The 144,179-nt window shown below is 40.7% G+C and overlaps 9 protein-coding genes across 19 annotated transcripts in view; 5 read left to right on the top strand and 4 right to left on the bottom strand.

Annotated features, from left to right (window-relative positions):
* Positions 1-4,590: 4,590 nt before the first annotated feature.
* On the bottom strand, positions 4,591-7,440 carry LOC140546356 (uncharacterized). Its single transcript, XM_072669546.1, has 7 exons — positions 7,371-7,440; positions 6,690-6,856; positions 6,111-6,482; positions 5,491-5,496; positions 5,279-5,407; positions 5,096-5,202; positions 4,591-4,729 (listed from the first exon to the last, which is right to left on the bottom strand). The coding sequence occupies exons 1-7, from the start codon at positions 7,438-7,440 to the stop codon at positions 4,591-4,593; spliced, it is 990 nt and encodes a 329-aa protein (XP_072525647.1).
* A 29,402-nt stretch (positions 7,441-36,842) lies between these two features.
* LOC140546904 (uncharacterized) lies at positions 36,843-48,386 on the bottom strand. The gene is given in 4 exon segments (XM_072670363.1): positions 36,843-40,231; positions 44,515-44,579; positions 46,374-47,446; positions 48,300-48,386. Coding segments are annotated over 3 exon segments (2,280 nt in total). The 5' UTR covers positions 47,417-47,446; positions 48,300-48,386; the 3' UTR covers positions 36,843-39,059.
* Positions 48,387-49,079: 693 nt separating this feature from the next.
* LOC140546883 (uncharacterized) lies at positions 49,080-54,575 on the top strand. Of its 2 annotated transcripts, none has more exons than XM_072670330.1 (2): positions 49,080-49,153; positions 50,881-54,575. In XM_072670330.1, the coding sequence occupies exon 2, from the start codon at positions 50,908-50,910 to the stop codon at positions 52,135-52,137; it is 1,230 nt and encodes a 409-aa protein (XP_072526431.1). In that variant the 5' UTR covers positions 49,080-49,153; positions 50,881-50,907; the 3' UTR covers positions 52,138-54,575. The 2 variants fall into 2 exon arrangements, with proteins under 2 accessions (XP_072526431.1, XP_072526433.1); XM_072670332.1 differs by lacking the exon at positions 49,080-49,153 and adding an exon at positions 49,302-50,079.
* On the top strand, positions 49,085-59,971 carry tma16 (translation machinery associated 16 homolog). 3 transcript variants are annotated; one of them, XM_072670355.1, is made up of 7 exons: positions 49,085-49,153; positions 55,694-55,803; positions 57,244-57,281; positions 57,597-57,681; positions 58,864-59,012; positions 59,104-59,146; positions 59,570-59,971. In XM_072670355.1, the coding sequence occupies exons 1-7, from the start codon at positions 49,100-49,102 to the stop codon at positions 59,742-59,744; spliced, it is 654 nt and encodes a 217-aa protein (XP_072526456.1). In that variant the 5' UTR covers positions 49,085-49,099; the 3' UTR covers positions 59,745-59,971. The 3 variants fall into 3 exon arrangements, with proteins under 3 accessions (XP_072526456.1, XP_072526455.1, XP_072526457.1); XM_072670354.1 differs by lacking the exon at positions 49,085-49,153 and adding an exon at positions 54,604-54,837; XM_072670356.1 differs by lacking the exon at positions 49,085-49,153 and adding an exon at positions 55,505-55,605.
* On the bottom strand, positions 59,952-91,833 carry marchf1 (membrane-associated ring finger (C3HC4) 1). 3 transcript variants are annotated; one of them, XM_072670323.1, is made up of 8 exons: positions 91,581-91,833; positions 87,942-88,260; positions 72,729-72,779; positions 72,172-72,251; positions 68,367-68,930; positions 66,819-66,999; positions 64,393-64,543; positions 59,952-63,598 (listed from the first exon to the last, which is right to left on the bottom strand). In XM_072670323.1, exons 2-8 carry the CDS (start codon positions 88,029-88,031, stop codon positions 63,252-63,254), a joined length of 1,464 nt encoding a protein of 487 aa, XP_072526424.1. In that variant the 5' UTR covers positions 88,032-88,260; positions 91,581-91,833; the 3' UTR covers positions 59,952-63,251. The 3 variants fall into 3 exon arrangements, with proteins under 3 accessions (XP_072526424.1, XP_072526422.1, XP_072526425.1); XM_072670321.1 differs by having other exon boundaries at positions 68,367-69,020; XM_072670324.1 differs by having other exon boundaries at positions 59,953-63,565.
* Positions 91,834-94,594: 2,761 nt separating this feature from the next.
* Positions 94,595-114,134, top strand: LOC140546357 (uncharacterized). The gene is made up of 12 exons (XM_072669547.1): positions 94,595-94,717; positions 97,084-97,791; positions 99,522-100,244; positions 101,884-102,042; positions 102,479-102,574; positions 104,257-105,093; positions 105,998-106,684; positions 107,707-108,507; positions 109,128-110,006; positions 110,096-110,932; positions 111,601-112,347; positions 114,050-114,134. The coding sequence occupies exons 1-11, from the start codon at positions 94,630-94,632 to the stop codon at positions 112,278-112,280; spliced, it is 6,495 nt and encodes a 2,164-aa protein (XP_072525648.1). The 5' UTR covers positions 94,595-94,629; the 3' UTR covers positions 112,281-112,347; positions 114,050-114,134.
* LOC140546892 (C-type lectin domain family 17, member A-like) lies at positions 114,095-123,181 on the top strand. Of its 3 annotated transcripts, XM_072670345.1 has the most exons (6): positions 114,132-114,181; positions 119,559-119,824; positions 120,421-120,696; positions 121,654-121,793; positions 121,890-121,999; positions 122,635-123,181. In XM_072670345.1, exons 2-6 carry the CDS (start codon positions 119,695-119,697, stop codon positions 122,774-122,776), a joined length of 798 nt encoding a protein of 265 aa, XP_072526446.1. In that variant the 5' UTR covers positions 114,132-114,181; positions 119,559-119,694; the 3' UTR covers positions 122,777-123,181. The 3 variants fall into 3 exon arrangements, with proteins under 3 accessions (XP_072526447.1, XP_072526448.1, XP_072526446.1); XM_072670346.1 differs by lacking the exon at positions 119,559-119,824 and having other exon boundaries at positions 114,095-114,181; XM_072670347.1 differs by lacking the exons at positions 119,559-119,824; positions 120,421-120,696 and having other exon boundaries at positions 114,124-114,181.
* A 1,823-nt stretch (positions 123,182-125,004) lies between these two features.
* On the bottom strand, positions 125,005-128,104 carry med28 (mediator complex subunit 28). The gene is made up of 4 exons (XM_072670192.1): positions 127,882-128,104; positions 126,710-126,776; positions 126,326-126,438; positions 125,005-125,629 (listed from the first exon to the last, which is right to left on the bottom strand). The coding sequence occupies exons 1-4, from the start codon at positions 128,077-128,079 to the stop codon at positions 125,432-125,434; spliced, it is 576 nt and encodes a 191-aa protein (XP_072526293.1). The 5' UTR covers positions 128,080-128,104; the 3' UTR covers positions 125,005-125,431.
* Positions 128,105-136,014: 7,910 nt separating this feature from the next.
* Positions 136,015-144,179, top strand: part of npy1r (neuropeptide Y receptor Y1) — a 43,995-nt gene continuing 35,830 nt past the window's right edge. For all 4 annotated transcript variants that reach the window (XM_072669589.1, XM_072669590.1, XM_072669593.1 and 1 more), the window contains exon 1: positions 136,015-136,251. The gene's annotated coding sequence lies outside the window, so the exon portion shown is untranslated. The remainder of the gene's footprint in view (positions 136,252-144,179) is intronic.

Here is a 144,179-nt window from a genome sequence, read left to right on the forward strand (position 1 = left end):
TGTATCTGTCTCTGTCTCCAGCAGGGGTCATATGTTAGTTTGAACACACAATGATACAAGATGCAAAAAAAAAAAAAATAACTGTATATTACTAAATATAATTATTGGGGAAGATCACTGTAATGCCCTCGGTAAAGCACAGCAGTGGGGTCTAAAGGGCTAAAGATGGTGGCCTTTAATTGATATCTGGGTGACGGACTAAAGGATGAAGAATGATCCTTGATTGAGGGGAATCAAAGGAGCAGCACTTTTTTTGATTAATTACCCTAACCTGCCTATTCCTCAGCATCAACATGGGTTTCTATTTACTGATGCACTCAGCTGTCCAAAGGAATTATTTTAGCAGCAGTTAGAAAATGCCTCATGTGTCTTGGATTTCACCCTCAGGCTTGATAGCATTACATGATATGGGGAGTCAGAGCTAGTGGATAGATATTGGCAGTTGACTAGATTGGGGAGAAAATATGAGCAATAAATAAATAAATAAATCAAAGTTCAGCAAGTAGAAAAGTATTTAGTCAGTCACCAATTGTGCAAGTTCTCCCACTTAAAAAGATGAGAGGCCTGTAATTGACATCATAGGTAGACCTCAACTATAAAAAAAAAATCACATTTTCTGATTTTTAAAGAATTTATTTGCAAATAATGGTGAAAAATAAGTATTTGGTCAATAACAAAAGTTCATCTCAATACAAAAGTTCACCTTTGTTATATATCTTTTGTTGGCAATGACCGAGGTCAAACATTTTCTGTAAGTCTTCACAAGGTTGGCACACACCGTTGCTGGTATGTTGGCCCATTCCTCCATGCAGATCTCCTCTAGAGCAGTGATGTTTTGGGGCTGTCAGCGGGCAACAAGGACTTTCAACTCCCTCCAAAGGTTTTCTATGGGGTGGAGATCTGGAAAGTGGCTAGGCCACTCCAGGACCTTGAAATGCTTCTTACGAAGCCACTCCTTTGTTGCCCTGGCAGTGTGCTTGGGATCACTGTCATGCTGAAAGACCCAGCCACGTTTCACCTGCAATGCCCTTGCTGATGGAAGGAGGTTTGCACTCAAAATCTCACAATACACGGCCCCATTCATTCTTTCATGTACACGAACCAGTCGTCCTAGTCCCTTTGCAGAGAAACAGCCCCAAAGCATGATGTTGCCAACCCCATGCTTCACAGCTGGTATGGTGTTCTTTGGATGCAACTCAGCATTCACTCTCCTCCAAACACAACGAGTTGTGTTTGTACCAAACAGTTCTACTTTGGTTTCATCTGACCATAAGACATTCTCCCAATACTCTTCCGGAACATCCAAATGCTCTCTAGCAAACTTCAGACGCATCCGGATATGTACTGGCTTAAGCAGGAGAACACGTCTGGCACTGTAAGATCGGAGTCTCTGGCGTCGTAGTGTGTTACTAACTGTAGCCTTTGTGACGTTGGTCCCAGCTTTCTGCAGGTCATTCACTAGGTCCCCCCCGTGTGGTTCTGGGATTTTTGCTTACCGTTCTTGTAATCATTTTGACCCCATGGGCTGAGATCTTGCGTGGAGCCCCTGATCGAGGGAGATTAGCAGTGGTCTTGTAGGTCTCCCATTTTCTGATTATTGCTCCCACAGTAGATTTCTTCACATCAACCTGCTTGCCTATTGCAGATTCAGTCTTCCCAGCCTGGTGCAGGTCTACAGTTTTGTTTCTGGTGTCCTTCGACAGCTCTTTGGTCTTCACCATAGTGGAGTTTGGAGTGTGACTGTTTGAGGTTGCGGGCAGGTGTCTTTTATACTGTTAACGAGTTCAAACAGGTGCCATTAATACAGGTAATGAGTGGAGGACAGAGAAGCCTCTTAAAGAAGAAGTTGCAGGTCTGTGACAGCCAGAAATCTTGCTTGTTTGTAGGTGACCAAATACTTATTTTCCACCATTATTTGCAAATAAATTCTTTAAAAATCGGAAAATGTGATTTTCAGAATTTCTTTTCTCATTTTGTCTTTCATAGTTGAGGTCTACCTATGATGTCAATTACAGGCCTCTCTTATTTTTTTAAGTGGGAGAACTTGCACAATTGGTAACTGACTAAATACTTTTTTTCCCCACTGTATGTCTTCTGAGAGCTTCACGTCTGTCATGGCTGGTCAGGTGTGACAAACAAGAAAACACTTGCTGGGAATTGATTATGCAAGACTTGGATAAACAAAAATGGATAAATCAGGGTAGCAACAAATTAAGGGACAAAACTGATAAACAATACAAACTTGGCAATGTCGGTGGGCCTGGAGGAAAGCAAACCTGGGACTGGGAAGAGACTGACTTTAGGTGAATAGGGGATAAACAAGGCATAAAACAATGGGGCAGGATAAACAAAAAACTTTTGAGCCTAGCTCAAGAGGGAACAGGGGCAGAAGGAGAACTCAACCACAAGTAGTGCTTGGATATAAAACAGGGCAGGAATTCTAATGAGAACAAAAAAACTCAAGCAGCGCTTGGGTGTACAAAAAGTGATAAACAAAGCAAAACCATGAAGCAACATTACAGTGGGACTCAACATTAGAGAAGAGTTTCTTGTGCATATTAAAAACAGCCACAGCTCAGGGAGTCCTGTATGTCAGCTGACATTATTTGGGTGGGGTTTTTTTTTTGCATCCTGAACAGTTTTCCTGACAGTTGTAGCTGTAGCTGTAGTTGTATTTTTACTGCATTTTCCTGCATTCCCCATGTCTCATAATCTTACAATGTCAGTGGTAGCACTGACATGCAGGGGTCTATCAGGAGCCTAGTAACTTACTAAGCACTTTTTTTTAATTAAATTTCTTTTCATAACTATGAGACAATGAGAATTTCTGGGTTCATGAGCCATGGACGGGACTGCAGTTAAAATCTTGATGAGGCCACAGCCACCCATGGCCAGGCGCCCAGAGGACCTAATAGCCCAAGTCTTCTTATGTAGATAGCATGTGCTCACAATTTTAGTTGGATTTTTTATCAAATCTGAAGATACTTTCTCTTAAGTTTTAAAGAATGCATGTATTGAGTATTTAAGATGTTTTATGTATAATAGTAACATAGTAAATAGTTTTATGTATCATAGTAAGTATGTGACTTTAATTTGGGTGAAAAATATATGAGGTTTTACAAGCCTGTTATTTACCACCCTGTTGTTTTGCCTCCTTTGTTTTCATTGGCTGGTTTACAGCACCATAATCCAGCCAATACTACTACTGCAAACTAGTCTAGCCTAGCTTAGCTTTTAAGACTGTAAGAACATGCTGTATCCTGACACATCGGTTTCTGTGGGTGAGGGCTGTGGTTGATTTCTTTAGAAAGAAATCTTCTTATAACCATAGTTAGCTACCTTAGCTAGCTACCCAACTTATACAGGGGTTCTGTCGAGTTGTGCTGCCCAGCGACTGTGCGCATGCACAAACTCACAATCATGAATGTTTTCATGTCTTTATGTCATAATTCTCTTTCTCTCATGTGCTGTATTCGTTTTAAAGGTAGTTTAACATTTAAGGCATTTAGCAGACGCTCTTATCCACAGCGACAAAAATGCTTTGAGAGTTCTTGTCACATAAAAATTACACTATGTGCAGTATTGGAGTATTGGGACACCTACTCATTCATTGTTTTATCCACTCCAGAGTGTCCTGTTCTATTGGCAATACTTCTTTACAAAGGCTAGACAAGCTGTGTGTGCACATTTGTACATTGTGTCAGTAAACATTTTCACATATAGTGTAAAATAATCATGAGCAATGCACAATATGAATAAAACTGAGATGGCAATTGGAAATAATAGAAACACTAAAACAAAATGTTGTGTTCTTTAAAAAAATTATCAATATGCTGAGAATCAGGCCTTGATTTAATGAAGCATTTAGAATTTATTATTTTTAAGGAAATGACAGAAAAGTGAAAAATATAAGTATAGAAATATATGTATACGCTTTTTTTTTATTTATTTATGGATGGCAAATGAAAGATTTCTCAAACATCAAGCAGGGATGAATGTAATGGAAGTCTCAAAAGGTTCCAGGAAGGTTAGTCTTAACATTACAAAAATAATGTTCCAGGAACGTTCCAAAAACGTGTGTGGGTTGCATCACATTTGAATGTTTCTTACACAACATTCCTGGTTAGACAGAAGCTAACATTAGGGAAACAAATTAAGTAACTTTCCCAATCCTAAAAATACAATAAATAAAATACTAACACAATAAAAACACTAGTTAAATCGCCACATAATCACACTGAAAAATACTATTTAATGTCATGAAATGAAATATGTCAAATATTATCCAAGTATAATAACAACATGTTTTATCTTCCCCCACCACCCCCACCTATACCATCAGGAGAAAGGCCACAGGGGGACACATTGCAGTGGTGCAAAGAATATTGGTATGAGACCACTTGCAGACCGAGAGTAGCTGCATATTCCTGCGTTTACTAAATTGGCTGCTTAATTAAATCCATGGGATGTCAAATCCAATAAGGCCTATGAATATTTTAGGGGGTGCTACTGGGGCCCACCTGAAGTCAAACTTCAAACTTAACTCTGGACAGCATTTAATCATTTTACAGTGATACGTTTCACTTATGACTAAAGAAAACTTTTCTCACATATCCAGCTGTCTTTCAAATTGCAAGGTTTATCATTCCAACACTTTGTATCAGCAGAACCCCTAATCTCACCACAGTCCTCACTGGACGAATCATTTGGCTCCCCCTTACACCAGTACCTGGAACCCAGAGAAAGACAATGCATTCTAATTAGTGTTGCCTTTAAAACCTTCACCTTCTGCTCAACTCTGTGACAATGCTCAGTAGGTTTAACTAGGGTTAGTCTCTAAAAAATAAAGAAGACAAAAAAAATCAATAACATAAGAAGACATGAAAACCTAAAACCCCCATTGAGCAAGCCAAAGTCGACAGTGGCAAGGAAAAACATCCTCAGAGCTTCCTCTGGTCAGAACTACCAACTCACCAAACTCACCAAACCTTCACCAAGACAGTTGTGTAATAGATGTAATAGGTGTAATAATTATCATTATAATAGATAGTAGGTTTAACAAGGTTTATAACTATAGTTTATGTCAGTCTCTTACCCAGTGGTTAGTAATGAGCCATCCACCCATTTCCATACCCCCTCTGTGTGTTGGTCAGTCAGACCAATCCAAGCTCGTCTGCCTTTCAGTGTTTTAAGCAAAAATTCCTGGACAAACAGTTACAAAGTATGAACACAATGCTAAAGACTAGTTGTCTTTGTTTCACACACACACTAAACGTACCTGTTCCTCAATGTTGTTTATGATCACCAGGTTTGCTCCTCTGTTTATGCAGTCTTGCTTACTTTTAGTCCATGTCTTCTGTTCAGTAGAGATGTAATAAACTTTGGAGCCAAAGTACAGCCATCCCTCCTGGTTAAATGTTTCTGTTCATAGATTCGGAGAAAAAATCCTCGGTATATTTTAATATCCAACATTTTATGCACCCAACAAACCTTTATCTGGATGTACACATGGCTCTGTTGTCACACAGTAATTGCAATAATTGCATGAACCTGATATCCAGAACCTCATAGTGTAGTAGAGTGCATTCCAACATTACTGATTTCTAAAACTGCTTAAACACAATTAGGCAAATTCCCATTATGATAAGTTATTATAAAGGTAATATAATGCTTCAAGTACTTATGAGTTTAAAAAATGGTTCAACACATGTCAACACAATAAATGTTCAACACTTGCTGTGATTCTGGTTGAGAAAAATCTGCTTACCTATAGCAGCCAACAGCCTGTCTCTCTCCTTCATTAACTGGTCTCTCACATTTGTCATGTTGGTACTGGTCTGGGACTTATTTTTCTCTGCAGTCAGGATATTGTATTTGACCTGTAACTGGTTTCTCTCTGCAGTCAGGTTGGTGTATCTGGTTTGTAACTGGTCTCTCTCTTCAGTCAGGTTGGTGTTACTGGTCCTTAGCTGGTCTCTCTCTATAGTCACCTTATCTTTCTCTTTTTTCAACTGGTCACTCTCATTTCTCATGTTGTTGTAACTGGACTTTAACTGGTTTCTCTCTGCAGTCAGGTTGGTGTATCTGGTCTGTAACTGGTCTCTCTCTACAGCCAGGTTGGTGTATCTGGTTCTCAGCTGGTCTCTCTCTTCAGTCACCTCATCTTTCTCCTTCTTCAACTGGTCACTATCATTTCTCATGTTATTGTAACTGGCCTGTAACTGGTTTCTCTCCACAGTCAGGTTGGTGTAACTGGTTTGTAACTGGTCTCTCACTACAGTCAGGTTGGTGTAACTGGCCTGTAACTGGTCTCTCTCTGCAGTCAGGTTGGTGTTACTGGCCTTTAGCTGGTCTCTCTCTATAGTCACCTCATCTTTCTCCTTCTTCAACTGGTCTCTCTCATTTCTCATGTTATTGTATCTGGTGTGTAACTGGTCTCTCTCCACAGTCAGGTTGGTGTAACTGGTTTGTAACTGGTCTCTCTTTACTGCCGAATTATCGTTATTGGTCTGTAACTGGTCTCTTTCTCTAACTAGATCCTTGTAACGGGTCTGTAACTGGTCTTTTTCTTCGGCCAGATTATTGTTATTGGTCTGTAACTGCCCTCTTTCTCTAGCTAGATCTGCGTAATTGGTTTGTAACTGCTCTTTCTCTTGAGCTAGCTCTTTGATACTTGTCTGTAATCCTGCATTTTCTAAAGTCAGGTTGTTGTTGTTTGTCTGTAGCCGGTCTCTGTGAGTAACCAGGTCATTAAACTTGATGCACAGCAGTGTGACCGCAGTCAGCAGTAGAACACACAGCAGACCCAGACACACTGCAGCCAGTCTATAGCGTCTGCTTCCTGCAGTGTCTTCTCCTAGGGGGAATAGACACAAGTATAGATGCTTTAGTCTCACTTCATGTCATTTTAAAAACACTAATCGCTATTTATTTTTTTATTTATTTGAAATTGCCATTTTGAAATATGTGAAATGTAGTTCAGCCACACACACACACATACACTGGTTTGGTAAATCAGTGCTTATTCTGGCTGGAGGGGTCCAGCAAAAATCTGGAACCAAACCTTGTTCTTTACACTAGCTTCCAATACTTTATGATATATGTGCAGTATAACATATTTACAGAAATATGCTTGAATATTGGAAAAACTGCACCCTGGATAGCATAGACTCACTAACTTAGACTAACATGTGCCTAAACATCCTACTTTACCACGTTATCCTGATCCCTATTTAAACATTTCTGGAATCTGTGAGTTTCTCTCAGTTAAGAAACTCAATTGAGGACAACATAGGTTAACATAGGTTAACATTTCCAACACAATTCCAGCAGAAATTAACATTACTGTAGAGTTTGTGTGTGTGCTCTACCTGAGTTCTTGAGTTCCTGATAGGTGGAGTTCCTGTCACAGGTCTCTGAATCTAATCTGCCATATGCCATCCCAGATGTTGTTCTTCTACAATCCTTCATCTCCATTCTGCTGTTCTTTAAAGGCCTATAATCCTGACTTTACAGTAAGGCATCCAGCCTTGGAGGATGTATGAGTTTCCTGAGTACAAGCAGTAATTTAACGGATCTGTACCACTGACGTAGGAAACCACAGAACAGCCGGATTTACAGAGAAGTCACATTTTTCAAGTGTAAGTGTTTGAACAGCTCACTGTTGCTTCATCATGTACTTCCCTTTCGGAAAAAGGTACCAATCTTGTGTGTGTGATCAATAAATCAATAAAGCTGTGCCCGAAAACAGCAGTAAACAGAGCCTGAAAGGTTAAAAAATAGAAAAGAATTGTATTTCTACCAAGAATAGAATCAGTTAGCCTTGCTCTAGAAAAGAACTACATTTTCTTGGTTATGTTATTTATGCTGAGGTGGCATAATTCTGGAATCTGTCAGGGCAGCTCATTTGAGGAAGGTCTGATGTGTGCATTGTTACAACATTTTGCAGCAGATGGTTAAGGCTGCATCCCTCACAGTAAATAAGAATTCTCATTTGAAACCATTCTTGTATAATTACATTTTACAATTATAATCCTATTACATATAGTTCCTTCTCAGAGGCATTGCGAGGCCAGATATGGGGGCTTTAGGGTATAGTATTTATTTTCTTGGGGTGTAATAGACACATACTCTATCTTTGACTGGCTGGAAACAATGGCTCAGAGTTTGCCTGTCTATCAAGACCTTCTATAGTTAATTCTTTAGGTTTAGCATTATGAAGTTCTATTGGAAACACATATAACTTCAGCCAAGCAGTGTAGTTAATAAAAAGCAGGCTTTTCATTTAACTTAAAGTAAAAAATGACTTTCTTAGCCAATCAAAAATATCAAGAAACACATAATACATAATTAAAAAGAAACAGCACTTAACAATATGTAATAACTGATTTGTTCTGAATGAAAAAGCACTTTTTGGGTTGTGGGTTCAGGACCTGGGCTCTGCAAGCTGCTACTGTTTCGGCCCTTGAGCAAGGCCCCTAACTGTGTTCTCTGGAATGATGGTGATCCATGCTCACTAACACTACTGTGGCTAAATACAATCAAGCCATCCCTTCTGGGTGTTCTTTTGATTATAATATATTTCAGTGGTTTTCAACCCTGGTCCTTAAGGACTCCCTGCGCTGCACATTTCAGTTGTTCTCTTGCTCGAACACTTCAATTTAGGAAGGTGATGTGTTGTTAAGTTGTTTATTAGTTGGATCAAGTGCATTGAAAACAAGGTAAATACTGTGCAGGACGGGGTGGGGAGTCAGGACCAGGATTTAGAGCCACTGAGTTAGTGTGCTTGTTAAAACTTTGTGGTCATCATATCTTCCAGGACAAAATTGTTTCACAGAAAAATAAATCTTGAAGCTGGAAGAATGTTCATGGTACTAAGAAACCATTTTTCAGAATTATCAGGATTAAGTAAGCAAAAAGGATCTAAGCATAATCATATAATGTCTGCACCTACTACAACATTCTCCGAAAGTATGATAAAGCAACAGTTAGAGGAACCAAAACTGAATTCCTGAAACTGAAGTGAGAAGGAATCATTTCATCACAGCAGAGAGAGCAATGAAGTGCTCTTCTAACCTAGTTTTAAGTGTGACTCTCTTAGAGGTTCATCTGCAGTGACAGACATTTATCCATAACTTCACCAACAAATAAGCAGATGACACTATAACTAATTACAAAGCAGTAGATGTTAACTAGTCTGGATTTGGATGTATGTGTATCTTATTTTAATGTCCAGAAACATGAAGTAGAAAAAACAAAATTTCTGACACTACCAGGGCTGACACCATGTGAATTCATCTACTCTATCATGCAATCTGCAGTCTTAATAAAAAGGAATCAGAAGGTATAAAATTTGTCCAAGCCAGGAATTATTTAAGCACCTTTATGTATGCAATAATATGTCAAATATTTGTGTAAAACCTCTTTACAAACCAGTTCAAAAAACATTGTCTTGCTGTAGAACCCAATGACATTTCAAACCAATTGGTCAAATAATCTTTTGTCCAGGTCCTGAAGCAGCAAAACATCCCTACTCCAGGCCATGTTTGAATGCTAATAGAATTCTGCTACTATGAAATACAGGATTAACTTATATAAAGGGACTGTGCTTTAAAAAGGTGACATTTAATGAAAATTGTCCCAAAAGACAGTTTTAATTCCAGATAAGCACACATGATGCTGTCCCTGTAAGGTTCTCAGCTGTATATAATGGCTCTCTCATCTGTTGTTCAGCAATGTCCTAAATCTTTATAAAGGGTTCTATATCCCTTTACATACTGATGTGCATTGTATGTCCAAATGTTTGTGGATATCCCTTCTAATGCATGCACTCAGCTATTTTAAGCTGTATCCATTGTCAACACATATGTTAGTTAGATGTAGACGTAGGTGTACAAAGCCCCCCAGCACTGAGCTGTGGAGCAGTGCAACGGTGTTCTCTTGAATGGGGGTGCTCCATCTATACCACTACTGTTGCAAAATGTAATCAACCCATCTTTTCTGGGAGTTTTCTTATCATAAGATACTACAGTGGTTTCCAACCCTGGTCCTGGAGGACCCCCTGCGCGGCACTTTTTAGTTGTTGTCTTGCTTTAACACACCATATCAACTCAGGAAGTGCTTGTTAACCCCTTAAACAACCTATGGAGATCCTAGTGTGTAATAAGCCTTGACGTGTTAAGGGGCTAAGTTGCTAATTAGCTGGATCAAGTGCATTGGGAACAGGGTAAACACTGTGCAGGGCAGGGGGTCAACCAGGGTTGAAAATCACAGATCTAGCGTGCTTGTTAAAACAAGAAGTTAATGGAAAAAAGAATCTTAAAGCTGGAACAATGTTCATGGTACTTAAAAATGATCAGAATTACCAGTATTATGTGACAAATAAGGATTTAAGCATAAGCATGGAATTTCTGCAATTACAACAACATTCTCCGAAAGTATGATGAAGAAGAAGTGAGAGGAAAGGGAACTGTAGAAGGGAACCTATATTCCTAAAACTGAGTCAGTGTCATGGTGTGTTAAACCAAACAAGCACAAACACAAGGGGGTATGAAAAACATGAGCAGCAACTAAGGGCAAAACAGTAAACAAACTCAGAATGTGACAAACCAAATGGCGAACACAACAAACCTGGGACTGGGAGGAGGCAGGGAGCTGAGCTTGGAGAACTGAATGCAACAAGGGGAAAGCCAAGGCAGAACTCAGAACCACCAGTCCCAGGGATTCCAACGGAGTCACTTCACGGCAGTGAAGCTCCTTAAGTACACACCAGTCCGAGGTGAAACACATGAACATGGCAATGAACACTGAACCCAACAGAACATGAATCAACACAAATGAAGACAAATTAACCCGGAACTGAGGAGAATGTCTTTATTTGGGCCTGTGGGCGGCGGCTCGGGATGGCGAAGACGAGGGCCTGACAGGCAGAAAGAATGGTTTTCAGTTCACTTTAAGAAAGCAGTTCCCCTATACCTGATTTGTTTGGGGAAAGATGATGAATATAGTCTATTTATAAATGATTTCTAACAGTAATTCTAAATATGTACCTAAAAAATTTATCAAATAAAAAATGAAGTGAGAAAACCTGAAAGGAAAATGGTTCTTAGTGTCATGGCATGCTAGGCCAGACACAGAGGGATGAACACTCGCAGAGCTGAAATCCAAGCAAGTTGTTTATTAACAACTCGCTTATAGCGTGGTTAGCATAGTGACCTGCTCCTGAACGCAGATACGCTGAACGGGCGACCTCAAGGTTCCAAACGATACAATTCTCTGTACTGAACCATGACGTTGAGGCTCCTTAAGTACCCCCAGTCCCAGGTGAAACACATGAACCAAACAAAAGGACAATGACCAATCAGAACTGAATCACGAACCAATACAAGTGAATAGAACCAAACACACAGGAACACGAACATGACGAAACTAAAGCGGAAGTCCTTATTTGGGCCTGTGGGCGGCGGCTCAGGATCGTCCCGGGGTATTGCGCAATACCATGGGGCTAACAATTAGAAACACATCTCTTTATTTTTGCTTTTTTTATTGTTGGTGATGGGAAAAAAACAATTGAATCCATATAGAATGTCTTAGGGGTTATTGTGAAAATCTTAGACTAGTGTAGAGTAGAGTAGTGTCACATGAGTAGTGCACCTACCTCCAAAACTCCCTACCTACCTACCTGTCTGTATGTCTGTCGGTCGGTCTATTTATCTATATGGATAGATCTCTAAATCTCCATACATACATACAAGCCTTCTCCCTTTGTTCTATTTATCTTTACATCCATTTATCTATCCATATATATATATATATATATATATATATATATATATATATACATATATATATATATATATATATATATATATATATACATATATATACATATATATATATATATATATATATATATATATATATATATATATATTTATCTGTCCATCTTTTAATACATCTCTCAATGTATCCTATTTTTTATGTTAGGTGTAAAATGTGACCTATGTTCACCTATCTATATATCTACCCATTTAGTTTTACATCTATCTATCTATATATGTATATATCGTTATATTCATTTTCCTATGTCATATTATATATGTAACATGACTACAAGTGTTTTCCATTCCTTTTCCATTTTTTCCATTATTTTTCCATTTTACGTTTTGTAGATTCTACTACAGTACAATTTTTAGATCTATTATGCCTACATGTCTATTCCTTAATGGATAAAAAAGTCTGTCTATGTATACATATATATTTCTATCCATTTTCCTATGCCATATTATAGATGTAACATGCTTACATTTCTTCACTCATTATTGTTGTAAATTAATTGACAGATGGATAGACAAGTAGATAGATAGGTAAACAGATATCTATCTATCTATCTATTAATCATGGAAATATCTTTACATCCATTTTCTATGTCATATTATAGATGTAACAAGCATATCTATTCTTTCATTCATTAATTTTGTAAATTCATTGATACATGAATAGAAACGTAGATAGACACATAGATAGATAGACAGATATCTAAACCTCCATCCATCGATCCTTGTCCAATCCTTTGTTCTATCTATAACACTATCTATCTATCTATCGATCAGTCCATTTATCTATCTATCTATCTATCTATCTATCTTTATATCACGACTGTCCCTTCACTCATTAAATTTGTAGATGAATGTAGGATATAAAAGTAGCTAAAAAAAAAAAAAAAAGAAAAAAAAAAAAAAAAAAAAATATATATATATATATATATATATATATATATATATATATATATATAAATGTGTGTGTGTGTGTGTGTATGTGTAAAAAAAAAAAAAAAAAAAAAAAAAAATATGACACAATATGACAGAAAATATCTAAAAAGAAAAGATAGAAAATATATATACTTGGATTTATTGATATATATATATATATCAATAAATCCAAGTATATATATTTTCTATCTTTTCTTTTTAGATATTTTCTGTCATATTGTAGATGTAACAAGCCTACATGTCTATTCTTTCATTCATTATTTTTGTAGATTCATTGATACATGAATAGAAACGTAGATAGACAGATATCTAAACCTCCATCCATCGATCCTTGTCTCCTCCATTTGTTCTATCCATCTATCTATATTGATATTCATATATCAATCCATGTATCTATTTATATATGTGTTTTCCTATGACATTGTATAAATATAATATACCTACACATCAACTCATCCAATCACTTTATTCCAGATATATTGCTAGATAGATAGATCAATAGATAAATATCTAAACATCTGTCCATCTCCTTTTTTATCTATCTATCTATCTATCTATCTATCTATCTATCTACCTATCCATCCATCTATCTATACATGTCTATACCTTCACTCATATTTTGTAGATTAATTGACTGATGGATAGAAAAGTGGATAGATAGAAAAAAGATAGATAGAAAAAAAGATAGATAGATAGATACATAGATAGATAGATACATAGATAGATAGATAGATAGATAGATAGATAGATAGATAGATAGATAGATGTCAAAATGTTTTTTCCTTTCATTTATTATTTTTTGTGCATTCAATGATACATGAATAGAAATGTAGATAGATAGATATCCATTTGTTCTATCTAAAAACTATCTATATTTCTTTCGATCAATCCATTTTGTCTATCTATCTATCTATCTATCTTTCTATCCATGTATTTATATTTCTTTCCATTTTACTAAGTGGTATTACAGATGTAATATGCCTACATGGCTATTCCTTCACTCATTAATTTTGTAGATGAATTGACTGATGAATAGAAAAGCAGATAGATCGAAAAATATATAGAACGATAGACTTCACTATTTTTGTAGATTCATTGACATATGAATAAAAATGCAGATAGATATACAGATAGATAGGTCCTCCATCCTCCATCCATCCTTCCCCCTGCATTTGTTCTATCTATAAAACTATCTATCTTTCTGTCGATAAATCCATTTAATCTATCAATCTATCTATCTATCTATCTATCTATCTATCAAAAAGTCATATTATACATGAAACATGCCAACATGTCTATTCTTTCATTCACTATTTTTGTAGATTCATTGACAAATGACTAGAAATGTAGGTAGATAGATAGATAGATAGATAGATAGATAGATAGATAGACAGATAGATAGATAGATAGATAGACTTCACTATTTTTTTAGATTCATTGAAATATGAATAGAAATGCAGATAAATAGATAAAAAGATAGATAGATCCTCCATCCTCCATCCATCCTTGCCTCCTCTTATTGTTCTATCTATAAAACTATCAATCTATCTAGATAGATAGATAGAAATCTAAACCTCCATCCATCCATCCAAGCCTTTTCTGTTCTATCTATCTATCTATCTATCTATCTATCTACCTATCTATCGATAAATCCAAGTATATATCTTTATATACATTTTCTGTCATATTATAGATGTAATATGCCAAAATCTATTCTTTCTTGTTCTATGCATAAAACTATCTATATTTCTTTTGATGAATCCATTTAATCTATTTATTTATCTACCTATCTATCTATCTATATATGTATCTATCTATCCATTTTTATATATTTCTATCCATTTTACTATGTCGTATTATATATGTAATATGCCTACATGTCTATTCCTTCCCTCATTTATTTTGTAGATTAATTGCCTGATGAATAGAAAAGTACATAGATCAAAAAAGATAGAGCTCAATATTTTTGTAGATTCATTCACATATGAATAGAAACGTAGATAGATAGATAGATAGATAGATATCTAAACCTCCATCCATCCATGCTTGCCTCCTTCATTTCTTCTATCTATGAAAATATCTATCTTAATATCAATCAATCCATTTTATCTATCTATCTATCTATCTATCTATTTATCTATCTATCTATCTATCTATTTAGGAAGAAACGCAGATAAATAGATAAAAAGATAGATAGATCCTCCATCCTCCATCCATCCTTGCCTCCTCTTATTGTTCTATCTATAAAACTATCAATCTATCTAGATAGATAGATAGATAGAAATCTAAACCTCCATCCATCCATCCAAGCCTCTTCTATTCTATCTATCTATCTATCTATCTACCTATCTATCTGTCTATCTATCGATAAATCCAAGTATATATCTTTATATACATTTTCTGTCATATTATAGATGTAATATGCCAAAATCTATTCTTTCTTGTTCTATGTATAAAACTAGCTATATTTCTTTCGATGAATCCATTTAATCCATCTATCCATCTATCTATCTATCTATCTATCCATGTATATATATATATATATATTTCTATCCATTGTAGAATGTCATATTATAGATGTAATATCTATCTATCTTAATATTGACCAATCCTTTTAATCTACCTATCTATATATCTATCAATAAATCTAAGTATATATCTTTATATACATTTTCTGTCATATTATAGATGTTACATGCCAACTTCTATTCTTTTTTGTTCTATGCATAAAACTATCTAGATTTCTTTTGATGAATCCATCCAATCTATCTATCTATCTATCTATCTATCCATTTTTATATATTTCTATCCATTTTACTGTCGTATTATATATGTAATATGCCTACATGTCTATTCCTTCCCTCATTCATTTTGTAGATTAATTGCCTGATGAATAGAAAAGTACATAGATCAAAAAAAGATAGAGCTCAATATTTTTGTAGATTCATTCACATATGAATAGAAACGTAGATAGATAGATAGATAGATAGATAGATAGATATCTAAACCTCCATCCATCCATGCTTGCCTCCTTCATTTCTTCTATCTATGAAAATATCTATCTTAATATCAATTAATCCATTTTATCTATCTATCTATCTATCTATCTATCTATCTATTTATCTATATATCTATCTATCTATTTAGATAGATAGACAAACATATAGATATGTAAACCTCCATCCATCCTTGCCTCCACCATTTGTTCTATGTATAAAACTATCTATTTTTCTTTCTATGAATCCATTTAATCTATCTATCTATCTATCTATCTATCTATGTTTATATATTTCTATCCATTTTACTATGTCGTATTATAGATGTAATATGCCTACAAGTCTATTCCTTCCCTCATTAGTTTGTAGATTAATTGACTGATGAAAAGAAAAGTAGATAGATCAAAAAAAGATAAAGAAAGATAACAATATATAGAAAGATAGACTTCACTATTTTTGTAGATTCATTCACATATGAATAGAAACATAGATAGATAGACAGACAGACAGATAGATATGTAAACCTCCATCCATCCATCAAAGCCTCCTCCGATTGTTCTATCTATCTATCTATCTATCTATCTACTTATCTATCTATCTATTTAGATAGATAGACAAACATATAGATATGTAAACCTCCATCCATCCATCCTTGCCTCCACCATTTGTTCTATGTATAAAACTATCTATTTTTCTTTCTATGAATCCATTTAATCTATCTATCTATCTATCTATCTATCTATCTATCTTTATATATTTCTATCCATTTTACTATGTCGTATTATAGATATAAAATGCCTACAAGTCAAGTCAAGTCAAGTCAAATTTATTTATATAGCGCTTTTTACAACTGTTGTCGTCACAAAGCAGCTTTACATAATTATTACTTAATAAAGAACAGAGACAGAGAAGAAAGAAGAAATAACATGAAGATAGATATACAAGTCTATTCCTTCCCTCATTAGTTTTGTAGATTAATTGACTGATGAATAGAAAAGTAGATAGATCAAAAAAAAGATAAAGAAAGATAAAAATATATAGAAAGATAGACTTCACTATTTTTGTAGATTCATTCACATATGAATAGAAACGTAGATAGATAGATAGAAAGATAGATATCTAAACCTCCATCCATTCATCCTTGCCTCCTCCATTTCTTCTATCTATAAAACTATCTATCTTAATATCAATCAATCCATTTTATCTATCTTTCTTTCTATCTATCTATTGATGGTTATGTACATTTAAAAATATGTTATCTGTATATTCTACGTATGTATTGTGCCACAATGTCCTTAGCATGATACAGCCAGATTGCTTCACACCCAAACTGGACCAAACTGGTATAGAAGCCCTTGCCAAATAAGGCACAAACAGCCTGCCAAGAGTCAGCATTTTCTTGAAGAAGAAAACCTCCTCCAATTGTTCTATCTATCTATCTATCTATCTACTTATCTATCAATAAATCCAAGTATATATCTTTATATACATTTTCTATTTCATATTATAGATGTAACATGCCAACATGTGTATTCTTTCATTCACTATTTTTATACATTCATTGACATATGAATAGAAATATAGATAGACAGACAGATAGATATATAAACCTCCATCCACCATCCAAGCCTCTCCCATTTGTTCTATCTATCTATCTATCTATCTAACTATCTATCTATCTATCTAACTATCTATCTATCAATAAGTACAAGTATATATCTTTATATACATGTTCTGTCATATTATAGATGTAACATGCATAAATCTATTCTTTCTTGTTCTATGTATAAAACTACCTATATTTCTTTTGATGAAGCTATTTAATCTGTCTATCTATCTATCTATCTATCTATCTAAATATGTATATATTTCTATCCATATATATTTCTATCCATTCTATCCATCCAAAAAAAGATAGAAAAATATATAGAAAGATAGACTTCACAATTTTTGTAGATTCATTCACATATGAATAGAACTGTAGGTAGATAGATAGATCCAATCCATTTTATCTATCTATCTATCTATCTATCGATCTATCGATCTATCGATCTATCTATCTATGTAGATAGATAGACAGACAGATAGATACAGTGCATCCGGAAAGTATTCACAGCGCTTCACTTTTTCCACATTTTGTTAGGTTACAGCCTTATTCCAAATTGTATTAAATTAATCTCTTTCCTCAAAATTCTACACAAAATACCCCATTATGACCATGTGAAAAAAGTTTTCTTGAGAGTTCTGAGAATTTATTAAAATTAAAAAACAAAGAAATCATATTTACATAAGTATTCACAGCCTTTGCTTAATACTTTGTAGAACCACCCTTGGCAGCAACTACAGCCTCAAGTCTTTTTGAATATGATGCCACAAGCTTGGCACACCTCTCTTTAGGCAGTTTTGCCCATTCTTCTTTGCATTACCTCTGAAGCTCCATCAGGTTGGATGGGAGACATCTGTGCACAGCCATTTTCAGATCTCTCCAGAGATGTTCAATCCCTGCCACCACCATGCTTGACTGTAGGGATGGTATTGGCCTCGTGATGAGCAGTGCCTGGTTTCCTCCAAACATGACGCCTGGCATTCACACCAAAGAGTTTAATCTTTGTCTCATCAGACCAGAGAATTTTGTTTCTCATGGTCTGAGAGTCCTTCAGGTGCCTTTTGGCAAATTCCAGACGGGCTGCCTTGTGCCTTTTACTAAGGAGTGGCTTTCGCCTGGCCACTCTGCCATACAGGCCTGATTGGTGGATTGCTGCAGAGATGGTTGTCCTTCTGCAAGGTTCTCCTCTCTCCACGGAGAAACGCTGGAGCTCTGACAGAGTGACCATCGGGTTCTTGGTCACCTCCCTGACCAAGGCCCTTCTCTGATCCCCGATCGCTCAATTTAGATGGCCGGCCAGCTCTAGGAAGAGTCCTGGTGGTTCCAAACTTCTTCCATTTACGGATGATGGAGGCCACTGTGCTCATTGGGACCTTCAAAGCAGCAGAAATTTTTCTGTATCCTTCCCCAGATTTGTGCCTCGAGACTATTTTGTCTCGGAGGTCTACAGACAATTCCTTTGACTTCATGCTTGGTGTCTGCGCTCTGACATGCAGTCAACTGTGGGACCTTATATAGACAGGTGTGTGCCTTTCCAAATCATGTCCAATCAACTGGATTTACCACAGGGGGACTCCATTTAAGCTGTAGAAACATCTCAAGGATGATCAGTGGAAACAGGATGCACCTGAGCTCAATTTTGAGCTTCATGGCGAAGGCTGTGAATACTTACGTAAATGTGATTTCTTAGTTTTTTATTTTTAATAAATTTTCAGAACTCTCAAGAAAACTTTTTTCACATGGTCATAATGGGGTATTTTGTGTAGAATTTTGAGGAAAGAGATTAATTTAATACAATTTGGAATAAGGCTGTAACCTAACAAAATGTGGAAAAAGTGAAGCGCTGTGAATACTTTCCGGATGCACTGTATGTAAACCTCCCTCCATCCATCAAAGCCTCCTCCGATTGTTCTATCTATCTATCCATCTATCTATATATCTATCAATAAATCCAAGTATATATCTTTATATACATTTTCTATTTCATATTATAGATGTAACATGCCAACATGTGTATTCTTTCATTCACTATTTTTATACATTCATTGACATATGACTAGAAATGTAGATAGACAGATAGATAGATAGATAGATAGACCTCGATCCTACATTCTATCTATAACACTATCTTTCTTAATATCAATCAATCCATTTTATCTAACTATCTATCTTTCTATCTATCTATCTATCTAGATAGATAGATAGACAGACAGATAGATATGTAAACCTCCATCCATCCATCCAAGCCTCCTCCGATTGTTCTATCTATCTATCTATTTATCTATCAATCTATCTATCTATCAATAAATCCAAGTATATGTCTTTATATACATTTTCTTTTTCATATTATAGATGTAACATGCCAACATGTGTATTCTTTCATTTACTATTTTTGTACATTCATTAACATATGAATAGAAATGTATTTATAGATAGATATCTAAACCTCCATCCATCCATCCAAGCCTCTTCTGTTTTGGTAGTTTTGGTAGTTTGGTAGTTTCTTTGGTAGTTTAGTGTTGTTTATGACTCTAGGCACAATGGACAACAAAAGCGTGGTGATTTTTCTGGTTTCTACGCTACTTTTTTCCATGTTTACGACCGTGTCTGGAGATCCCGTGCGGAGTCGCGCGCCTATTGTTTACACCAGGGACCAGCTGTTAGCGCTCAGCAGCGCTGCTGTGCTGCCGCGCGAGAGGCACGACATCCCCCGCGAGCTGAGGAGGAGGCGGCGGGGGAGCCGGGCTGGAGCTCTGTGTCGCGCCCGGAGGAGACGCTACAAGCCCGCTCTTCCTTCTGTAGTCATGGGGAACGTGAGGTCGCTCCCCAATAAGATGGACGAGCTGGCGGCGCTAACGCGACATCAGAGGGAATACCGGGAGTGCAGCATCATGGTGTTTACAGAGACCTGGCTGACCACGCTGACTCCAGACACGCACGTATCTGTGGACGGATTTCACCTCAGCCGGGCGGACAGGACGGAGGAGAGCGGTAAGAGGAAGGGAGGCGGACTGGCAGTATTTGTGAATGATAGATGGTGTAACTCTGGGCACATCACTATTAAGGAGCAGATCTGCTGTAAGAACATTGAACTGTTAGCCGTTAGCATGAGGCCGTACTATCTGCCGAGGGAATTCTCGCACGTTATCATGATAGCTGCGTACATCCCCCCCTCTGCTAACGCTGACTCGGCCTGTGATGCCCTGCACTCAGCTGTGTGCAGGCTGCAGACACAGCACCCGCAGGCCCTCCTCCTTATCTCCGGAGACTTCAACCATGCTTCTCCATCCTCCACTCTGTCCACCTTCACCCAGTATGTAACCTGCCACACCAGAGACATGAAAACACTGGACCTGCTTTTTGCCAACACAAAGGAGGCATACCACTCGTCACCTCTCCCTCCCCTTGGAAGATCTGATCACTGTCTGGTTCATCTTCTGCCTGTGTACAAACCCATTGTACATAGGGAACCAGCTGTCACCCGTACAGTGAAGAAATGGTCTAAGGAGTCTGAGGAGGCTCTGAAGGACTGCTTCGAAACAACGGTGTGGGAAGAACTGTGTGATCCTAATGGGGAGGACATTGACAATCTCACTCACTGCATTACGGACTACGTCAACTTCTGTGTGGATAACACCGTGCCCACCAAGACTGTTCGGTGTTTTTCCAACAACAAGCCATGGATTAATCCAGATATAAAGGCTCTCCTAAAAGCGAAAAAGAGGGCCTTCAGATCTGGTGACAAGGATGAGCTGAAAGCTGTGCAGAAGGAACTGAGAAGGAAGATCAGGGAGGGGAAAGCCAGCTACAAGAGGAAGCTGGAGGAACAGCTGCAGCAGAACAACATCAGGGGAGTGTGGAAAGGCCTTCAAACCATCTCTGGCCACACAAAGTCCAACTCCCAGGTGGTGGGGGACCAGAAGTGGGTGAATGATCTCAATCTATTTTTCAACAGATTTGATCAATCACCTAGCCCTGCCCCCACACAGACACCCCTGCTGTATCCCCACTCAGCAGCACTACCATCATGCTGCCCTCCCCCTTCTTCTTCTCTCAGAACTTCTGGCTCACAATCATCACCACCATCATCCCCTAATGGCTCATCGTCTGGCAGCATCAACCAACCATTCACACATTCCAGCACCCAGCCCCCCTGCTCCAACCTGTCCTTCACAACAACCCAGGTGAGAAATGAGCTGAGGAAGATCAAGCCTAAGAAAGCTACAGGTCCTGATGGAATCAGCGCCAGGCTCCTCAAGTCCTGCGCTGATCAGCTGTGCAGGGTAGTTGAGCATTTGTTCAAAATGAGCCTGAAACTGGGAAGAGTACCACAGCTGTGGAAAACATCTTGTGTGGTACCTGTGCCCAAAACACAGCACCCAAAGGACCTAAACAGCTACAGGCCGGTGGCACTGACTTCCCATCTAATGAAGTCACTGGAGAGGCTGGTCCTCAACCACATCCGCCCTCTGGTGAGCCCATCCATGGACCCTCTTCAGTTCGCCTACCAGCCTGGTGTCGGGGTGGATGATGCTGTCATCTATCTTCTACACAGAGCTCTTTCTCACCTGGAGAAGCCCGGCAGCACTGTGAGGATCACCTTCTTCGATTTCTCCAGTGCTTTTAACACCATACAGCCAGGCCTCCTAAAGGACAAGTTGGGACATTGTGGAGTGGACAGTCACCTGTCAAACTGGATACTGGACTACCTCACCAACCGACCACAGTATGTGAGGGCACGGGACTGTGTCTCTGACTTGGTGGTCAGCAGCACAGGAGCCCCTCAAGGAACGGTCTTGGCACCGTTCCTCTTCACCCTGTACACTGCTGACTTCATGTACAGCTCACCAACCTGTCACCTCCAGAAGTTCTCTGATGACTCAGCGATCGTCGGCCTCATATCCAATGAGGAGGACAGCGAGTACAGAGAACTTATTCAGGACTTTGTGGACTGGTGTCTGCAGAACCATCTGCAGATAAACGCTGGAAAAACCAAAGAACTGGTGGTGGATTTCCGCAGGTGCAGACACCCCCCTCCATCAGTGAACATCCGCGGTATGAACATCGAGAGAGTGGACTCTTATAAATACCTGGGTGTTCATCTGAACAACAAACTGGACTGGTCAGTCAACACTGCTGCTCTCTATAAGAAAGGCCAGAGCAGACTCTACCTGCTGAGGAGATTGAGGTCCTTTGGAGTGCAGGGAGCACTTCTGAGGACGTTCTTCGACACAGTGGTGGCATCTGCCATCTTTTATGGAGTGGTCTGCTGGGGTAGTAGCATCTCGACGGCAGATAAGAAGAGACTGGACAAACTCATAAAGAGGGCCGGCTCTGTCCTGGGGTGCTTCTTAGACCCAGTGCAGGTGGTGGGAGACAGGAGGATGACAGCCAAGCTGGCATCCATGCGGAAGAACAGCTCCCACCCCATGCATGAGACTCTGGCAGCACTGGGCAGCTCCTTTAGCGACAGACTGCTTCACCCCAAGTGTGTGAAGGAGCGGTATCGCAGGTCCTTCCTTCCTGCTGCCGTCAGACTGCACAACAAACACTGCTCCCAACGGACCACATACACACACACTTAACTACACACACATGTTCATGTTCAGGGAATACTATGTGCAATATCCCATCCCCATGTGCAATTAAGAGTCTTTTACTGTAAATATTATTGTTTATTGCTTTTTTTTTTTTTTTTTTTTTTTTTTTTTTAATTCTTATTTATATTGTGTATATATATTGTGTATATAGTGTAAATTATTTATCCAAATTTTTTGTAACTGAGTGTCCTGCTATCCCTTTCTGCTGCTACACTGTAAATTTCCCCACTGCGGGACTAATAAAGGATTATCTTATCTTATCTTATCTTGTTCTATCTATCTATCTATCTGTCTGTCTGTCTGTCTGTCTGTCCATCTATCTATCTATCAATAAATCCAAGTATTTATCTTAATATACATTTTCTGTCATATTATAGATGTAATATGCCAACATCTATTCTATTCATCTATATTTCGATGAATCCATTTAATCTATCTATCTATCTATCTATCAATAAATAAGTATATATCTTTATATACATATAATATATATATACAGATATTTGAACTTCCATCCATTCATCCTTGCCTCCTTCATTTGTTCTATCTATAAAACTAATTATCTTTATATCGATCAATCCATTTTATCTATGTATCTATATATCTATCCAGATAGATAGATACACATATAGATATCTAAACCTCCATATATCCATCCTTGCCTCCTCCATTTGTTTTATCTATAAAACTATCTATCTATCTATCTATCTATCTATCTATCTATCAACAAATCCAAGTATATATCTTTATATGCATTTTCTATTTCATACTACAGAAATATAAATGTTCATGTTCAGGGAACAGAGATCCCTCAATGCAAAAATACTACATTTACATTTACATTTACGGCATTTAGCAGACGCTCTTATCCAGAGCGACTTACAAAGTGCTTTGCTATTTACCCAAGAAAAGCCTTAGCTAGTTAGAATAGACTAATAATACAAAAGATACCTCCAAGCTTAGACATTACTAAACACAATACAATAAGGCGACCATAGAACTATTCGTCCAAGTACTCTCTGAAGAGGTGGGTCTTCAGTCTGCGTTTGAAGACAGCGAGCGACTCGGCCGTTCGGACACCCAGGGGCAGCTCGTTCCACCACTTTGGTGCCAGGACAGAAAAAAGCCTGGACGCTTGTCTTCCGCGGATTTTGAGGGATGGGGGGTCGAGCCGAGCCGTACTTGAAGCTCGAAGGGCTCTTGGTGCGGATTGGCTTTTGACCATTGCCATCAGATATGGAGGGGCTGGTCCGTTCTTGGCTTTGTAGGCCAGCGTCAGGGTTTTAAATCTGATGCGGGCAGCTACTGGAAGCCAGTGGAGAGAACGCAGCAGTGGAGTGACATGGCTATATTTTGGGACGTTGAAGACGACCCGTGCCGCTGCATTCTGGATGAGTTGCAGGGGCCTGATGGTGCGCAGAGGGAGACCAGCCAGAAGAGAGTTGCAGTAGTCAAGTCTGGAAGTGACGAGAGACTGAACAAGCACCTGGGTGGCCTCTCTAGAGAGGAAGGGTCGAATTCTCCGGATGTTGTACAGAAGAAATCTGCAGCACCGAGTTACGTTTGCAACATGACTTGAGAACGATAACTGATCATCCATCACTACACCAAGGCTTCGGGCTTCAGTAGAGGGAGTGACCAGTGAGTTCTCGAAGGTATGATGCAAACCATTGCCATGCAGAGCCGGTAATTCCAAGACCGGCAAGGATAGACAGGAGGATCTTGTGGTCCACTGTGTCAAAAGCTGCGGAGAGGTCAAGAAGGATCAGAACCGAGGACATTCTGGCAGCTTTAGCTGCATGGAGCTTCTCTGTAACTGCAATGAGAGCAGTTTCAGTAGAGTGTGCAGCTTTGAAGCCAGACTGGTGGGGGTCCTGAAGATTGTTCAGAGTGAGAAAGAGAGACAGTTGGTTGTAGACGGAACGTTCGAGAATCTTTGAGAGGAAAGAGAGAAGAGAGATAGGTCTGTAGTTGCCGATGTCCAAGCTGTCTAGAGTTGGTTTCTTTAGGATGGGCACGACTCTGGCAGACTTGAAGACCGATGGTACCTGACCTGATGACAAAGAGCTGTTTATGATAGAGGAGATGAAGGGGAGGAGGTTTGGAGCGATTGTTTGGAACAGAGGGGATGAAACAGGGTCTAGTGGACAGGTGGTAGGATTATTGGAGGAGAGAAGATGTAGGAGGTCATCTGTGGAAAGAGGAGAGAAGCAGGTCAGAGAAGAGGGAGGAGGAGGGCAGTGTCTAGAGAGGGGGTAGAGGCAGGGGGGAAAGATCGGCGGATCTTGTCAACCTTTTCTTCAAAGAAGGAGACAAAATCATCTGCAGACAGGGTAGTGGGAGGTGGGGGAGTAGGAGGGTTGAGGAGAGAGGAGAAGATGGTGAATAGTTTGCGTGGGTCAGATGCAGAGGATTCCAATTTCCCCCTGTAGTAGGATGCTTTAGCGGCAGCAACTTCCGTTCTAAACCTGGAGAGAAGAGACTGATAAGAGTGGAGGTCGGAGTCGTGTTGTGACTTCCGCCACTTCCTTTCAGCCAGTCTTAGCTCTCTACGGTTGTTGCGGAGAACATCTGACAGCCACGGGGAAGGTGGAGAAGAATTTGCTGACCTAGGGGAGAAAGGGCAGAGAAGGTCGACAGAGGTGGAGATAGAAGAGAGGAGAGTGTCTGTAGCAGTTTCAAGTGGGAGAGAGGAGAAAGATTCAAGATGGGGAAGAGTGGTCAGGACAGTAGAGGCAAGAGCTGAGGGGGAAACAGAGTGAAGATTGCGGTGAAGAGTGGAAGAACTTGCAGAAGTGGTAGTTGAAGGAGCAGAGAGGGGGAGTGAGAAGGAGAGAAAGTGGTGATCAGAGAAGTCCAGAGGAGTCACAGCCACATCCAGAGCAGGTACAGGTCTGCTGAAGATCAGGTCCAGAGTGTTCCCTGCTCTGTGTGTTGGTGCAGACTGGTTGAACGCGAGATCAAAAGAGGATAGGATTGGGAGAAGGCATGAAGACTGGAGTTTCTCTGATGGAAGGTTGAAGTCGCCGAGTAGAATAAGTGGGGCGTCAACAGATGACCCCAAGTAAAAAAGCAAGCACACTGATTTCTGAGTGGCTCCACACCTAATTTATCAAGATTGGAAAATTGGATTGCTTTTTGTATTCTTATTTATATTGTGGATATAGTGTAAATTATTTATCTACATTTTTGTAACTGAGTGTCTTGCTATCCCTTTCTGCTGTGACACTGAGAATGTCCCCACTGCGGGACTAATAAAGGACTATCTTATCTTATCTTATCTTATCTTATCTTAGATGTAACTCTCTATCTATCTATCTATGTATCTATCAATAAATCCTAGTATATATCTTAATATACATTTAATATACATTTTCTGTCATATTATAGATGTAACATGCCAACATGTCTATTCTTTCATTCACTATTTTTGTACATTCATTGACAAATAAATACAAACGCAGATAGATAGATAGATAGATAGATAGATAGATATTTAAACCTCCATCCATCCACCTATAAAACTATCTATCTATCAATCAGTCCATTTCATCTACCTATCTATCTATCTATCTATCTATCTACATAGACAGATAGATATGTACACCTCCATCCATCCATCAAAGCCTCCTTCGATTGTTCTACCTATCTATCAATAAATCCAAGTATATATATTTATATACATTTTCTATGTCATATTATAGATGTATCATGCCAACATGTCTATTCTTTCATTCACTATTTTTTTTGATTCATTGACATATAAATAGAAACGCAGGTAGATAGATAGATAGATAGATAGATAGATAGATAGATAAACCTCCATACAGCCATCCTTTCCTCCTCCATGTGTTCTATCTATAAAACTATCTATCTATCGATCAATTCATTTTATCTATCTATCTATCTATCTATCTATCTTTCTCAATAGACAGATAGATATGTAATCCTCCTTCCATCCATCCAAGCCTCCTCCGATTGTTCTATTTATCTAACAATCTATCTATCTATCTATCTATCTATCTATCTATCAATAAATCCAAGTATATATCTTAATATACATTTTCTGTCATATTATAGATGTAACATGCCAACATGTCTATTCTTTCATTCACTATTTTCTTTAGATTCATTGACATATAAATAGAAATGCAGGTAGATAGATAGATAGATATATAGATAGACAGAAAGATAGATAGATAGATAGATAGATAGACAGATAGATAGATAGATAGATATATAGATAGACCTCCATCCTATATTCTATCTATAACACTATCTTTCTTAATATCAATCAATCCATTTTATCTAACTATCTATCTTTCTATCTATCTATCTAGATAGATAGACAGACAGATATGTAAACCTCCATCCATCCATCCAAGCCTCCTCCGATTGTTCTATCTATCTATCTATTTATCTATCAATCTATCTATCTATCAATAAATCCAAGTATATATCTTTATATACATTTTCGATTTCATATTATAGATGTAACATGCCAACATGTCTATTCTTTCATTCACTATTTTTATACATTCATTGACATATGCATAGAAATGTAGATAGATAGATAGATAGATAGATAGATAGATATCTAAACCTCTATCCATCCATCCTTGCTTCCTCCATTTGTTATATCTATAAAACTTTCTGTCTTTGTATTGATCAATCCATTTTATCTTTCTATCTATTTATATATTTATCTATCTATCTAGATAGATAGATAGATAGATAGATAGATAGACGATAGATATGTAAACCTCTATCCATCCACCCAAGCCTCTTCCGTTTGTTTCATCTATCTATCTATCTATCTATCTATCAATAAATTCAAGTATATAACTTTATATACATTTTCTATGGCATATTATAGATGTAACATGCCAACATGTCTATTCTCTCATTCAATATTTTTGTAGATTCATTGACATAAGACTAGAAATGCAGATAGATTTAATGAATCAATTTTATCTCGCTATCTCTCTATCTATCTATCTATCTATCTATCTGTCTATCCATGTACATATATTTCTATCCATTTTAAAATGTCGTATTATAGATGTAATATGCCTACATGTCTATTCCTTCACTCGTTCATTTTGTAGATTATTTGACTGATGAAAAGAAAAGTAGGTAGAAAAATATATATAGATAGACTTTTAGATAGAATTTTTGTAGATTCATTGACATATGAATAAACACGCAGATAGATAGATAGAAAGATAGATCCTCAATCCTCCATCCATCAAATCTTGCCTCCTGTATTTATTATATCTATAAAACTATCTATGTTTCTATCGATAAATCCATTTAATCTATCTATCTATCTATCTATCTATCTATCTATCAATAAATCCAACATGTCTATTCTTTTATTCACTATTGCTGTAGATTAATTGACATGAATAGAAATGTAGATAGATAGATAGATAGATAGATATCTAAACTTCCATCCATCCATCCTTTTCTCCTCCATTTGTTCTATCTACAATCTATCTATTAATCAATCCATTTTATCTATCTATCTATCTATCTATCTATCTAGATTTGTAAACCTCTATCCATCCATCCGAGCCTCCTCTAATCTATCTATCTGTCAATTAATCTATCTATCTATCTATCAATAAATCCAAGTATATATCTTTATATACATTTTCTATGTCAACGTATAGATGAAACATGCCAAGATGTCTATTCTTTCATTCACTATTTTTGTACATTCATTGACATATGCATATAAATGTAGATAGATAGATAAATAAATATCTAATCCTCCATCCATCCATCCTTGCCTCCACCATTTGTTCTATGTATAAAACTATCTATATTTCGATCAATCCATTTAATCTATCTTTCCATCTATCTATCTATCTATCTATGCTATTACCCAATTCACATATAAGCATTGCTATTGGTCCATTTTTTCATACAGTTTACACAAAAGCATTGCTATTGGTCCATTTCTTTTACACAGTTGTAAGCATTAAATATACATATACATATAAGCATTACTCTATTCACATAGTTTACATATAAGCTATATGCTATTGGTCTTTTCATTTTACACATTTTATACATACGTATTCTTGTCGGTCTATTCCTTTTATACAGCTTACATTTAAGCATTGCTATTGGCTTGTTCCTTTCATACAGTTAACAAATAAGCATTGCTATTGGTCTATTTATTCCCCACACACTTGACATATTAGTATTGCTATTGGTCAATTCATTTCATGCAGTGTACAAAAAAGCATTGCTATTGGTCCATTTCTTTTACACAATTTACATATAAGCATTCCTATTGGTCGATTCCTTTTCATATACTTTTCAGAAAAGCATTGCTGTTGGTCCATTGCTATTACACGGTTTACATATAAGCATTATTATTGGTCCATTCCTTTCACACAGTTTACATATAAGCATTCCTATTGGTCCATTCCTTTTGATATACTTTACAGAAAGATTGCTATTGGTTTATTCCTTTTACACAGTGCACATATAAACATTGCTATTGGTCCATTTTTTCCCCACACACTTCACATATAAGCATTGTTATTGGTCCATTCCTTTCACACAGTTTACACACAAGCATTGCTAATGGTCCATTTCTTTTACACAGTTTACATATAAGCATTCCTATTGGTCCATTCCTTTTCATATACTTTACAGAAAAAACATTGCTATTAGTCCATTGCTATTACACGGTTTATATATAAGTATTGTTATTGGTCAATTCCTTCATACAGCTTACACATAAGCACTGCTATTGGTCCATTTCTTTTACACAGTTTACATATAAGCATTGCTATTGATCAATTTTCCCCCCACACACTTCACATATAAGCATTCCTATTGGTCCATTCCTTTTTATATACTTTACAGAAAAACATTGCTATTGGTCCATTGCTATTACACGGTCTACACATAAGCATTGCTATTGGTCCATTTCTTTTACACAGTTCACAAAGAAGCATTGCTATTGGTCCATTTCTTTTACACATTGCACAAAGAAGCATTGCTATTGGTCCATTTCTTTTACACAGTTCACAAAGAAGCATTGCTATTGGTCCATTTCTTTTACACAGTTTACACAAAAGCATTGCTATTGGTCCATTCCTTTCACTCAGTTTACATATAAGCATTATATATATATATATATACATATATGGACCTATTCTTTTTATACAGTTTACATTTAAGCATTACCATTGGTTCACTCCATTCACGCAGTTCACATACAAGCTATATATGCTATTGTTCTTTTCCTTTTACACATTTTATACATACGCATTGTTGTCAGTCTATTCCTTTTATACATTTAAGCACTGTTATTGGCCTATTCCTTTCATACAAATAACCATTGTGTTGGTCCATTCCGTTTACACAATTTACATATAAGCATTGTTATTGGTCCATTTCTTTCACACAGTTCACATATAAGCTTTGCTATTCCTTTTACACACTTTACATATAAACATTGCTACTTGTCTATTCCTTTTCATATACTTTGCAGAAAAGCCTTGTTATTGGTTCATTGCTATTACCCAATTTACATATAAGCATTGCTATTGGTCTATTTTTTCATACAGTTTACACAAAAGCATTGCTATTGGTCCCTTTCTTTCACACAGTTTACACATAAGCATTCCTATTGGTCCATTCCTTTTCATATACTTTACAGAAAGACATTGCTATTGGTCCATTGCTATTACACGGTCTACACATAAGCATTGCTATTACACTGTTTACATATAAGTATTGTTATTGGTCAATTCCTTCATACAGCTTACACATAAGCACTGCTATTGGTCCATTTCTTTTACACAGTTTACATATAAGCATTATTATTGGTTCATTCCTTTTCATATACTTTACAGAAAAACATTGCTATAGGTCCATTGCTATTACACGGTCTACATATAAGCATTGCTATTGTTCCATTTCTTTTACACAGTTTACACAAAAGCATTGCTATTGGTTTATTCTTTTTAAACAGTGCACATTTAAGCATTGCTATTGGTCCATTTATTTTTCACAGTTTGCACAAAAGCATTGCTATTGGTTTATAAGCTTTGCTACTGGTCAATTCCTTTTACACACTTTACACAAAAGCATTGCTATTGGTCCATTCCTTTTCATATACTTTACAGAAAAAACATTGCTATTAGTCCATTGCTATTACACAGTTTATATATAAGTATTGTTATTGGTCAATTCCTTCATACAGCTTACACATAAGCACTGCTATTGGTTTATTCCTTTTACACAGTGCACATATAAGCATTGCTATTGGTCCATTTTTCCCACACACTTCACATATAAGCATTATTATTGGTCCATTTCTTTCATACAGTTCACACATAAGCATTGCTATTGGTCCATTTCTTTTACAGTTTACATATAAGCTATATATGCTAGTTTTTTTCCTTTTAACCATTGTGTTGGTCCATTCCGTTTACACAATTTACAGAAACGCAATCCTATTGGTCCATTCCTTTTCATATTTTTTACAGAAAAGCATTGTTATTGGTTCATTGCTATTACACGGTTTACATATAAGTATTGTTATTGGTCAATTCCTTCATACAGCTTACACATAAGCACTGCTATTGGTTCACTTCCTTTACACAGTTCACATATAAGCATTCCTACTGGTCCATTCCTTTCCATATACTTTACAGAAAAACATTGCTATTGGTCCATTCCTTTTACACAGTTTCCACAAAATCATTGCTATTGGTTTATTCCTTTTACACAGTGCACATATAAGCATTCCTATGGGTAAACTTTTTCCCACACACTTCACATATAAGCATGGTTATTGGTCCATTCCTTTCATACATTTCACAAAGAAGCATTGCTATTGGTCCATTTCTTTTACACAGTTTACATATAAGCATTATTATTGGTCCATTCCTTTTCATATACTTTACAGAAAAACATTGCTATAGGTCCATTGCTATTACACGGTCTATACATAAGCATTGCTATTGGTCCATTTCTTTTACACAGTTTACACAAAAGCATTGCTATTGGTTTATTCTTTTTAAACAGTGCACATTTAAGCATTGCTATTGGTCCATTTATTTTTCACAGTTTGCACAAAAGCATTGCTATTGGTTTATTCCTTTTCATATACTTTACAGAAAAGCATTGCTATTGGTCCATTGCTATTACACTGGTTACATATAAGCATTCCTATTGGTCAATTCCTTTTCATATACTTTTGGTCTGTTCTTTTCACACAGTTTACATATAAGCATTCCTATTGGTATTTTCCTTTTACACACTTTACATATAAGCTTTGCTACTGGTCGATTCCTTTTACACACTTAAGCTACTTATAAGCTTTGCTATTGGCTTTATCTCTACCTTTCTAATCGTCCATTTATCCATCCAAGCTTCCATTCACAATCTCTCTATCTGTCTTATTTATCTGTCCATCCAGCTACTGAATTAAAATTTGTATTTGTTTTTCTTTTCACATTTTACATATAAGCTTTGCCATAGAAATTGTGTCCAAGTTCAAAGTAAGTTTTTCAGATCTGCATCGGAAAAGAAAAATGGTAATGGGTAAAGGAACTGGGTGAACTCCAACAGCTGAGAGGAACAACCCTGAGCAAGAACCCCTTCAGCAAAGTGTAGAACACGCTGCCACAGCAGGCAGGAGCACTGATTATACACCGCTTATCCTACCTTTGATGGCTTGATGTGTGGAGAAGATCCTGGCTGGTGTTCTTCAGCTGGAGGTTCAAAGTGTGACTCTGAGTGTTGCATAGAATGTTTCATCATAGAAGATTATTACATCATAATCCAGCAGTTCTGTCACTTTAGCTTCCAGAGACTGTAAAGCTACAAAAGCAGCAACACAGCTGTTTCCGACATCATGCTGTTAACCTGCACAAGTTCCTCTTTCATTACACTAATTCAGTGCATTTGTGTTGGTGAATTATACTTGTATTGGTCAAGTAAAGTTATTTTTTGTGACCACGTGGCAAAGACCATGTTCAAAGACCAACAGGTTGGTTGATAATATTGAGAGAAATGATCATAATTATATTATAGGCTACATTGTCAGTATATGAGTTACATTATGAAGCAGCCATATAAAACCGTTAGAGGGCAGTGTTTAGAATGAAACAGCTCCGTCATTACAGGGCAGTAGAAGTGGGGTCAAATTTTCTGACTTGAGACTTGACTAACACTGAGAAAAGAGTTGAAAGGACTTAAATTAAAGTTAAAGATATATATAAATACATTTATTTTGGAAGAGTTTTGGTTTAGACTTTTTTGGAATGGCCCTATTTAGATTAAATAAACACTCATCAGACTCTCAGTAACAGATACATTTAGTAGACAGTGCATTTAGTAGATGATCGAGAGACTTTTACTAGAGAATTCCTCTGAATTCAGCTGTTCTTCACTTTATCTGGAGAGTCCAAATTCAGATCTGTAGATGTTCACCTAAAATATCACTGATTATCAAATGGGTCTAATAACAGACCACTGGTCTTTGAAGCATATGCTTCAAAGGTTTTTAGTGACTGTGGTGTCTGATTACATGTTAGAAATATGGTATGGTCAAGAGAGTCAAGAAAGTTGTCTAGAAAGATCACTGCCTTCACAAACAAATGGGATACAAAAAGAAAAAGGCACTGAATGTTCCTAGCTGGAAGCTATATCTCAAAGTAAACAAGTTCAAAGTTAAAGGAACACTGGCCATGCGACTTGGACATGTAAGCTTTCACTGGCTTCTGCAAGTGAAAGGGGTGAGGGAGGGATTACATTTAACATAAATCATAAGCTCATGTTTTAATGTTATACACAAACTAATGTTCAGTTATTGCGACCCTGCTAAGGTAGGATTTAATCCTCTGTGATGTGAGCTAACAAAATAAGCTGGCCTACATGAAACCTGTTTCAGGGTGCTCACGTGACCCCCGTTACTTTCTGGTTCTCTCCATTTAATTAGGCTGTTGTAGTCAGACCCTACCAGAGTCATCAGCCACACTGTGATACTGTTCAACATTCTCTGTACTCCATAAATCCAATAAGAACTATTTACCCGATGATGCAGTGTGCATACTTAAAGTAACAATAGTGGTGATCTACTGGGAAACATTACACAGCACAGCTACACAGCATTCCCATTCCATTCCAGCCTTCTGACCAACAAAGATAAAATAAAAAATGAAATAACAATTTGCATATATGAAGTTTTATTATGTACCATATCATAACAAAAGTTTAAGGCCTTAAACTCTCAGTTGCCTTCAAAACTATTTAAAACAACTGACAATTAATTTAAAATGTATAATTTATAAATGAATGCTGAAGACTCAGGATAATGGTTCTAAACACAGCTTAAAATGAAATCCACAGTGAACAGGGACCTCACCTGGTTCCTCAACAGCCACTCCATAGCCAAGAGAGCCCAGCAGCACCTCTACATTTTAGGAAACTGATGAAAGCTCGTCTTCCCCCTTCCATCCTCAGCATGTTCTACTGTGGGACTCTAGAGACCATCCTGAGCAGGTACATCACTGTCTGGTGTGAAAATTGCAACGTCCCTGACCCTACACTGAATACCTGTGCACAGACCAATCTGCAGTGCTGGCATTTTTTTAGGAATGCAAAGTCCTGCAATTATGGTAACATCACATCAACAGATGCATTTGATGAAACTTTTCAGAGATTCCATCATTTTAAAACTGCAGTCCTTTACTTAACTACATATACTAAACATATTAAAATACATTCTCTCTCCTTACCGGGTCATTTTGACTGGTTGATTTGCATGAGCCCCCATTATTCTCTCTGCTGTTGATGATCACCAGGTCAGCTCTCACTCCAGTTCTTCTTCTCAGTAGAGATGTAGTAAAGACTGGAGCTGAAGTAACTCCATCCTTGTTTGTTGGGTACCGTGAAAGATTGATCACCACTGGTGTTTCTCTATCTGTCATACTAATGAATCAGCAGTTACTGTTATGCACTGTATGGGATTCCAGCCCGGAACAGAAGTGCAGCAGTTCTGATAGCCCTCTGTCTCATAGCTGTATGTGACAGTAGGCTTAACAGTTTCGAGGAGCTGGCCGAAGAGACAGGTGCCCTTTTAACAAGAGTTAAATTGCTTCCCAAAACACATACTAGTACTCTAAATAAAATCTAGAAGTATGTGGTGTAGAACAAGCCCTCAAACGTCTCTGAACACCACTAGCAAACCATTCTAAGAGGACAAAGCGCTAAAGTCCTAATTTCACACGTACCACTGTACCAAGGACTGTCTGTATGCAAGAGTGAGGTTTCCTCCACTTTCTGCCGACGAACAAGCTCATTTTGGTCTTGTATATTTCCATCATCTTCTTTCACGTCACTGTTTTCATATGAATGTTGTCTGTCGGCTGTCATCTAAATGTTACCTGCACTAACTGCTGAATTCATACAAATATCCTCCATCATCTTCTTGATGCTCTGACAGATGTTAGTAGTATTTCTGCACAACACTAATATGTGGCCTAATTTGCATTTCAGAGATTGGTGTTAGATACTAAGGATAGTTCTGAGAGTGCAAGGTATAAGTCACATGGTTTAAAAGACAGCAACCGCTTAATTTAGCCTTATCTTTATACAGTGGTTATTAATATTTCTACTCAACTGTGGGTAAGATGTCTCTCGCATAGAGTTTCGCCTCATTATACAGGACTTTAATTGAGCAAGCACTGCCAGACAGCTAGTAGTCTGGCTTCAAAGCAGCACACTGTACTGAAACTGCTCTCATTGCAGTTACAGAGAAGTTCCATGCAGCTAAAGCTACCAAACTGTCATCAGTTCTGATTCACAAGATCCTCCTGTCTATCCTTGCCGGTCTTGGAATTACTGGCTCTGCATGGCAATGGTTTTCATCGTACCTGCAGGGATGCTCATACAAGGTAACATGGCAGGGGGACACGTCCGCTCCTCGTAGTCTCTCCACTGGCATTCCACAAGGCTCGGTTCTTGGTCCTCTTCTCTTCTCACTCTACACTAGCTCTCTTGGTAAAGTGATATCCTCTCATGGATTCTCTTACCAATGTTACACCGACGACACTCAACTCATTCTTTCTTTCCTACCGTCTGACTCACAGGACACACCCGAGAACTCACTGGTCACTCCTTCTACAGAAGCTCGAAGTCTTGGTGTAGTCATGGATGATCAGTTATCGTTCTCAAGTCATGTCGCAAACGTGACTCGGTCATTCAGATTTCTTCTGTACAACATCCGGAGAATTCGACCCTTTGTGCACCATCAGGCCCCTTCAACTTATCCAGTCATGTCACTCCACTGCTGCATTCTCTTCACTGGCTTCCTGTAGCCGCTGCCCGCATCAGATTCAAAACTCTGGCGCTGGCCTACAAAGCCAAGAACGGACCAGCCCCTCCGTACTTGATGGCAATGGTCAAAAGCCGATCTGTACCAAGAGCCTTTACGAATCGGCTTCACCCGCCATCCCTCAAAATCCACGGAAGACAAACGCCCAGGCTTTTTTCTGTCCTGTCCTCTGAACTTCCTCTGGGTTTCCGAGTCGCTCGCTGTCTTCAAACGCAGACTGAAGACCCACCTCTTCCAAGAATATTTGGGGCAAATAGTAGAGTGGTCTCCTTATTGACTTGTGTTTAGTAGTGTCTAAACTTAGAGGTATCTTTGAATTATTAGTCTATTTAAACTAGCTGAGGTAATTCTTGGGTAAATAGCAAAGCACTTTTGTAAGTGGCTCTGGAGTTTCTGATTAATGCCTTAAATGTAAATGTAGTTTAAATAGCGTTAGCAAAGCTTTAGACACCTAAAATAGTGACACCTCAATATGTGGTGGAAGGTGGGATATCTGTTTATTATTTTTTTCATACATTTCTATACATTTCCTATTGCAAGTCGCACTTGTTGGTTTATCGTCTGCCATCGTGTTCATGACTGAAGCAAGCGTACTTTGCTAACTGTATATTTGTTTTATTTAGTTTGCGGTTTTGTTTTTAGCCTGATACAATTAGTCTTGTGTATTAGCACTATACTCCAGAAAGAACTAATCAGGAACTAATGAGTTGTTTGTTATGAATTAATACATCAATAATAATTTAATGCACATCTACGCTCTTACCATATATTAACCATGCATGAGCAAATAAGGAAATCAACTGGAATGGATCAGTTGTGAAAGCACTACATAAGATATCTATTTCTTTAGCTTGTGAGAATGGAAATATATTCATGGCAAAAAGAAAAAAAAATCTTTCGGAAAGGTTTAGTTTGGACAATGATGATACATATTTATTTAAGGTAAATCAGCATTGACGGTAATGCACCAACAGTAGTTTACTTTCACAACTACAACAATAAAAAATATAAATACAGTGAAATACACTATATGGGCACACCTCTTAATCAGGGATTTCAGGTTTCATTCAGTCCCGTTGCCAAAGGTGTCATTCAGTCATTCAGTCTGCCAGGGTTCTTAAGAGCTCAGTGCATTAGGATGCCACCATTGCAGCAATTCAGTTCGTGAACTTGTAATGGAGGAGGGATAATGCTATGGGGTTGTTTTTCTGAGGATGGTCTATAGGACCCTTAGTTCCAGTAAAGGGAAATGTTTAATGCTGTAGCAGACCAAAACATTTTGGACAATTTTATGCTTCTTTGTGGAATGCCCTTTTCTGTTCCAGCATAATTGTGCCCCCGTGCACAAGGCAAGGTCCATAAAGGCACTGGCCTACACCAAGCCCTGACTTCAACCCCACTGAACACCTTTGGGATGAACTAGAACAGAGAAGGCAAGCCAGGCCCTCTCGTCCAACATCAGTGTCTGACCTCACAAATGCTTTCTGGATGAATGCCTAAAATCTGGTAGAAAGCCTTCCCAGAGAAGTGGAAGCTGTAGCTATAGCTGAAACAGGGAAACCAACTCCAGATTAATGCCTGGATAGATTTAGAACGGGATGTCATAAAGGCTCTGGTAGGTGTAGTTTGTCCATATAGTGCATTTTCAAAATATGTAAACTCGGACTAACTTACTGATAACAGCCCCTGAACACAAGCCATGAAGTTAAAATATATAGGAATTTGTATAACACACTATGTGTGTTTAGTAAATCATATTCGGGTGTATTTTGTTATCTTGTGGTATACTGAATCTTTTCCCATTGCAGCACTGTCTCAGTAGTCCTTGTAAATAAACCAGAACTGTACTGCACTGATGTTTTCACTCTTTGCGTCAAAGCACAGGGTAGTAGACCCATGTGTAATGGATTGGTCACTAAGACCGTCTGTTTGCAGCTAAAGATCTGGTGTTTCCCACTTGCAATCAAGATTTGACTCAAGCGTTTAGCCAAAACAGGGAAGGGAAAGAACTGAAAACTAGTTTTATCACCACTGTGGGTCAGTACGAGTATCACATAATGCTGTATGGGCTTTCTAGTGTCCCCTGAGTATGACAGTCAAACAGCCACAGTCCCAAAGTTTTTTTTTTTGTTTTTTTTAACTGTTTCATGATGTCACTGACTATGTTAAAGCATGCAAAGTTTATGCACAAAACAATCTCCCAGACAAATGTAGAACTACTCAAACCTTTACCCTGCCCTCGCTGACCCCAGCACTAACCTTCCAGCATCACATGGCTTAAAAGCAATCCTGATGGTTTCGGTTTCTCCAAAGCATGCCACCAACCCCCATGACAAAACAGAAACAGCAAAGGCAATGTTTCAGTTTGTATTTAGGTTCATCCACAGTCCAATGGGCCGGTCAAACGTATGAATCAAAAGACTGGGACATTTTTGTGTTTTTAGTGCTGCAGATCACAGTAGGAATGCCCTAACCCAAATATGCTCAGAACTGTCTAATACACTCTTCTTCTGGACTGACCCCCTTGAAATGCACCCTAGGTCAGCCACCTTTGTTCCCCTGGACAGGGGACCCCAGTAACGGCCCTGCAGTCCATGACTGGATGAAGCGGTGTGAACAGACCTTGAAAGAAGCCCATGCACATTTCGCATACGTTTGCAGATACACTGAAAAAAGGCTCAGGCAGATCAGTGCAGGTGTTACATATTTACTCTCCTACTCAGAGAGTTGACCCCATGCTTTCTCACCTGTAAGAAGGCACTGGTGTGCTTTCAGCCCACCACTATGTCTAAACGTTTTTCCACACTCTGAACAGTTAAATGGTTTTTCTCCTGTGTGAATGCGCTGATGTATCCTGAGGCGACTCTGTGCAGTAAAGCTTTTCCCACATTCTGAGCAAGAGTACGGTTTCTCTCCTGTGTGACTGAGCTGGTGCTTTTGGAGATGACTCTGCTGAGTAAAACTCTTTCCACACTCTGAACAGAAATATGGTTTATCTCCTATGTGAATGCGCCAGTGTACGGTCAGGCTACTTTTCTCATTAAATCTCTTTCCACACTGTGAACACTGATGCGGTTTCTCTCCTGTGTGAATGCGCTGGTGTACTTTGAGATGGTTCTTTTGATAAAAACTCTTCCCACAGTCTGAGCACTGATATGGTTTCTCTCCCGTGTGAATGCGTTGGTGTGTCAGAAGATCCCGCAAATCAGAAAAATTCTTCCCACAGTCTGAACAGTGAAATGGCCTCTCTCCTGTGTGAATACGTTGGTGCCTTTGGAGATGACTATGCTGAAAAAAACTATTTCCACACTCTGAGCAGTAATACGGTTTCTCTCCCGTGTGAGTGCGCTGGTGTCGTCGGAGACGACTCTGTTGATAAAATTTCTTCCCACACTCTGAACACTGATGCGGTTTCTCTCCTGTGTGAATGCGCTTGTGTGTTTGGAGATTACGGCGCGCAGCAAAAGTCTTCCCACACACTGGGCACTGATACGGTTTCTCTCCTGTGTGAGTGTGCAGGTGTCCTTGCAGATTAACTCGGGAGCAAAAACTTTTTCCACACTCTGAACAAAGATACGGTTTCACTTCTGTGTGAGTGAGCTGGTGGGCTTTGAGATTACGGAGAGCAGCAAAAGTCTTCCCACATTCTGAACACTCATATGGTTTCTCCCCCGTGTGAATGAGCTTGTGCGTTTTGAGATTATTGTAAGCAGTAAAACTTTTCCCACAGTCTGAGCACTGATACGGTTTCTCTCCTGTGTGAATGCGCTTATGTGCTTTGAGATTACGGCGAGCCGTAAAAGTCTTCCCACACTCTAAACACTGGTATGGCTTCTCTCCTGTGTGAATTTGCTGGGGCCTAGGGACAGTTCTGTCTTTGCCTGCATCTTCTTGCTTTTGTCTGCAAGATGTGGTTGTTTGAATGGTATCAGATGCCATAATCTTACTTTTTTTTTTTTTACTTTTTTAGCATTTCACTTGGTAGCAGGTAGCAGTAACAAATGTGGTTACGGAAATCAACATCAGGTGCAGGTGAAGAGGAATCCTTTCCTTCCTGCAAGAGAAAGAGGAAAGACATATTCAAAATCAATGTCAGAAGTACTAGTGTCACAATACTGAAATGTTCAATGTACAATAGAAATAAATTGATATTCAATACCATTTTCAATAGCACAGGCAGATACAACCAAGGGCCTTTTATTTTAATCTTCTAAAAAAATAGTTTTACAAAGTATGCATATTCTAATAAGAGAAACTTATATGAAATAAATGTATTTAATTAATTTACCCAATTTATCACTTCCAGGTGTTTTACTACAGAGGTACACTATCACTTCACTTGGTTCTGAATGTGCTCTTCAGCGCTGTGACAAACAAAGAAAGGCGTGTGATTCTCCTGCCAGTGAAACTTTTAGTAATAGTTTCATAAAAGGTTCAGATATTATGGTCTGCTTCATGTTCCACTGTAAAATAGCTTCACACTGCAGACTTTCAACTCTTTATTTACCTTCTAAGAACGTCCGCACTGCTGCCAGCTAGGCAATAATGTCCATTAACGGTGCCTTGAGGACACCAGATGGTGCTCTGGACACCATGGTAAAAACAAAGATTTGGAAGTCAAATGGGATTAAAATAGCTGATCCGTTGAAATATGCCTGTTTGTAGCTCGAAACTTCTCTCTCCTCCATTAGACTCTCCTCTAATGTAAACAAGTAACACAGGGTGCATTTGCAAACCTAGCCGACAACATTGGCACCATTTCGCTAAATCCAAAAGACTGTGTACAGAACTGAAGTGTGGGCTCATTTTGGTTTCCACAATAAGGAAGGCCATACGGAAATCGAAAAAAAGAGCCATTCTGTTTGCAAAATGTTTCATGCTAAAGTCAAATATTTAAGGGAACACTATGAATCTAAAAGCACATTTAGCAAGACACCATTCCGGCGAACAGAACCAAACAAATGGCTAACATTAAACAAGCAAACCCTCTCAACTCGCTCTAGAACAAGTTCACACATCGTTACCACCAACACACAAGTTACCACCAACCTCAACTCGTACGACCAAAATCACTCTGTTAGCTGTGTTTTAGGGTTGTCGAGAATAAAGGCTTTCCTAATAGGCTGAATACAATTGAGCCTTGCTACACCATACCCTCTGGCAACACTTCACAGACACTAGAATGAGGGCTATAATGAGGATGCTTTGATATGAGATGCTTGCACATTGAGGGCCACTGTTCTTGTAGAAGATTGGTGCTCTGGACTGCTCCGGGGCTCAAAATAAGGCTTTCACACTTGTCTAAAAGTACCAAGCTTGTGGAGCAAGCAGACCTGGGTCTGGGAAAAAAAGTCACATTATAAATTGATTGGCTTGATGACATTTACAGTCCAGGATAGCCCTTCAGTGGTACTACAAGTAAGTGTCCTGAGTGTCCTCATATTAAACATGATAAATGCTGGGGCCGACTTTAATCCTGTGCAGCTAGATGGATGAAAAATGGTGCTGCAGTCACAGTGCACAGAACACAGTGTAAGGAAAAATGATTAAACACCTGCGTCCAAACAACTACTACACGAACACACTTGGTCATGTTAGATCATGAGTTCATCTAACGTTTTTTCCCCAGAGAGTGGTGAAGTATGCTGCAAAGGTTATCTTTCCCCTCACCTTTAACCTTTTCCTTCCTCTTTTTCAGCCAACAACACTGCTGTATGTGCCTAAAATTTACTGCTTAATTACAAATCAAATCAAATCAAATTTTATTTGTCACATACATAGTCATACACAGTATAACTTGCAGTGAAATGCTTTTTTGACAGTCTGCTCACATCAAGCTATACAATAAAAATCTACATTTAAACTTAACTAAACCTTAACTTAATGAAGTAAAGTGCAAAAGTGCAAAAGAAAAATAAAATAAAAATGAAGAAAATAAAAATAGAATAAGTTACATTTAAGTTAAAGAATAGAATATAAAAATGAAAATATAGAAATATAAGCAAAAAAAAGTACAGAATACAAATATACAAATATATATACAGAGATGAAATAGTGCGTGTCTGTGTGTGTGTGTGTATATATACATACATATACGACAAATGCAACAAAGATGCAAATGTAATGCAATTTCTGCACATCAAGGAACATGTAAGTGACCAGTGTGGCCACAGCTAGGGCCTTGAAACTGAGGTCCATGTCTTTTCCAAGTACTCCATGAGCAAGTACCATCAGTGACTTTACCCAAAGAGCAGCACACAAATTTAAACAACTTGAAGGAAAAAGACCTGGCCTTTCTATCTTTCCGCGGCTTGCAGGGTCACCTGCGTTTAAAACTGCTATAGGAGCTATTGATGGCTGTCAAATTAGAATGAATCAAACCACCAACGTGAATCTGTTTATGTTGGTGGTTTGATTCATTCTAATTTGACAGCCATCAATAGCTCCTATAGCAGTTTTAAACGCAGGTGACCCTGCAAGTTGGTGAATGGCATATCTGCAGATCATTATGCACCGTAAAACTCTTCTCACAGTCTGAGCAGTAATATGGTACATTTACATTTATGGCATTTTGGCAGACGCTTTTATCCAGAGCGACTTACAAGGTTACTCGTATTACAGAGGAGGGCCAATGTAGTGTTAGGAGTCTTGCCCAAGGACTCTTATTGGTGTAGCGCAGCATAGTCACCCAGACCGGGAATCGAACCCTGGTCTCCCACATGGTGTTGTAACTCAATGGCAGGTGGTGGTGTTATCTGTTGCGCCACACCAACCACTGTTTTCTCGCCCGTGTGAATGCACTGGTGTAGATGAAGGCTACGCGTTATGGTAAAGTCTTCACCAAATGTTCTCACGCCCTGAAGGGTGCTGTCTGTATGAACTAACATACCCAGGGTGGAGAAGATGGAGATGGCCTCAGGGCCAAATTGATGTTTTACTGGTCCATCAGTCAGACTAGTGCCATAATATTTTGTCACACATATACTGTCTCTCTCTTTCTCTATTATTTACTTTATTGACATATTAGATGAATCCTGAGATTCCCTAAATTCACCAACTGTAAGAGTATCTGAAACCCTGACCTTCTTATGAACTGTCAAGCCAGAACATCACCTTACACCTGAGTAAGAGAGACTTCCAGGGTCAGCTCTCCTGAAGTAACATTACAGCCGGACCACAGTATTAGTACAACTGAGAGAAAACACCACCTAAACTACAAATTAACTGACTGCTCAGAAATGTAACACTGTCAACAACTAAGGCATCCATTCATTCAGACCTACTGAGAGTGTAGCCACCAATGCAAATGCTAACGCTAGCGGTTAGATGCTAATCGCGATGCCAATCGCTGATGTGTATTTATGGCGATGTTCTAACTTGCTCAGCATGAACAACATGAACAGACCTGCATACAAAATCCCAACTCCAAAGACGACTAAACTCACTGTTAGACGCTGACAGCCTCAGCAGAAGAGCAGAGGCAGCGGAGGAGGGAGGATGTGTACGAACGCTGTTTGAGCTCAGGTCCCCACGATGAGCTGTTCACTCACATGCCTGACAAGAGATCCAATACGAGAGAAAAACTAACGGCGCTACCATTCTTACAATTTCACTGATTCATTGAGATGTAAAGTTAAAGACTGCTCCCTTCTATATTTTTATTTTCATCTTTTACCGTTAAAAAGGGGCCAAAACAAAGGTTTGGGCATCCTGCATGATCAGTACTTAGTAACACCCCCTTTGGCTCTGGATACTTTCAATTCTTTTTGGGGGTATTTTCACCCCTTTGATGCTTCCTTCCAGAATTTGCTGTATTTTAACTGAATCTATTCTTCACTCTTGCAGAGAAATGGTTTCTGTGCCACTGGCTGCAACACAAGCACAAAGCATGATTGGTCCACCCCCTATTCTTCACATTTGGGAAGGTGTTATTTTCATGAAGGTCTTCAAACATACCTGGCCAAAACAACTTTTTTGTTTTTCATTTTATCAGTCCATGGGACATGTTTCCAGTATGCACCAGGCTTTTTTTTTTCTTTTTTTTTTTTTTTAGATGCTCCTTTAAAAAAAAAATAACAGTCAGAATTTGTGGTAAGGACGCAGAAGGGGTTTACTTCAATGGTGCTTCCATGCAGGTGATATTTCTGCAGATCATTATACACCGTTAAACTCTTCTCACAGTCTGAGCGCTAATATGGTTTCCCGCCTGTGTGAATGTGCTGGTGTAGATAAAGGCTACTCGTTATGGTAAAGTCTACACCCAATGTTCTTACCCCTTGAAGGGTGCTGTCTGAACTAACATACCCAGGGTGGAGAAGATGGAGATGGCCTCAGGGTCAGCTAGCAGCTGCTGTTCTTGCACCAAAATTGATGTTTTACTGATCCATGAGTCCGACTACTACATATATATCATTTACTTTATTGACATATAAGATGAATCCTGAGATTCCCTAAATTCACCAACTGTAAGGGTGTCTGAAACCCTGACCTTTTTATGAACTGTCAAGCCAGAACATTACTTTACATCTGAGTAAAAGAGACAGGTGATATTTCTGCAGGTGTTGCTGCACAGTAGAACAGTGAACCACCACGCCAGCATCTGCGAAATCTTCCTAAAGGTCTTTACCAATTTTATTTATTTATTTTTGCAGTTCAAGCTATCCATGAAGGATATCCCTCTCTAAATGTTTTCTTGGTCTTCTAGGCCTCAACTTGACCTTCACTGTTCCTGTTTTGATTATGATCCGGTGTCAACCAAAGGAGCATAGGTTCCCCTTTTGAGTCTTGATTCCTCTCTAGATTTCTTTCTCTCAGTCCAAGGGAGTTTTTCCTTGCCACTGGTGCCACAAGCTTGCTCAAAAGAGGCTTGGGCCTGGATCTCAGTAAAGCTGATTTGTTGTAAAAAAGCACTATATAAAGACAAATTAATTTAATTTAATTGACATTTTGAAATTTGCTTTACGTGGCCTTTTCTTATATATTGGCTCTAAACGTAGTCGTAGTCATAGCCATTGTAGATAAATTATTATTATTAGACAAATTTGGATCATTGTACCTACAAACAACTACAAACTCACAGTATGCCACATACATTTCTTGAAAAATCACAAGTTAATCACTGCATTTTCCCAACGGTTTTAGACATCTGGAGCACTGCTCATAAGGAAGTCATTGGAAGAAGATGATAAACTGAATGACCAGAATCAAAACTTATACTTCCTACTGCGGTAGTGCCAATTTGTCCCATGCGTTAATACAAATATGGTTTTCTTGCAGGGTAAATTATCCAAGTTAATCCTGTACAATTCTTAATAAATCATTTATTAAAATGTTATACAGGGAGTCTGACAACAATTACAAATGATAAACTGCTCGGAATCAAACCACGCTTACAAACTTAAATGATCATGACTGATGAAGCGACTAGGTGTTAGAAAGACTGTCCTTACTGTGGTGGTGGATCTGTAGTCCTCTCACTAAGCCAACCTTCGCTTAGCTAGCTCAGCTGCAGATCCACAGATTGCCAGCTGCTATTCTTACTAACGTCTGTGCTAACAACACAAGTGTTGACTATAAAAACTTGCCTCACAGAGCAAAGTCAAGCAACTGGTGTTGGACTGACTAAAACGGGTTCTGCCGTGCTTGGAATCGTAGCCGGCTAGCTGGGCTTAGAAAAGTTAGCCAACTGGCAGGCCCAACCCACAGCGCAGGCCGGGTTCCAGCTAACTAAGGCTGAAATCTCACACGTTTAGAGGATAAAGGCTCATATGAGAAAGCACAAAGTCGAGTGAATGGTCTCTTTTGAGGCATATAAAGGCTCCTGTTTAGTTTTTTTTTTAACACTGAACATGATATAAGCTGTGTTCATCGTTCTCATCCATGCAAGCCGCTGCCAGCACCACTTGCAGTATGTGCAGTTCTTGCCGGTTGGGCACAAAAGTGTGAGGTGCCCTCTGTAGCAGTGGATCTACTCCACTTGTGCCGATACTGTTAGCTTAGGACGGCTGAAGCACTGTGTCGATGTCGGACCCTGTCTGCCCCCGTTCAGCTTTCTTTTTTGTATGGCGCCGAAGATGTCTTTTGAGTGTACCGCTCTCTCTGAAATTCCTCCCACAGTCTGAACAGTAATACGGTTTCTCTCCTGTGTGAATGCGCTTGTGTCTCTGGAGGTGACTGTGTACCGTGAAGCTTTTTCCGCAGTCTGTACAGTGATAGGGTTTCTCGCCGGTGTGAACGCGCTGGTGTACTTGGAGATGGCGTCGGTCAGTAAAGCTTTTTCCGCAGTCTGAGCACTGAAACGGTTTCTCTCCAGTGTGAACGCGCTGGTGGATTTGGAGATTGCGGCGGTCAGTAAAACTTTTCCCGCAGTCTGTACACTGGTACGGTTTCTCTCCCGTGTGAACGCGCTGGTGCACTTGCAGATTACTTTGTTGATGAAAGCTCTTCCCACACTCTGAGCAGTAATACGGTTTCTCTCCCGTGTGAATGCGCTGGTGTATCTGGAGATTACTATACACGGTAAAACTCTTCCCACAGTCTGAGCAGTAATACGGTTTCTCTCCTGTGTGAGTGCGCTGGTGTAGATGAAGGCTACTCGGTACAGTAAAGCTCTTCCCACAGTCTGAGCATCGATACGGTTTCTCTCCGGTGTGAACGCGCTGGTGAACTTGGAGGTGAACTTGCTGGTGAAAGCTCTTCCCACACTCTGAGCAGTAATACGGTTTCTCTCCGGTGTGAATGCGCCGGTGTACCCGCAGCCGACTCCGTACAGCAAAACTCTTCCCGCAGTCTGAGCACTGATAGGGTTTCTTTACTTCGTGAATGTGCTGGTGTACTTGGAGATGACTTTCTTCGTGAAAACTATTTCCACACTCGGAGCACTGATACGGTTTCTCTCCAGTGTGAATGCGCTGATGTCTCTGGAGGTTATATCGACCGGTGAAAGTCTTTCCACATTCAGCGCAGTGGTGAATTCTGTCGTTGTCTGCATTTTCCTCTATTAATTCAGGAGATGGGTCAGTGTGGGGAATATCAGATGAAGTTTGCTGAGTATCAGAGCTTTTGAGTGCCATGTTCTTAAATTAAACCTCTCAGAACTGCAGCTGGATAAGAAGAAAAAAAAGAAAACGACAAAATTCAATAACATGCTACATTTTTTATCTGTCTTGACTTGGAGCTACTAAAGCACAAGATTTTTTTTTTCTTTTAACAGTATATGTTCTTAAAGTACACCAAGATCATACATTTTGAGAAAGGCCCAACAGTCTAGCAGGTTTCATGGTGTTGCCATATGAGTAGCCAATTATAATCGGTCACCAATTATTTCCTGAACATGTGTTCAAATATGAGGCACTGTCCTCATACCACTAGAAAGCATGATGACGGCCACTGGCCATCATCAGGCAACGAATGTAAATGACTTAATCCTGCTTGAACACCCGGTGCTGCGGTTAATGATTACAGCAATTAATTCATTCCAATAATCATAACAGTGTATAATTAACTGTTGTTGTTTTATTTTTAATACAGTGATTCTGGATTTAAGACATTTGTGCTGAATAAGCTTTTGGAATCAACTTGATCAGAATCAACTGTAAACTTTCTGAAGTCTCCAGATCTGGAGATCTATAGATCTGGAGATGTTATTGATCCTCCACCCATATACAGGTAAAGCTCAGGATCTGAAGAGGAGCTCCCTATTCCAGCCACAGTTCTCCTGGAGGTCTGATGCTCAGGTGGGCTGAGCTGTGCCTACAGATCTGAGTACATTACCTAACAGTTGAGAAACTGTACACTACCTGCACCCATACTCACAAGCTTACTGCCAGCACAGCCATAAATGCTAATGCTAACGCTAGATGCTATTCGCGATGCTAATACTCTACCTTAGCCACGCTGAGGCTGTACACACACTCACACACTCACTCACTCAAACCACAGGATGGATGGACTTACTGTCACATACAGACAGGCTGAACAGATGAGGAAGGAAGGTGGGAACAGGAGCATCAGCAGAGGGAGGTGAAGACGACATCCTCATCAGGATGCCAAAATGAGCTGTTCATTAAAAAGCCTGACCAATAAAACAGCCGTTCTCGTATTGTGCAAGGTCTGTTTTAATGTCCGATTTTTTATTGAATGAACCTTTACGATTACAAACGATCAAGAAAATATAATTATTTAAAAAAAAAATAATCAGTATAATAATGATGTTATTATTGGCTGACAGTGTAAGAGATTTATTACAGCTGCATAATATTTCATATTTAAATTATATTTTTTTATGGAGAGAAAAAATATTAGCAAAAAGTTTCTTCAAAAAGAAAAAAAACTCTTTTTTAATTAATTTATATTTTAATGTACAAACGTGTGAGTGTTTTTAACGTTTTAGGTTTTCATATTTTTATGTTGCTGTGTGTACATATATATTTTTATTTTATTTATTTTAGCATCTTGTTGCCGTAAGTAACTTGTAACTGCCTTTATGATAAAAAAAATATTTACTTAATTTTTTTTTAAATAAGTCATATAAAGCAGTGGATCTGATTTTCTGTGAGAGATATAGAAGTGATTTTGAAAATCATTGCCTGTTTTTTTGTCGTTGTGTTTCGTTATTTTCGTTAGTTTTATTGCTCAGACATGGTAAAGCTTTTAACGTTTCTGAAAAGTACTTCAACTTTTAATGTTTACGTTTTATTTGTTCCTCAGTTTCTCAGGCATGTTTCTGAACAGCCGGTACAGCGGACCCTTTACTGATGCTTCTGCTCCCCCTGTCTTTACCCTTCTGTCCAGTATGTCTGGATCTAACAGTGAGTTTCTCTATCCTGTGATTGTGGAGTGTGTGTGTGTGTGTGTGTGTGTGTGTGTGTGTGTGTGTGTGTGTGTGTGTGTGTGTGTGCGCGCAGCAGATCCTGTACACACATGATGAGCGTCTGTGCATCCACCCGCTGGCGCTAGCGTTAGCATTAGCCTGGGTGTCTAGTCTGTCAGTGATCTCGTGTTTACGGATGCAGGATTGCTGACAGTGACACTCCCTGTGTAGTTTGTCAGCTGGTATCTAACTGCAGCACTGAGATCTGGACCTCTCTTTGCTGTTTGCTTGAAATGAGCTCATCTCAGCTGCCCTGAACACACAGACACCTGAGCATCAGTCCTTCAACAGAACTGTGGACTCCCCTTCACTCCCATCTGACACGCTGTAGCAGTTTTAGCTTAGCACTTAATCAGAGCAGGGAGTCTTTCAGAGAGCTCCTAACATGGGACCCCCTTTATATGAGAATATTTGTGTATATTTAATATAGTGGTAGTTATAGAGTAGCGTATATTGCAGTTCTGTGTATTAGTGCTGCTTTTAGGGTTCTATCATCCACCCTGCGCAAGGATCTTACACCCCGCCAACAGTATAACAATATATCTACGCTGATGGTCGACGATCGAAATGAGGTGTGTTCTTGGCAGTGAGTTGTCAACACAGGCGTGTGCCCAATGTGCGTACACTCCAGCTTTGTGCTGTTGAAATAGCAGTCCGCCAAAGTCAGTCCGCACCTATCCTCTACGCTGTTGCATGCTGGGGCAGAAGGCTGAGGGCGGCAGACGCCAACAGACTCAACAAACTGATCCGCAAGGCCGCTGATGGCAGTGTCAGAGAGGAGGATGCTGTCTAAGATGCATGCTATTATAGATAATGGCTCCCAACCTCTCTACAACACAGTGATGAGACACAGGAGCACATTCGGTAAAGACGCCTTCCACTCAAATGCACCACAGAGCGCCACAGGAGGTCATTTGTACCTGTGAACATCAAACTCTATGACTCCTCCCTCTATGCATGACTCTATGGTTCATCTGTACAAAACTCAAATATATATATATAAATATAGAACATGCTGTATAAAGCAGTTCAAATATTGCACCTATCAACAGTATATATATATATATATATATATACTGTTGATAGGTGCAATATTTGAACTGCTTTATACAGCATGTTCTATATTTATGATCACAGTTACTGTATCTTAAGCAAATTTCTTAGTACCAGTAAATAGCTGGAATCTAACACAGATAAACGGTAGTGAAAGGGTTGTTGATTTTAGATGGGTGGTGTCAGTTGTTATTCTACTAGTTCAAAACTGTACACTGTTACAATTATGTGAAAAACACACACTTTTACTTGTTTACTTTAAGTACATTTTGTAGTGTGAACTTTTATACTTTTACTTGAACTTTTACTTATAAAAGATGTAAACTATACTTCAACTTTTACTTTTTAAGTATTTTCTAGCTGGGACATTTGTACTTTAACTCACATATGTGCCCTTCTGCCACCTCTGCTACTGGTTCTGGTTACATTTTGTACTGTATTTTTTTTATTTATTTTTTTTTACACATATCAAGCGATACTTCCTTGATGAGACCAGGTTACCTTTTTTTGTGATGAGTGACATATTCATAATCCTCCATGTTTGTTGAAGTCATATGATATAGGTTTGTTAATAAGCCCAACATTTGATATTTGACTTTTGTTCTCCTGCAGAAATGAAGCACACAAACACATCGCAAGATGCCAGAAAGAAGAATACTGCTCAAATCTGAAATGGCATCTGAAAGCTCTTTTTCTCAGCAAGTTTCATGTGATTCTCCCCACAACAATACATCTCACAGACTAATGCAGGGAAGGTCAGGCAAATCAAGAACATACGACTGCCTGGAGTGTGGAAAGACTTTTACCGACAGATATAACCTCCAAATACACCAGCGCATTCACACAGGGGAGAAGCCGCATCAGTGCTCAGACTGTGGGAAGAGTTTTACTGTACAGAGTAGCCTCCACAGACACCAGCGCATCCACACAGGAGAGAAACCATATCAGTGTTCAGACTGTGGGAAGAGCTTTCATCAACAAAGTCATCTCCAGCTACACCAGCGCATTCACACAGGAGAGAAACCGTATTCTTGCTTGGAGTGTGGGGAGAGCTTTCACCAACAAAGTCAGCTCCAGGTCCACCAGCGCGTTCACACAGGGGAGAAACCACCACATCAGTGCTCAGAGTGTGGGAGGCGTTTTGGTGACAGGCGCCTTCTCCAAACACACCAGCGCATTCACACAGGACTGAAACCGTATCATTGCTCAGTTTGTGGGAAGAGTTTTTGTCAACAAAGTCACTTCCAAGTACACCAGCGCATTCACACGGGGGAGAAACCGTATTACTGCTCGGAATGTGGGAAGAGCTTTCACCAGCAAACTCATTTCCAAGTCCACCAGCGTGTTCACACAGGAGAGAAACCCTACCTCTGCTCAGACTGTGGGAAGAGTTTTACCGTACAGAGTAGCCTCCAAAAACACCAGCGCCTTCACACCGGAGAGAAACCACATCAGTGTTCAGACTGCGGGAAGAGTTTTACTGACCGGCGTAATCTTCTGACACATCAGCGCGTTCACACAGGAGAGAAACCGTATTGCTGCTCAGACTGTGGGAAGAGTTTTACTGTACAGAGTAATCTCCAAACGCACCAGCGCATTCACACCGGAGAGAAACCATATTCTTGCCCAGTATGTGGGAAGAGTTTCACTAACAAGGGAAATCTCCAAGTGCACCAGCGCATTCACACAGGGGAGAAACCGTACCATTGTTTAGACTGCGGGAAGAGTTTCAGAGAGAATGGTACCCTCAAAAGACATCAGCGCCTTCATTCAGGAAAGAAAGCTGGACAGGAGTGGAAAGGGTCTGACATCTACACTGTACTTCTTGAGTCTACACATGCAGAGCTCGATCAGAATCTAAATAACTAAAGCCCAGTTTCCCAAAAGCATCTTGAAGGTGGACCATCTTACCTGGCAGAGAGGCAATTCTGTGCTATTCTTGCTCAGCCACTTTGGAATTAATAGGATTTCTGCATTGATTACTAATAAAAAGTGGTCTGATTTTTATCTCAATCAAAATTATGGACAAACACAACCTAACTAAACCAAGGACGCAATCAGTTGCATTGTTCCTGTCTTCTATTGAGCATATTGAGTAAACATTTACAGTGCAGGCTAGAAAAAGTAAGTGAATTCTTGAATTTAAGAATATATACACCCCCCCTCTAACAAACATTTAATATAGTTGCAAGTAAGGGTTGCACAATGTTGAGGAGGAATTTTGGACCATTTCTCTTGCAAATGAGTTGCTGTTCAACACTTCCGGGATGCCTTAAACGCAGCCTTCTTCAGTTCATGTCACAGTATCTTGATATTGGTTTATTGGCCAAAATACAAATCTTCTTTTCAACTATTATGTAGTAGGTTTACCTTAATGCATTTGGTCTTTGTCTTGTGATGCACACCCAACCACTGTCTCTTCAGCTTGTTCAGTTAATTATTCAGGCCTTGAGGCAGCACAGCAGTGCAAAACCATGATACTCCCTCCACCATGCTTCACAGTTGGAAGTTGTTGTTTTTTGTGTTGGTATGCAGTGATCTTTTCCTACAAATATAATGTGTATTTGTGCTAAAAATAATAATAATAATAATAATAATAATAATAATACATTTCCCCCCATAAGCATTATAGTACATCCAGGTGTATAGTGCATTCTGGGATTTTTGGCCACACAAGTCTCATCCTAATGCATCCTCAATTATACAGGAATTTGGAGTGTACTTGGCTAGATGTGAAGTTTTGGATGGAGCAGTACTTGGGCTGCAACTGGTCACATTTCATAAGTCCACAGGAACACAAGTACAGACAAGAGCACAGAGTGAGAATCGGTCTCTACTACATGTACATCTTTGGCACTGGTTACAACCACAGCCTCTCACAGGATAGCAAAAAAACATCAATGCCAACCCTGTTAGCCATGTGGGTTAGGGAGGTGGGACTGGCAGTAGAGAAAGAGATCTGTTAACCTTTTTTGTACCAAATACATCAACTAGACACTGACAGACCGTTGTATTAAACTTTAACGTTTTTGCTAGGAACAATTGCGTAGTTGCTGGATATTGGTAGGACCCTACCCAATTCTACACTCTTGTATTTTTAACATCTTAAAAGATGCTGAAAGAATCCATGATTCACTGGATACAGCTAAAACTGGAACACAATGCTGGAGGTCACTAAACACACCAGGCTTTTTGTACATGGTAACTTCACAAGTGTTTACATGCTAAGCCGGCACCTAAACACACAATACACTTGCTTGAACAGGTACAGAACAAAGGTTAAACACATAAATTTAGTTCCCTGATAGCTGGAACCCAGAGTTCCTCCGTGACCACAGTTTGCATAAACACGGCCTCAATGCACTTGCCGAACGGTGGACACCACAATATTTTGCTTTCAACTGACTTGTCGGTTCACATCCACTAGCCTATGTTATGTTAGCCTATGTAATGTCAGCTCTTGTGTGAAACACCCAGTCCGAAACCTAGAATCAGATTGGACAACTGATTTATTTTTCATTATAAATAATTTGATAGCAAACTAACATTGATGTTTCGTTTGATCATGTTTGAACTTTAGATGTTTTAAACCCTGTCTGTGTGTAAACATTGAAATCTACATGTGGAATTGTTGTTGTGTTTGGCCCCATCCACACGTATCCAAAAATGTTTGAAAACACATTTTTTCTCTGTCTCCAGCAGCAGTTACGAAAATCTCTGTCCAAACAAGAACATAAACATAAACTCTAAAACGCTCATTTGAGCATAACAGTACAGCAGGGGGCGCTAACGCCTCACAGTTTGTTGTCAAATTCTCCCAAAAGCAAGCATAATGCCCAACATAGACCTAAATCCAGCACAGAGTAAGATATAGTATGGCATAGTATTAGCTATGGTATAGTATTAGCAATATACAGTATTTACTCATATTGTCGCTGTCCAAAATGGTGACTTTACAGAAGAAGGCAAAAATAAGAGCTTATGCTAAGTAATTTAGAGCATTTCTGTTGGTCCATTCTTCCAAAAACCTAGCCATCAGCGATATACACTCACTACTATGAGACCTAAGTCCTGTTCATTTTTTGTTGTTAGACATGAGCGCCATGACACAGCAATGTTTAATACATGCACTTTTACACATCTGTATAGACAACCACTGAAAGTTATTTCTTGTCACCTCAGATGGCTTGCCCTCAACCTCTGATACGGTCTTAATTTTATTTAAGTATACAGACACCTGAAGGAATACTTCATGGAACTCGGAGAAAAGGCTTTAAAGGGATTAATACAAAAAAAGTCATTAAACATCCCCTGGAGTTCAGTTAAATCCATCATGAAGAAATGGAAGGAATACGGAACATGTAAAACTGCCTAAAGCAGGCCATCCTCACAAACTGAGTGACCGTGCAAAAAGGAGACTAATGAGGGAGACCACCAAGACCTATGACTGTAACTGTAAAGGAGTTAAAAGCTTTAGCAGCTGAGATGGGAGAGACTGCAGCCCGGGTTCCTTACCAGTTAAATCCAGTGATTTCAAGCAGACAGCAGACAGAAAGCTGCCCAGAAATGGTAATTAAAGACAACAAGGCAAGGTGAATGTTTTGGAGTGGCCGAGTCAAAGTCCACAGTCCTCAGTCCAATGAAGGGCTGTTCACGACTGATCCCTTTGCAACCTGGGCAGAGCTTGAGTAATTTTGCAATGAGAGCAGCAATAAGTTGGGGTGAAAAATGTGTGTGTGTGTGTGTGTATATATATATATATATATATATACACACACACACAGTCCTGGACTGTGTTTTACTTTATTTCCTTTGGTTTAATTGCCTATATAATTTTGTATATTTGTATATTGTATATTTAATTTTGTATATAAAAAAATAAAATAAAACATAATTAAATATATATATATATATATATATATATATATATATATATATATATATACACACACACACACAGTCCTGGACTGTGTTTTACTTTATTTCCTTTGGTTTAATTGCCTATATAATTTTGTATATTTGTATATTGTATATTTAATTTTGTATATAAAAAAAAATAAAATAAAAAAAAATAATTAAATTATATATATATATATATATATATATATATATATATATTTTTTTTTTTTTTTTTTTTTTTTTTTTTTTTTTTTTTGCCTTGACATCAAAGAGTCAAAGACTAAATATGGGGTTACAGCTTGTGCGCCTCGGTACCATATTTCGACCGGAACTATGTGTTGCTCGCATTTGTGGCGGGGGGGACCAAAAATACAGGCGGTTCGTCGCGTGTTTCTTCGCGACACATGTGGATAGAAGTGTCTCCAAACAGCAGAAATGGTCAGTCTGTTTATACACGAACACGAAACAGGACCTGAGCTGCGTGTGTTTGCTCTTTAAACCTCACCGTGCGCTTCTGCCTTTACAGCCTAAAGCAGCGAAAGCGAAGGGGGCGCAGGAGAAGAAGGTGGTCCACCCGTACAGCAGGAAGGCGGCGTACATGGCCAGAGCTGAGGCCAAACTCAACCGCAAGGAAAAGTGAGCCTCCCGCTGTCTTCCAGCTGAACGTAGTTTACTTACTGGAATACTTAACTTTAACTTTTTATATAACCTAGATAAGTAACCCAGAAGTTTCTTGGCTAGGCTTAAAGTCCTCATGTGCATGAGCTTGGTCTCCAGCCACGCTGGAGAGCTCCCTTCCATAAGGATGTTAGCTAGCTAGCTATCTAACCCCTACCCAAGTCTAACACGCCCTATTTAGCCCGTCCAGGGTTTCTGAAGGCAGGAATGAGTCGATTTGGGATGGGATTCAACGTCTAGGCAACTCTCCAGAAACAGGAGACCATAATTAGGGCGATGATTAGTGAAATTAGGACGGTCTTCTGTCAAACATTGGTCCCATGTGACTAATGTGAGAGGTGCTGAGAATCATCCTTGAGGTGTGTGAAGTACACATGCTTCTTACAAGTTGCAGCAGGGTTAATAATAATAAAACAGATGTTTTAGCACAGTAGTCCAGCATCACCTGTGCATTCTGCTCCTTTGGATTTATGGCATTTCACTGACTCTCTTATCCAGGGCTAGACGAAAGTGTAAGTGCAAGGGGGTTTTGCTCATAGGCTCCAATTGGTGAAGTGTGGGCTCCTCAGCCAGGGAATCAAACCCTAGTCTGTCACGGGAAAGGCAGCGTTGTTCCCAAGTACCATATGATTACTGGAAATATTAGTTGTAAATATTTGCCCAATCTAATCATGTGTCCAGTGGTGACTTAATTAATCTGGTACAGTAAGCGATGTGGTTGGTGAGGCGCAACAGATAACACCACTGCCTCACCATGTGGGAGACTGGGGTTCGAGTCCCGGTCTGGGTGACTGTGCTGCGCTACACCAATAAGAGTCCTTGGGCAAGACTCCTAACACTACATTGGCCCACATCTGTAATACGAAAACCCTGTAAGTCGCTCTGGAGAAGAGTGTCAGCTAAATGCCATGAATGTAAATGTAAATGTAAAAACATGCCTTTTGTTTTTCTGTAGCCCTTTTTCCAACATTGTCTTTTCCAACATTCTCAAAGTTGCTATTAATGCCATAAGGTTTAATGATGGGACATTAATGTATAATGCTATAATGTACAATGCCGAAGAAGGGCTCTTTTTGTTTGAGCAAGACTCCAGGCCAAAGACCTTAAATGTAAGTTGGGATGTTCCGATGCGATTCATTAGATCGGGACTGGGGCCAGTTCAGCCATATTTAAATGTATTGGGTGTCTGGGAGGAGAATCAGACAGTCTGATAAGAAAAGTCTCTGCTAAACTGAATCAATCAAAACAGAAACAGAAAGTTTTAATCAGCAGCTCATGTTATCAAAACTGTGTGGCAGTATTATTTATCCAAACACAAAGATCGGATCAGTATTGGCTGATATTCAGCATTAAGAGGACCCTAAAGAAAAAGTTCTTTTTTGTCCGTCTGTTTTGCAGGGTGAAAAGTGAAAAGGCCAGACGGTTAAATGTAATTGGTAAGTTTTCTTTTCCTTCCCCCCAAATGAATAATCCCAGCAATGTCTATTAGAAAAAGTCACATTTCCAAGTACCTGTACTTTCTACTGGTTGCCAGTAATTCCCATCTGTTCAGGCTGTTCAGTATCAGACGTATCCTTCAAATGCAGCCAAGAAATGCAGCCTCCGGCCTTCATGGTCTTCTGTTGCCCATAATTCTGCATGCATGTGACTGATGTAAGCAACTATTACACGCTGTTGAGAATGACAGAGGACTCGTCGTCACATCTGGATAGAGGATGCTGAGCTCAAGATGTTGTCTCTGTTTTCCACAGGGGACAAACTTTTGTGGTTCCAGAATCAGCTTGACGCGGAAAAGCTAGAATACTCCAAGCAGGACGCTTGTGAAATCATTGAGAGGTAAGGAGTGGAATTGCACCCAGAACTCATTGAAGGCGCATCTGCATTTAATTGGAATATTCAGGTCTGTGGTTTCTGGCTTATTATTCAGTTAGTTTCCGACCTCACACTCTGATTGGTTGAGAGGCGTTCAGACCGTGCTGATTTTTGTGATGTTTGTGATCACAGCAAAGCCTTTTCCCACTAAACAACACTTGAACAGGCTGAGCTGCTCTGCGGCCGTCTTCGCAGGATCTTTGTCAAATTACCATTTCGATCACATTCAAAGCCACAGATAAAATCTGACAACCTCAAAAATAGTTTTTAAGCACAAAACTGTGCATTTTCGGCCTGTCCTGGCTACTGTGAGTGTGTGTGTGTGTGGGTGGGTGGGGATGGGCTGGTTTCCCTACTAGAACGTAAACCATCCTCTGCTTCTGGCGTAACCAGCAAGCTGATCAGCTCTTTTTGCAGAAGGATAGGACGTCTCTGGCTGAATTTGGCACTTCGACGGTTCTCTGGCCCTATCTGTACCACAATTAATGAGCCGTGTAGTATCAGCAGTTATCTTGGACTGTATACTTGTATACTGGGCTCAACAGTTACCTTAACGAACCTCCACTTAGTCGGTCCTGATGCTTTGGAATGGTTACAGTTGCCTAGGAATAACAATAATAAAATTTGTTGTGGAACTACTTGTTGGCAGAAAGAACTGGCAGTAATGCCAGTTACTTTATTTTGTTAAAAATATTATTGTATACTTCTGCTATTGTATAAAAGCAATAGATCTATAATACCAAGTCCAGGCTTTTGTGTATGTGTGTAGTATTTTTACTGTAAGCACTGCATCATATTTCAATTACAATTGCTCACGTTTCAGAGTTTGTGACTCTGCCCATGTTAGAATTTAGATTATTTAGATGGTTAATGGTTGTATCTGATGTGGCACTGCGGATAAGGTGGACATGTTTTTAGTTTATGTCCCTTAGGCCATACACTTTGCCAGTGACCTCCAACCCTGCTCCTGGTGTTCCCTGGACAGTAGAGACAGTTACTCAAACTGTCTCAACAAAAGCAGGATAAGCTCTCTTTAATACCCTTGATTTCCAATGAAACATTGAATGTGCAGGTGTCCCAATACTTTGAAGTTGACTCTAGAGAACTTGCAAAGGTGACTGAAGCTTGTCGTGGTTTCTTTCCCAGGTATCTACACCGTTTCGATAGCGAGCTGGAGCAGATTGAGCTGGCAAACAGCATCAAAGGTCGTCAGGGTCGACTGCATGGCTCCAGAGAGGCCGTCATAAAGCAGAGCATAGAAAGAGAACGGTCAGAGTTCGAGGGCAACGGCTTCGGTGGGTGCAGAGATTATTCAAATATATCTATATATATTATTATTTGTCCAATTAAAAAGACCATTGAGTGATATGTCTCTAACCTCAACAGAGATCCCAGATATAATCAACTCCAAACATTTGAAGACTTTCAGGTGAGAATCTTCTGTACTCTCCATAGAAAGGGTTGGAAGGGTCTTAGCATGCATTTCTTGAGTATTAAACATTGTTTAGGGCAAAAAAGGCTCAGAAGTCATTTGACAAGTCTATTTACCACCCTGTTATTTTGCCGCAGAATGAAACCGGCTGATTTTCTCTTTAACAGAGAACAAAATCGATAAGCTCTGCTTTTGTTTTGGTTGGCTTGCAGCATTACATCGCTGTCTCACAAAAAGCTTGTGTCTCCAAAACAGGAACTGATATAAGTATACAGAAAAGATATAAGTTTCTAAAAGATTTTAGTCTTTTCCTGTCAAAAAGTGAAAATGCAGAGATACAGGGTTTTTGCGTGACAGTGATATAAACGTCAGAATCATCCTTGAATAAATCGCTGTGTTTGTTTGGCTGTTTTTGAAAAGAGAGTGGAATGGAGATCTGAAGAAACTGCCCAACATCAAGATGAGGAAGGTTTCTGCAAAAGGGTCAGAGAGCAAACACACCACAGTTCAAGAGGTGCATGCTGAGGAAGATGTGGGCAGTGAGGAAGATGTCTCTCAGGACTCTGACACAGAACTTCTGGAAGATGACCTTTAATGCAACACAAGCATGGACTGCGGTCATGTGACTCTTCTGGTTCGTATGGAGAACTGACTCCTGATACAGCGCGAGCTTGACAGAGCGACAGTGAAATTTGTATGGGTGAGACGTAGACGTAGAGAGGCATTTGCCTGGTCTCTCGGTATGCAACTCTGTCACGGTAGGGGTGCCGTGGCTCTGCCCTATTCATGCTCCAATAAAACATTGACCCCCAGATTTCATCATTACATTTGTAAGTTTATTACACTGATTGGTTGAGTGTTTACATTCACCCCCCTCTTTTGCACAGCTTATCTGTTTCGGAGATTATTTCACACAGCGGGTTTTGTCGGTTATCTAGATCATTCCTTTTCAGGGACGTCAATGTGAAAAGATTTGATTCCAGAACATTTTGGAGCACTTCTGTTGGCCCATTCATCATGAAATTCTGACACCTTGTACACAACAACTGCCATATTACAAATTCAAACCACCAGTATTCCAAAGTAGCTGAAGGACATGAAGTGTGACACCACATTTACTTGGGTGGGTAACTATTTCTGTCTGTTTTGAGCAAGATGTCCCTACTTTTACATGAAAAGATGAAGATCTTGAGTGCCTAAGTTAAAATAGCTTGTTTTAAAAGCTTAGTAGTTTTGAAAGGATCGGTATCGGACGATGCTCAAAACTGAAAAAGTGGTTTTGTGACATCCATTAATGGAATGGATATTTTTGCTGGAAAATCAGTTTTCTTAAGTTATTCAGCTTTGTGTGAAATAACCCCAGGTCTCACACAATGAATTTAGAGGGCTCACAGTTGGATGAGATAATAGTTGATTCTGATTAGTGGTTTTAGAAGTGTGTGCTTTTGCAGGTCTTGGAATGGAAAAACGGTTTGTTAACCGAAATGGACAAAATGCTACAGTCAACACATGATTAAAAAAAAAAAAAAAAAAAACATGGTGGTGTTCAGCTGCCGTCCATGTAAATCGGTGCCAGTAAAACACCATTAGCAACACTAGTGACTTTCAGATAACATGGTGACAGAATAGAAATTAGAAGCCAACCATATTCACTACGGTAGGCCCAACATGCCAGTTACACCCTCTCCAAAGTCACCTGCATAATCCAAAAAGTCAGTGTTTAAAAAAGCAAGAATACTCAAGAAATAAACCTCTACGGTTGAATTAACTTTCCAAAATAGACACTTTTATGAATCATGTAATCATTCAGCCACATTTGACTCATCAAATTTTACATAAATACCTGCAAGTCTCATACAGTTGTTGAAATCTATGATCATGGTAAAGAGAAAATAAAATAAATATCCAAGAAGCACCATCTAGAGACGTTTCTCTTTTAAAGCGCTCTGTCGCTTTTAGTTAAAATTTTCTGTGGTTTATCTAGAACATACTATTGATTTCTTCGTCATAATGTTAGAAAGAACCATAGTGTGAAGAACCTTTAGACATTTAGAATAGAGCTAGATGATATATATCGGTTAAGCATCATCATCGCAACGTGAACATGCACGATAGTCACGTTGCAGGACGTTCAAGCTCCTATAAGGCAAATTGGAGTTTTTGCTGCTTGACACAAAAGGAAAATTTCCATGGTTGTGATTTTCAATGATATCTGCCAGAGAATTATTATTTAGTTTATTATAATTATTGTGCAGTATTTATATTCAGGACCCAATGTTCCCAATATCCTTGACTTCAGGTGAAATATGGTGGAAAAAAGTTGAGTTTTTCTTTTTATATTGTAATGTCAGTTTATGTCAGCCATACTTTAAAAGGTTATTCACACTCGCATATCGCTTTTCACAAACATGGTTCTTAATACCTCTTTTTTTTTTTTTAAGAGTTTAGGAACTTTAGTGAAGTTCTCTCAGATATTTAAATGATCTAGAAGGTAAACATTGATTGAATGATTCTGAAATTGTACAGGATGGGAAAGGCATCCTGCTTGCCTGTACAATACCAGTTAAATACCAGTTTCCCAGGAAGGGATTAAGCCAAGCTCTGGACTACACCAAATGCTAAATAGAGATTCTACATACAAAGAAAATAAGGTCCAGTACTGGGCTTAATTCCTGACCAGGAAACCAGCACAATGCAGATCTGGGGACCTGAGCAGTGGGTTGAAAATCATTTGGTCATTTGATTCCATAACTATTATTTTAAGGGATGTCCCAACAGTAGAAACTAAGAACACACATATTTACTCATACCAATGGTTGGGAAAATTGAATGGTGTCTATGAGAAACATCTTGCAGCGCTTTGCTGTAAACCTAATAATTGTTGTATAGCTTTGACATTTCATCCTTCATGCAGTTAACTCAAAAATGTAGTTTAAACAGCTGTATAAACTGTTAATGAGCTGCAGCTAAAATATGTTTCTCCCCTCTCAGTGTTTACTGTTGTATTCCCATCTGTTAGTTTAGAACTGCCCTTACCACTTGGGGTGAGGCCTTCCTGGTCCCAGACACCTGACCATGGAGGGCTGTGGTGTTGATGGGACTTGGAACTTTGGTCTCTTTACAGGCAGGCAGTTAGGCAGTTGTGCCACCCTAGAGCCATGAGGTTATGTACATTTCTGCATCCAAGAAAGAACAGAAAGGTACATTTACTCTGAACTGCAAACAAATTGAATTTAGATGCAACTGTATTGAATTAAACTGTCATGTTAGCTTGCTTATAGTGTGCTGGTAGTATGCTAGATTCACAATGTTTGTATTTAGGCTATATGACTAATTCAGAGGGCCTAGTGACAGTGACTTGAGTGGAAATGGATCATACATTGGAAAAAATATCCCTGGTTTTGGAATGTTTGTTTACCACAGAGTGCAGTGGAGCAGGCTCTGTAATTTTCACTCACCAGCTAAAACAACATAAACCTGAACACCGAAAGTTGGAAGAGCCTCAGCAATCCAGAGCTCAAAATCCAAGATGGCTGCACCTCACATCAACAGTAGTAAAAGCAGTTGTATCTATTTGTGTCTCATTAACTCTCATTGTACTGTCCAACGTCTATCTGTGGAAGTGTCTCCCTGATGTTGGGATGTGCAAAATACTGTATAATGCATCATTATCAACTGGATTTGCTAACAATGCTAACCTGGGACAAAAAAAATGGGACATATGTTGGTTAGATCTGCCATAAATCAAAGGGTTGTCAAATCACTTCTTTTTAGAAAGGTTTTGAAGTAGTCTTCGGTGACATTCCCAGCTCTGACTTCTGAGGTAAATGGAGCACGGCAGGAAACCTTGGACTTTTCACGCACTACAAAACTGATGTATGAACTAGAAGATCGACGACTTCTCCCTTTACGGGTGAAAGGAAAACCATTGGTGCTTTGCACATTACCTAAATACACCATTTTCACACTTCCACATTTCCATGCGGTGAAAGTCACCCACTAAGTAATAAACAACGCACAGTTGTCCAAAGTCCCGCCTCCAATCCTGGGAAAAGACGAGAGCCAGCCGCCTCCCCCTCCCCCAGTCCAGCCCACATGTTCCTCAAACAGGCGCCACCTCTGCACTTCCTGCCGGGGCGGGGCATGACGTGTTCGTTTGGGTCTGGGGGGCGGCTGAGGAGACGAGTGGTGGCTCATGCCTGCCGTTGCTGTGGGTGGCCGGAGGGGGCGGGGCCTTTTCGTCTCCGTTGCGGGCGGAGTCGGGGCAGTTCTGCACGAAGATGACGCGGTTGAAGGCCTTCAGGCGCCTCCACAGCTGCAGGTAGACTTTGCACTGTATGTACATGAAGATGAGGCCGCCGGCGAAGCCAATGGCCACAACGATGAGCTTGGTCCAGAAAGGCCACTCCAGCACCCCTACGGTATTGAGAGGGGACAAACGCAGCAACGCTGTGTGTGCAATAAGAGCATGCCATAGTATTATAGAGTTACGCTCTACACTGACTGCTACAGCAGCATTACACTGAGTTGACAGCTTATTAGGTGACTGACTATTGCCCGTTCACAACCCCCCTGTGTCCCGTTCATCAGTTAAGAAGCCAACGATGCTCCTGACGAAGGGCTAGATGAGATCCTATGCAGAATATGAGCTGAACTGGTCAATGGTGGTCCTGTGTGGGCTTCTACAGTCTGCTGTAAACCTACAAAGTGCACCAACAGAAAATTGGCCAATGCAGGTAGGTACAAGGTAGGGGTACCTAAAAAACTGCCACCTCAGTGTATTTTACTTTACATCATGCACACACCAGTTCTCAGTCCTGATCATGGAGTAGCAGGTATACTATCCTGAACGTTTGACAGTTTCTCCTGCTCCCTGTTCACCTAATACAACTAATTACCTGCCCCTTTTTTGAGATGAGCTGGATCTAGTAGAGCAGGGAAAGCTCCACACACTGTTAACCAGTGGTGCTCCAGGACCTGAGCTGAAAACCACCGCATTATCTTGGAGTGCTCATTCACGGTAATAGAGATCTACCACCCTGGAGAGTTCAGATCAATGCCCCTGGCTCTTCATATTCAGACACCCATTGCAGACCTTCATTACCATCATTATTAGTGTGTGTTAGATTAAGGATAGAGCCCAACTCTGCAAGGTGGGCGGTACATCTCCAGGACAACAAGCTGAGCATTTCTGCTTTATACAATATCCACAGCCGACCGTGTGCGTGTATGTGTGATTTTACCATTGTTGGTCTTGCCTTGCCGCATCTCTTCGGCGGTGCGGTTGATGAGGATGTAGAGCGACCAGATGACGCAAACCACAGCCACCAGGTGAAACGTCACGGAGCAGAAGATCTTCCTGCGCTCACTTGTAGACATCTGCAGCTTCTCCCACTTATAGAGAAACAGAGAGGATGCAGAAATATGCAAAGGCCTTAATACACTATATGTCCAAATGTTTGTGGACACCCCCTCCCATTACCATGGACTATGCAACAAAAGCAAAATGCGTTATGAGAGCGTTATGTCAGAATGCCAACGGTTGGGCCTGACTGGTCCGAGAACTGCAGTCTGAATGTCTCTTGCAACGTCTCCTTGCAGCCATTTCCAAGTTCAATATGGTCTTTGGTAACAACCCTTTCGGCCCGCCAGCAAGCCATAGGCCGTTTAAGGGGTTTAAGTTATCTGTCTAAGCAAGAAGTGCCTGTTGACTCAAAACACACTCATGAAAGAAGGCACTGGGCAGCTCCAGGATATGTTCAGTGGTGTTTGACCATATGATACAGATGCAGCAGACAGGTATAGAGATTAGGTTTAAATTACTGGAGTAAACCATCCATTTTCAGTGTAGTCAGCATGAGTAAGTGTACCAACTCCATGAACAGCCACAGGGTGGCAATGTTAGATTGCTGTCAAACACGTTTCAGGCCATTAAAAACTGGTCATTTTGTTCACTATTATAAAAATCTTCTATACTGACTGAACAAAATGATTATATTATAAAATTTATTATAGGATTTCTTCAGATTATAAGGAGAATGGAATCATCATGGAATCATATGTGAACAGTTCTGTGCTTTAAAAGTGTCAAGAATTTGACGTAGACTTTTTATTAGGACTTTTCTCGAGAACTAATTTAAGAAAATTCCTAATAAGATATTGATAAACGAGGCTCACTAACCCTTACAACATCTGCACTCCTTTATTTTCTTTAGGCTTTCAGATATCTCTGAGGTGAGTGAGGAGAATACACTTCCAACACTCTCTGTTGCGCACATATATGAGGGTTACTATGGAAACTGCACTGTGTGAATCAGACTTGGTCGACAGCAGTAATCACAATAAATGAGTAATAATCATATTTATTTTTCATAGATGTGTGCCATGAATTTCTGAGATCTTGGTAAGCTGCTGGTTGGCTATATCCGTCTGTTGCACATGATGGAGTGTCTTTGATGAAGTTGCATTGGGGTGATTCCTCAATTAGGGGAACTTTCATGTCTCCAGGTTTGACCACTAAATGAATAGCTTAGGTATTAAATATGTTATTCATTGCACCACCAAAATAAACATATATGTGATTTGAACCCACCCATTCCTAACTCCCCCCTAGCACTAGCAATGCGCCCCACACTGAGAGGGTAAGGACTTAACACATGTCTCCTCCAAAACATGCAGAGCCCGCCACCACCTCTTTTGGAACTGTGCTGGATCCCCAGCTCCACTATACCAGCTAACAGATGCCTGTGCTGGCCAACATCGCTTCAAGGGTGATGAGGGGACAGAGCGCGGCTAATTGTGCGATCTCAGACTCCTGCTGCTGATGGCAAAGCGGCAGGTTTTTATATGCAATTCAGTCTTTCAAACTTCTCTTCTCCAGAACAATAATACATGATGAATTTATATTGTGTTATAAATGTGTTTCAGGGAATTTAGGATATTTTCTTTTTTATATCGTAACTACAGAAACAAAGACTGACAGGGGAGCACATATCAGCCATATCAGAAAAAGTAAATAATTTAATTGCTTATTTCTTCAGGCCATGGAGTAGATTTATTGGGATCATTTTACGGCAATATTATATCGAAGAAAAATTAAATGTTCACATTAAAGATATGTATTTTAAGTGTGTCTTATGCTAGCTGTTGAGTAATGTTAGGAAACCTCTAGGATCTAGGGTCGTTTTACCTAAAGAAAAAGTGAAAACTGCCATTACCGAACCATCAGATAAGCATGGGGGTGGTAGCATGATGCTCTAGGGCTGTTTCGCTGACAGTAGAACTGGACCTTTGCACACAGTAGACAAAAATAATGAAAAAGGATATCTCAGAATTTTCCAGCATAACCTCAAACCATCAGCTAGATGGTTGAAACCTGGACTCAACTGGGTGTTTGAGCAGGATAGTGACCCTAAACACACATCAGAGGTAGTTGTGGAATAGACAAGGCAGGAGAATACTGCCTTTCCAAAGTCCTCACCTCATCCCTATCAAAAATAGGTGGTCAGGGCCAGGAAACCATAAAACATGAAGGAATTGAATAGAATTCTACTAATTCTGTCAACTTTGGAAGGACCTGGATTTCTGCACTATGCCAGATGGCTCCTAATTCTAGATAAGCTCAGTTATCAGGTATTTAGTTTAGAGCATGTACTTTAAAACTCTGTACCTTGCGCAGGGGTTTGAGGTGTGTCTCCATGATGAAGTCATATTTGCAGAGCTCACAGCAGCGTGTGTCTGAGCTTTTGATCCACTGGTGCAGGCATCCCTGGTGCACGAAGCGCAGACTCCCCGTACATCTGCACGGAGTGATGAGAGGACAGTCCTCGTCGCCCTCGCAGTGGCAGATCCTACAAAACACACAACGCAGCAGACTCGTTCACAGAGCATCCGTGTGAAAGTTTTCCCTACCCGACCTTAGAGGAATTATCAAGCATAGCCGACTCCAGTCTTATCCTAAATGTAGTCAATCAGCCAAGACTCACAGTGTCCTCCATAGTGTTGAGGACAAAGACACATTTTCCTTGATATGTCCCTCGCACCTCCCTCTGCTCCAAAGTTTAAAAATTGTCCAAAATAAAACCAATCAGATGTGATTAAACATATGCCAGACTTTCATTTGTAGGAATTTGCATACATATATCATAATGTCCACTTTTTTACACAGCCCCCTCTTTTATCTCATTAATTGCAAAGAGATTGGCAGGCCAAGGAAGCCTGATGCAGTTGCACTGACACCTCAGATTCAGTCCAGATGTTTTGGTGACTTTATGATTCTACTGCCTATGAGCCATTTTTCCAAGAAAGAATATGTCTTTATTATGGACAAAAAGTGTCTTTGTTTTAAACATTATGGACAAAAAGTGTCTTTGTTCCAAACATTATGGACAAAAAGTGTCTTTGTTCCAAACATTATGGACAAAAAGTGTCTTTGTTCCAAACATTATGGACAAAAAGTGTCTTTGTTCCAAACATTATGGACAAAAAGTGTCTTTGTTCCAAACATTATGGACAAAAAGTGTCTTTGTTCCAAACATTATGGACAAAAAGTGTCTTTGTTCCAAACATTATGGACAAAAAGTGTCTTTGTTCCAAACATTATGGAACAAATGTGTCTTTGTTCCAAACATTATGGACAAAATGTGTCTTTGTTCCAAACATTATGGACAAAAAGTGTCTTTGTTCCAAACATTATGGAGGCCACTGTATATGGTTTGCTTCTCAAGTTTTTAGATTGGAACTACAAGGCTAACGTGGATAACAAGCAAGGGAAACATGTAGCCACCAAAACATCTCGACTCCTCAATCTGAGGTGTCAGTGCAACTGCATCAGGCTTAGAATGCCACATTCACTGCACTCAGGTGATCTCCATTTCACTTGTGAGAATACTAGCATCAACTTCCTGGACCTCTGTCAAATTAGGTCAGCTACTTTAAAAGGGGGTGAATACTTATGTAGTCACTTATTTTACTATTTTTTATGTATTTAAATGACATAATTTAATTGACAAATAGGAAAATAAGGAAAACATCAAAGGTTGGTGAATACACTGTATAGCCTTTCCTTTCAGATGCTGTACTTCAATAAGATCTTACGGACAAATGTGCAGGTACTATTCAGGTTTCTAGTGGTTGCTATACAATATAATAATAATAAATAGAGCTATTGCTTTTATTTCAGTCTGTCTATCCGCCCATCCACCCGTCTTTCTCTCACCTGCACACCTCCAGCTCATCGTCAGTGCATGCTTGCTGAGTGGTGCCGTTTTGATCGGCCACGTTTGCATATTTGTAAGCCGTTGGGACGCCCATGTTTGCGTCCCCCGCCCCTTCCTCTTCATACGACTTTGTGATTGGCTGCTGCTCCTCCTCCTCACTGCCCCTCCCACTGCCATGACTGACCACTTTGCTCTCTGGCTCTTCCCTCTTCACAGATGACCTCTTGCGACTCTTGAGGGCATGGCCTCCCACCCGTGGCGACCGGTTCTCTTTCTGGCCCTCGTCAGCGTCCACGGGCACAAGCTCCATCTCGTCCCGTCCCGCCGCGACTTTGGGAACATTTCGGCTACTGCTGCGCCTGCGCCGAGCCTTCTCGCGGCTCCACGAGCGAGCCTCCCTCCACCGCTGCTGGTCATCCTCGGAAGACGAGTCGGAGTGTACATGCGTGTGTGTGTGTGCATGCGAGCGTTTGGAATGGTCCACACACTCTGATACACAGCCCATTGCCCCGCCCCCACTGTTGCTCTCCCGCCGTCGGCGGTGGCGGCGCTTCACCTGCCGCCTGCCGATGGGCGCAGAGTCAGAGGTGTGGTTTACTGGCATGATGGCCTGATCTGTGGCATTCTTTCTGAACTTGACTGGACCGGCAGTACTGGCCATACACACGTCGCACACACACACACACACACACACATACATAAACAAAAAAAAGGGAGATGGAGGGTACAAGACATGATGTGAAATGAAAATGTGGGGAATGTTCAAGGCAGTAAATCATAACATGTAACACGTATGAATAGGTGATAGGGATGGGCATGATTATTGAAATACATGAATGTCATCTTGGTATTTTCTCATATTTCATTGTGATATTACGTCTCAAATTAAGTAAAATTGCAGCATTTAAGCCAAGCTACAGTACCAAAAAGTCAGAGGTCTTGCATTTTCAATGAAAACAGCCATTAAAGCAACTTTAGGCAAAACAATTGCCAATTCTTGGTGCTAGGCTCCCCCTACAGTTGAAAAGTGCTTTGAGTCACCTCTTAAGGGCACGCTTTACACATGCATTTCTGGACAAGCTGAGAGATACAGAACTGTCACTGAAAGTGAAAGAAGCATGTGGACTAAGAGTAAAATGACAGGATTTGATATGCATCAGACTCGGGTTACGCAGCGTTACACAGTTCTTGCAAGTGTTCACCTGCCCACTTTCCCAAAGTTAAATAGTGCAGGTAGCAGCGTGCCGAACCTGGAGTAGTAAGAATAGAGACGCTATTCTATTTCAAGGTAAATTGCTGCATAGTGTTGCTTTAAATTATTCCTTTTTCAGGAGATATTTCTTAGAGACCATTTGCAAATGAAGTCAAAGGAAAATCATTAAATAAACCTAAAGTTCCTAAAAAACCTAATTTGTAAAAAAAAAAGAAAAACACAGGTGTTTCTGTCTATCCTTTCACTGTGAAAAGACTGCTGTCTGAAGGGATGTAATGCTGACCAAGAAGCTTTTACAAAGAAAAGGAAATTTAAGCTTAAGGATAAATAAAAATTGCTGGACATGACCGAGTCCAGACAGCAACATTGTTAAATGGGTTTTGTCAAGACTAAACCTGTGAAAGAAAACTGTAATAAGTAGGTAAAAAGGTTGGACTAAATACTGATATGTTTGGCATTTATATTATTTAATTTAGGGATGCACAAAATATCGTTTCAGCATCTCCATCGCAATGTGTGCATGAGCAATAAACACATCACCGGATGTGCAATGTCAGGTGCAATATGAAATTATAAAAAACTTGTCATGCTATAATTTTTTTTTGCTGATTACACAAAACGGAATTCGACACTGTTCTTATTTTCCATGTGCTATATATACCAGAGAAGTTATTTCTTCACATTATCATATATTTTACTCCAATACATTGAGTGCATTATTAATAACTAGATATAGTGGACCATTGACTCCTGGGGGAAATTTCTGCAAAAAACAAAAATAAAAAAAACAAAAAAAACTTTGCAACATATTTTTTATTATTTGTGTAGCCCTAAATTAGTTGTTAAGACATTTTTGTTAAATGTTTTTTTCTTAATGCTAAAATGCTTATGCTTAATGCTTTTTATTTCAAAAATCATGTCAAACAAATCAAGAAATCATTTCAAAATTAAAGTATAAAAGTATCTCAAAATATTGCTTAGTATCTCAAAATAATAACTTGCTATCTCATCAAAATATGAGATAATCTAAACGATGAGTTAGTATCTCAGAATAATGAGAAATAATGCCATTTCACTTAATAATATAAGGAAATAATTGGGTACTGGGTTGTTTTATTGTAAGTGACGGGTATGGGCTTCCACACTCAATGGCTGTTTTGACTCAAATAGAAATAAACTACTATGACTTTTTCCCACTGCTGTATTTATGGAATTTCTCTGACACTGTTCACCCCTGGCATTATCACACATCTTCGGAGAGATGAAGTACAGGTGTGAACAGGGTCAAGTATTTCTTCAGTTGGTCAGACACACATATACAATGTATGTGAAGAGAAAAACATGCCCATCCCTAATATATAACATAAATGCAAAAATAAATCAATGAATCTCTTCTGAACTGGAGTTTGTATGTGAGTTTTATTAACAACAACAGTAGTGTTATCCTGTATGTACCAATACTCACTGGTCTACCGCATTTCTGTAACTGACCTGGTCATGCTTCGCCCACAAGTGTGTTTTTTGGTAGCAACTTTTGCGCTGGCAAAAATCTCTCTGAAGTAAAATCAGCAAAAATGTTGTTTTAATCATGTCAAGAAAATGTTTACATGCTGTACAGTAAAGACTTAATGATGGCCAAGACTGTGCTTATACAGAATTTAATTATTATATGTATGTATGCACTGAAAATTAGTTTCACTTTCACAACGGAAACTTAAAACCTGCCACTGCCATTAGTTTTATGTTGGTACTGATGCAGTATTTGTAATTATGCATTAATGACAATTTGCACTATTAAAATAAAATCATGGATTTCCTACCACAGTGCAATATGTGCACTTCAATATATATAGTGCATTTCAAATAATACCAATAATGTTTTTCATAAAAAAATAGTCATTTAGTATCTACTCCAAGATCAGAAGGAGTGCATGATCAAATGACTCACTTTAACTCCTTTCTGATGGCTGACATGCTCCCCTATCAGTCTTTGTTTCCACGGTTATAACATAAGAAAAGCTCGTAATTTTGGCTTGTTGTTGGTGGTGAAAACAGGGACGCACAACCTTTTTGATGAATCAATATAAAATAATAAAGAATATTTGTCATTATCTGTAAAACACTCTGGCATCAGACAGACAATGCTTCATTTTATTGGCTGATTTCAGTTCATTTGTGCCATCGCTGTTATATACTACTGGACATTTAGTACTGCAGTGACAGAATACATTTGATTTGAATCATTTTAGCTATTAAAAAACATAAATATTATTGTTGAGTGGTTAAACTGGGCTGGATGAGATTTTTGCCAGCATTCAGGTAAAGTTGTTCAGCTTCACAACAGGTCAGGTGTTATAACAGTTGCCACAAAACAATATGGAGCATGGATACCTCAATTAAATTAGATTTTTTTTTATTATTGTCCTATTCGTTAAATCTACACCGTGGTTTTCTCCAACATACAGAAGTCCAGTGTCAGAAAGGACCAGTCTCTCACATTCTCCATTCCTCTCACTTACACACACATACATTACAGATGCCTGTACATGACTTGGGCACTGATTTGAGTGTTATCACCTTTGTAAACCTACCTGCAGATGTCTTGATAGGAATGAGTTACTGATGTCCGAGGAGCGCCGTTTACTACTGCCCCCTGGGCAGAGCTGCTCGCCTGAAATAGATATTATATATATAATACATTTATTTATTCATTTAAGATATAACTAGGCACCCAGCACACTTCTGCTCAATATTTCTGTACCTCTGAAAGTGACTAGAAGACGACGTTATCTCCAATAGGCAAAAAGTTCAAGATAAAATGTTCTTTTCAGAATATATTAGGAATATATTATAATATATAAGAGATTTGACCCAAGTTTTAGACCTTAATTAGCTTTTTAGGGCTACGGCTGTCATTGTTCCCAGTCAAACAACCAAACATTACAGAAGTGACTGACTGTTGCACACAGTGCCTGTAGTGCTGAAAACAAGTACGGCTGCAAGTCACAGCCTGATTAATGTCTCTGATTAATGGTCAATGTCACAAGCTCATCAAATTGCATTAAGCTTTACTTTGCATGAATAGCTTTGGAACACCTCATCAGATTGTGTGAGCATGTGCGTGTGTGTGTGTGTCTGTGAGTATTACCTTTGAAATGTTGCTAGATCGACTCCCTGATCGGCCAGGTGCTTTCTCAACCTGAGGAAGAGATAAATAGGAACAAATAAGTGAACCAAAAACTACTTAACAATAACCCTCTCACTTCAACCCAGTCTGAACTCCTCCTTGGTCTTAGACCTGCCACAGTTATCTGTGCTGATTGCAGTCGTTTTCCACAGCATTTAGCTCTCATAATGATGTGTCTTCATGATGAGCTACCAAGGGTTGATGGCTGGGAAGCAAAACAGACCCATTACCATTATAATGACAATAATTGAAATAATAATTAATGGGAATTTCATGTTTACTACATCCCACTTAGGGTATAATCCAAATTTCACCAATGCTGTGGTATACGGTATTACTGTTATATCGCCCAACCCTGTTCAAATACAAAAAAATATATATTTAATATTAATACTCAGTGGCCATAAAAAGGAGCAGCTGCATGCATACATGCGTGGAGTATTGCTGGATGAATTATATAGGCAGAATATTAGTCCTTTAAAGGCTGAACCATCAAAAAAATTATGCGAAAAATCAATTTTTTAAAAACTGGAATGTTTATTTCACCTGACCAATTAAAAAACAATAATAAATAAAATGGCACTTTTATAAACACACTAAAACATACAGAACACAAAGCTATTGAGCATCTTATATTCTCAGATGCCTTTACAGTTCAACTCACGTCATTTCAAAATCTGTAGAAATCTGTGTGTGTGTGTGTGGGGGGGGGTTGATTCTATATTAAATGTTATTATTTATATATTACTGAGTAATTATTTTTAAAAAATATATATATTTTTAAATAGTATTTTCTCAAAAATGTATGCATCAAATACGATACCCTTGGCTTTAAAGGGTTAAACCAAACAGTGGAGGACAGCACTCACAAGAACGCACAAACACACAAACACTGAACGGCCGTCACAGGGTTGTTTTTTCGAGCAGGTTTAAAGTCACATGTATGAATCGTTCTTTAATGTGACTGAAGCTCTAAGACAAACCAATCCTATTACTGGAGTTAGCACTGGGATAAGGCACTTCTGTGCACCCAGTGTGTGTGAGTACGTGAGTGGGGTAACTTGACTATTTTCAGCACGACTAAGAAGTTCTTAGACGTTTCTGGAGAGGGTGAGGGAGGAAAAAAAAAAGAGAGAGAGAGAGAGAGAGAGAGATCTTGTGCTCCATTCCTTCTAATCAAGTGAATGACGTTCGCCCACACAGACACAGAGAGCTGAGTAAAGGTGTGACAATCAGACTCATTATCATTCACGCTAGCATTTCTTTCCTAAACGCATCTCTTCTTATGAGTCATCTCACACACACACACGCACACATATGCCAACAGGCCATAAGAGGAGCGATGGGTATTTTTAAGCAAGTTTGTGTGGTGTCAATCAATGCACCACTGCAAAAACAAATCTGCCGTGAAAAGTCATCTTAAATCTAGTCAACATATCTCACATTCCTCATTTTCAGGTTGTTGGAATGATATGAATTATAATCAGGGCCGATCCAGGCGCATTTCAATGGATCGGGTACCGGCTATTTTAATCCCAATCCAGTTCCCAGTCTTTGTTTTAAGCTTCCTGGTGTCCTCAAGGCAAAATTAAAAAAGGCATTATTGCCCAGCTGGCAGCAGCAGCAGTGCGGACGTTCTCAGAAGGTCAATACAGAGGAACATGAAAACAGACCATAATATCTGAACCTTTATTAAACCATCTCTGAAACGCTCTGTTTTACCAGCGGGAGAACCGGAGAAGCGCTCGTCTTTCTGTGTTGTTAAACCAAAGAGAAGAGCCCATTCAGAACCAAGTGGAGGCTAATGCTATCGCTAATACACACACACACACACACACACACACACACACACACAAACCAGGTACAGTACCACTACTGCAGTGTTTTAAAGGAGCTGGGAGCTGATTGGTCAGACTGGATTATAAGATATTAAACAATATAAAACAGTCATTTTAAGAAATGTCTCGACTAGACTAAATCAATCAGTCCAGAATGTTATTAGTTATCAGGGGTTTTACTGATACTCAGCATTAGGAGACTCGGATCGGAGCAAAATAACTTGTTTGGGACACTTTTACACCCCTTTAACAACAGCCAGGGGTCTATTTTGCAAGACTGGCTGAAAAGGCAGGTCAGCAACACAGGAGACACCGATGATTCGGCTGTAGCTCCGAGATTCCTGTGGGAATTTTGTCTTCTCTCTGATTTGACAAAATCCATTAGTAAAATGAGAGTTGATTTTAGTAGTCCAGCAATCAGTTAGGTAGCGAGTAAACTGGTCAGTCGCGAACATCTCTACACAAAAGGCTAGGGGGGTGGCAGTTTAACAACCAAGTCCACATTTACTTGGACAATTCTTGTCACTCTGAGTGACGCGCCGACCTCTGCCTTCAGTTAATTTCCCTGTGGAACTGAACGAAGCAAGGTTGAGAGCTTGCACACGCCTTACACGTAGGAAGAAGACAATAAATCTCGGTGGTTATTTGTCTGAGGAGCTGCCTGACTTGCATTTGAAACACATTCTTGCTCCACTGAAGTGCTGCTGATGGCAGTGGCCAGAGGCAAAACTGCTTGTAAATCAAGGCTAAAGGCCCACATGGGCTTCAGGGAAAGTTTTTCAGACAAAATGAGCTACTCAAAATCAATGAAAACAAGCCTAGTTTTGCCGGACCGCCATTGGCTGTACCGGAGCTTGGGACCAAAAGATCCGCTCTTTATTGTGAAAAAGGTTCTGTGGCCTAAAATGACCTCTGATATGTTTCCTGTAGCATTTTATGTGACCCTGCCTGGCAAAGGACTCAAGACTTAAAGACCCTCAGAGCCTTAAAATGTAGACCACACATTTACTAGTTTTTAGAAACCTCATTGACATGGCTTGTGACTAACTGTACAATGCTAACAAAATGAGTGACTGAGGCCGGTCACCGCCGTGGTAGTGATGCTAATGCAGCGGATATAGATGCTAACGCCACGATAGCAATGTTGGGCGAGGCTGGCCATGCCATGACAACAATGCTAATGCACAATGCGGTCGACGCTGCTAATATCGTTGTAGCGATGTTGAGTTGAGTTAGTACACATTAATGCCTCAGTATGTCTTCACACCAGTTTCCTTTACAACAGTATTTCAAGCGAGGAGTCCCAACCTCAGCTTACCTAAGATCACATCAAGAGCCACTGTTGGGCCCTCGAGCAAGGTCATTCATTATTTTTCGACTCCAGAAGCACCACAGCATGGTTGAACGTTCTTAGCTAGGATATGTGAAGAGAAGAATTTTACTAAACTGTGGAAGTATAAATGACAATAATAATAATGACAGCTACATGCATAAAGTGTTAGTTTCTATTGTTCATATATGCACAATACCATCAACTTTCATTTGATGCAAACATTGGAAATCAAGGAAAACACAACCCACTACACTCGACTGCACTGTTGTTATTTTACTGCCATCTAGATGGGAAAGACTAATCAGCGAAAAAGTCCAAAAGAAATCAAAAACCAGTAGTAACAGAGGTGAGCCAGCAACCCAGGCCTGGGTTGTGATTCCTGGTTATGTCCCACTGTTTACAGGGCTGTGCTCCTCCCAGACATATTCGCCTTTAAGTGGATCGATGTGAACTAACACAGTAAGAAGACAAAATCTGAAGTTAACCCCATTCCCCTTTCCCATACTCTAAACACCCACTATCAGGTAGGCGCCTCCATTCGTAAATGCTCCTGCAAACTGGGTCCCGTGTTTCTCAACTCAACTAATATATGTTCTGGGACTTTTATTGAAAGATGTGGGCTGAAACCGCTGTGCTGCTGGTTAATAAATGAGGGATACGTTAGAGACTTAGAGTGCTTAAATGTACTGCCTGTTGTGTGAATAGCCCATGTGTCTGCTACAATGACAAGGTCTCTCTAGGCAGTGTTTCTGTGCACAGTTTCAGCTATACTGCTTTTGCTGCTGCCAGTTTAATTGTGTTAACCAACTATTCTGATCGCATAGGGTCATGTATCCTATCATAACAATATGTGGAAAACATAAAATAATCTGTAAATTAATAAAATGAATCAAGCTACACATGTAGATTTTTTAAAAATTGTAATTTATCATTGATTTGTACATTTTTAGGATAAACAGTTCATTATTAGCCCATGTTGGCTTGGCTTACTGTTATTAAAATGCTGAACATCAGCTGTTTGGGTGGTTTTTCATACATTTTGAAACACATTTTAGCTGAAAACCACTGTAGCAATCTGGCAAGTCTCTATGCGACGAACTCATAATGTAGTGGATAGTGAATAGGGCACAATTCAGACACTACGGTTTCCTGTACTACGCTAGCAATGGTGTTTGACCATATTTGGTGGCAGATCTAGCAGAAACGTGAAGGTTTTAACAGCCACATAACTTTTTATTTTTCATTATCTTTCTATAATTCTCTATAACCCAGCAGTTAGCCTGCTTAGCCTTGTTAGTTAGTCAAATCTAATCTAATATCGGTCTAATTTTAGGGAGAAGGATCACTTCTGGATCAAATATAAGACAGTTAAAGTGAGCGTAGTGTACGTCATTCACAGGGGTTATTCACAAATGCACCTTCTGGATGTTGGGTGTATGTTTGTGTATATAGCAGTGTGTAGTTAGTCTGGCAAAGGGATGAAATTGGACTCCACAAGGATACCATTCTTACCAGAGCCCGTCTACGATCCCCTCAGCAACCTTTTCGCTATCATCTGTCGTCACACATTTAGCTAAAACTAAAAAATTCAAGACGACAAGATCGTAAACAGACATACCCTTTACTCTAATCACCCACTGATATGGTGGTCAGCAGCATAGGGAGGCCCGCCCCTCAGTACACTGCTGACTTCATGTACAGCTCAACCGACCTGTCACCTCCAGAAGTTCTCTGATGACTCAGCGATCGTCTGCCTCATAACCAATGAGGAGGACAGCGGGTTCAGAGAACTCATTCAGGACTTTGTGGACTGGTGTCTGCAGAACCACCTTCAGACCTTCAACGCGGGGAAGACCAAAGAACTGGTAGTGGATTTCCGCAGGTGCAGACACCCCCTCCATCAGTGAACATCCAGGGTATGGACATCGAGAGAGTGGACTGGTCAGTTAACACTGCTGCACTGTACAAAACAGGCCAGAGCAGACTCTACCTACTGAGGAGACTGAGGTGCAGGGAGCACTCCTGAGGACTTTCTTCGACACAGTGGTGGCATCTGCCATCTTTTATGGAGTGGTCTGCTGGGGCAGCAGCATCTCGACGAAACAAACTCATAAAGAGGGATCCGATGCTTTCCTCAGAGAGTGCTGGCTGCCTAGGGATGCTGCATTGGCGCTAGGGGGAGTCCTAGTAAGTGGGTTGGCATTGCTAGTGCTAGGGGGAGCTATGAACAAATGGGATAATTGGTAGAAAGACAAGGGCGATAGTGAGCTCACCACCCAACTTTATCCCCAAGTCAATAACTCATGGCCCATGAGTCGTGGGCCAAGCTACCTTAGGAAACGCTCCCAGAAGATGATGTCTGGCTCTGCATCACATTTGCAGCAGGTCAGGACAGCAACAGATTGTGCTATGCAGAAGAAGAAGAGTGTTCCAGAAAAGTCATATTGGTGTCCCTGAGCTAAATGAATGCAAATACCTCAGAGATGATCCATAATGCATAGCCTATTGCCCGTTCTGCCTGCGTCAACATTTGTGCTAAGGCTATGCATATTGTAAAAGCTGATTCACTGGCTGTGGTCTGCCTGCTGAAGTCTCAGCATGCACTTATTTCTGCAGGATTTGAGGCAGTTCACAGTGCTGTACTGAAACATGAATAGTAGGTTGAATGAGTTTTTTTTTTTTCTATCAGATTTTACATTGAAGAAGAAAACCCACAGAATGTCAGTCACCCAGTGTAGGTGGTATTGTCATAGGTGCTGAGGCAGCTTCTTTTTTGCTTCCACCCACCCCCATACTAAATAAGTATTCAAATCTGCACAGCTTTATTGTTGTGCCAATTCGTAATCTCCGAGCGATGAATAGTCCCGTCAGGGTTTAACAGATGGTTTTTCGTGCTACTGCCAGGAGCCTAGAGGCATGAATGAGTCTAACTTGATGCTTCTGCAGAACTCCAGATGAATCAGGACTAATCAGCAGAAACTATTCAATCCCAATGACACTGTACCGACTGTTAAGCATGGTGGTGGTAGCAGATGCTCTCGGGCTACGTTGCACAAATTGGAAGGAACGATGACAAAGAAGAAGGACTACCTAAGAATTGGGTGGCTCAGCAGACTAAGATATTGACACTGTGGCCCAAGATTGTGAGTTCAAATCTTGGGTCATGCTGCTTCGCCATCAGCAGCCGGAGCCTAAGAGAGCACAACTGGTCGTGCTGTCCTGTATGAGAACCGGGGATCTGGCTCTTTCCTCCAAGTATGCTGGCTGCCTAGTGACTTCTAATATAGCGGCATGTGCTTGTGCTCACCCTCCTAGTGTCGCGAGCATTGCAAGATATAAGGGGGGGATTCCAGTAAGTGGTTGTGGGTTAACTGGCTCAGCTAAAATTAGGGAGAAAATTGGGTAAAAAGGAAAAAAAGGTGGTTGTGGAATGGACAAAGCAGGTTAATATTAAGCTTCTGAAATGTCCTGAAAATAAATATGTGGACAGTGCAAGAAAAAAGCCACAAATTTAACTCCAATTTAACCAATTCTGACAGGATGCGTGGTCAAATATCCAATACCTTCAATTCAGCTAGAATTTTGCAAATGACTGCCAAAGGCCAACTTGCTAAGGGACTATAAGCAAATATTAGGTGTGCTGTGTGTATAAGTTTGTACACTATATGTCTAAATGTTTGTGGACACCCCTTCTAATGAATGCATTCAACTACTTTAGGTTGCACCCACTGCAGAAACAGATGTGCAAATGCACTCATGCACACACAGCTTGTCAAGTCCAGAATAGAATAGGGCTCTCTAAGGCAACCATAAAGCCTTCAAACGCCTTCTTCCCAGGACAGCAGAGACAAAGAAACAATGAATGAGCAGGTGTCACAATACTTTTGTCCAAACTGTGTATTTTAGGTGTTTAACGTATTTGCAACCCAGGAGAATCTGATAACTTCTAATAGGGTTGAATACGTTTGCAAGGCACTGTGTGTGTCCTCATTTACAATCACAGATGCCTACAGAGCCTATCTGTTATTCCCTGCACAGTAAGAGCAACTCACAGTGAGCAGTACTAAGGAACGATGTGTTCAGCTACTAACATCTAACAAACGCACTGGAAATAAACACTCATGTGTTTGGTGTGGCGCAACAGATAACACCACTACCTGCCACTGAGCTACCACACCATGTGGGAGACTGGGGTTCGATTCCCGGTCTGGGTGACTATGCTGCGCTACACCAATAAGAGTCCCTGGGCAAGACTCCTAAGTGACCCACCTCTGTAATACGAGTAACCTTGTAAGTCGCTCTGGAGAAGAGTGTCTGCTAAATGCCGTAAATGTAAATGTAAATGATCCTTAAATTCACTGAACTAAACTAAACCCATAGGAACATATGTTTACATTACATTTGGCTACAGAAGAACACACACCCACTCACACACACACACACAGATGCCACGCTTCTCGAATAAGCCGTAAGCCTGTTAAGGCCTTTCGAACTGCTAGTCTGCTCTGCACACAAAACCACTCATTCACTAAACACGCAGCCCTGCCCTGCACTTACCTGCAAAAACCATCCTGCAGGTTCCTTTGAGCCACTGAGCAGCAAAGTGTCCCTTTGCCTCCCGAAGAGCGGTGTGCGTGAGTGTGCAAATGCATGTGTGTGGGTTGCTTTGGATTAACCATAGCTGCTTGTCTGAGGAATAATCTTGCGCTGTTGCTCGAACCGCGTGCATAGGCTTAATTTAGCCACATGCACATGCACCTTCTGCATGTTCAACTCCTAACTATCATTTTGGTTTACAACTTGTAAATGTGCCAAAAATGCATTTACTACTGATGTATAAATTATAAGTGTGTGACTTGGGTTGAAGTGAAAAATGTCTCAGCCTGTCCTGTCCCTGTGTCCTCTCAGCCTGATGTGCTGTTAGCAAGCTGAAGAGATTGTTAGCTTTTGGCCTTTTGCAAATCTGGAGAATTCTCGCTTCTCTGGATTTATCTTTCTCAAGTCTTACCGGCAGCTCCAGCTTGCTCCAGCTGGGGTAGTCCAGTTTGTTTTCAAGGTGCAGACGATGGAGAGATACCTGGCGTTAGCTTTTAGCCAGGCACAGATCCCCATTTCCGTCTCCCAGCTTTTAACTTTGTCCTGTGTTGAGTTTGAGCTCCCCCCTCTGTGGACACTAGCACAGGTAAAGCCGCGGTCACAAGGCCTAGTTCCTGTAGAAACCTGTATTCTGTATTTTGTACCTGTATATAGGTAGTAGTGTGTAATGAGGTGAGCTCCAGTATCAGCAGCATAGAGAAGTATGAACGTCCCTGTAGAGACGTACTGACTCTCTAGAGCAGATAAACATCAACCAGTTGGCACCATGCCTAATGCTAGGAGTATTAAGCCTTGATTTCAGAACACACAATGACTGAGCAGGTGTCCCAACACTACGCATTACACATCCGTAGATTATACGGATTTAGAGATCACGCAAACTATAAACTGAAATATTATATAGGTGGTGCTATAGGTGGTAACCATGGATTTAGATATTACATAAAAGGGGCTAACTGAACAGCTGAATAAATGAATGAATGAATGGCTACAAGTCACCATCACCAGCACACACTAACAAGACAAGACACACTAACCCCACACACATTATATACACACAAAAACAACCACACACAAAAGCACTACTATCCACAAACAAACATTCAGAATCTGAAGACATGACGTTTTCATGTAGTGCATGATGTGTATGCAGTAGACCCTATCCAAAGAGCTTAAAACCACTTCCATTGCAAACACAGTTAACAAACTGCTCCAACTGGTACACAGTGGAATAAGCACTGAGGTAAGCAGTGAGAAAAGAGGACCAGAATTAAGGCAAATGCAACAGGCATAAATGGAGGCAACATGAGGTACAGAAATACAGAACTAGTCAAGAATAATAGTCAGAATTCCTTCGACTGCAAATATTAAGCCCCTAGCAGTGCATCATGAGGGGCTCTCCAGTATCAACAAAATAGAGAACATTTTGCACTTCCCTGAAGACAAGTACTGCTAATAGAATAGGACTCAACATAAACCTCCCCAGCATTGAGCTGTGGAGCAGTAGAAGAACTGTGTTGTCAGGAATGATGGCTGGTGCTATATCCAATACTTTTAGGATGAGTAGGAGGGTCGGGGATGGGGTGGCACCTTCAGAAGAAGCACTTTGTGTCCACAGCATAATAAAATAGATCACCAAGATTTATAGGTCTATATAATTTAATTTATTTTAAATTAAAATAAGTTATTGGACAGTCATCCTTTCAGAGTGTAAATCTTTGAGAAAGAGTGACAGGCTAAACGTCAGCACTTGCCTCAAAGGTCACAGCAGGGTCAGATCTCAGTTTCTTAGAATTTCTAATTTTCCAATTGCCTGTGAATTTCCTTTTCCTAATCTGCTTTATTCTGAAGGACAGCCTAGTTCAGAGAATTGTAAATGAATTAGGGAATTAGCGGGACGTGGGCTCATACTTGCTGCCAGTGGTTTATGCTCATTTCAGCTAACTATGGACAACACAGAAAAACAACAGTGAAAGGGTAGATTTCTCTCATACCAGATCTATCAAATCTAATCTAATCTGATCTAATCTAATCTAATCCAGACTTTCATTATAACCAATGGGGCCAGTACTCTTGTAGAGCACTGTATATATAGTAGCCTACTGTTCAGACCTCTTGGTGAATTCCACAGCTTTTGGGCCCTATTTCATGCATGTGTTTTAATAGTGAGCCAATAATGCAAAAGTATTCAGAAGATCATGAGCCACTGGCCTTCCTCATAGGCAGAGTCTGAGGTTGAGCAGTGAGTGCACAGCTCTCCCAGCTGCCCTGAGTAATAAGGAATGATGTAGTATTCTTAAAATGTCTGCTTGAGTTTGGCTTCTACTGCACCTGGTTCCATATTTTCTGCTTTCTTTCGAGCAAAGCCTCCAGACTCATTGTTTTTTTCTTCACAATAAAACTAAACACAACTTTGGCCAGAAATTTACTAAACAAAAACGTTATCTAGTCTATACATTACACAGACAAAAGTATTGGGACACATGCCCTTTCATTCTTTCTTCTGAAATCAGGGGTATTAAAAAAGTTATCCTGCTTTTATTGGAGTAGCTACGGTTGCATTCAGCGCCAAGAGTGTTAGTGAGGTCAGGATGTTGGATGATCACCACCCTACCTCATTCCTACAACTATCCCTCAACTCTACAACTCATACTAAAAGTACTGGATGGAGCACCACCATCCATCATTCCAGAAAACACAATTCTTCCACTGCTCCACAGCTCAATGCTGAGGGGCTTAATACTCCTCTAGCCCACACCTGGCATTAGACAGCATGGCGCCTATGAGTTTATGTTTATCTGCTCCAGAGAGTCCTATTCTATTGGCAGTACTTCTCTACAGGGACTAGACAAACTGTGTGTGTGCATTTGCAGATCTGTTTCAGCAATGGGTGCAACTTAAAGTAGCTGAATGCCTTCATTAGACAAGGGGTGTCCACAAATATGTGGACATGGTATATAGTTTGGTGTTGTGAGCATGCTATAAGTTTTATCTGCCGCTCTTTGCATCTTCATCTACATCACTGAGGTCACTGGACTCTCTCCAGCTAAAGTAATCTGTAAACATGAATGGAGACATGAGGTCATCACTGAAGACCAGCACTCACACTCCTCAGGCTAATGCTAACAGTGCTTCATATGACAGCTGCAATGTGGATAAGCTGCTTACCGAGGTGGAAGCCATATTTCCTAGAGTGAGTAATGAATCAGATACAAACTGCCAGCTCTACTGACCTTTACCACCCAGCTCCCAATCACTAAGCAAGCCGGCCATGCAAGTAAGGCCGAGATGGACAAGGATTCTGTCGAAATCAGGAATCTAGAAGGACTACGTTCCTTAACTGGACATTTCCCTACTGAACGTACCGATGAAGTAAACACATTCAGCAAACATTAGCCTGAATGGCAGTCCATTAGCAGTCCATTAATAAGGTTCTTGTAGGAAAACTGTCACACCACCAATTTAAAACGTCCAGATTTGTCACTGGTCAGGTGCTCACAAATGTACGGACAAAACTGCTCGATAAAGAGTGAATAAGTGAGCGAAAACTCATTGTCAAAGGGCACATATCACTACAAAACTTTTTTCCACTTCTGTTTTTTGAGCCAGGAACTCTCCAGGACAGCGGATCAGAACATGGCTTGACACACTTCATCACTTTCTACATTACTGCTATAACCAACATCAGTTGGCCCCAAAATAGAACCCTGTGGGACTCCACATTAGGACTAATAGCTGAAGAATAAACCCAGAGTTCAAGGATGAAGAGAGATTGGCAAATAAAATGACATGAATTTAATTCAATTATTCCATATATTTTTACTTAATCAAGAGGATAATAATAAAAATGTCAACATAAAAATGTTATTCTACCTCAAATTAACGTTCAACTACAAACAACCGCTTTAACCCGATTCTCCTCCCCAATTACCTAACCCGATCATTAGTACTCTCCCCCATCACATGTAATGCTCCCCAAACTGGGAGGGTGACGCATGCCTCCTCCTCCGACACATACACAATCAGCCACTACCTCTGATGCAAGTCACCAGGCAACCAACCAACCCGGCCCTGTTGCATCGCCTAGCAACACTCTAGAAGTGATGAGTGGAGAGGATGTGAGTGATCTACCCATCACGAACAGAGCAAGCCCAACTGTGCTCTCTCTGGCTCCGGCTGCTGAAGGCAGGCAGCAGGACCTGGGAATTCGATCCTCGGGTCATATTTCTCTGAGCCTGTTTCAGTTCTTTTTTAATTTGGCCTGAAATGAATTACGTCAGTTCCTAATACTAGCAATGCAGGTAAGTGCCGTTGTTGTACGTGCTGTGAATATCCTCAAAATGGCAATTCCTGAGAGAAGCAGTTTTCCAGTTTGAGGACCTGAGGTTACAAGACCATTTCTAAATAGTTTGGCCTCCACCAATCCACTGTGAGGCACTCACTTACTCTCCTTTGCGGAATGTCGATGTTCATGAGTTCAAGCCACTACTGTCCGAAAAACAACACCTGCTACCCATCCGAAATTTGCTCAGGACCACCGGGAGCCTATTGGAAGAAGGTTCTGAAGCTTATGAATCCAGGAAATGAACTGATACTCAAGAGGGACACACCAGCTACTGTAAAGGTTTGCATGTTTTTTTTCTGACATAGATACACTGTATGTCCAAATGTTTGTGGACACCCCTTCTAACGAATGCATTCAGCTACTTTAGTTTGAACCATTGTTGACATGGCTTGTCTAGCTTCTCAATGCTCCAAAGTCTAGTAGAAAGCCTTCTCTGGTCAGTGGAGCCAGTTACTCCAACAAAAGCAGGATACGCTCTTTTTAACAGCCTTGATTTTGGAAGAAACAATGAATGCGCTGGTGTCCCAATACTTTTGCCAATATAATGTATTTAATATTAGATCATTTTGCTTCATAAAAAATGCACTTGGCGAAAGATGGCAAAGTTTACAGACTTTAAAGAGGGAGGGTGCTCTCTCGCTCTCTCTCTCGCTCTCTAATATATATATTTATAACTAAAATATATATTATATATATAATATTGATAATATATATATATTTTTTTCAATATTACATATATAATATTGAAAAAATGAATATTTTTAGTTCATTTATTATCTGGTTGTGCTCATAATAATCCAGCATAATAAATTCAGCCTCGTTTTACTTTCCGTCTCGCTGACTCTGACACAAGCCTATTAAGAAAGAAGTCATTTCACCCCATCAGAACTTTAATGAGTCAACTAAGGGAACATCTTAATGGCACCTGCGGTGTGTGTGTGTGTCTCAGAGAGAGTGATCAGTAGTGACAGTGCCAGGAGAAATCACACTGAACGCAGGATTAGGTGATAAGAGAGTGTGATGCCAGGTCACGGAAGCACAACACGTGAAACCCAAATCACACCTTAAAAGTCCGCCGTCTACTGGGGTTATATATTCTAAACAAATGTGCTGCCACTGAATAAGCATGTGCCACTGTTATATTCAATATATATTTATATATTTAAGCTGCAGCCTGCACCGAATTCTGAATTATTTTTTGACAGTATGTTATTTTCAGGAGATTGTAGGCTACTTAATAAGTATACAGAAACTGAGGTGTAAATATTAACAGAATTTGGAGATTTGAACAAATATGACTATATATGTTTTGGTCATAAATGCCTGCAGTTGACTATAAAAACATGGTTAGATGCTTGTGAGAATATGTGTATCTGTCTATTAACTGACTCCCTAGATAGTAAAAAGTGATATTTTTTGGTCAGTTTACTATCTAGGGAGTCAGTTAATGGGAGCATAGTACATGTTAAGTATAGAGAGTAAGGCCAATTGTGCTCTCTCAGGCTCTGACTGCTGATGGCAAACAGCATGACCCAGGTTTGAACCAGCAATCCTCAGGCCATAGGGACAGTGCCTTAATCCACTGAACCACTCAGAGCACTGGCTAGCAGCCTCATCGAACATTGCTACCTCGGTGGTAGCGCGCTGGCTACCTGACTTATTCAACATGACTACCTCGATGGTAGCACTCTGGCTACTTGACTTATTCAACATGACTACCTCGATGGTAGCACTCTGGCTACTTGACTTATTCAACATGACTACCTCGATGGTAGCACTCTGGCTACGTGACTTATTCAACATGACTACCTCGGTGGTAGCACTCTGGCTACGTGACTTATTCAACATGACTACCTCGATGGTAGCACTCTGGCTACGTGACTTATTCAACATGACTACCTCGATGGTAGCACTCTGGCTACTTGACTTATTCAACATGACTACCTCGATGGTAGCACTCTGGCTGCTTGACTTATTCAACATGACATTCAATATTACTACCTCTGTGATAGCACTAACTGAACATCGCTACCTCTGTGGTAGCACACCGGCTACCAGCCTCATCCAACATCGCTACCTTGGTGTTAGTACACCGGCTAGTGGCCTCATCCAACGCTGCTACCTAGGTTGAAGCACATTGGCTACTAGCCTCGTCCAACATTGCTACCTCAGTGATAGCTCACCAATTACCGGACTCGTTCAACATCGCTACCTCGGTGGTAGCACACGGGGTACTGGTCTCGTCCAACATCGCTACATTGGTGATCGCACACGGCCTACAGGTCTCCTGCAACATCGCTACCTCATTAGCACAGCAGCTAGCGGCTACGTCCAACAGCGAACACATTAAAAAGCATAAACGTAAATCTAAATACAGTGAAATTTCACAAGAATTTCTCATTCTAAAGGAAGTAATGCATATGAACGTAGTTGTTATCAGTGTGTGGATGTGTTCAGTTCCATCACCAGCTCACCTGAATTAACATCATTAAGCACAGATGTTACCAAACCAGATGTTGGATGATGGCTGTAAATAATACTAGAGCTCTGGAGAAGTTTTAATAAACACAGTTATGTAAACTGACTACCTTTTCATAAGTTATAATTATTATTTTAATATTAGTGTTTTATATATTAGAGCACATAAACACTTCCTCCAATCTCCAATATGGCAAACCAAAATTTCAAAGAAATTTAAAAAAAGAAATTGCAGAAAAAAAGATTTCTGCATGACAGCGACGAACACACATCTAACCAGCATCTTTATTAATACACCATATTTTTCTTTATGTATACATACATATATATATATATATATATATATATATATATATATATTTATATATATATTTATTTATATATTACAGTTTGTCTGCATCTACCCACCTTTGTCTACCTGTGCCTACCTGAGTTATGAGATCTATTTCAGAGATACAAGGGTACATTAATACAAGAATGACAATATATGAAGAACTGGGCGATATCATTGTGTGTGTGTGTGTGTATGTATGTGTGTGTGTGTGTGTGTGTGTGTGTGTGTGTGTGTGTGTGTTTGGGCTCACCTCATTCTCTTTACTCTTATCTCTGGTTCGGCCGGTGCTGCGGCTGCTTTCTTTACTAGCAGGTACCACAGAGATCTGATGCACAGGCATTCTAGCACTGCTCAGAAATCCTGGGATGCTACTCTTCCCTCAGTCCCCCAAGGGCATCCTCATGGTCCCAGCTGCAAAAAGAAAGCTCATAAACAAACATGTCCCTTCCCGAAGTCCGACGACGAGGCTCAGCGTCCGGCCGAGGTTCTAACTGCTTTAGCCACGAGGGATGGAAACATCCAGAAAAGCGGCTGGGGCAACTCGTTAAAGCTGGCCTCCCTCATTCCACCTGAACAGAGAGAGAGAGAGAGAGAAAAATAATTCAATCACTGCAAGAGTCACAGTGTTAGTCCAGTCACTTGAACACGTGGATAGGCAGACTTAGCGGTTATTTTAGCCTCAAATCTCCAACCCCTCCCCTCCCCACGGTGGTGGCGCAGGCTGGAGCAGGCCACTAATCAGCTTAGCACCCCAGGAGCTCCGCACAAGGCCTCGTCTACCACCGGAGCGCACACACACACACACACACACACACACATACACACACTCTCACCCGTGCCAGACTCTCCTAGCCTGACCAACTGCTTTCTCACAGCATTGACAGCTGCAGCCATAGACACCTAATGCTGGACTGATTACAAGAAAATAGCAGCATAGTGAGAACACATAAGAGGATAATCCACCCCCGCTGGGTCCCTAGTTGATGAAATCTGGAATTATGGAAATGTGGAATTTCTCAGCTGTAATTGCCTGTTACTGTGCAGAAGTGGGTTCTGCTCTGTGCAGACAAATCAAGGCAGTTTAGAACACAGTATGACGCTACCACCACCGTGTTTAACAGTTGGTGGGGTGTTTTTGTGGACGAAGGCCTCACTTTTACTCTTCCAACCATATCTCTGGTTATTGTGGACAAACAAGTCAATCTTCATCTCGTCTGACTACAAAACCTTCTTCTAGGACAGGGGTGTCCAATCTTATCCTCAAAGACTGGACACACCTTGCAGCCGTTGCAGTCCATGGTGATGTAATACTCGCTTGGCTGTAGAATGCAGTGTTTCAGAAGCTTCTAGTTCATGGCATTTCTTCGCCCGTATGGTTCCTGGGTTGTTTCTGACCATCCAAATCAATAATCTCTCATCTAAGGGGGAAGGTTTGGGCCATCTTCTAGACCTTGGCAAAGTGGTTACACCCCTTAATATCTTAGGTACAATTGTCTGAAAAGATGATATTGAAATCTGCAGATTCTACAGTCATCCCTCTCAGACTTTCCCACTGCACAACAAAGCTCTGTCAATTACGATTACTTATAGGTAGTTAAAGAGGCATGTTAGACATTTACATTTACATTTACGGCATTTAGCAGACGCTACAAGGTTACTCGTATTACAGAGGTGGGCCAATGTAGTGTTAGGAGTCTTGCCCAAGGACTCTTATTGGTGTAGCGCATCATAGTCACCCAGACCGGGAATCGAACCCCAGTGTCCCACATGGTGGGGTAGCTCAGTGGCAGGTAGTGGTGTTATCTGTTGCACCACACCAACTAATAGACATTTCAGCACCACTGAATTACTGTGACCCTGTATGTATAATATGTCTATATTGGCTCATTGACCCCCTGTCAAAACCATGGCTCTAAAATTTGCAGGGCAATGGTACTCCAGGACCACTGGCTTCGTAGTCCCTTCAGAGAGAGCTGCTTGGGTTTGTTTCTTAGCTTCAGTCAGAAAGCAAGTTTGTGCCCATACTTCAATAGCCTACCCTTAAACAACATTAATTACATATCAGTTTTGTAGCTGTTACTCAGTCATTTATAGTAGATATGGAATTATCTATAGCAATATGTAATGTATAGCAGTTACAGATTCATTTGTAGTAGATATAGAATCATTTATAGTGGGTACTAAATCATTTATAGCAGTTACTGAATCACATATAACAGTTACTGAATCATTTCTAGCAGTTGTAGAATTACCTATAGCTGTTAATAAATCATTTCTAACAGTGATGGAATTACCTATACAGTAACATAATTTATCAATGTTATTGAATCGTTTATAGTAGACACAGAAACTTTTATAGTAGATACTAAATCATTTATAGCTGTTACTGGATCATTTATGGCAGTGATGGAAATATCTAAAGCTGTAAATGAATCATTTATAGCAGTTAATGGATCATTTATAGCAGTGGTGGAACTGTCTGTAGCTGTTATTAAATCACTTTTATCAGTTAATGGATCATTTTTAGCAGTGGTAGAATTACCTATACAGTAACATGATTTATCAATGTTACTGAATCATTTATAGTAGACACAGAATCATGTCTAGTAGATGCAGTGCCTTCTAGTAGTTACTGATTTCTAGTAGTTACTGAATTGTTTATAGTAGATACTGAATCACTGAATCACTCATAGTCATGTTTATTAATAACAGATTAAATTGTAGTCGTTCCTGAATCATTTCTAGTAGATACTGAATCATTTATAGCAGTTACTGGATCATTTAGATCAGTGGTGGGATTACCTATAAAGTAACATGATTTATCAATGTTATTGAATCGTTTATAGTAGATACAGAAAAATTGATAGTGGATGCAGAGACATTTATAGTAGATACTGAATCATGTTTATTAGTAACAGATTAAATTGTAATAGTTACTGAATCATTTATAGTACATACTGAATCACTTATAGTAGATACTGAGTCATGTTTATTAGTAACAGATTAAATTGTAATAGTTACTGAATCATTTATAGTAGATACAGAATAACTGATAGTAGATGCAGAGACATTTATAGTAGACACTGAATCACTTATAGTAGATACTGAGTCATGTTTATTAGTCACAGATTCAATTGTAATAATTGTAATAGCAGTTACTGAATCATTTATATCAGTGGTGGAATTACCTGTAGCTGTTACTGAATCATTTATAGTAGACACAGATTCTTTAATAGTAGTTACTGAATCACTTATAGTATATACTGAAATACTTATAGCAGATGCAGAATCATTTATATTAGATAATAAACTATTTATATCAGATATTGATTGTTTACAGTAGATTCGGAATCGTATACAGTAGATGCAGAAATATATATATATGTATAGTATATACTTAGTGTTAGTGAATCATTTATAGTAGATACTGAATCGATAATAACAGATACTGAATCACTTATAGTAGTTACTGAATCAGTTATAGTGAACACAGAATCGTTTACAGAACGTCCTGAATCATTTATAGTAGATATAGAGTTAGTTATTATTAATTAATGAGTAATAGGTATTAAAAATTGAAACAGGGTATCCAGTCGTTGAGCCGCAGACCCCTGGCTCCTTTATAACGCCCAACCTGCTCTGAATCAGTGCGACTCACCGAACATAGCTACTATAAAGTTAGCTAGCTAGTTCTGAAAGCGCTGGAAAATCTCTAACATTAGTGAACCCTGATTTCTGGAGCTAGTTTACTTTCTTGACCTTCTGCGTTTGCACACTCTCAGACAGAAGTCAGCTCGCGCCGCTAATCTGACGGCCGAGGCTAAACAGCGGCTGCGGAGGAGCGCCTCCGCCTCGGTGACCGCCACTGCCCAGCGGAGTCGACACTGACCTGAACAGCGGCGCCACTAACTGCTGCATTCGTCCTTCTCCAGGCTTTGGCACAGTTGAGGTGATGCTGCACAGCAGAGGCGACCGTTTCAGGCTTCTGCACTGAAATCACAGGAGAAACCCGGCAACTTCCAGGGAAGCTTGACTGGCACCGTAATCCATCTGGAGGGCAAGCGTTTCAGCGGTGCCTGCCGTGAACGCGCTTCATCCGCGCACCCGCTCGGCTCTCCGCAGCTGCTGCATATTATCTCATCCATTCACTCTCAGTCTCTCTCTCTCTCTCTCTCTCTCTCTCTCTCTCTCTCTTAGTCTCTCTCTCTCACTCTCTCTCTCTCTCTCTCTCTCTCTCTCTGTCTCTCTCTCTCTCTCAGTCTCTCTCTCTCTCTCTCTTAGTCTCTCTCTCTCACTCTCTCTCTCTCTCTCTCTCTCTCTCAGTCTCTCTCTCTCTCAGTCTCTCTCTCTCTCTCTCTTAGTCTCTCTCACTCTCTCTCTCTCTCTCTCTCTCTCTCACTTAGTCTCTCTCTTAGTCTCTCTCTCTCTCTCTCTCTCTCTCTTAGTCTCTCTCTCTCTCTCTCTCTCTCTGTCTCTCTCTCTCTCTCTCTCTCTCTTAGTCTCTCTCACTCTCTCTCTCTCTCTCTCTCAGACTGTTTTCGGGAGACAACTGCTCAGACACCGTTCTACAGACCTATTTACAACCCCGTTACGTGCTGATTTTATGTTTACGGAGGGATTTTGAATAAAAAAGATGTAAAAAAAAAAAAAAAAAAAAAAAACTCTATGATGTGGCGCTATGACGGCTCACACAACCCAAAAAGGTGTGACATTGTTGCAGTTATGACATGAAGCTGAGCTGAAGAGCCAGTTGTAGCCAAGTTAGCTTTTAGCCTTTCTCCTCTCACTTCCCTTGGAAGCTTGGCTTTCTCGAGTCTTACGGGTAAAATAATCATCTGCCGACTCATTTTCCCCGTGTGGGGTGGTTCAGTTTGTTTTTGAGGGAGTGGACGAAGGAGAGAAGAGATGGGAAAGCGCTAGTGTTAGCTTTTAGCCGAGCACAGATCCACGGTTGCGCCCGTTGGTTTTGCTTCGATGATTCCGAGCCGCCGTCCACAGGCTCACATGAGGACTTTTGTTGTGTTTCAGTTCATGTTTGATTCAATGATTCAGTTCAGTGTTGTGATTCATGTCATGTTCAGTTAATGCGTTGCACCTGAGGCTGGGGGTACTTAAGGAGCTCGGCTACTGAGCTCCTTGCCGAGAAATGGATTGTAGGTTCTGAGGCTTGTGGTAACCCGAGAGGTTCGATTCACAGAGTCACGGTTTGTTTAGCCCAGTTTGGTTCACAGTTCAGGTCCACTAGCGGACCTTGCTTTGATCGTCGGGGTTTGCGAGGCACTTTCGCTCGCTTCCTGAATATATCCGCGACTCTAGCTCCAGCTATGCGACCATCTTCTACTTCGCGTCTCCAGGTTTGGTCGGCCTAGCTGTTTATGGTTCAGCGGCTGGTTCCCCAGCTCTCTCCTGACAGTTTTGTGTAATCTCTGCTTGGTTCACGCGTGTCCTTTGTTTTCCCCGTTTTCCCTATCTACTACTGAAGTACTGAAAGTAAAAGTGCAGTACTGTGTTCTGTAGTTCTTACAGAAATCAGTCAAAAGTTTGAGCATCAGTGTTTATATTAATATAAATGCTCAGACTTCGACACCGTCACAGTTCTTCTGGCTGTAGTAGAAGGACAGGACTGTAGAAGAGTCTTCAGTTCACTCTCTAAACAAACTCGCCCAAAAGAGAGAAAGTCCGCCACATACAAGAGTTTCATCTGTAGAACCAGTGAGGAGAGCAGCTCAAACCCTGAGCTTCACTCTCTGTAAACTCAACTACAGCTGAAAGAGCTCAGGCCATTAGAAGACACATACGAGTATTTGAAGTTGGTGAAGACGGAGGTTCTTCTGGTGGTTCTTCTTCTTCATATCTGGAGATAAACTAACAGAGCTCTAGCGTTAGTGTCCTCACTGCAGCAGCGGAGTGAGAGGAAGCTCACGGCTCGATCGCTTGTTCTGCTCAGTGTTGAGCACCAACAAAGCCCACCCTAATCATGGAAAACTTTAATTATGAAAAAACACACAAGTTAAGGTGTTTCCAAACTTTTGATTGGTACTGTACTGTAAAAAACTGATAATCAAGTCAATATAATAATTTTTTATGTGCATTCCTTCACAGAAAGGACGGAGAATGTCTCAGTTAGCCCAATAAAACAGTGTAACCCAGAATTCGTCCCTGAATAAACAGCCTGGCCAGCTCAACCTGGTCAAGCTGGTTAAGCTGGCTGACCAGTTCAGCTCTTGACCAGCAAGACCAGATTTGGTCTAGACTTTGTATACCCGATAACCCCCACCGACACAACTCCAAATGTACTGGATATAGCTCCATCAAATGTTGGGCAATGGAGACATCAGCTGGTCAAATGGGTATCAGTGCGTCCTGAACCCCCCTGAGGAAAGATTACACCCTGGTTAGGGCCAGAATGTGGCGGCAACAGCATGGATTCATGGACCCAACCTGCCTTGTGTGAACAGTCCAGGCTGGTGGAGGAGGCGGTGTAAGGGTGTGGGGAGCGTGTGATGGCACATCTGGGCCTGTTAATATCAGTCAATCATTGCTTGAACGCAAAAAAAAGTCCATTTGAGTATTGATGCTGACCATGTGCAAACCTTTATAACCACAACTGACCCATCGGCTACTTCCGGCTCCTTCCAGGATAATGGTGATGATAATTTAGTTGTAATTATTTAACTTTACAATTATTTTAATTTATTTACTATTATTTTACTTTTTCAATTATTTTTAAGTTATTATTTTATGTATAAATATTTTTTTGATCTTTTTATTTTTATCTTTTTGTCCCTCTTTAGCCCCAAATGTTCAGTTAAAGGCGTATGCGGAAATCACGTGACGTCGTCGCTCGTCAGCGGAGACCCACCCCCTTGCAAATCTGTCACTTGCATGAGGCACACACACACACACACACACACACACACACTCACTCTCGTTTCAGGATGTCCGCTGTGAGGAAGATGTCTGGTGTTAAAGAGGAGTGTGAGGAGGTCAGCGTCGCGGCAGGACTGCAGACAGGAGAGGAGAGAGGTCAGCAGCTCGGGGTCTCTTGTTGTCGTGCGGAGCAGAGAGGGGGGGGGGGTTCGGCCTCTCGCTCTAACGCTCCGTTCCACCTTAAATGCGCCAGCAGTCGGTCTGTTCTCTGTGCGCGTCAAAGCGCAGGAGTGGCGCCATTTAAGGTGGAACGGAAAGTTCGGTGTGCAGAAGACAGATTACCATAACATACAGTTAGACAGTTAGACAGTTAGCCACAACACACGACGTAGAGATACTGCCGTGTTAAAGGCTCTGATAAAGCCATGGTTTAAATCAGTAGCTAAACAGGCTAGCTAAGTCTGGAGCTTCAGCTGGAAATGGCAAAGGTCTTTGGTCTCCAGGTTATTCAGGACTTTAAACTAAAGGTCTGTAAATGGAGAAATGTGTTTACCCCCTAAACTGTCAGGGTAGAAAAAAAATATTAAATGACATGAATCATTTCTTCTTCTTAATAAATCGTTCCCCAGTTTAACAATCCGTTCCCTCAATGTAATAAATCATTCCCTTATTTTTATACGTTGTTCCCTCATTTTAATAAGTTGTTTCCTCATTTTAATAAGTTGTTCCCTCATTTTAATAAGTTGTTTCTCATTTTAATAAGTTGTTTCCTCATTTTTGTAAGTTGTTTCTCATTTTAATAAGTTGTTTCTCATTTTAATAAGTTGTTTCCTCATTTTTGTAAGTTGTTCCCTCATTTTAATAAGTTGTTTCTCATTTTTGTAAGCTAGCTATTCCCTCATTTTAATAAGTTTTTCCCTCATTTTTATACGTTTTTCCCTCATTTTTGTAAGTTAGTTATTTCTCATTTTAATAAGTTGTTCCCTCATTTTTGTAAGCTAGCTATTCCCTCATTTTAATAAGTTTTTCCCTCATTTTTATACGTTGTTCTCTCATTTTTATACGTTGTTCTCTCATTTTTGTAAGGTAGTTATTTCTCATTTTAATAAGTTGTTCCCTCATTTTAATAAGTTGTTCCCTCATTTTAATAAGTTTTTCCCTCATTTTTATACGTTGTTCTCTCATTTTTGTAAGATAGCTGTTCACTCATTTTTATACGTTGTTCCCTCATTTTTGTAAGCTAGCTATTCCCTCATTTTAATAAGTTTTTCCCTCATTTTTATACGTTGTTCTCTCATTTTTGTAAGGTAGTTATTTCTCATTTTAATAAGTTGTTCCCTCATTTTAATAAGTTGTTTCTCATTTTAATAAGTTGTTTCTCATTTTAATAAGTTGTTTCTCATTTTAATAAGTTGTTTCCTCATTTTAATAAGTTGTTCCCTCATTTTTATAAGTTAGTTGTTTCTCATTTTTGTAAGCTAGCTATTCCCTCATTTTTATAAGTTGTTCCCTCATTTTTATAAGTTAGTTGTTTCTCATTTTAATAAGTTGTTCCCTCATTTTTGTAAGCTAGCTATTCCCTCATTTTAATAAGTTTTTCCCTCATTTTTATACGTTGTTCTCTCATTTTTGTAAGATACCTGTTCACTCATTTTTATACGTTGTTCTCTCATTTTTGTAAGTTAGTTATTTCTCATTTTAATACGTTGTTTCTCATTTTAATAAGTTGTTCCCTCATTTTTGTAAGCTAGCTGTTCCCTCATTTTTATAAGTTGTTCCCTCATTTTTATAAGTTAGTTGTTTCTCATTTTTGTAAGCTAGCTATTCCCTCATTTTTATAAGTTGTTCCCTCATTTTTATAAGTTAGTTGTTTCTCATTTTAATAAGTTGTTCCCTCATTTTAATAAATGATGCCCTCAATTTAGCAATTCTTATTCTCTTAATTTAACAATTTGTTCCCCCAAATTAATACATTATTTCCTTATTTTTAACAATCAGTACCCTCAATTTATTAAACCGCTCCCTTATTTTTAACAATAGACAATAAAATAATTTTAACAATATTAAACTGTTCCCGTAATTTAACAATCCGTTCCTTTAACTGAATAGACTGTTCCCGCAATTTGATAAAAAGTTCCCTTAATTTAGCTATTTAACAGTTTACTATTAATACCACAGCCATCCATCACTAAGAGTCCAAGTGAGCATAATTAGCCTTGCTCTCGTACAAAATCAAGTAACAACAGAAAATTACAACAACAACAACAAAAAAACAGTTTTGATTATGAAAACACATCACTAAGCAAATATTTTTGATCATCTTGACCCTCTGCATCACACAGGCATAAATAAGTAGACATAAATAAAGTTATATGACTCCTATGTCCTCCCATCCAACAATTTTACAGCACACCTAAAGTCTCAGTGCTTTCATAATTTACATAGCAAAACATATAAAAATAGTATCTTATGTTGTGTTTTCAGTGTATTAATGCAGTGACCTGTGTTCCTTTGTATTCTAGAGAAAGCATCCCACGAAAGCGTTAAAGTGGAGCCCAAACTTGAAGAGAACCAGTGTGAGGACAGTTGTAGTGCGGAGAAATCTCACCAAAACATTCAGCATGGAAAAAGCTCCACTGAAGTCTCAGACCAGAAAACTCATACCGGAGAGCAGTCTTTCACCTGCCCGCTGTGTGAGAAGAACTTTACCCGTGCAAAATCTCTACAGTGGCACATGGACGCACATGCAGGACGGAGACCTCATCGGTGCTCTCAGTGTGACCTGAGTTTCAAACATTTGTCAAACTTAAGACAACACGAGAGGACTCATACCGGAGAAAGGAATCTGACCTGCTGTCGTTGTGGAAAGAACTTTGCAAAATCTGGCAGCCTTAAGAAACACATGAGAATTCATACCGGAGAAAAGCCCTTCGCCTGCTCCCTCTGCGGGAAAAGGTTTTCAGTGTCGAGTGCCTTAAATGTCCACATGAGGATTCATACTGGAGAAAAGCCATTTTCCTGCTCCACGTGTGGAAGACGTTTTTCAGAATCAGGCACCCTTAAATCCCACATGAGGATTCATACTGGGGAAAGGCCGTTTATCTGCAGTCAGTGTGGGAAGTGTTTCACCACTGCAAGCGTATTAACAAGGCACATGTACACACACAAACGAAAGCAAACGCCTCATCGTTCACAGTTAAAAGCCCACCAAAAGGTTTGCTCTGGTGAAGGTTTGTGTTTTATTCACAATATTTCATTGTGTGTTTTTCAGACATTTGAATATAATAATATATATATTACTTAAATACAAGCAGGACACCTACAGTAAGTGCAATAAACAGTTGGAAAAATGCCTGTAGTGCATTGCAGTACTTTGCTAAGCAGCTAAACTGTCAGGTAGCCTAACAGTTTACGTAGTGATGAAGGTTTCCACCAATGTGAAGAATCCTTTAACCAGGCAAGGAACCATGTAAGCATCCAAGGGGTTTGTTAAATTGCCATGGTTCTGTATGAAAACCATTGCCTTTAGTAAAGAAGCATTTTTTAAAGGACTGACTCAAAAGAAAATCACATTTTACGCCATTTTCAGCTTTCATACCAAATGTAGTCAACCAGACAGGGTGTTACGTATCTGACAGATCTTCATAAAAGTTGTTGAGTTAAGTCACTATTTATATATATATATATATATTACTATTATTATTATTATTATTTTTGTACTGCACTTCTCAAATGATGTTCTGAAGTTGACCCAGTCCTCTAGCCATCACAAATAGCAGCTCGGATTCTTGTGCATTTTTCTTGTTTTTAACACATCACCTTCAGGAACTGACGGTTCACTTGTTGCCTAATACATCCACCCCTTGGCAGATGCCACTAAAGATGAAGATAATCAATGTTCATCACTTTACTTGTCAGTGGTACTAATGTTATGGCTGGCTGGGGTAAGAACAGTGCCTGGTATTTAAAACCCTTTTTTCCCTTAATAACGAATGACACACTGATTGTTTTAGTCAGGGTTTTACATTGCAGACCAGTCTGCTCTTAAAACAACAATTCCTGAAATGATTATATCATTTGTCAGACGATAAAAATAATAATTTAAAAAAAAGGTTTTCTAACTTTGTAGATTAGTACTTAGTAGATCCAAATTTTGTTTGTTGTTTGTCTGTTTGCTTCAGATTGTTGAGGTTAGTTGGATGATGCTTGTTGACCCTTGTTTTTTTGGCCTTGTGCTTGGGACCGTTGTCTTTCTGGTAGCCAAATGTTTCCAAAACTTGCTTCTTTGAGTTTGCCTTTACTAAAGTTATTGAAGAAACCCATTTTTCATTTTGGCCAAACAATCAGTTCTCTCTTAGCTGACCATAAGACATGTTTTTGAGGCTTTTTCTTTTTCTGTAATGGCTTCTTTCGCAAAAACCTTCCATACAGACCTTCGCTTGGTGCACCTTCGATACAGTTTCAGCCACTGAAATCCCTAGGTCCTTCAGACTGATTGGTGATCTCAGTGGCAAGTCACAAGTCTCCTTCTTATCAGTGTTGTAAAATAGATACAGCACAAAACATCAATGCATATTGGAGCACTTTGTAGTTCTGCAGTAACTGCAATGACTGATCTCAGTCCAGCAGCGAGGCTGAGCTGTTTAAGAACTCCAGCAGCACTGCTGTGTCTGATCCACTCGAACCAGTCTGGCTCAAACTACTAACACCAACAACATCGCCACCATGTCAGTGTCACATGGTGCAGCGCTGAGAATGACCCACCACCCAAATGCTAGTTACTCTGTGATGGTCAGTCCTGTGGGGTCCTGACCACTAACGTAGAATGCAAAGAAACAGATGGACTACAGTGTGAAATTATGAAACTACAAAGACCACCAGGGGTGGTCAAAATATTCAGATATTTCGCAAAACACTGTCAATGTTGATGCATACAATGTTGTGCTTTCTTATTTTGTAGAAACCGTGTCACAAGAAGAAGCTACAGTGGACGAGAACCAGCTTCAGGAAGAGTGCTGTGAGGAGAAACCTCACCAAAATGTTCAGCATGGAAAAAGCCCAAGAACTCATACTGGGGAAAATCCTTTCACCTGCTTATCGTGTGGGAAGAGCTTCACCTCTGCAAAATCCCTACAGTGCCACATGGACGCACACACAGCCAAGAGACCTCATCAGTGCTCTCAGTGTGACTGGAGCTTCAAGCATTTATCCAACCTAAGAGAACATGAGAAGAATCATACTGGAGAAAGGCCCTTCACCTGCTCTCGCTGCGGAAAGAGTTTTTCAAAGTCCGGCAGCCTTCACATTCACATGAGGATTCATACCGGGGAAAAGCCTTTTACCTGTTCGCTGTGCGGGAAATGTTTTTCGGTATCGTGCACCCTTAAAGTCCACATGAGGATTCATACCGGAGAAAAACCGTATACCTGCTCTGAGTGCGGGAAAAGTTTTTCAGCGTCAAGCTACTTTAAAACCCACATGAGGATTCATACCGGGGAGAAGCCGTTCACCTGCTCAGAGTGTGGAAAAGGTTTTCCAGAATCAACCACTCTTAAAAACCACATGAGGATTCATACCGGAGAAAGGCCGTTTATCTGCAGTCAGTGTGGGAAGAGTTTCCAGCGTCTTTCCCAGTTGACAGTGCACCAAAGAATTCACACTGGAGAAAGTCTCTGTTTCACTTAGAACTGTGCTTTTTGTTTTTTTACTTGTCAAGGTCTAAGTATTAATATTTAGTCTGCAATGTCTTTGGTATTTCCAAAAAAAATCGAAATCACTACTGTGTGGTGTTCATTGAGTGAGCTGTGGAGCCGTGGAACTGTGTTCTCTGGAATGATGGTACTCTTATTATTGAATGCAGTCAAATCCTTACAGCAGTGCTACTCCAAAATGTAGTAGAAAGCCTTTTTCGCTGGACCGTAGAGACAGGTACTTCAACAAATGCAATACAAACATAGCCTTGATTTCAGAAGAAACAGGGAATGAGGAAGTGTCCCAATACTTTTGTCCACATGTTGTGTTCATGATAAGGGCTTCAACTAACAACAAATACTGCCACGACTGATGATGTATGACTTCATATATAGTGTTTGTGTGTGTGTGTGTGTATATATAGGTATATATATGTGTGTATATATATGTGTGTGTATGTGTATATATATGTATATATATATATATATATATGTATGTATATATGTGTGTGTATGTGTATATATATATATATGTGTGTGTATGTATATATATATATGTGTGTGTATGTATGTGTATATATATATATGTGTGTATATATATATATATATATATATATATATATATATATATATATATATATATATATATAATGTGTGTATATGTATGTATGTGTGTGTGGAGGGAGAGAGAGACTGACTTTATTGGTCTGAAAGGAAATTCAGCAATACAATAATAAGGGTGGTACAGTATTAAAAACCTTCATTCATTTTTCTGGGCCAGTCATAATCAAATAAAATTAGGTTACTAAAGTGTGAAAATACCCTCATAAGATCAGTGTTTGCATATTCAAATGTATTTCCTCAGGAGCTTCCTGTGGTCTCTACTCGATCCGTGTTAGGAACTGAATTCGATTCCAGTTTTTCACCCGAAATGAAAGCAGAACGTTTTCACAAATTACATAGCAAGTGGCAATCACCGGGGTCCAAACACCAAATGCCACTGCCATCCCACTAAAAGTTCTTTGAGGTGTGTGCTTAAAGAATTTGGCTATTGCCAAATTTGCACACGTTGAACTTTTGACTCAATTTTGTGAAATAAACAGTTCCACCTCAGATCTGTGTTTCAGTTTTATGGCACCAGGACGCACTGAAATATTCATTATGCCATCTCTTAGGGACAGTGATGCAGGAACCCAATTTTGTCACTTTTTTCATTACTAATTAATTGTATGTTTATTTATATGTAATTATATGTTTATTTTAAAAAACCAAAAATCATGTAGAAAAATATGAAGAGCTTGAGGGTTTTTGTACATTTTTTTTAAATGATGGACGAAGCGCAAATAATTTTTTATTTTTATACACAAAAAACTAATGTTGAAGTGGACACAGTAACGCATGTGCTAATAAGTGTTTATGTATTTTAAATAATAATCTACTTTACAGTTGTTTTGATCATTGTTTTGGTTTTTATTTATTTTATTAAAATTGTAGTTTTTACGTTGTTGTAATTTTTTTTTTGGTTTAAATAAATAAATAAATAAATAAATAATAAAAGCCGGTTGTCTAGCGTTAGCGTTTTTAGCCTAGAACGAACACCCACACCGTTCCTCGGCTCTCGCTTCATCGCAGGCGGAGTTCGAGCTCCGCTTCTGCCGCCACCGGCGCAGGAAAAGCCGGGGCCTACCAGGCCTTGTTTACGTGGCGACCAATATTCCCATAACTCTTTAAAGGAGGACACAGCATCACTTCCATGGGCTGAGCGCTCATCATTCACCCATGCCAAGATCAGTAGGTGTCCATTCCAGGGTCCCTCCAAATAGTCGGAGCTTCAGCGCACAGCGCGCTCTATTCTGGTGACATCTGGTGGCCAAAAGGATGAATTACAGCTGGCAGTGGATTTAAGGATTTTTGGGATTTTTGCGTTTGCTTTTAAAAAACACAGCAATAACAGTAGTGCGCGTGGCATGTTACTTTATAGGCAAGGCTAATGTAGTTTTATCAGTGAGAGTGGGTTTAATCCGGACCCTGCATAACATGGGGAATAGGCGCGGTTACAGCAGAGGGCAGCACAGAGGCCTGGGCTTCGCTGTGCAGCCGCTGACTTCCACGTCTATACAGGCGATACGTCCGAGGGGAGGCAGTGCAGCTGTGGCTCCACTCACGTTTGGAGGCTTTCCGTCCCCAAGCATGAAAGAGTGAAGTAGTCAGACGTGTGTTTAGTAAGGAAGCATGTCTGGATTCAAAGAGGAGGGTGAGGATGTCGGCATAATGGCGGCGCTTGGGGTAAACACAGCAGAAGAAGAGCAGCAGCTGGAGCGAGGTCAGTCCGGGCTTCTGGCTCCGTTAGCTGGCTTTGTGTGAATGAGCGATGGTGAAGTTGACCATTTCAGAGGGTCTAGGTGGGAGAAAAGCTGGTCGTCCAGGCAAAAGCATAGAAGGACAGCTGGCTGACCAGCATAGCATGCGTGATTTCATAGGGGTTTAATAGTTTAGCTGATCTGGCAGCTTGACCAACTTCTCCAAGCTTGTGGTCACAGGCTGGTCATGCAGGCCATGCTGATCAGCCTGCCAGGTCAACCAGTTTGGTAGGATTGTTAGTGCAGGTAACCTACATACCCTAAACATGCTCTACCCTGTGCTGGTCAGGAGCTATACCGGTCAACCTGGTGGGGTTGAAGGCTGGTTTTCCAGGTGTGGTGCTGGTTGACCATCATACCTATGTTCAAATGTTTGTGCACCCTTGGACCAGGTTGTTAAGATCTTGGTTATTAAAATGTCAAAAAAACTGATTTTTCTGTTCTTAAGACTGTGAAAGAACAATAATCTCAACATTAGAGATCTAGATAAAGAGGGACTGACGGAGACAGAAGACTCAGATGATGAGGGACTGACGGAGACAGACGACTCAGATGATGAGGGACTGACGGAGACAGACGACTCAGATGATGAGGGACTGACGGAGACAGAAGACTCAGATGATGAGGGACTGACGGAGACAGACGACTCAGATGATGAGGGACTGACGGAGACAGAAGACTCAGATGATGAGGGACTGACGGAGACAGACGACTCAGATGATGAGGGACTGACGGAGACAGAAGACTCAGATGATGAGGGACTGACGGAGACAGAAGACTCAGATGATGAGGGACTGACGGAGACAGAAGACTCAGATGATGAGGGACTGACGGAGACAGACGACTCAGATGATGAGGGACTGACGGAGACAGACGACTCAGATGATGAGGGACTGAGGTAGAAAACCTCAAATGACCAGATGATGAAGGTCTGAAAGAGACAGAGAACCCACATGATGAACAACTGGGGGACAAAAAGATCACATGATGACGAGGGACTGAATGAGACTGAGATCCAAGACGAAGGAGACAAAGGTCCCAGATAACGACGGACTGCGGAGGAGAGAAAACCCAGCTAACGATAGACTGTGGGAGACTGGACCCAGATGTCAAGGGACTAAGGGAGACTGAGGACCTGGGTAGCTTGGGACTAAGGCTGACCGGACCCAGACAGCGAGGGACTGTGGGAGAAAGGACCCAGATAGTGAGGGACTGCGGGAGACAGGACCCAGATAGTAAGGAACTGTGGGAGGGCGAGCACCCAGATAGTGAGGGACTGCGGGAGACAGGACCCTGATAGTGAGGGACTGCGGGAGAGAGGACCCAGATAGTGAGGGACTGCGGGAGACAGGACCCAGATAGCAAAGGTGTGAGGGGAATAAATAACCCAGGTAACAACAGTCTTAGAGAGATGGGAAAAAAACCCACAAAACAGATGATGATGTAGAAAAAGAGAGACACTGTGGGAGAAAAATGACCTAGACAGTAAGGCACTGGTGGTAACAGGACCCAAGAAGTGAGGGACTTGGAGAGACAGAGAACCCAGTTAACAAGACCACTGAGGGAGAGAGAAATATGAAAGTAATTTTAACTGATACTTGTTTTTTGCTCTCATTTTGACAAAGCTTTTCTTTTTGTATTACAGGAAAAGAATCAAAAGAAGACCTAAAAGAGGAGCCCAAACTAGTAGATAACCAGTTTCAGGGAGATTGTGGTGCAAAGGAATCCCAACAAAAGGTTCAGCATAGAAAAACCTGCAGTGATGCCTCCCACCAGATTGATCATCAGGGCGAAACTCATGCTGGAAAAAAGCCTTTCACCTGCTCACTGTGTGGGAAGAGCTTCACCCGTGCCAAATTCCTGAAATGCCACATGGACGCACATGCAGGAAAGAGACCTCATCAGTGCTCTCAGTGTGACTGGAGTTTCAGACGTTTATCAAACTTAAGAGAACATGAGAAAGTTCACACTGGAGAAAAGCCTTCCACCTGCCGTCATTGTGGAAGGGGTTGTTCAAATTCAAGTGACCTTAGAAAACACATGAGGATTCATACCGGAGAACAGCCATTTGTCTGCACTCAGTGTGGGAAGCGTTTCACCTTTGCAACCTCGTTATCACGGCACATGTACACACACACAGAAACGCAACCTCATCCGTGCTCTCAGTGCGAGAAGAGTTTCAAACGATTGGCAAACTTAAGAGCACATGAGAAAATTCATACTGGAGAATCCCCCTTCACCTGCTCTGTGTGTGGAAAGGCTTGCTCCAAGTTAAATGCCCTTAAAGACCACATGAGGATTCACACCAGTGAGAAGCCTTTTATCTGCACGCGATGCTGGAAGCGCTTCACCATTGCAAGCACATTAGTGAGGCATATGTACACACACACAGAAAAGCAGCCTCATCAGTGCTCATACTGTGAGAAGAGTTTCATACGTCTCTCTCAGCTGAAAGTGCACCAACGGATTCACACTGGAAAAGGTTTGTCTTTACTTAGATACTGGCTGGCCTGCTTTGATTTAGAGCAATGATTTATGTCCCCCTGCCTACATTAGGGCGTCCAGTCAGTTGTGTTCAGAAATTAAATAAATAATTAATAAATTAACCAGAATTTAAAAAAAGAAAAAGAATTTACCATCCCACCTCCCCAAAAACACTCCTGGAAGGTAAACTGCCAAGTGAATTGTGATGTGTGTGGTAGCCTGCAGTGGACCAGCACACTCTCCAGGGGGTGTGTCCAGTTATTCTGGGTAGGCTTTGGACCCACCAGGACCCTGGAAAGAAAAGTAAACACTAGCTTTATATAATGTTATACCTTCTGAATCCACAAGTTGGTGCCATTTGGTTAATGTATTGTATTCTGACCACTGACAAAAGTATTAGGACATCTGTTTGTTCTTTGTTTCTTCTGAAGTCAAAAGTGTTGGAAAAAGTTAAAGTAACTGTCTCTTCTGTAAATCTACGAGATTCTGGAGCATTGCTGTGAGGATTTGATTCCATTCAGTGACAAGCATTAGTGAGGTCAAAATGTTGGATGATCACCACCCAATCTTGGCCCCAAACTCCCCAACTTATCCCAAAAGTATTGGATGGAGCGCCATCCATCATTTCAGATAACACAGTTCCATTGCTTCACAACTCTGCTGGGGGGGCTTTACACCCCTTTAGCCCACGCTGAACAACAAAGAACACCATGTTATCTTCAGATAATGGATTTCCCTCACTGCTTAAGGATACTGCTATTTTCAAATTTCACTTACATAAGATACCTTTATAGGGAGTGTATGTAGAGCATCTAAATGTCAAGGCAGCTATTGTGTCAGTAACTTACATTTCATGGCTTAAAATGCTTTGGTTTACTAGAGTTGTAACTTTTGTTTTGTAGAAACTGTATCCCAAGAAGACACTTCAGCGGAGCCCACACTAGAAGACTACTTAGTTCAGGAACAAGGTAGTGCAGAGAAATCACACCAAACCATCCAGCATGACAGAAGCTGCAGTGATGCCACCCAACAAACAGCTAAAGATCTTTCGAAAACCCAAACTGGAGAAAATTCTGTCTCCTGTTTGATGCCCAAAGTGGAAGAGAACCAGTTTCAGGAAGAATGTCATAAGGAGAAATCTCACCAAAGCATTCAGCATGAAAAAAGCTACAGTGATGCCACAAAACAAACAGTGGAAGATCACCGGGAAACTCGTACGAGAGCAAATTCAGTGGACATACATGCAGAAAAGAGACCTCATCAGTGCTCTCAGTGTGACAGGAGCTTCAAGCGTTTATCGCACTTAAGAGAACATGGAAGAATTCATACTGGAGAAAGGCCTTTCATCTGCTCTCACTGTCGAAAGACCTTTGCGAAATCAAGCCACCTTAAAGAACACGTGATGATTCATACCAGAGAGAAGCCCTTTACCTGCAGTTACTGTGAGAGGAGCTTCACCACTGCAAGTATTTTAGGAAAGCATAGGTGCAAACATATGGAAAAACTACGTCATCAGTGCTCTCAGTGTGAGAAGAGTTACGTACGTCGCTCACAGCTGAAAATACACCAACGGATTCACACTGGAAAAGGTTTGTCTTGACATTACATACTTGGTGGTCATTCATTTATTAATTTATTTACTTTATATTTTACACAATTTCAGGTAACCAGTTTCCCAACCCACTCGTTAGTTCTTTCCATCAACACATGTAATGCTCCTGACCCTAGGAGGTTGAGGACTGACACAAATATATTTATTAGAGCAATGCCTCTGCAGAACATCTGCAGTTGTTTACTTTCCCTGCAGTTACAGACAGTATTAAAATTTGATATGTCGATTGTTTGAAAGTTGGAAGTGGCATTTTAACCATTTCCCAACTTAAAGGAGTGTTGGATCTAGATTAAATAATCAGGGAAATCACATTTCTAATAGAGACCCTGGAGTTCTGGACATTTGTCATGTGTTAAGGCCTATATGACAATGCTGATAAGTACAGTGATGCTAAAAGTATGTGAACCATGGCAATTTGTTTGTCTTTTTGCATAAATCTGACTTGAAATGTGTTTAGATCACAAGTCCTAAAACTACATAAGGTAGGAGGGGAAACCTGCGAACAGTTTTACAGGATACAGTGAATGTGAACATTATCAGAGTGTGGCACCCTGAAACACTGGCATCCATCTGCTCCACCGTCCACAAACCTGGGGGGGTTGGAGGAATTTTGGCCCATTGCTGTTTTAAATGAATGGTCTGCTCTTTCCGGGCCCTTTCACAACATGTCTGTAAGATTCAGGTGTGAACTTTGACCTGGCTATTCCAAAGTGTTTAATGGCTTCTGCTTTAATAGTTTATTTGTAGACTTAATTGCGTGCTTTGTAGACTTGGAATTTTCTTGCTGCCTGACCCACGTCTGGTTCAGCTTCAGATGATGCTACCACCCCCATGCTTGACGGTTGGGATTCAGTGTTTTTCATGTTTAGTTTAGTTTTGGATTCTTCTGTTGTGCAGTAGATGTCTGGTCCGTTGTGTGATTGCTATGCATGTGTCTGCATAATACATATGAAATGTATCATACTTTTCTCGTTTTTGTAAAAAATGTATTACAAAAAGACTTTCAAGGGGAGCCCAAACTGAAGGAAAACCAGTTTCAGGAAGATTGTAGTGCTGAGAAATTTCACCAAAAAATTCAGGACGCCTCCCACCAGGCAGATCAGCAGGACAAAAATCATACTGCAAAGAAGCCTTTTACCTGCTCATTGTGTGGGAAGAGCTTCACCCATGCCAAATTCCTACAGTGGCACATGGACACACATGCAGGAAAGAGACCTCATCAGTGCTCTCAGTGTGACTGGAGTTTCAGACGTTTATCAAACTTAAGAGAACATGAGAAAGTTCACACTGGAGAAAGGCCTTCCACCTGCCCTCATTGTGGAAGGGGTTGTTCAAATTCAAGTGACCTTAGAAAACACATGAGGATTCATACCGGAGAAAAGCCATTTGTCTGCACTCAGTGTGGGAAGCGTTTCACCTTTGCAACCTCGTTATCACGGCACATGTACACACACACAGAAACGCAACCTCATCCGTGCTCTCAGTGCGAGAAGAGTTTCAAACGATTGGCAAACTTAAGAGCACATGAGAAAATTCATACTGGAGAATCCCCCTTCACCTGCTCTGTGTGTGGAAAGGCTTGCTCCAAGTCGAGCGCCCTTAAAGACCACATGAGGATTCACACCAGGGAGAAGCCTTTTATCTGCACACGATGCTGGAAGCGTTTTACCACTGCAAGTACACTGAGAAGGCATATGTACACACACAGGGAAAAGCAGCCTCATCAGTGCTCATACTGTGAGAAGAGTTTCATACGTCTCTCTCAGCTGAAAGTGCACCAACGGATTCACACTGGAAAAGGTTTGACCTGCTTTGATTGATGCAGTGCGGCAGCATTTAGTACAATGCTTTGTGTCCAATTATCTATATTAGGGTGGTCAGCTGTGTTTAGAAATAAAGTTTTTATATTGTTTTTTAAAATATTTTACTGTATTGAATTACTATAGAGTATTTTTTACTATAATTATCTATAATAATTGTGTGACTCCTCAATCCACTAGTAGCCACTTAGGATGTCAACTTGTGTTTGGACTTATATATCTTGCCAAAGCAATCATTAGTGTTGCCACAAGACATTTTATTTAATTTTTAACTGCAATACTGTACTGTAACTGTAATATCGACATTAGATTATACAGGTATACAAAGGTAATGTTAGGAGACGTTATGACGATATAAAAAAGTGAATACCAGCTAGCCCTATTTATCACAAATGCATGACGAGACTAAACAGCCACCTTAGCTCCTCCATATTTAAGGAGATTGTTGAAAACTTCTTTTCCATTGGTTTATGATGGATTTTGATGGAAATTCTGCCAATATAAGATAACTATGTAGAGAGTGTGTGTAGAATGAAAATGGCATATATTAAATATTAGATATATTTCTGCATTTATTGACTTTTGTTTTGTGTGTGGTAGAAAAAGTATCCCAAGAAGACACTAAGGTGGAACCCAAATTGGAAGAGAACTGCTTTCAGGAAGGCTGTGGTGCAGAGAAATCTAACCAGAGCGCTCATCATGAAAAAAGCTGCAGTGATGCCTCTCAACAAACAGTGGAAGATCACCTAAAAATTCATACTGGAGACAATCCTATCTCCTGTTTGGAGCCAAAACTGGAAGAGAATCAATTTCAGGAAGAATGTAGCAAGGAGGAATCTCGCCAAAGCCCTCAGCTTAAAGAAAACTGCAGTGATTTCTCCCAACAAACAGTGGAAGATCACCTAAAAACTCATACTGGAGACAATCCTATCTCCTGTTTGGAGCCAAAACTGGAAGACCATCAATTTCACGAAGAATGTAGCAAGGAGGAATCACCCAAAAGCAGTAAACAAAGTGAACAGGCGGTGAACGACCACCTGAAAAGTCATCCTGGAGAAAATTCTATCTCCTGTTCACTGGGTGGGAAGAGCTTTATGTGTGCAAAATCTCTACAGTGCCACATGGTCACACATGCAGAAAAGAGACCTCATCAGTGCTCTCAGTGTGGCAGGAGCTTCAAGCGTTTATCACACTTAAGAGAACATGGAAGAATTCATACTGGAGAAAGGCCTTTCACCTGCTCTCAGTGTGGAAAGACCTTTGTGAAATTAAGCCACCTTAAAGAACATGTGATGATTCATACCAGAGAGAAGCCCTTTACCTGCAGTTACTGTGAGAGGCGCTTCACCACTGCAAGTATATTAGGAAAGCATAGGTGCAAACATATGGAAAAACTACGTCATCAGTGCTCTCAGTGTGAGAAGAGTTACGTACGTCGCTCACAGCTGAAAATACACCAACGGATTCACACTGGAAAAGGTACATAAAAATAGATTTTTTAAAATAAATTTTATGTATAGATGTGTTGCTATGTATTAAATATATGTAAATATACTTTTTTTTTGTAGAAAATGTCTCACAAGAAGACATTCAAGTGGAGCCAAAAGTGGAAGGCAACCAGTTTCAGGAAAACTGCAGTGCAGAGAAATCTCACCAGAACATTCAACATGGAAAAACCTGCAGTGATGCCTCCCACCAGAATGATAAGCAGGACAAAAATCATACTGCAACGAAGCCTTTCACCTGCTCACTGTGTGAGAAGAGCTTCACCTGTGCAAAATTCCTACAGTGGCACATGGACGCACATGCAGGAAAGAGACCTCATCAGTGCTCTCAGTGTGACTGGAGTTTCAGACGTTTATCAAACTTAAGAGAACATGAGAAAGTTCACACTGGAGAAAAGCCTTCCACCTGCCCTCATTGTGGAAGGGGTTGTTCAAATTCAAGTGACCTTAGAAAACACATGAGGATTCATACCGGAGAAAAGCCATTTGTCTGCACTCAGTGTGGGAAGCGTTTCACCTTTGCAAGCTCATTATCACGGCACATGTACACACACACAGAAACGCAACCTCATCCGTGCTCTCAGTGCGAGAAGAGTTTCAAACGATTGGCAAACTTAAGAGCACATGAGAAAATTCATACTGGAGAATCCCCCTTCACCTGCTCTGTGTGTGGAAAGGCTTGCTCCAAGTCAAGCGCCCTTAAAGACCACATGAGGATTCACACCAGGGAGAAGCCTTTTATCTGCACGCGATGCTGGAAGCGTTTTACCACTGCAAGTACACTGAGAAGGCATATGTACACACACAGGGAAAAGCAGCCTCATCAGTGCTCATACTGTGAGAAAAGTTTCATACGTCTCTCTCAGCTGAAAGTGCACCAACGGATTCACACTGGAAAAGGTTTGTCTTTACATTTAGTGTGATGCTTTGTGTCCCACTACCTTCATTAGAGAAATTAGATTAAGATTGTGACTATATTCAAATATTAAACATTATTTTTCAAAATGATGAATTATATTTGAGTTATTTTGATTTGTATTTCAATGTGGTTTCAGAAATTCTATTTTAATTTATTTAAAATTTGCTTTTCACAACCAGTGATGTCCAGGTCCAAAGGGTTTCCCTTATGGACTAACAACTCTGATGTTTTAAAATTTTACTAACATATGTAGGTGTTAGTAGGTGGTGCATACAGAGTGTGTAATATTTGAGGCAGCAGTTATGTCTGTAAGTTGTTTATTATGGTTTTATGGTGCTACCAATTCTGATTTTTTTTTTTTTTTTTTTTTTCAAATTAAGCCACCTTAAAGAACACTTGAGACCTATACATACATAAATCAGCATTGATCAGCATATAACAACCAATTAGTGCAATGGTCAACCAGCTTAGCTTATTTCGAGGTGTAAACCCCGTTGGTACAACTGGATGTTTTTCAGCCATTGTAACAAAAAAACAAGAGGCGGTGGTTATTACTTTCAGCTTTCCAAGGTGCTGAAATGAAAATGCTTTCTGAGCAGTCATAGGTTTTATATGAATTGATGCATTTAAAATATACTTTTTTTCCCAGATGTAGCCCAAGAAGACATTTCAGTGGAGGCCAAACTAGAAGAGAACCAGTTTTCGGAAGATTATAGTGTAGAGGAATCTCGTCAAAACATTCAGCATGGAAAGAACTGCGGTGATATCCCCTACCAGAAAGCTCATCAAGATTCTGAACATGCAGGGACGAAACCTCATCAGTGCTCTCAGTGTGGGAGGAGCTTCATACGTCTCTTAGAGTTGGAGATGCACCAGCAGGTTCACGCTGAAGGAAAGGCATCTCAAGAAGCCATTAAAGTAGAGCCCAAATCAGAAGAGAACCAGTTTAAGGAAGAATGTAGCACAGAGAAATCACACCAAAGCATCCAGCATGGGAAAGGCTGCAGTGATGCCACAAGTCAGAGAGCGGAAGATCGCCTGAAAACTCATACTGGAGAAAATCCTTTCACCTGTTCATTGTGTGGGCTGAGCTTCACCTCCGCTAAATCTCTGCAGTGCCACATGGACATTCATGCAGGAAAGAGACCTTACAAGTGCCCTCAGTGCGACTGGAGTTTCAAGTGTTCAGCAAACTTAAGAGAGCATAGAAAAGTTCATACTGGAGAAAGACGATTCGCCTGCACTCATTGTGGAAAGACTTTTTCAAAATCAAGCAACCTTCAGAGACACCAAACGGTTCATAAAGTGGAGGGTGGAAATACCACATGATGATTCATACAAGCCGTTTTTCCCTCACTTGGTGTGGAAAGCATTTTAACACTGCAAGTACAAGAAGGTATATGCACAAACATATAGATAAGCAATCTCATCATATCTCTCATCTCATATATCTCATTATATCTGCTTTAATTGCTACTGATTACATTAGGGCTGTCAGTTGTGATCAGAAATGAAGAGAATTCCATAATCTATTGCATAGTCCTTAATTATTATAGATACTGCTGCTTGTAAATTTGGCCAACAGAAGATACCTTCATAAAATCGTTCTCTATCTTAGCTGCTGAGAGCAGATGTAATCTTAGGTAAGCTGAGGTTGGGTCTCCTTGCTTGAAATATTATTGTAAAGTGAAGTGGTGCGAAGACATACTGTGCCATAATGTGTACAGTGGGGCAAAAAAGTATTTAGTCAGCCACTGATTGTGCAGGTTCTCTTACTTAGAAAGATGAGAGAGATCTGTAATTTTCATCATAGGTACACTTCAACTATGAGAGACAAAATGAGGAAAAAAAATCCTGGAAATCACACTGTAGGATTTTTAAAGAATTTATTTGTAAATTATGGTGGAAAATAAGTATTTGATCACCTACAAACAAGCAAGATTTCTGGCTGTCACAGACCTGTAACTTCTTCTTTAAGAAGCGCTTCTGTCCTCCACTCATTACCTGTATTAATGACACCTGTTTGAACTCGTTATCTGTGTAAAAGACACCTGCCCACAACCTCAAACAGTCACACTCCAAACCTAACCATGGCCAAGACCAAAGAGCTATCGAAGGACACCACGAAGAAAACTGTAGACCTGCACCAGGCTGGGAAGACTGAATCTACAATAGGCAAGCAGCTTGGTGTGAAGAAATCAATGGTGGGAGCAATTGTAAGAAAATGTAACTGTAAGAAAACAAAGGTTATGTTACAAAGTATTGAGTTGAACTTTTGTTATTGACCAAATACTTCTTTTCCACCATAATTTACTAATACATTCTTTTAAAATCCTACAGTGTGATTTCCTGGATTTTTTTTTTCTCATTTTGTCTCTCATAATTGAAGTGTACTATGATGAAACTTACAGACATCTCTCATCTTTCTAAGTAGGTGAACTTGCACAATCAGTGGCTGACTAAATACTTTTTGCCCCACTGTATGTATCAAAGTCCATAGCAATAGCATGTCAACTCAACATCGTGATCAGCATTGCTACAGTGGCACTAGCCTATCTACCACGCCAACAGCTGGCCTTAACCACTATCTCTACTGCAACATTAGCATCGCTACCACACTGGCCACGAGCCGGGGCCCTAGCATAATCCTGGCCTCACCCTTGCATTAGGTACAAGCCGCGTTTAGGTCTTAGATCTTGGGACCTTCACGTCTACTAGTAACTGTGTGGTCTATATCTTAAGGCTCTGAAGACAAAGCCTAAATTCTGTACTAGGCAGCGTCACACGAAATGGTACAAGAACTGTAATAGAGGTCATGTTATACCACAGAACGTTTTTATTGCTCACAATAAAGCGCAGATCTGGTCCGAAGCTCCCGGTTGTTGAAATGCTGTTGGTAATTGTATGCAGCTAGTGATGGTCTGGCAAAGCTAGGCTTGCCTGGTATGTTCTGACATGTAACCCAGACTTTGACCTGTGTTACTGCTACAAGATGATTTGGTATTCACTTATTCTGAGTGGTCATAATGTTTTGTCTCATTGGTGTATATTCCTGCATACGTTTACCAGCTGTTTTTTTTTTTTCTTCTTTCTTCTAGAAGTATCACAAGAAGGGTCCAAGCTAGAAGTGAATAAATTCACCAGATAACCTTAAGAGAAGAATCATACTGGAGAAAACCTGGATTTTCACCTGCGCTCATTGTGAAGAGGCTTTTCTTTTGAAATGAAGGGTGGGTGTGTCCGCAGGTTCTGCGCGATTCATACAGTATCTAGCAAACATTAAAATCTCACCGCCGGACCCTTAAACCTGTCTTATTAAATTACGCAGTCTTAATATTAGTATAAATCCACAATTTTAATAATGTGCACTTGCTAATGTGTTCCCAGCTCCCAACTTACCTGAGGCGACTACACTAATGAGTGTTGTTCTAATGGTGACTAGTCTGGAAACACTGTGCAGTAGTCTGGTAGTGTGTGCTTTGGGACACAGCCCAGCTAAACTACAGTGTCAGACAGAAGGCGGCAAAGCACAGGACCTCTGTGTTTGGCTCGCATTTAGAAACGAAAGGCATCGTTCACACTTCCTCTAACTAACCGCACTAACAGAGCAATCACGCCAGGGCTGGTTTTGATCAAACCTAAGCTGACGAGTCTCCTTAAAAATCCATACTGGGAGGGAAAAAGCCTATGTGTAACCTAATTTGAGTACAGGGATGGTTTTTCCCATCATCAAGCAGTTTTAAAATCGAAAATCTGGTGGTTCCTACTAGAGGACACCCTTTTACTTTGAGTGGGTGTGGGAAGTTTTACAGTGATTTTTTAGGACTGAAGAAAAGATTTAAGTACAGCCAGTGTGGGAAAAGTTCTCAAGCTCCACATTAAGATCCATACCAGAGAAAAACCTGCTCTCAGTATGGAAAAGGTTTTTCCACATGGCATTTAAGATAAATCTTAAATGCCATATGATAATTCATACTGGAGAAAAGGCTGTACCCCCCTATGTAATTGGTCAAAGGTTTGGGATATGGACTTGATGTTGGCCGGCACAGGCATCTGTTACATTTACATTTACATTTGCGGCATTTAGCAGACGCTCTTATCCAGAGCGACTTACAAAGTGCTTTGCTATTTACCCAAGAAAACCTCAGCTAGTTAGAATAGACCAATAATTCAAAGGATACCTCTAAGCTTAGACGTTAGCTGCTACGAGCATTGCTAGTGCTAGGGGGAACTATGACCAGGTGGGTTAATTGGCAGTACCAAACTAGGAGAAAAAATGTTACAATTGAAACCAGGGATGTAATGGACGTATGAGCCCCAGAGCAAACACACAAGGACTCCTTACTGCATCACAGTGATCCATGCTGGATCTTAAAAAAAATATTATTGCATTAAATGAAAAACTTACACACCTGGTCCGGACCTTCAGACTTTTCAGTTTGGTCTGAACCAAAATAGCAGGTGTTGTAGTTACTGTAGTAAAAGCCTCAGATCACGGCCCAGCACTAAGCGCATGCATACATTCACACACACACATTCATGTTGCATGCCCATGAATCGGACAGGACACGTATCCAATCTAGGACCACATATGAAAGTGACTCACGCCGGGGGAAATAAAGCCAGATCTGTGTCACATTGAGTCAATAACATTAGGTTCACTTCAGGCTGGGAATGTAAACATAGCCTATGACTACATCCCCTCCATCAGGACGGCCCACAACCGCCTGATTTTGCGGCACCCTCGCAAGGCCACTGTGTTATACTGGGTACAGATTTTGAGTATATTGTTAAAGTGGCCGTATTTAAGGTTCACCATTAATTTCAGTATGTAGCTACAGTAGTGATAACCCATAAACTTCTATTTATTATTATTAAGACATTAATATGCCATACTTTGTACATGCATTGTGTTTGCTTAGAAGAGCAAACTGAACCTAATTAACCTAAGTAAGAAAACACTAATTTGGGCTGAGACTTAAGCAGTGTGAGCTTAAGCAGTTAGCCAGTGTGTAGCTTTAATGAATATTAAATGATGCTTAATAAAACATAATGGACTGTTTATATGGGTGCAGAAATAAAATCATGATTATTAGTAATCTGGGTGCCTTTCATCTGTAATCTGTTTGTGTTTGCTGTAGTTCTTTCATTCAACTTAATGTGAAGGACGCCGGCCGGCCGGCCCCAGCTGTGATGCATGTACTTGTGCAATGTTTTCACATTAAGGCGTAAAATCAGATTTTGTGCTTCTAATTAATCTTGGAATTAATGAAATGATTTCACCCAGTTGTACAAGTACAGAGTTAAGCTCTGGTCTGGTCTAATCCACTGTCCTATCACAGGACATGCACTTACATTTCTCACCTTAACTCATTAAAAGCACTTAGCTCATGCGTTCAGGCAAAAGAACATGTTAAATCCGATCTAACTGTTCACAGTTATGTTGCATGTCCATGAATCAGATGTGAAAAGATTGGATTTGACATGTCCACACAGTCCTGAAACAAATCTGATCTGTGTCACATTAAGGCATTATATCAGATACAATGTCAGTACAGTTATTGTACTTGGATCCGTCTTCTATACCCCTAGCTGTACAAGTACAGCAAGTTAGACCTGGTCTGGTCTTGTCCACCATCCCATTACAGGGCATGTATTCTCAATATGCAGCTCAACTCAATTAAAAGCACTAAGCTCATGCGTTCAGGCGCAAAGATGCATGAAAACTGATCTGACTGTTCACATTCATGTTGCATACCCACAAATCAGATACGTATCCGATCTAGGATCATATATGAAAGTGATTGGAATCTGATTTGAAAAGATCAGTCTTATGCTTTTTTTATTTTACACATCACTCATGCTCCATATGGTCACTGCTCAAAATCTAGTGAGGGAACTGTAAGCATTTGAAGAAAATACATTGCATCTTTAAAATCACCCCTTCATGATGAAATCTCTGAAGAGAGAGAACATACAGGTACCTCTTAACAACACTGCAGTCCTTTATAGCATTTTATCATTTTGCTGTGATGCAAAAATACACAAAGGATACACAAAGGATGTTCAGCCTACCTAAACATCTTGTGGGGATGTAAAATTGAAAATTTCATATACTAACTTACCTCAGATGTGATGAAATCATATTTCCACTGAAGACATGAGTCATGGTGGTTAGCTGTCAACATGGCAATCCTTCCTCTGTGGCTGAAATCCAATCTACACTATATGGACAAAAGTATTGGGACACATGTTCATTCACTGTTTCTTCCAAAATCAACTATATTAAAAACCTTACTGTCTCTACTGTCCAGTGAAGAAGCATTCAGCAACATCTATGGTCATGATGGTGGATGATAACCCCACCTCATCCATAACTCCCCAACTCATCCCAAAGGTATTGGATGGAGCACCAGCCATCATTCCAGAGAACACAGTTCGACTGTTCCACAGCTCATCATACCCCTCTAGTCCACGCCTGGAATTAATGTTGATCTACTCCAGAGAGTCCTATTCTATTGGCCATACTTCTCTACAGGGACTAGACAAGCTGTGCATGTGTGTGTGCATTTGTGTCAAGTAGTTGAATGCATTCATTAGAAGGGGTGTCCACAAACATTTGGACACATAGTCATGAATTACTGATAAATGGAAGTTCACTTACTAAAATGTTCATTCTTTAGTTAAGTTGGTGTATGTGTGTGTGTTTTGTTTTGTGTAGACAAACAACATCTGGATGGCCACTTTATTGGAAACCCCTAGCTGCTGATGTTCACTTCAGTGAGACTGTAGCTCATCTCATAATGCACTATTTGATTTAGCTATCCTCTATCTCTACAGGGACTAGACAAGCTGTGTGTGTGTGTGCATTTGCACACCGATGTCAGCAATGGGTGCAACCTATTAGTAGCTGAATGCATTCATGAGAAGGGCTGTCCACAAACATGTGGACATGTAGAGTAAGGAGAAGGAGTCACACCGCAGTGATGAATCAGCAGACAGCAGGATCTGCATATGGAAACCTGACTCATGAGAGCAGAGCAAATCAGACCTTTGCAGACTTGAGGTGGTGCACTCACCACGGTTAGTTTGGCTGAATGTAGAAGGTGTTCAACACCATACCAACCACCTGGGATGCCATGGCAACTACCTGGGTTACCATTGCAGCCACTTTTTGTAATTATCCATTTCACACCAAGCCCCACTCTAAATCACTTTGTTTCATATCATAGTAACTACCTAGCAACATCCCTGCCAACCGCCCAGGATACCACGGCAACCACCTAGCAACACCATACCAACCACCTGGGATGCCATAGTAACTACCTGGGTTACCATACCAACCACTTTTTATGTTTTGTTTTACAATTAACCATTTTGCTCCAAGCCCCACATGAAATCACTTTATTTACATTTGAATCTATATCCCCTAACACCCTAGCAACCACCCATGATACCACAGCAACCACCTAGTAGCCACTTGTGATATCATAGTAACTGCCCAGCAACTTCCAAACAACCATCTAGGATACCACAGCAAACACCTTAGCTACAACACTGGATCAAACAGACATTTTGAAAATTGACAGAAAATTGTTTACATCCTAACAAAAAACTATTTGATTTGAACTATTTAAAATATATATATTAGTAACACCCAGCCTACCACGTAGAGTACCACAGCAACCACATGAGTTACCATAGCAACCACCTGGGATACCACAGCAACTGCCTATACAATCAACCACCTAGCAAAACCCTGGTAATCACTAAGAACAATGACAATCACCTTAAATTCCATTGCAATCACCTTGCAATACAATAATACTCATCTAGCAAGACCTTTATGACAACTTTTCAACCACTTAGCAACCAATTAGCAACACCCTAGCAGCCACTTAGTAACCCCATATCAACCACTTGGGATACCACAGCAGCCACCTAGAATAGTTTCCTTACCTTACCACCTGGGGTGCCATAGGAACTACCTGGGTTACCATAGCGACCACTTAGCAACACCAAAGTAGCCACTTAGAATATCATAGCAGCCACCTAGCAATCACTTATGGATATCATGCCACCTACCTGAAATGCCATAGCAATTATCTTGCAATACAGCAACACTCATCTAGCAGGCCAATTCATAACACCACAGCAGACACCTGTGATACCATAGCAACCACTTAGTAACACCCTAGCAACCATGTATGATACCATAGCCATAGTAACTTAACACCTTAGCAAGCAGTTTGCATCAATGAAGAAACTGGGCCACTATAGAAACCACTCAGTTTGCCTAGCGGAGGGATCCCTCCTGCATTTTGTTGAAAAAATCCAAAAGTTTAGTCCTGCCCTGTCCTTCCTGAAGACAAATGTTCCGTCCATAAATAAAAAAAACAGCGAGACAAGAGAGAAAAGAAATGGCCACATTACATCACTGGCCTGAAAATCCCTGGCCGCGTCTCTGACTACCATTAAACCCACCCTTATTTATAACGTACACTGAAAAAACCCAACCCACAGTCTCTCGCAACATGTGTAAATAAGGAACAGCTGCCTATAACTTAACCTCTGATGTATAGTGATGATATCATATTTCCACCACAGACAAAAACGTCCTTGGTGACATGAATCCAATCTTGAAAGTCATTTCTGAGGCCCACATTGCACTCAAAGCTGGAACTGTTCAAACGGAGACGGACAGAGACACCAGGATTCCTGGAGAGAGCAGACAGACACACAGATGGAAGGGAACACGTGTACAAACTCAGGAGCTATTCCGAGCGGCAGAGGTCAATCAAACGACAACAGATCACATGAATATGAAAACATGACTCAAGGGAGCAGAATCAACGGGAAACATGCAGACATACGTGAGTCCACATATCTTATACAGACACCCTAATGACCTGAGCCAGATGTGTGTGTTTTGGAGCTGGGGGGTTACCAAGGACTAGATTGTGAACCTATGCAGAAGTGAGAAAGCCTAGAGTGTCCAAATATTTGTGGACACCCCTTCTAATGAATGCATCCAGCTACTTTAAGTTGCACCCATTGCTGACACAGATGTGCAAATGCACACCCACGCTGCCTAGTGCCAGGCGTGGGCTAGAGGAGTATAAAGCCCCCCAGCATTGAGCTGTATGGAGTAGTGGAAGAACTGTGTTCTCTGGAATGATGGTTGGTGCTCCATCCAATACTTTTTGGATGTGCTGGGGAGCTAAGGATGAGGTGGGGTGGTGATCATCCGACATTCTGACCTCACTAACGCTCTTGTCGCTGAATGCAATCAAATCCTCCCAGCGATGCTCCTCCAAAATCTAGTAGAAAGCCTTCTTCCTTCCTGGACAGTTTCCAATACCCTTAATAATTTCAGAAGAGACCATGAATGAGCAGGTGTCCCAATACTTTTGTCATACGCATAGTGTATTGTCTGCAGAAGTTGTGAAACTACATTTGTGATTTTCAGCTTCTGGTAGGAGCGGATGCTACAGATTGACTGCAGTGTTTCTGGGGCTGCTGTGTGTTCTCCTGCTGACTGCCATCACACTGCTGTTGATCAAGTTCACTGCAGAGAGAGACCAGTTACACACCAGTTACACCAACCTGACTGCAGAGAGAGACCAGTTACACACCAGTTACACCAACCTGACTGCAGAGAGAGACCAGTTACAGACCACATGTACAGCTCTGACTGCAGAGAGAGACCAGTTACAGAGAGAGAGGGAGGAATGTAAGGAACTGGGTAAGTAAATATTTTGAGCGTCACAGGGTTGTAACATACGGTATTGGTGCATTTCTGAATGACTGTCTGAGCCTGTTGTCGCCCAAATGATCACAGCCACTCTACCATGTCCATAAATGGGCAGCAACCACCCCTCCCTGACCAGTTCTTATGTGGGTGGTGGATCCTTCTCAGTCCGGCAGTGACACCAGGGGTGTGGTATTTTTGGTGAAACTGTGGCTATTTTGTCAGAATCAGAATTTGAAGTAGAAGTATGGCCCCAGAAATTAACATCTCGTTAAGAGTGATAATTCATTGTACATAGATTTATTTCCATATTTATTAAATCATCTTTAATCATCAATCATCTCGTGTTCGTACAGGATCAGATTCAGATTTTCAATTTGAATAAAATCCAGATTTCATATATTTAACCAGTTTTAATATTCATGGCTATTAAATTCACCACAATATATTTCCCACCATAACATGATATTGACTCTTAACCCTTTTAGAAATACATTGGCAAAAAAATAAATAAATAAAAATAATCCTCAGACTACCCACTCAGAAAGCGGATATGCAAGTAAACCAGCCGGTTGACTTGCCCTGTTAGGGTAACTCTAGGTATGAAACAACAAGTATTGCAGCACAGTCATGCAACAGAACTACACTTTTTACTGTTTACTGTGCAAAATAAAACCTCCGACCTCACTGCTGCTTCTGATACATCACATGCTACCATGTCAGTGTCACTGCTGTACTGGTGGGAGGCTGGCCCACCACCCGTGTCCCATCTGGTCAGCCTTTTGTCCTTGATGCTAGGGGAGCAGGAGGGTGCTTTCCTATGCAGCCAAGGATGGAATCCAGTCTGCCATCGTGCAAAGCGCTCCACCATGATCCAGTAAAGATACACAATAGCGTACCTAATAAACTGACAGCTGGGCGGGTATATGACTCTTATTTGCTTATGAACAGTTTTGAAGATGCAGGGATGGTTGGTGTACGGCACCAGTCTTTATTACATCTCCACTGAGAAGAAGCGCTGGAGGGAGAGCAGAGAGGCCTGCAGAGAGAGAGGAGGAGACCTGCTGATCATCAGCAGCAAGGAGGAAGAGGTGAGAGAGAGAGAGAGAGAGAGAGAGAGAGAGAGAGAGAATGAACGAGAAGGACACAAGAAGGGTCACTTATGCTGAGCTCTTGTGCCTCGACAGAACTTTGTCAAGACGTTGATGAGATGCACAACCGTTTGGATCGGCCAGGCTGCAGCGGGGAAAAAAGACGGCAGCTGGAAAGGGGCGGGCAGCACAGCACTGACCGCTGGGTAAGAGACCCTTGAACTGAGATCCAACTCTGTGTGTGTCACATGACTAATCTGAAAACAGGATAGGCCATTTTAAATAGGGCTCTTCTGTGGCCACAGCGAATTTCATGAGAAGAACACCACTCCAGCTGTTAAGCATGGGGGTGGGTCGGTCATGGTTTGGGCTTGTGTTGCAGCCAGTGGCATGGGCAGCATTTCAGCCAGTGGATGTTTGAAGTTGTTGTTAAACAAGCTGAAGATGAAAAGACTACCTCAAAAAGCTCAAGCTTGAAGGGTTTTTCATGGCCCTTACAGTGTGTGTGTGTGTGTGTGTGGGGGGGGGGTGGGGGGGGGGGGGTTACCAAGTACTGACCATACAGGGTGAACAAACCTTTGCTTTTACAGCAAAGCTTTTTACAGTATTTACACCAGGGTGTCCAAACGTTTGCACACCACTGGACCTCTCCCATATCATATTCATATTTTCATAAAACAATGTCGGTTATAAGCAGAGTAATTATGAAAGTATGTAGTAATCTATCCGTAAATCAGTACCAGAACCTACATTCTTAAAATAACCCTCCCACCCAACCCTGGACAATACTGGTCAACACAATACTGGACATGATGTGCTGTGCTGTGCTGTGCTGTTCCAGAGACTGGTGGAAAGGTCATCCCAAAGGTAGCAGAGGACGAGCCTGTGTCGTAATTGATGGCGGGAACACATGGAAAGCTGCATCTTTCCACAAGTATTACTACTGGATCTGTAAGAAAAATATCCCCGACTGGTGTTTCTGAAGCAGAGCGTGGTCACTGCTGGACAGAGGTGTCAAGTAATGTTGGTTATCTATACTTTACTGGAGTAATTCTTTTTCAGCCGACTTTTTACATCTACTTCTTAGCTTTTTACTCAATTATCTAAACTCTACTCCTTACATTTTAAAAAATCCCTATCCAGATAAATCACGGCATCCGGAAAATGTGACATAGCAGACGTCTGTAGCCTAGTATGAAGACTGTGTCCGTGGCAGAGACTCACCAGAGCTGCAGTGAAACGTCCCGACTGAGCCCCACACTTACACTCCAATAAAGCTGATTGATCACACGCCTCTGAAGTCTGACTTTCTGCAGCTTTACAAAACGTCTAGACAACGACTCCTCATATTTTCCTCCATGAAGCTCATGTTAATGCTCAAGAGAACACAGAGACGCTCCTTTAATAGAGCTGATATTACTGAAATGCTTCATTTTCAATGGGCAGATCTGCAGCTGAAACAGGAGCCTAGTGCAGCCCAACATTTTCAACATTAACATTTTAATAGATCATTCTCCTCATTATGGCTTTTAGAGAAATGGGTTTTTGGCGAGAGGGGGGGGGGGGGTAGTGCACTATAGACCCCCGTGTCGTGGCCTAAGCTTTCAGCCTTTGTTTTCCTTTCATTACTTTTACTTTTCTACTTGAAGTGGTTCTGAAACCAGTACTTTTACACTTTTACTGGAGTAAAAAGCTTCAGTTGATACTTCAGCTTCTATAGAAGTCTTTTAAAACCCTAGTATCTCCACTCACTTCTACCTGAGTAATGAACGTGAATACTTTTGACACCTTTGCTGTTGGACCTGTGTGATCTGCTAGGGTTTCTAGCAGCCCTACATTGTACGTTTTACAGAAAGGAGATGATTTGGTCATATTAAGGATGTTAAGAATAATTGTGGATCTTTCATTTCCATCCTCACACATACACACTGCCACAGCCCTACAGCTTAGGCCTACTTGAAACTGACCCCAGCCACAACATCCTAACTATAGTGGATAACCTTGTGTCCCCAGTGTCATAATAATGATATATCAGCATGCAGTCAAGCAGGTTGGTCCAAACTTTTGATGTTTTGACTGTGTCTTTTAATAAATTATTTATAAAATGTAATTAATAGAAATGCAATTCAATCAAATGTCCATATATATTAAAAAATACTTTTTTAAGGTTTCAAGGGAGTGTTCTTACTTTACCACATGACAATATGCAATGCTTCCTTCTAGAAATGGTGGGCCTCAATATCTACTATGTTTGTAAGAAATTTGTGTGTTCTCAAGAAAAGTCCTAGTTAAAATGTCTGTCAGATTCATGATGTGTTTTTAAACTACAGAAGGGTTCACCGCTTATTTTAGAATACTGAGAATTTCAAGAATAGACAGTAGAACATGAAATTTGGCTTGAGACATTACATACTGAACAGGTTTTGAACTTTCAATACTTTGTGCGGCTCTACTGGGAACTCAATGTTGGTATGGCATATCAGCCAGCTAGGATTAAGGAGGACAGGGCTGGAGATGGCAGCAGACATCACTTCAGACAAAAGACATTCCAGCGCACTGGGTCTTGGAGGCATGTCGGCTTCTATTCAGTTAATATTTCAGTCATTTCTTCATTTAAGAAGTTCAACTCGATAACATTCTTTTCAAAACTCTTTAAAAATACACTATTAGGAGCCAAGTTAGTGCTGTCTTGGAAATCCATGATATGACCCTGTCTATTAATATACACTCACACACCTTTCTTTTACTGCTCCTGTACCCCCATTCAGCAAAGCAAAAGGTAACAGGTCACTGTAGGTAAGGTTAGCAAGACTGTAGAAAACATGGACGCCATGGTTCCACGCCTATTGATTTGGTAGACCCGCCCCTTCTCCCTGACCGAGCGTGTCTCAGACCGCCTTCATTGAGCGTACAGAGCAGAAGCAGCATGGGTTTTTCCTGCAGGTCTTTCGTCCTCATACAGAGGTTTGCTTTGCCTTTCGGGCCAACATATCAGAGTCAGTTCACTTCCACAGTTCCCTCCAACTGGGAGCTGAAAAGGACATGGCATCTTTTTATAACCACCCCCTGCTTTGTAGGAATTAACTAGAATAATTATTTATTATTACCAATTCATCAGCTAGCAATTGCTAATGAGAATTCTTCACCTGTCTAAGAAGTCCCCAGGTGAAGTCACTTAAGGCCTACTTAAAATAGAACTCAAAATATCAGGTTATATAATGGAAATATGCAACATTTAATACATTTAATAGAGCACACAGAAAATGTGAAAAATTTATTTCGAACAGTACAAAAACCCATTAAATAACCTCTTGCCTTAAACAAACATGTACATAGACCAAACTGAAGATCCTACTGAAGCTCAGTCCAGAAGATTAGATTTTCTCAAATTTGATCCAAAAGCTATTTGGATTGACACATTTTATCGACCATGTTATTATCCCACTAAAGTAGAAAAATGCTCTTAGTTTCTTCACAAACAGGCTCAAGAAACTAGAAACTATTAGGCACGGTCACCACAGAGTCCGTCATCACCTTACCATGGCTCTGGATTACCATGTTATTCAAAACTGTTAGGACAAGAACACCACATCGTTTAATCGGTCAGCCCTTACTAGTCCATATCCCTCCAGGTATCTTCAGTTGGGTTTGATTGGAGCAGGGAGGTTGGCAGAGGCTTGCTCCAAGAAAGCCAGCGGACCCTGTGGCAGCTCCGTAGGCTTCTTGTGCTGGACGTTAATGTCCTCCAGTACCTGCTGCCAATGATGGATCTTGGTCAGGTGCTTCTGAATTAAGATCTCCTTCCTTTGGAGCTCGTTCCTCAGTTCCGATATGTCCTACAGAAGGAAAAGAGGGCCAGGAACAGTTAGTCAGTCATCACACTGCCTCAATGATGACCCCAATCAATCATTAAGATAAATTATTTCAACGTGATTAAACATACACACTCTGATCAGCCATAACATTAGTACCACCTCAACTCTTAAGTCATGCAAGTTGCATGAAGGTGGGACCTCCATGAGAATCAATGAACTGTAGGTGGCCATAACCCCATCACCAGTTCACCTACTGTCCACGTTGGGTAGGTATTGACTACTGCATACCTGGAGATGTTCTGACCCAGTCTCCTGGTCGTTGTGTGTTTGGGACTGTACCTCAGGACATTCTGGGTTTTTAACTGTTCTCCATTTTATATTTTACTGACCAAAAGCAGTAGAGCTGGCTGTAGTACTGAGCACAGTGAGGCAAAGTAAAAAGACCAGGTTTAACAACAGCAATAGTAAAACATAGTTTGTCCAGGGGGTGGCATGGAGCCAAAAGGGTCATGTTTATCTGCTCCAGAGAGCCCTATTCAATTGCCAATTTTTTCTCTACTGGGAATAGATAAGCTGTGCATGTGTGGATTTGCACATCTGTATCAGCAATGGGTGCAACCTGGGTGCTACAGAGTCCTTTATGGACACTTAAGATCTGATTACCGTACTTTTTTACACCTCTAGTAGACAAGTGTACAAAGGACAAACGGAAACCACCTCTTTCTCCACCTGCTCAGGTTTCTGAACGGACAGCTGGAGTCTCTTCTGAAGGAAGAAGCATTCCGTCTGTCTGGCCACATCCAGAAACTTCTGAATGCACTGATCCACCCCTGGAAGACACAAACCACATTCGGGTCAGCACACACTCCCTCTTCGGCATGTACTCATGTTCAGTTAGGACACCGAAAGCACTGCATGCTTTCATCTATCATCCTCTCGAACAGGGCTGGGGAAGCGAGGGCCGCAGTCCAGCAGAGTTCGGCGTTTTCCTGCTTATCCGGCAATTAGCCGCCAAGTTGAACCCTACACAACAGGAATCTGGGCCTCTAGAACCCAAACTCTGCTCTAGAACCTTAACATGAAGTCACAGGTCCATCTTACCTGTTCTGATTTCTTCTTGGTCCGTTCCATTCACATAGTCTTGGCTGACGAGAGAAGCAAAGCATGCCTACAGAAGAAGATAAGCACACAACAGACACACGATCAACACAAATCCAAGCGGATTATTGCTCACTAGGACGACTGGCAAGCCAGTGCTGGTTTACTTCAAACTAGCTGCTACTTTAAGTTGGGCTCAAGGCATTCATATTTAATATTTATATTTAAGACATTTAGCAGACGCTCTTATCCAGAGTGACTTACACGAGTGCTTTGCTATTTACTCAAGAAAAACCTCAGCTAGTTAGAATAGACCAACTGACCAAAGTCAATAAGGTGACCATAGCATAGTGCTCTGCTATTCGCCCAAGTATTCTCTAAAGAGGAGGGTCTTCAGTCTGGGTTTGAAGACAGCGAGTGTTGGACACCCAGGGGAAGCTCGTTCCACCACGTCGGTGCAGGACAGAAAAAAGCCTGGACGCTTGTCTTTCATGGATTTTGAGGGATGGCGGGTCGAGCCAAGCCGTACTAGAAGTTGGAAGGGCTCGTGGTGCGGATCGGCTTTTGACCATTGCCATCAAGTACGGAGGGGCTGGTCCAGTCTTGGCTTTCTAGGCCAGCGTCAGGGGTTTGAATCTGATGACCTGGGCAGCAGCTACAGGAAGCTAAAGTGAAGAGAGAACGCAGCAGTGGAGTCACATGGCTGAATTTAGGGACGTTGAAGGGGACATTCTGGATAAGCTGCAGGGGCCTGATGGTGCGCAGGAGACCAGCCAGAAGAGAGTGTCCACAAACTTTTGGGCCTAGGTGCTTAGGACATATACAGCTTAGAAAGGCTGTGCGCTTGCCATCAGATGACTAAATGTCTTTGCAGTGATTACGATCCTACCACCAATCATTAATCTTCACACTGCAGAATGTCAGGGCCACAAAACCACTCACCTCCACCCCTAAACCTGAGAAGATAGGGGTGCTACAGTACTACTGCAGTTCCTAAGGCAGGTCAGGGGACCCATAGGGGGGTCTCCTCATACAGTATTTACAATGTAAGACCAGGCTGATGAGCAAAGGCCTTTTCCTTGGACAAAAGTATTGGGACACCTGCTCATTTACTGTTACTTCTGAAGTCGTGCTTGTGGAGGAGTAACTGTCTGTACTGTCTGCTGATCTCTCACCTCGAACGAAGCCTCCAGATCGTCCACCAGTGTGGTACTGCTGCCACCACCACCGCCGCCGCCGCTGCCGCTGCCGCTGCCACCGCCTGGAGCCCTGCTGCCTCCCGGAGCAGATAACGGTGCCGCAGCTCCGGGGCCGGGAGCGGGGTGAGCGGGAGGCTGCTGACCCGGGAACATACCGCTCATCGAAGAGGCCATTTTAATGTGTGTGTGTGTGTGTGTGTGTGTGCGGGCTCACTCTGACGCGTCTGTGTTGTTTTTCCAGTAATGCTGGTGAGTGCTGCCCCCTACTGACCTGGAGAATCACTGCGGTTGGTCTGTGTGAAATGTTTGAAAACGCGATAATAATAATAATAATAATAATAATAATAATATGTATAAGTATATCCGTTTATTATTCTGTATATTTCATAGCTTAATTGAATAGCCAGTATATTTAGATAGTATAAGTATAAGTGTTTTTTAATGTTAATATGTAATGTGACAATTAAACAATAAATAAAAAGAAATGACATTATGGAGATACAAAGTTTATACATTGTGAATTTATAAACTATAATTTATTTAAGGTCCGTTAAGAACGTGCCTTGTGTTTACCTCCTTCCTCCAGCAGAGGGCGGCACTGTAGCGTGGGAACTCGCCCTGTCACTTCCAAGCCACTCAGCAAAGCCCCACAGGGCTCCAGTGTAGGGTCTATAAAACTGCTAAGTATGGGAGTAATGCAGTTATGGGTGAAGGAGGGTGAAAACTAAACTGTGGGCCTACATACAGGGTCTAAGGAGTTGAGAAGAACTGAGCAACCACCCTTCTTTAATTCATGGACATAGACGAATAAAAACCGTGTTATTATATACCTTAAATAATGCTGGTTCATCAATTCATCAGCTACTTTCACGGCATTTTGTCCACTGGTACAAACGAAGGCCCTCCCATATGGAAAATGAAGTGTCCCCATGGTGTTTCATAAACACCGACCATAACATTAAAACCACACGCCTAAAAATGAGCCCTCTTGCTGCCACAACGGCTCTGACCCTTCGAGGCATGGACTCCACAAGACCTCTGAAGGCGTCTGGTGGTATCTGGCCCTGAGACTTTAACGTTAGCAGTAGATCCTTCAAGTTCTGCAAAAGTTGTGGGGTGGGGCCTCCATGAGCATCACCGGTTGTCCTTCCTTGGACCACTTTTGGAGATGTTCTGCAAAAGTTGTGGGGTGGGACCTCCATGAGCATCACCGGTAGTCCTTCCTTGGACCACTTTTGGAGATGTTCTGAGCCAGTCAGACCCATGCTGGCCTATTTTTCCTGCTTCTCCAGAATGTGCTGTTATTTTACTGCAGCACAAGCCCAAAGCATGATGTATCAATCCACCCCCATGTTTAACAGTTGGAGAGGTCCTCTTCTCATGACTTTCTGCACCGTTTTTATCTCCGGACGCCGGAAACACTGGAGCACACTTTGTTGAAAGAGGCCACCAGTCTTAGCCTCAGTAGCTAAGAAGATGCATTGGACTGAGGCCCAGAGGACGGTTGTACCACCACTACAGTTGCACCACTGGAGCAGCTTTGCAGTGTTTACATCAGATTGAAGGGACCAGCTGCCATGCCATTTTGTGGAGGGGAAACCACCACCAGAATATTTATCCCCCCCCCCAAAAAAAGGCCCAGTTATTTAGCTTAGATTAAGCGGACGCATAGGGGACCATTTAAGGCTCTTAGGTTAGCTCCTAGGCTAACATCTTACTAACAATTGTGCCATAATACTCAATTAATACAGTTTATAAGGCCCCTGTCAGTCACAGGCTCTTAGAGTCAATCAGTGTTTTCCCCTATATGGCACCACCCCTGCTCTACTGTGTTGTGATGGACAGCTAGTTAGCTCTGCTTTAAATAGCTATAAATAATGTTCATATTTAGGCCATATATTGACAGTTTTGGGGAAATTATCGAACTTTCCCAACAGCCTTTAGCCAGTCCGCGCTTGACCACATGTGACCTATTAAGGTTTTTGTGGTCTGCTCCGCATTTCTGATAATCAGGGACAGATTACCAACTGGGCCTACTGGGCATGTGCCCAGCGGCCCCAGCCACAAGGGACCCTCAGCTAGCAGAATTGGCCATTACACTGTTGTTAGTCAGTCACACACAGTCCTCACAACCTGTTAAGATGTCAGCGTGTTACTATAACACAAGCCAATAAAACGAACTTGAAATGAATTTAATATGCAAATTAGAAGCAAAGCTGGGCAGCGTTTCTTGCCATGTGGCTCACCCATAATGAGGCTGCACTGAAACACTGAAACACTGAGTGGTGCTCAGTGAGAGTGAGCAGCTAGCTGATGCTGAACGCAGTTGACAGTGTGTGCACCAGTGTTTGGATGCTATGTGTCATCTGGTGTGTGGTAACCTTAGTCCACATCAGTCGGGGGGAACTTAGCTGTGTCGTGTTGAATTATACTGGTCCTGTAGACAGTAACCAGGCCTGTAGACCCAGAATTCAAGACCTCTAGTAGCTCTGGGACCCCCAACCACCTCTACACCCAGGAACCATGACCCACCTGTAGACCAGGACCCACAACCTCTTGTAGCCCCAGAACCAATTACCACTTGTAGCCCCAGGACCCATGAGCACCTGAAGACCCAGGACCCATGACCAGCTGGAGCCACAGGACCCACGACCAGTTGTAGCCCCAGAACCCACAACCATGTGTAGCCCTAGGATCCATGACCACCTATAGACCCAGGGCCCACACCTACCTGTAGACCAGGACCCACAACCTCTTGTATCCCCTGAACCAATTACCACCTGTAGACCCTGGACCCACAACCACTTGTAGCCCCTGGTCCCACATCCATTTGTAGACCCAGTGACCAGTTGTAGTCCCAGGACCTAAGACCACTTGTAGCCTCAGGACCCATGGCCCACCTGCTTTCCCAGGATCCACAACCACCTGTAGACGCAAGACCCACGATCACTTGAAGTCCTAGGACCCATGACCACTTATAGACCCTGGACCCATGATTACCTGTAGACCCAGGGCCCACAACCACCTGTAGAACAGGGCCCACAACCCTCCTGTAGAACCAGGACCCACAACCACTTGAACCTCTAGGACCTAAGACCTCAGCACCCTTGGCCCACCTACAGCCTCAGGACCTACGACCACCTGTAGAACCAGGACCCACAACCACGAGTAGCCTCAGCACCCATGGCCCACCTGCAGCCCCAGGACCTACAACCTCCTGTAGACCCAGGACCCACAACCACGAGTAGCCTCTGGACCAATGACCATCTGAAGACCAATTACCCATGACCACCTGGAGCCCTAGGACACACGACCACCTATAGGCCTTGTAGCACCAGGACACATGGCCCACCTGCGACCCCAGGACCCATGGCCCACCTGCAAGCCCAGGACTCACAACCTCATGTAGACTCAGGACCTACGACCACCTGTAGCCCCAGAACCCAGGGCCACCCTGCTTCGATAAAAAAGTGGACTTAGTAAATGGACAGAGGCGCACACACACACACACACACACACACACACACACACACAAACCATGCCTGAATGAATGATTTAACCCAGTGTGCAGCACTTCATTGATTAACACTGGCCTTTCTGTGAGTCAAAGTCAGAATTAGTGTCGTCAGCCAAATGAGAAGTGACAGTTCACACTCGGTCTCAGAGCAGAGGGAATCGCGAAGTCCATTGACATTTACAGCGGTAGACGTTGACCCTCGACAGCCCACTCTCTCAATAAAAGAGGCTAATTTCAATGGCAGGAAATCTATGCTCTCGCCCTGAGCTCTGGCATGTGTTACAACTGTGACATAGGCAGCTACTGCCTGACAGCATGCCACATATCAAGCTTTAGAGTGCTGCATTCTGCATTACGGGATAGCTCTTTTACTGGCGATAGCGTTTCTTTAATAGTGGTGATAGCAACCAGAGGTTGCAATGGATGCCTACAACCCAATATAGCCATTTTAATGACTCTCTACAACGACCAGTGACTCTACCTGCTCCTTCTGAGTTTAATATGTATGATAATGGCAAGGTAGTGGTAAACCCGAAGAAAATAAATGTTTCTCTGGGACTAATTTGCCTTACAGCACCCTGCATGTGTCTCTCCTGCCTGGGTTATATCATAGAAAAGTGTCTGAGGCATCAGGCAATGCCATTATAACCATTACATCTAATAGCTTTCTGTGATGTAGCTCTCAGAGACATTAAAGTCATCAACTTCAGACGTCTAGTCCCTGCCACCACCAGATGAACAGTCAGTTCTTGAAGTTGATGGGGACAAATTGGCAAGCATAAGCACAAGAGGCAAATTGTGATGGCTAGACGACTGGGTCAGAGCATCTCCAAAAATCAGACTGGTCTGGTGGGGTGTTTCCGGTATGCATTGTTCACTGCCTACCAACAGTGCTCCAATGATAACCAGCCACACCTCACAATTTACAGGACTGGTCTTGGTCTGGATGGCCAGGACCCCTTCAGACATGTCCAGTTAGGTACATTGAGCATTAGGAGTCTGAACTGAAAGTGCTGCTCGATGCAGGGTGGAGGAAGTGGGGATATTTATACAAAAAAGACAAGCCATCCGAAAGTAATGGGACGTAATCTGATTCCGTTACTTTGTACATAACATTGTGATCCTTTGGATTAAGTACAAATCTCAATTTTACAGGTAATCTGGGATCTGTGGCGGAATACACTCTTCAGGTAATCCTCCTAATCCTGACCTTGAACAATGGCTGGGCCACATAAACCGCAGTCATTATACATAAGGGTGTCATACAGCCTCTCGTTCCGAAAAGGTCCTGCTGGGCTCTCACTATGCATGTAAATGCTGATCCGCCTTCTCTCCCGACCGTATTCTCTTAATCCAGTCCTATTTCCTTATCCTTGCATTTTTTTTATTGGTAATTCCGTCAAGCGTCAAGCTCTGCACACACTTAAATTCTAAGGTGGGTGTTTTTAGATGAACTGCATTGATCTAAAGCAACTATACAGTGGAACATGTGGTATTTTAGCAAGTGTGATCATCTTAAATGTAAGATCTTAAATGTCTGTTTGAGAGAGATTAATTAATTAACATTAATATTTGTTTTTCATATTACAAACCCTTGTTTTTCAATGGTAATGTTAATAAAGGAGGAAATTATATTTAATAAATAAATTAATACATTTAAGTTATGTCTTAATAAAATATTTTATTGGTCCATTGTAAAAGTTTAAAGCCAGCAGGTGCTCGAATAATCAGATTCGGAAAATTTTAAATGTCAGTTATATATATATATATATATATATATATATATACATATGAAGTAAATAATATGTAATGCAATCTCATATATATAATTTATAATATATATATATATATATATATATATATATATATATATAATGTATATACATTATATACATCTAAAATAATCCTTTATTAGTCCCACAGTGTGGAAATTATAATATCATTATAATATATATATATATATATAATATAAGAATGTATATAAAAATATGTATACATAAAATTCAAATTACTTAAAATGTAAGTTATGTCTTAATAAAATATTTTATTGGTCCATTGTAAAAGTTTAAAGCCAGCAGGTGTTAAAAATATATATTATTTATATATGATAATTCTAGAATAATCTTTAAACTTTATTAGTCCCACAGTGGGGAAATTCATATATAATATAAGAATATCTATATAAAAATACGTATAAATAAAAGTAAATGATTACATTTTTAAATAAGACCAGGACAATATTATATGAATACCAAACATTTCTACTTGTTTTAAGTCATTTTATAGAATGGAAATGGTCTTGGGAATTAAGGCAAATTTTGTCAAAGCACTATTTCTTGGAAAAAAGCTGAATTATCTTCCAATAGACCTGAAAATCCTACAAAATTCCTCATAATTACATATAACACCAAGCAAAAACAAAACATCTGCAATTCCGCCACTTGCAAAGATCTCACTGTTTTGCAGTGCAGGCAACAGAAAGAAAGAAGAGGAAGTGTGTGTGATGTGTTTTTGACTAGTATTTCATGTGCTGCTGATGATGTGGTTAAGCATGCTGGCGCTGTTAATCTCATGGATTGACGTGGTGTTTCGGGCCAGACGTAGCGTCTGGGGAAAAGTGCACTAAGAACAGACTCTCTTTTGCAAGCGCAGTCTGTCATGGAGGGCAGCCAGGTCTGCTGATAGCCAATCTGTGAGCTGCCCTCAGTGATCTGAATTGTATTAGTTATTATATTAGTTTGTCTTTAATTGTGTTTATTCAAACTCTAAGAGTCTGATGACATCAGGGCCAACCCTGGACCCTGAAGTCCTGTGTCATGCCTGATATTTACAGTTGTGGTTGGACATTTACATTAAAAAAAAACAGAATTTAGTGTACAAGTGTAAAGTTTTGATATTTTGTAAACAACACAGGGTCATAATTGCTCATACACTGCACAAAACACACACACAGAAAACCTAATATTTGGGTAGATGGTTCTTAGCAAGTTGCACTTTAACCAGACTAGTTTCAGTAGCCATCAACAAGCTTCTGGATTCTCAAATGTGTCCAATTTTCAACCTTCAAATTGATGATTTGAGGTTATGCTGAAGATTTCATTCACTGTCTGTAGAGTACCAGTTCCACTGGCTGCAAAACAGGCCCAAAAACATGATACTCCCACCACCACGCTTAACAGCTGGTACTGTGTTCTTGGGGTTGAAATGAAACACATGAATTCAATCTCTCTAATCTGACCCCAGACCCTTCCTTTTACAGGTTTTTGTTTCTTTTCCATGTGCTCAGCTACAGACTTGCTTGACCCAACTGAACCAACTGAAGTTCCTCAGCTTTGGGTGAAAGTTAGGGTCTTCTTCCAGACCATGGCTAATATGGCTACGCCGCTCAATAACCAGCGCTTAGGTAAATTAGCTTGAACTGAAGATTTTAGAATCTGCAGTTGTTTAGAAATGGCTCCAAGAGACATTCCTGGCTTCCTGGAAATCTTCAGTCATCCTTCTCAGATCTTCTCAGAGTTCCTTTGGACTTGTCCATTGTACTGTGTGTTGGTCAATTCAACAAGTGCTGTCAGCCATGGCCTTTCCATGTGGGCACAGAGGAGCTAACAACTGTAGTCAATCAGGATCACTTACAGGAAGTTACGAGGCCTTGGCAAGATAAAATACGTCATTTGGACCCGGTGCTAATTTCAGAAAACAATATTGCATGATTAATGGACCCAACTGAAAGTATATATATATGTATATATATATGTGTGTGTACAATATATGGCTGCTGTCCAATGAAAAACCCTGTAGCTGCTTCTGTGCACCGTGTAAACAATTCTGGACGAATGGACCAATAGAAATGCTCTAAATGACTCTGAATAAACTCTTATTTTGCATTGACTTCCATTCAGAGCACATTTTTGCCTTTTCCTCTGAAATCACTACTTTGGAGATACATGTTTTTCATTGGGCAGCAGCGATATTCAGCACAGCAACAGTATTAAACACATATTTGCATGCATTTGCCGCAGTAGGTCCCCTCCGGCATCAGTGGCTCATTGGGCACCACTGTTATGCTGCTGGGAGGCACTGAATGTGTGAGAAGTCCACCACCTTCACTACATACCACAGTGCCCTGCTAGTGTCATCTGGGCCAAGGGTGGTCATTCCCACTGTTAGGTCGGTGGTCATAATGTTCTGATAAGTCTATCTATATATATTTACACACACACATGTGTGTGTGTGTGTGTGTGTGTGAGTGTGTGTATAAAAGTTTTCAGAGCAATAGTTCCTCCCACCAGTTCACAACAACCTTCAAGCTCTGCTGCCTGTAGGCTGTAAATCACACACACACACACACACATGCACGCGCACATGCATGAAATATAGAAACACACGCACATACCCATGTGCAAATGGGAGTCTCCACAAACACACACACACACACACATACGAGCGCGCGCGTGCATACATTCTTCTCTCTCATGGGGGGATCAGCCAAATGTTAAATGTTTTGCATCATTCTGAGGACTCACACACACACACACACACACACACACACAGAGAGAGACGCGCGCGCGCACACACACACACACACAAACACAAACACGCTGGCGCGCGCTCATGCACCGCTACGAGCAGAGCCCTCGCGGAGATTGTTGAGCGTGACGCCGCATGAGCAGCTCGAGGCGCGTTGATCGCTGTCAGTTCAGCGCGGGACGACCACTCACTCCCTCTCCCTCCCTCCCTCTCTCTCTCACACACACACACACACACACACACACACACACACTCCGAACGAGACAGCATCTAGAAGCGCTTCGTGTCTGTATGCTCCTCAGGTGAGTCCGTGTGTTTCTTTTTACTTGTTTGTGTTTGTGAGGCACAGAGGAGCGGCTAGCTCGCTAACTGAGGGGCGAGCAGAGGGTCGTGATATGTTAGATATATATATATATTTTTTAAAACTTTATTTTTTTAAAACGGTGTAAATATTCCCACAAGCTGAAGTTAATTCCTCCGTTCCACCTTAAGTGGACCGTTACTGCTGGGAGAACCGCCGTTCCGCTTAAGGTGGAACCGAACATTCCAGCAAGACGCGGGGAGGTGAGACGCTAGGTTGGTGCCTCGGCAGGTTCCCCACAGTATTCCCTTCACCCTGAGCTCGAAAAGGGTCCATTAACACCCCCCTAAAATTCGTAAATACTAGTATTCACTTTATTTTGCTTTATTATAAAGTAATAAAGGTCCGTAAACATCTCCAGAATTAGAGAGCTAGCTAAATAATAACTGACAAGGCTCAAAGTTAGCTAGCTAGCTAGCTGCCACCTTCTCCTGTTAGCTGGCTGCTCTGTTTTCAAGCTCTCTCAGCAAAAACTCATGGAAATAAGAAGACAACTTTGAGTCCAGTCCAGTTTTTGTGGTGTTCACTGCATTTTGGGGCTTCTTTAAGATCTCTATCCGTCTTCTGGGCTCTGTAATATGTATTTTTGTTGTTTTTGAGGAGATAAATGTCTTCATATCTGTGAAGGAAGAGGTGGGTAATGAGGTTATGGAGAAGGAAACGCCGGCCGTACTTTGCCCTGTTGATGAGTGCTCACCTGGCCAGGTTTGACAGCGGATTTCTATAGAGGAGAAGCAGCGACCAGCTCTTGGGTAATGTTCACATGCTGTGCGTTTCTCTCCAGGATGGATCTGAGCTCCACAGGCTGTGTTTACATCTATGTCCCAGTCTAAAGCCTTGTCTCATCTGGAGCATTTCCATGCAGTGCCTTTTTGTGAGGAACGGCCCAGACGTCTGGTTTCTCTCCCCGCCACGGTGGACAAATTGCACCCACCCCTGTACACCTACTCATTAATGCAATTATCTAATCAAAAATCCTGCAGCTCCATCAACCATCAGGATGTGGGGGGAAAAAATGGCGATCTCAGTGATTTCGAACGTGGCTGGCCTGTTGATGCCAGATAGGCTGCTTCCAGTGTCTCCAGCACTGCTGATCTTCCAGGATTTGCAGCACTGCAGTCCCTAGAGCTGACTGAAAAGCTGCAGTATCTCAGATAACCCCTCTGTACAGTTGTGGTGAGCAGAAAAAACATCTCAGAGCGCACAACACGAACAGCCTTGAGGACAGCAGAAGATCCACAGGCAGATGCCGGGGTTCCACTTCTGTCAGCCAAGCCCAGAAAGCTGAGGCTGCAATGCTGAGGCACAGGCTCACCACAACTGGACAGTCTGGTCGGAGAGGATTCTCGAATTTCTGCGGAGGCTCACAGATGATTAGGGTCAGAAATTGCCGCTAACAGCGTACATTGACCTTGTGTCAACAGTCCAGGCTGGTGGAGGTGGTGTAATGGTGTAATGGAGGACTTATCTTGACATGCTTTGGGCCTGTTAATGAATATCAGTCAAGCATTGTTTGAATGCCACAGCCTTTTTGAGTATTGTTGCACTCCACGCTGTGTATGTATTAGTTTGTAGGACCCACAGTCCTTTGCAGCTTTGTTGACATCGCCAAATGTCAGCACTTTATTGGCACGTTAACATATCAATCCCGCCTTCGTTTCTTTGAGAACTGATCCACACATAGACATAGAATTTGAAAAGCATTGATATCGGTATCGGTATCAGGATATTAACCTTGCTGTTAGTTGATATGAGAAAATTAGTGGTATCTGCTACCCTATAGTGTCTAAGACCCAACTCTTGGGGCTAGTTTCTAAGAGAGGGATAATACCTGATCATGGACCATATATTCTCATTCATACTACCATGCAGACCAGGGCTAGGCTTAATCCCTGACTCTGTAACCAGCCAGTGTTTAATTATGAGATTGCAGTGTTTGGACTAAAAACGTACAGCGCCAGTTTCCCTGAATATCTGAGGATAAAGCCTAAACCTGGACTAAATGGAAGTCTTACTGGTGATGCATCGCTGCTCTTGCAGTTTAGCCCAAGATTAGATTTAATCCATGTCCATAAAAGTCAGTGCATAGTGTGGAAAACAGCCCTACAGTGCTGAACAGTCTTCACACACCTGCAGTGTCCAGCATGATCCCTGTAAGAGATGATTCAGCTTAAGCACTGCATGCTGTAACACTGTATGTGTTCATACTAGCTCTTCTTATATGTGTCTGTAGGCCCTCACTCACCACTGTTAAGCTTATCCTAATTCAGCACTGAGTTAATCGAACAAACCGGGTGTTCATTGAACGCTGAAACTCCAAACGGTGCATGCTCACTTTATTATGTTTTATTTTCCTCAGAAAGAAAGAAACAACAACAACAACAGCTTGCTTCTTTGCATGTCATTTAAAATGTTGACGCTCCCTCTTGGTATCTTTTTAAAGCACGCCTTGCTGATATAGCAGGGCTCGCGGGCATTCAGCATGTCAGCAGCTCCTCGCGTCCGTGCAGTCACATTCAAACCGGCCAGCACAAACTGACCACAGCGAACAACTCGAAAGCCCTAAATCAAAGTCATGTCAACTTTGCACGTGAACATGAGGAAACATCCCAGCAAAAACCTTCTCCAGTTGTGAGGCAATAACTTGCTGCCTTTTGTAATAGCTTTGTAATAGCCTGTATGCTTATTACTATATGGACAAAAGTATTGAGACACCTCATTGCTCATTCATTGTTTCTTCCGAAATCAAGGGCATTAAAAAAGAGCCGATCCTGCTTTTGTTGGAGGAACTGGCCTAGAGACATGTCTCTACTTTCTACTCGATATTTGGAGCATTGCTGTGAGCATTTGAGTGAGGTCAGGATGTGGGATGATCTCAGCAATGAGTGCAGCCTTAAGTAGCTGAATGCATTCATTAGAAAGGAGTGTCCACAAACATTTGGGCATTTTTCTTATACTGTTTTTCTTCAGAGGTTCCTCCTCCCCACCTTTTGGGTGTTGTTGTGTAGTTGTTTTTCAGAGTGAGCTCCAGGTAAAGCAGAAACACCTCACGTCTGAAGGATATATTATAGGACATTACAGCACAAGGTGAAATATAGATTTGATTGCGGACTGGCCCACTGGGACTGTCCTTTATTGTGGCCTATAAACATATCTCGGCGCGTGTTCAAAATATCAAAGTTCATTTTGCGTCACTGTCTCAGAGAGGGATGTTCTGGTTTTGTGGATGTTATGAAAGAAGATGGAGAGAGGGTAAGGACGAGGGTTCTGGGGTGGGGGCGGGAGGGAAGGAGGAAAGTTGCATATTACTGTAAATCACAGGGCTAGGATATTGCCCTAAGCCGGTTTCACTGAGAACATAAAAAGATGGAGACACTGTATATACAATCATACACATGCACACACACACACACACAGACACATACACACAGACACACACATTTGAAGCAGAGGGTGACTGCAGATAAGCCAGGAAAAATCCATGGCTTCCAAGAGAACAGTGCATTTAATGCCAAGAGAGTGGCTTTGAGAGACCCATTTACACCAGACCCAGAGCTCCCTCTCCTGAGCGTCTTCTACAGTTCACCACAGTAGAGCATGTATTGTATGTTTTAATCTCTCGCCCCCTCTCTCTCTTTCTCACTTATTCCTGGCTGTATCCATTATCCCACCATGGCTCTTCCTTTCTTCTTTCTTTCTTCGCCTGTCTTTGTCTCTAATTAACTACACAGAGGTTTCTGGCCTGCTTCGCTATTGTGAGACCTGGTTCCGCTTCTGTATTGTCTAATTTGACTGTTCTGGTTGTGCCTCCCTGATGTCTGATCTGGATTTGCTTCTCTATTATCTGGTTTCGGGTCTGTACTGTCTGATCTGGCTGTGGTTCTGTACTGTCTGATCTGGCTGTGGTTCTGTGTTGTCTGATCTGGCTGTGGTTCTGTACTGTATGATCTGGCTGTGGTTCTGTGTTGTCTGATCTGGCTGTGGTTCTGTACTGTATGATCTGGCTGTGGTTCTGTGTTGTCTGATCTGGCTGTGGTTCTGTGTTTTCTGATCTGGCTGTGGTTCTGTGATGTCTGATCTGGCTGTGGTTCTGTATTGTCTGATCTGGCTGTGGTTCTGTATCGTCTGATCTGGCTGTGGTTCTGTGTTGTCTGATCTGGCTGTGGTTCTGTTTTGTCTGATCTGGCTGTGGTTCTGTGTTTTCTGATCTGGCTGTGGTTCTGTTTTGTCTGATCTGGCTGTGTTTCTGTACTGTATGATCTGGCTGTATTTCTGTGTTGTCTGATCTGGCTGTGGTTCTGTATTGTCTGATCTGGATGTGGTTCTGTAGTGTCTGATCTGACTGTGGTTCTGTGTTTTCTGATCTGGCTGTGGTTCTGTACTGTCTGATCTGACTGTGGTTCTGTGTTTTCTGATCTGGCTGTGGTTCTGTATTGTCTGATCTGGCTGTGGTTCTGTTTTGTCTGATCTGGCTGTGGTTCTGTACTGTATGATCTGGCTGTGGTTCTGTGTTGTCTGATCTGGCTGTGGTTCTGTGTTTTCTGATCTGGCTGTGGTTCTGTATTGTCTGATCTGGCTGTGGTTCTGTATTGTCTGATCTGGCTGTGGTTCTGTATCGTCTGATCTGGCTGTGGTTCTGTGTTGTCTGATCTGGCTGTGGTTCTGTTTTGTCTGATCTGGCTGTGGTTCTGTGTTTTCTGATCTGGCTGTGGTTCTGTTTTGTCTGATCTGGCTGTGGTTCTGTATTGTCTGATCTGGCTGTGTTTCTGTACTGTATGATCTGGCTGTAGTTCTGTGTTGTCTGATCTGGCTGTGGTTCTGTATTGTCTGATCTGGATGTGGTTCTGTAGTGTCTGATCTGGCTGTGGTTCTGTGTTGTCTGATCTGGCTGTGGTTCTGTAGTGTCTGATCTGGCTGTGGTTCTGTGTTGTCTGATCTGGCTGTGGTTCTGTACTGTCTGATCTGACTGTGGTTCTGTGTTTTCTGATCTGACTGTGGTTCTGTATTGTCTGATCTGGATGTGGTTCTGTATTGTCTGATCTGGCTGTGGTTCTGTGTTTTCTGATCTGGCTGTGGTTCTGTGTTTTCTGATCTGGCTGTGGTTCTGTATTGTCTGATCTGGCTGTGGTTCTGTATTGTCTGATCTGGTTGTGGTTCTGTGTTGTCTGATCTGAATGTGGTTCTGTATTGTCTGATCTGGCTGTGGTTCTGTGTTGTCTGATCTGGCTGTGGTTCTGTATTGTCTGATCTGTCTGTGGTTCTGTACTGTATGATCTGGCTGTGGTTCTGTATTGTATGATCTGAATGTGGTTCTGTATTGTCTGATCTGGCTGTGGTTCTGTGTTGTCTGATCTGGCTGTGGTTCTGTACTGTATGATCTGTCTGTGGTTCTGTACTGTATGATCTGGCTGTGGTTCTGTATTGTCTGATCTGACTGTGGTTCTGTGTTTTCTGATCTGGCTGTGGTTCTGTATTGTCTGATCTGGTTGTGGTTCTGTATTGTCTGATCTGACTGTGGTTCTGTGTTTTCTGATCTGGCTGTGGTTCTGTATTGTCTGATCTGGCTCTGTGTGTGTGGGTTATTGTACTGCAATGTCTGAGATAGGTGTGTGCCCTTGGATCTGCTTCTGTAATGTCTGATTGTATTCTCTTGTCTGATCTGCTATTAGTTAGGGCTCTGTGGTATATGGTCTTGTTCCCTAAAGCCTGGTCTAAACTCTAGGTAAAAAGAGTTCTATATAGTACTAAAAGATTTGCAACAATAATAGAACCCTTTGGTTCCTCAGATCCAGGTTGGTTCTATATAGAACTATCTACAAAAAATGTATCTCATCTAATGCAAATAATCCTTTAACTTGGCAACAAATCATTTTAGCATTAAAAGGGTTATTTGAATTGGTATAGTTATATATGGAACCGTTGCCTTTAGCACAGAACCCTTAAAGAACCCCTTGATTATAGAGTGTAATTCTGTGCTGTTGGTTCTGGATCTGGAGTATCTAGTCCTGTTCTCTAAGGTTTATAGTTTAGTTTTGTACTGTAGGTTCTAATCCTGTTCTGTATTGTCTGATATGTTTCTGTGGTGTCCTTCCTGTTTCTGTATCGCTTCATTTCGTTTGGTAATTTGAGTTCATAACAACAGAGGGGGAAAATTCCTCGAGGGTCAGTTACTCATAAAAAAAAAAAAAAGCCTTGTGAGATTTATTGCTGCATGATGTTAGCATTTTATAGCTCTGATGTCTGGACAGTTATGTCGCCTGGACAGAGACTGGCACAGCCGTGGAGTTTGCAGGGAATAATCTTCAGAAGTGAGACATTTTCTTCTAGCAAATCAATATGCTCCCACAGGCACCATCAGGCAGGATTTACTGCTGAATTTCTTCATGTGCAGCGCACACAGCTAATCACAATCCCTGCGTTCAATACAATTATGCAGGGAAACTCTGCTGAAAGCAGACTACACTTAAGAACCCACAACAGCTGGTTTTATCAACACCACCATCAGACAGAAAGGTCTCAGCAGGCAGGAGCACTTGAAGGACTGAATTGTATTAACCCAATCAGACTAGCTGTCCCAGTGGGACAGAATCTTCAGAAGAGAGTAAAGCAGGGGAGATGCAGTTCTTTTCCCACGAAACAGTGAACTAATAGCAAGCACCGGTTTATCAATGTTGACTATTTCTTTTCCTTATCAGGCTAAAGTGTGTACCTATTGGGGTTGTCTATGGAGTAATATTTCATTTTCTAGTGTAAAGAGTGTTAGGTGAGGTGATTTATGGACTGCTGTCTCATACTTCCATGTATACAAGTATTTATCTTGGGTATTTATTGACCACTAACAAATATTACAATGTATAGGTTTGATTATTGGGATTGATTATGGACTGAAATGGTCATATTCTAGCCTACAGGAGTGTTTAAGATTGTTCGTGAAAAATATCTTCTATTCTAGTCTACAGTAGTGTTTATTAAGACTGTATGTGAAATATATCTTCTATTCTAGTCTACAGGAGTGTTTATTAAGATTGTATGTGAAAAATATCTTCTATTCTAGTCTACAGTAGTGTTTATTAAGACTGTATGTGAAATATATCTTCTATTCTAGTCTACAGGAGTGTTTATTAAGATTGTATGTGAAAAATATCTTCTATTCTAGTCTACAGGAGTGTTTATTAAGATTGTATGTGAAAAATATCTTCTATTCTAGTCTACAGGAGTGTTTATTAAGATTGTTTATGAAAAATATCTTCTATTGTAGTCTACAGGAGTGTTTATTAAGATTGTTTATGAAAAATATCTTCTATTCTAGTCTACAGAAGTGTTTATTAAGATTGTTTTGGACTATTTCTCATGTGTAGGTGTGCTTATTGGGGTGTATTATGATCAAACTATATCTCCTATCTCTTCAAGTGTTTATTATGGTTGTTTATTGACTACTGTCTCCTATTTCATGTACATTTATTGAGGTTGTTGATGAAACATATCTCATATTGTAGTCTATAGTAGTGTTATCAAGGTTGTTTATGTAATATATCTCCTATTCTAGTTTATTATGATTGTTTATGGACTACTATCTACTATGTCCTACGTAAAGGTGTGCTTATTAAGGTGGATTGTGAAAAAACACCCCTATCCTATCTAAGGGTACATATTTTTTATTATGTTTCTTTTATTGACTACTGTCAATACTGTGCTTATTGGGGTTGATTATCGACTTAAAACACCTACTTTCATGTATAGGAGTGTTTATCAAGGTTGTTTATGGAATATATATCATTTTGTAGTCTATAACAGTGTGTTTACTAAGGTTGATAGACTAATATCTCATGTTTTTATGTATAAGTGTGGTTATTGCAATTGATTATGGAC

This window comes from Salminus brasiliensis, chromosome 24, assembly GCF_030463535.1.
Source record: "Salminus brasiliensis chromosome 24, fSalBra1.hap2, whole genome shotgun sequence".
Classification (NCBI taxonomy): Eukaryota; Metazoa; Chordata; class Actinopteri; order Characiformes; family Bryconidae; genus Salminus; species Salminus brasiliensis.

Bases quoted from the DNA above. Each gene is read 5' to 3' on its own strand.
- LOC140546356 (XM_072669546.1), bottom strand. From the start codon at position 7,440: ATGGCATATGGCAGATTAGATTCAGAGACCTGTGACAGGAACTCCACC. The intron at 6,483-6,689 runs GCAGGATTACAG...TCGGCAGTAAAG, and splicing joins ACAACCTGACTTTAGAAAAT to AGAGACCAGTTACAAACCAG. The intron at 5,203-5,278 runs GTACGTTTAGTG...CTGTTTGTCCAG, and splicing joins TAAACAACATTGAGGAACAG to GAATTTTTGCTTAAAACACT.
- LOC140546883 (XM_072670330.1), top strand. From the start codon at position 50,908: ATGCCAGAAAGAAGAATACTGCTCAAATCTGAAATGGCATCTGAAAGC.
- tma16 (XM_072670354.1), top strand. From the start codon at position 54,712: ATGACTGTAACTGTAAAGGAGTTAAAAGCTTTAGCAGCTGAGATGGGA. The intron at 57,682-58,863 runs GTAAGGAGTGGA...TTTCTTTCCCAG, and splicing joins GCTTGTGAAATCATTGAGAG to GTATCTACACCGTTTCGATA. The intron at 59,147-59,569 runs GTGAGAATCTTC...GTTTTTGAAAAG, and splicing joins AAACATTTGAAGACTTTCAG to AGAGTGGAATGGAGATCTGA.
- marchf1 (XM_072670321.1), bottom strand. From the start codon at position 88,031: ATGCCTGTGCATCAGATCTCTGTGGTACCTGCTAGTAAAGAAAGCAGC. The intron at 72,780-87,941 runs GTGAGCCCAAAC...TCTCTTCCTCAG, and splicing joins ATAAGAGTAAAGAGAATGAG to GTTGAGAAAGCACCTGGCCG. The intron at 63,599-64,392 runs GTAAAATCACAC...TTGCACACACAG, and splicing joins GCAAGGCAAGACCAACAATG to CGTTGCTGCGTTTGTCCCCT.
- LOC140546357 (XM_072669547.1), top strand. From the start codon at position 94,630: ATGTCCGCTGTGAGGAAGATGTCTGGTGTTAAAGAGGAGTGTGAGGAG. The intron at 94,718-97,083 runs GTCAGCAGCTCG...TTTGTATTCTAG, and splicing joins GCAGACAGGAGAGGAGAGAG to AGAAAGCATCCCACGAAAGC. The intron at 110,007-110,095 runs GTACATAAAAAT...TTTTTTTTGTAG, and splicing joins ACGGATTCACACTGGAAAAG to AAAATGTCTCACAAGAAGAC.
- LOC140546892 (XM_072670345.1), top strand. From the start codon at position 119,695: ATGGAAGGGAACACGTGTACAAACTCAGGAGCTATTCCGAGCGGCAGA. The intron at 120,697-121,653 runs GTAAGTAAATAT...GCTTATGAACAG, and splicing joins GGAGGAATGTAAGGAACTGG to TTTTGAAGATGCAGGGATGG. The intron at 121,794-121,889 runs GTGAGAGAGAGA...GTGCCTCGACAG, and splicing joins TCAGCAGCAAGGAGGAAGAG to AACTTTGTCAAGACGTTGAT.
- med28 (XM_072670192.1), bottom strand. From the start codon at position 128,079: ATGGCCTCTTCGATGAGCGGTATGTTCCCGGGTCAGCAGCCTCCCGCT. The intron at 126,439-126,709 runs GTAAGATGGACC...TGTGTCTTCCAG, and splicing joins CCAAGAAGAAATCAGAACAG to GGGTGGATCAGTGCATTCAG. The intron at 125,630-126,325 runs GTGGTTTCCGTT...TTCCTTCTGTAG, and splicing joins CTGAGCAGGTGGAGAAAGAG to GACATATCGGAACTGAGGAA.